This window comes from Staurois parvus, unplaced genomic scaffold (genome assembly GCF_062004578.1).
Source record: "Staurois parvus isolate SC_StPar_1 unplaced genomic scaffold, SC_StPar_1.0 ptg000361l, whole genome shotgun sequence".
NCBI lineage: Eukaryota > Metazoa > Chordata > Amphibia > Anura > Ranidae > Staurois > Staurois parvus.
Window position 1 is genome coordinate 1,308,524 of NW_028318157.1, and position 144,179 is coordinate 1,452,702.

A 144,179-nucleotide genomic window follows, 5' to 3' on the forward strand; every position below is an offset into this window, starting at 1 on the left:
AACCTGTAAAAAGTTTTAAAGCATCGCCTATGGAGATTTTGCAGGCATCGTAGTTTGTTTCCATTTCACAAGCGATCACAAATTTTGAAGTGTGACATGTTAGGTGTCTATTTATTTGGCTTAACATCATCTTTTATATCCTTTCAAAATATTGGGTTATATATTGTGTTTTTTTGCATTAAAATTCATTAAAGTGTATTAAAAAAAATTAGTTTGAAAAACTGCTGCGCAAAGAGTGTGGCATAAAAAAAAATTAAAAATTGCAACAACCACCATTTTATTCTCTAGGACCTCTGCTAAATATATAAGGTTCTAAGTACATTTTCTAACAAAAAAAATACTGATTTTTTTACACATAAAAGAGAAGTGTCAGAATAGGCCTGGTCTTCAATTGCTTAATGTGTATGTGCAGCCAAAACATTTTTTTGTTCGTTTTGGACAGAGAAGGGAAGGGTTAACACCGCTGCAAGTTTCCCCCCCCCAATGTTTGTCTCCCATTGTGGATATTATCCTACACTTCTGTCCTACAGATGCAACAGGAATTGAAAGGAAATCTTTAAAAAGTTAAGGGAATTCCCCTCTTGGACATTTGTCACTGGAAGAGGTGACTGGATAGGATTTAATGTCACTCCTTGTTCTGGTGACAAGTGTAAATTTTTGAATTCACCAAAAAACTGTTTTGGTTATATTGGTCATTATGAAAAAAAAGAGTGAATCTACCTTCTTGCTAAAACAAAAACACTCACATGACACGGTTCTAATCCTTGCTTACTCTATCCACAACAACAAAGAAATTGTTTTGGCTATACATTTGCTTTATGCAATCACAAGTACAACATGGGTGTGACTATAAAAAAAAAAAAATGAACTAATTTTTTAGACTGTTTTAAATCTTTGCCTACTCTATCCAAAACATAAAGATATATTTTGGCTATACAGTCCCTTTATGCAATCACATGTATGTAAACACATTGAGATAGCTATTTCCACATTTTTCTGTGTTATGCCATTTTTTGTTATAAATTAAAAAAAAAATATATATATATAAAAAAAAGACCAAACAACATTTTTTTTTCTTTGCTTTCTTTTTTTTAAACAATGAATCAAGCACAAAAAGCAGAGGAAATGGTCATGAAAAATAAATTATGCATTACGGATGATCACAAATCTGTACAGCTCTGTAAAAACGCAGATCTTTTTGTATAACAAAACTTTATCAAAATGGAAAGCTCCAACGAAAATATGTGTATACTACATTTCATATAAAAGGCATCCAGGATTTTTTGTCATTCAGTAGTTGAAAAAAAAAAAAAAAAAATGTAAAGAAAAATAAACCATTAACAATAAATTAATTTGCAAGGCTGAAAACCTTGCGATGTGACATACATTTCTGGTATGTGCACTGTGTATTTGTCAGATGGAATGCAATGCGTACAATGTCATTATCGTGGTCGTGTACGACACATAAACAGGAGGACACGCCGAATGCTAGTTAAGCGATCTTTAAGTGATGTCATTGCGAGAAAAGGGAGCTGTGCCCTGCTCTCAAGAGGAAGAACAGCGAGAATCCACCAGCACCATGCAGGGCCATTGGGGTTTACCTAGAAAAAAAAAAAATAGGAGTTCATAAAAATCTACATAAAAATTATTTAACACTAACAATTTAGGCTTTGCACTGGATTTTGGACAATATGGTCCCATGTTTATCAGCTCCTAGTCTGGACTGTCTGGCTCCTGAACTCTGTATTAGGTTGTCTCATCTGTGGTCAAAGTAATACTGGGTTATTTTATTTTACACCAGGTCCAGCAACACTGGAGGAACAGTACAAAAGCTTGGATGATGACATTAAGTTATTTCATTTTCTCATTTCATTGAAAAGCACACAATTCCCTTTATGTTTACAACAACACATGGTTCTTCTACATGTTCCTAGTCAATGCTTTGTCCTAAATCATTTAGTGCCATTTAAAGCAGTGTTACACCTTCAACAAAAATACAATAGGGTTGATTTACTAACACTGGAGAGTGCAAATTCTTGTGCAGCTGTGCATGGTAGCCAATCAGCTTGTTCAATTGGGTTTGACAATAAAACCTGGAAGCTGATTGGCTTCTATGCAGAGCTGCACCAGATTTGCACTCTCCAGTTTTAGTAAATCAATCCCAATACCTTGCAACTAAGAATTTGTTTGAAATATAAAATAATGATTATGTTTTACGATGTTGGTGGTCCATGTAATAACCCTGACCTTGGACCCATGTATGCGCAAAAATTTTCCAGTAGGTATAGGATCAACATCTGTTTTGCCGCAGTGTTATTTTTATCCTTTTTTACATATCTTGTATTTATGGAGGGTTTTCTCCTTTTTAAACCAATTACATGCATGTGAGGGAAGATCATCTCAAGCGGCTGTACTGCTTTATAACAACCAACTGGATAAAAACTTTTAAAGGAAAAATGACAGCTGGAGAATGCAAGGAGAAGTATTTTTGGCTGCAGAGGGTAAAACAGACTGCTTGACACAGTTCTTTAGAAAACAGTTACATCAAATAAATACATGAAGTCTAGGTTCACACCTAAGCGTTTGCAGGAACGCACTACAGTCCATTTAACGTGATTTCCTATGGGACACGTTCACATCTCCACGTTTTCACCCAGTGCGTTTTTTGGAAAGGGTCAGGGACTTTGTTTTTTTTTTTTTTTGTAACACAAAAAGTTGTGCTTTTGGTTCTATAGACTTCAATGGAGACGTTGCAGAAAAGCATGTAGTGCAATTGATTGCGTTTTTGATGCGTTTTAATCTGCGTAGTAACAAGAAAAGGAAAAAAACAAAACAAAAAAAAAAAAAAGCAAAATTGCACCGCAGAAACGGATCAAATGCAAACTGCATAGGTTTTGAACCTAGCATTACACATATGCAAGAATATATACTTTAGAAAAGATATATTAGGTTTGGGGGATTTTATATAGCTGCTTTTAAAATCGCAATATGCAGGTCAACATATCAAAACTGCAGTAATGCAGGACTCTTTCCCATCAAACTGCAAACCATTAACCTCCCTAGCGGTCTGATTATGTCCATATTTCTGTGCTCAAAGCGGTACATTTTTTGCATGGAAATATGTATTTTTTTATTGTAGGCCTGTAATTTTTAGGAATAACTCACTGAAATCTGTCCAAACAAGAGTCTAGTAAACATCCCGGGTATGTTAAAATTTGAACCACGAAATCATAAATTATAATTTAATCATAAAAAATATAATAACACATTTAATTCAATAATATAATCAAACCAAAAAGACTGAAATTTGAAATATAGCGCCAAGTTCACACATCACTGAGCAAAGTCACAAAATTATTTTCAGTGTCTGATGACGAATTTCCCCACAAATCATTATCACTCAATTCTGCAAGTGGTTCTAATTTACTATCGCTGTTCTCTAGCCGGTCTAAAACCAATTTTGACCTAAAAGGGACACTTTTTGGACACCATGGACATTTCTCAGTTTCCATGCAGAAAGAACAGCAAAAATGTAGGCAGGGCACAGGACAAAGCACTAGGGACAAAATGTATGTGAAATTGTTTGATACAGTAATGTTATATTATGTGAATTTAGTGAATGTCACTTTTTGTCATTTTCAAATTTCCCGCCGATCCATCCCCCGTACGTCCTGACGTCGCAGGGGACGGAACCCAGAAGACAGATGCCGGCATTCGCCGGAGGACATTACAGGGGACACTGCAGGAGGGACATCGCAGGAGCGCAGGACAAGGTTAGAGAACAGATCCCGGAGCAACGCTGCATGGTAAGCCCGAGTGTAGCTCGGGGTTACCGCTTGTGGTACTGAAACTTTAACCTGAGCTACACTCGGGAATACCTCCAGGGAGGTTAAGGACTATGATACACTATATTGCCATAAGTATTTGGAACACCTGAATCCAATGATTTGGAGGGGTGTCCCATCACCTCCATGGCCACAGGTGTATAAAATCAAGCACCTAAGCATGCAGACTGCTTCTACAAACATTTGTGAAAGAATGGGTCACTCTCAGGAGCTCAGTGAATTCAAGCGTGGTACCGTGATAGATTGTCACCTGTGCAATAAGTCCATCCATTTTCCTTGCTACTAAATATTCCACACTCAACTTATAGTGGTATTATAACAAAGTGAAAGCAACTGGGAATAACAGCAACTCAGCCAAGAAAAATAACAGAGCGGAGTCAGCACATGCTGAAGTGCACAGTGTGCAGAAGTCGCCAACTGTTTGCAGAGTCAACAGCTAAATACCTCCAAATTTCGTGTGTCCTTCAGATTAGCACAACACGAGTGCATAGAGAGCTTCATGGAATGGGTTTCCATGGCCGAGCAGCTGCATCCAAGCCTTACATCACCAAGTGCAATGCAAAGTGTCGGGTGCAGTGGTGTAAAGTACGCAGCCACTGGACTCTAGAGCGGTGGAGACGTGTTCTCTGGAGTGACGAATGACACTTCTCTGCCTGGCAATCCGATGGACGTGTCCAGGAGAATGGTACTTGCCTGACTGCACTGTGCCAAGTCAGTAATGTTTGGTGGAGGGGGGATTATGGTGTGGGGTTGTTTTTCAGGGGTTAGGCTTGGCCCCTTAGTTCCAGTGAAGGGAACTCTTAAGGTGTCAGCATACCAAGACATGCTCCCAACTTTGTGGGAACAGTTTGGGGATGGCCCCTTCCTGTTCCAACATGACGGTGCACAAAGCAAGGTCCATAATGACATGGATGAGAGAGTTTGGGGTGGAGGAACTTAACTGACCTGCACAGAATTCTGATCTAAACCCAATAGAACACCTTTTGGATGAATTAGAGCGGAGACTGCGAGCCGGGCTTTATCTTCCGACATCAGTCCCTGACCTCAGAAATGCTCTTCTGGAAGAATGGTCAAACATTCCCATAGACACACTCCTAAACCTTGTGGACAGCCTTCCCAGAAGAGTTGAAGCTGTTATAGCTGCAAAGGGCGGGGCCAACTCAATATTGAACCCTACGGACTAAGACTGAGATGCCAATAAAGTTCATGTGTGTGTAAAGGCAGGCGTCCCAATACTTTTCACAATATAGTGTGTATATAAGGCCTTAGGTTAGTCTCAGTTTGACAGTAACATCAGTTTGACAGTAACATGACTCAGTTTGTTCTCAGCCCCTCTTCACACTACAACCCCCATTTATAGCACAATCCCCCTTTATATCAGTGTCCACTGCCCCATTTACATCACAGTTCCCCCTTTAAAGCCGTCCCACAGTGTCCTCAGTTCTCCTTCACATCACCCCCCCCCTTTACATTACTATGCAGTCCCCTTTACACCACAGTGCCCTTTTATAATAATGTATCAGGGACTGCACTTTAAAGGGGGCACTGTTATGTAAAGGGGACTGCACAGTAATGATTACAGTACCCCATTACAGTGCAGTCCCTTTTATATTACAGTGCCCCTGGTAATCACATCCCTCCTCCCATTACTGTGCCCCTTTCAGTCATCCCCTCCCCCCCATTTCCTCCCTAAGGCTTGGTTCACACCTATGCAGGTAGCTGCCAGTATTGCAGCGATTCCTGCACCCACTATTACCCGCAGTGAAACCACACTGCTGTGAGGAAACGTGTGGGGCTGTCATTCAAGTGCAAAGGGTTTTGGGTGGGAAGAACCTCCAAACTCTGACTACTAGGACTCTGGTCCCGAAGGGGTTAAGCCCCAGGCAAGGGAGACTTGGAAGGCAGCAGAGGGAAATCATCCCCTCTGTGAATTAGGTAGAGGGGAGAGAGAGGCTCCCATGCTGCAAGTAGCTCTCTGGCAAACAGAGGCTGGTTTCTGAACCCCTGTGGCCTGTCCGGCACCCTTAACAAAAAGGAACCCTAATCTTGGTGTGGGATCAAGAGGTTGGCGGGGAGCCTGCTATGTAATTCTGTTGTGCAAGAAATGTGGACCGTTTACTTGTTTTGCTGAAGAAAGCCATTTTGTGTGTTTTTCAAAATAAAAAGACTCATTACTTTTACCAATTTGGCTAGCTGATGTTCCCAACCTCATATCACAATACTTTACGTTCCAGGGCTGTCAATGTAGTGAAACACATTGTATCATGGTATCATTCTTATCTTTTAGTAAGTACAGATGAAGAAAAGATTGAAATAGGATTGAAGAGAGAATAGAATGCATACATAGATTATTTCACCTAATTGCAGTAATTAGTTTCCTGTACTTGCAGCTATTAGGCAACTGCAAACATCGATGAAATGGTGAATCAAAAGTAGGCCATGCCTAATCTCTAACCCCCCTCCCCACGCAAATACATCTGTAATTGGCAGTCATTGAGTCAATCAGTTCAAGTATACAAGGCTAAGCGCATATGCCATTTATTTAATCTTTGCTTGGAAATGATGCAGTGAAGAGCATCAGGTTCAGAAAAGCACAAATTAAGCTAAATTAACTCCATTGAGCAGCTTTTTGGAGGCCCTGTAAGCACCCTCCAGTTCAACTTAAAGGTTGTGTAATAACAGTTCATAAAGGAAGCCTATACTAAATGATGTAAAGAAGCTGCCACTGCTGACCCCACTTCTGGAAATACTAGTTTCCGTGCTGTCATTCTGGTCATATGGAGCTTGGATTTCGCTCAGACATTTCTTATCTTCATGCTTGTTCCAGGTCAATATCTCAACCAAAGTACTGATGTCTGATAGCTACAGCCAGCTGAGCATGATGCCCTTCAAATTAACATTCCAAAAAAAAAAAAAAAAAAAAGAGAAGGTGTACTTATTTTTTTTTTCATAACAACCGTCAAAACCGTTATTTAAAAATGTACCTGTAAATCAGCATCCTTAGCTGGCATAGGACCAAAATGACTCAAGATTCGAGTTTTCAATGCTAGTTTCAGAGTACTGAACCAGTTGTATGCCTGATCATACACAGCATTGTGCAGTACACGAAGTTCTGCATAAACTTCTTCTGTAACCTAGAAAACAAATGTTTTTTATTGCTCAAAATCACATTCTGAATACTCTGTATATTAAAATTGAGCTTAGTCACAAACTTTTACCCATACAAAATATCTTTTCATTGGTTGTTTGTATGTGTATACATTATAAGAGTCTGATTGCAAACACATCCATTGCTTTGGGTATCACATTGTAGCATCCCTCAAAACAGTACCAGGATATCTTGCTTATTTTCCAGAACAGCGTCTTCAAACTGTGGCCATTTCCTTTGTTTTATCCGGCCCTTGGCACTATTCCCCCCACTGTCTGCACAATAGGGCACTATTCCTCTCACTGACACCAACGCTGGGGCACTATTCTTCTCACTGGCCCCAACGATGGGGCATTATTCCTCTCACTGGCACCAACGATGGGGCACTATTCCTCTCACTGACACCAACGCTGGGGCACTATTCCTCTCACTGGCACCAACGATGGGGCATTATTCCTCTCACTGGCACCAACGATGGGGCACTATTCCTCTCACTGACACCAACGCTGGGGCACTATTCCTCTCACTGGCACCAACGATGGGGCATTATTCCTCTCACTGGCACCAACGATGGGGCACTATTCTTCTCACTGGCACCAACGATGAGGCACTATGCCTCCCACTGGCACCAACGATGAGGCACTATGCCTCCCACTGGCACCAACGATGAGGCACTATGCCTCCCACTGGCACCAACGATGAGGCACTATGCCTCCCACTGGCACCAACGATGAGGCACTATGCCTCCCACTGGCACCAACGATGAGGCACTATGCCTCCCACTGGCACCAACGATGAGGCACTATGCCTCCCACTGGCACCAACGATGAGGCACTATGCCTCCCACTGACACCAACGATGAGGCACTATGCCTCCCACTGACACCAACGATGAGGCACTATGCCTCCCACTGACACCAACGATGAGGCACTATGCCTCCCACTGACACCAACGATGAGGCACTATGCCTCCCACTGATACCAATGATGGGGCAATATTCCTCCCTTTGATTCCAATGATAGAACACTATTCCTCCCACTGACACCAACAATGCTGTGCTATTCCTCCCACTGACAACAACGATGCCGCGAGATTCCTCCCAATGACACCAACGCTGCTGCACTATTCTTCCCACTGACAACAACAATACTGCACTATTCCTCCCACTGATACCAAATGATGGGACACCATTTCTTCCATTGATGGAAATGAAGGGTGTTACTCCCCCTTATGACAATTATGGGGCACTATTCCTCCTATTGACATTGATGAAGGAGCACTATTACTACCCCTAATACCAATGATGGGGCATTGTTTACTCCCACTGATACCAGAACACTTTATTCTCTCACTGACCACAGTCTATCCCCTAAAACTTAAAGGGCTGTAATCTCTAGAAAGCCCTTTAGAAAGTTTGGAGACCTGTTCTAGAACAAAAGGGGATTTGGCTGATTATTAGAACCTATCTTGGAGTCATGTGTACTCAATGGCACCCATTAATAAAGCAGTATAAAAAGCCTACTGTGGCCAAAAAAAAAAATAATAATAATGGGCTCATTTATACAACACCGGTCACATGCCTGACGAAGGGGGTCCTGTGTGGCCTCAAATTTAGACTTTATAATAAAGATTCATGGTGTGCTGGCAATATATATCCTCCATGATTTAGAAGCAGTCAGCCCTTGCTACAGTATCCTTTAATGTCAGCCCCTTTTTCTTATAAATTGTAATGGGAATACAAGAAATGTTGTAATTGTGCCATGTGTATCGCTTAGGGACTCTGGTTATACAAAAAGAAGTACTGACGGGTGAAAAGCCTGGTCAAATGATGTCAGATTTTCCCTCACTTCTCGTTCTCAAGTCATGCCGCTGGCACAATGAGAATATTTTCAGTGCAACTTTGGGACAGTCATGCCATGTATATAAAATTTGAAAACTGTAGAGGTGTAACATTGGAGACCTTTGTTGCTGTGGAGAGGAAGCCTGGGAACTTGGAAGTCACATCAAATATTTTACAGATAGCAGCTGAAGCAGAAATAAAAGAAATACAGTATAACCTACTGCTTCATTGCTCCCATTCTGGCCTTATGGAATATCTTCTAACATTTAAAAACTGCATGACTAATAAAAGAGGATCATCCACAGACCTGACTGTTTATGTTATAATTAGAGATGAGAGAATCGAACATGGCGAAGTGGAATTCGTTTCGAAGATCAGGAAAAATCCGAATCCGAAAATTAGCAAACTTCGGATGCGCGAATTGAATTTTCCCAAAAATGGCGGCGACATGTGTGGCGACGGAGCGGGGATCTCTGGGAAGGCGCGCTGACCCATAATGCATTCATTCATGACATGTGATCGCATTAGCCAATCAGCAGCCAGCCAGCCAGCACTGTGTAATGGTGGAGCTATAAATCGCGGCCATCTTAGAATTCTCCATTAGCCTCCGGTCATTCAAGAGAGACAGACCTCTGTGTATTAGGGACAGAGTTAGGGCCACAGAGACTTTAGGGACACAGAATCGTTACTCAGGGACACAGAATCGTTACTCAGGGACAGACACAGAATCGTTACTCAGGGACAGACACAGAATCGTTACTCAGGGACAGACACAGAATCGTTACTCAGGGACAGACACAGAATCGTTACTCAGGGACACAGAATCGTTGAATTAAAGAGTATGTCAGACAACACGCAGAGGAGTGGCAGAGGAGGCAATGTTTCAGGAGCGAGCAGACGTGGCAGCAGAGGAAGGGGTCGAGGCAGCACTAGTCACAGCCAGAGGCCAGTGCTCCCGGTGTCATCCAGCGGTCGTGTCTCCACCGACAACCCTGCCGTCATCGATTGGTTGGCTCGGTCATCTTCCTCTTCCTAGGTCACCTCTGACACCTACAGCCAACGGTCGGTGGGTACGTCAGACACAACCGTTAGTTGGCATGGCCCGGGAGCAAGCCCACTGAAATCACGTGTCCTCTACCTGCCCCTGTCCTTTGGTGTTCCCTCACCAAGCGAAGTATCGCATGCTGTGGGCTCAGCCCCACTGTACAGTGAGGAAGAGCTAACAGAGGGCGGTCAGGAACGGGGGGAGACATCCGCCTCTTCAGCAGCCAGGCGAAGAAGTACTGGCGAGGAGAGTGGCTCGGTAGCCGGTCTAGAGACAGGTCTGTCTCCTGACCCACACACAGCCGAGGGGGCTAGTAGTGACGCGGAGACCCTAATTGATGATGATGAGGCTGATCGCACTTGGCAGCCTCGTCGTCATCAGGCTATTGCTTCCGCATCATCAGGAGAAGAGGGTGCCAGCTTGGCAGCGAGCAAAACAGTCGGTGGGTTGCCCAGGAGGCAGCAGGGTCGCAGCAGTGTCAGTGGAGGCAAACGGCCACGGAGTAGAGCACCAGCTCCACTGCAGCCTACCACCACGGCCAGTAGTGGTGCCGGTGTGCACGGAGGAAGTAGCAGTCAGCCAGTGAGGAGTAGCGGGGGCAAAGTTTCCTACTCGGCGGTGTGGCAATTTTTCGTCAAGCCGCCCGAGGAAGTAAACGTAGCCGTATGTGGACTATGTGGCCAGAAAGTCAAGCGTGGCCAGGGGGCCCATGTTGGGACTACAGCGTTGTGTCAGCATATGCAGTGTCGCCATTCGGTGGCCTGGGAAAACCGTGATAAAGATACGGCGGTTCTGCCTGCCCCAGCCCCATCACCCGCTCCGTTACTTGCTCCGTCACCCGACGTCAATCGCCCTCTATCAGCCAGTCAAGGCTCCAACACCTCTGCTGAGGGGAGTTGTCGCTCGTTGGCATCTTCCGCTCGTTCAGATGCTCCTTCTCCTGCTACTCCTCTTCACGGATTCCGTCAGCAGTCTTTCTTGGAATCCGTTTCCAAGAGACAACAGTTTGCGAGCACGCACCAGATGGTGCAGAAGCTGAACGTCCTCCTGTCCAAGTTGCTGGTGCTGCAGTCCCTCCCTTTCCAAGTGGTGGACTCAGCACCTTTCCGAGAAATGATGGCTTGTGCCGAGCCGCGGTGGAGAGTGCCAAGCTGGCATTTCTTCGCCAAAAAGGCAGTGCCAGCCCTGCATTCACATGTAGAAGAGATGGTGGGCCAGTCTTTGAGCATGTCGGTCTCTGCCAAAGTGCACGGCAGCGCCGACGTGTGGAGCTGTAACTACGGTCAGGGACAGTACATGTCATTTACGGCCCACTGGGTGAACGTGGTGCCGGCACAGCCGCACCAGCAACTTGGACAGGTCACGCCGCTTTTGCCTCCACGTTTGCACGTCCTTGGTCCAGCAAAGATGTCCGCCTCTACCACCTCTTCTTCCGCCGTGTCCTCAGCCGCCACCCCCGTGCCAAGTCCCATTACCCGACCGGCATATCACATGTGCAGGGCGCAACGGTGTCACGCTGTGCTGCACCTGGTATGCCTTGGCGAACGTAGTCACACAGGGGAGGAACTTCTGAGTGTAATGAACAGAGAAATCGACAGATGGCTGTCTCCGCGCAAACTGAAAATCGGAACCATGTTGACCGACAACGGAAAGAACATGGTGTGTGCTCTGCGTCAAGGAAGGTTGTGCCATGCGCCATGCATGGCTCACGTGTTCAATCTGGTTGTCAAGCGGTTCCTAAAATCCACCATCCCACTGCAAGACATCCTTAAAATGTCACGTAAACTTTGCATGCATTTCAGCCATTCCTACACCGCAAAGCACACCCTCCTTGAGCTGCAGCGGCAGAACGGAATTCCACAGCATCGCCTGATCTGCGACGTTGCAACAAGGTGGAATTCAACCCTACACATGTTAGACCGCCTTTACGAACAGCGAAAGGCCATCACCGATTTCCTGATGTTACAAGCGGATAAAGGTACTCCCCTGTGTAACTTAGCTGTCAGCCATTGGCAGCTCATGCGTGACACCTGCCGCTTGCTCAGGCCCTTTGAGGAGGCCACGCTATTCGTGAGTCGGCAGGACTATGGGATGAACGACGTCATTCCTGGAACAAATGCTGTTAACAATGGCTGGTCAGGGTGCGGTAGACGTGGCGCACAGATCTCAACGCCACATGACCCCTGTGGGGGCAGGACAGGAAGAAGAGGAGGAGGTAGAGGAGGACATTGGTGCTCAGGAATTATTGAGTGAAATGGGTGGTTTTTCTACTCAGCGGACAGGAGTGGAGGAGCAGGAGCATCTGGTAGAGGAGGAGGAGGAGACAGAGGACCCAGACGCACCGTGGCAGTATGCTGTGGAGATGGAGGCAGGGAGTCCCTCGCATTCCTTGGCACAAATGGCCCATAGCATGCTCGGTTGCTTGCGTAGCGACAGCCGAATAATAACCATCAGACAGAGGGATGACTTTTGGCTGTCCACCTTGTTGGACCCTCGCTACCGTTCAAAAATGGTGGCCTTTTTCACACCTGCTGAGAGGGAGGCCAAAATAACGTACTATAAAAACCACCTATGTAGTCAGTTGGTCTCTGCCTTTCTGCGCCAACGTCCATCCTCAGACACTGTGGGCCCTGTGCGCTCGCGTTCCACTGCCATGGCAGCAGGGGAGGGGTGGGGTGGTAGGAGCAGTGGCAGCTCCACCAGCAGCGGCTGCCTCAGTCTGCAGTCGATGATGAGTAGCTTTCTTCACCAGCGCAGTGAGGAAACTACTAACCAGCCGCAGCAGCAGCAGCATCAGGTGGACCTGGAGCAGGACCTCAAACAACAGGCTTGGGCCTACTTGGACAGCACCCTGCCAACCGAGGTAGACAATCCCCTTGACTACTGGGCAACGAAACTTGACCTTTGGTCCAAACTAGCTGAATTTGCCCTTGAAAGGCTGTCTTGCCCGGCCAGTAGCGTGGCATCAGAGCGCGTGTTTAGTGCGGCAGGAGGTATTGTAACTCCGCGGAGGACACGACTGTCCACCCAAAGTGTGGAGAGACTCACGTTTGTGAAAATGAATCAGGCGTGGATTAGTCTGGATTTCAAACCACCAGTTCCTGACACAACTGACTAAATCCGCCATGAATCATGCCCCAAACATGTTATTATTTTTAACATAGGCCTCTGTATGGCCTTCAATTTAAGCTGCTTACGCTTCGCCACTCTGCCATGGGCCCCTGTACCGCCTCCTCTTGCTGCTGCCAGGTCCAGAGTGTGTCATGGGTCCCTGTACGGCCTCCCATTGCTGCTGTCTCCATCGCCACACTCTGCCATGTGCCACTTTCAGGTCTCCTCACACTGCTGGTGGGTTCCATTTTGTCATAGGGTGCTGGCAGATTATGGGCCTCCCATTGCTACTGCCAGGCCCGTAATCTGCCATGGGCCCCCGTACCGACTCCTCATGCTGCTGCCAGGCCCGTAATCTGTCATGGGCCCCTGTACCGCCTCCTCATGCTGCTGCCAGGTCCAGAGTGTGTCATGGGTCCCTGTACGGCCTCCCATTGCTGCTGCCAGGCCCGTAATCTGCCATGGGCCCCCGTACCGACTCCTCATGCTGCTGCCAGGCCCGTAATCTGTCATGGGCCCCTGTACCGCCTCCTCATGCTGCTGCCAGGTCCAGAGTGTGTCATGGGTCCCTGTACGGCCTCCCATTGCTGCTGTCTCCATCGCCACACTCTGCCATGTGCCACTTTCAGGTCTCCTCACACTGCTGGTGGGTTCCATTTTGTCATAGGGTGCTGGCAGATTACGGGCCTCCCATTGCTGCTGCCAGGCCCGTAATCTGCCATGGGCCCCCGTACCGACTCCTCATGCTGCTGCCAGGCCTGTAATCTGTCATGGGCCCCTGTACCGCCTCCTCATGCTGCTGCCAGGTCCAGAGTGTGTCATGGGTCCCTGTACGGCCTCCCATTGCTGCTGCCAGGCCCGTAATCTGCCATGGGCCCCCGTACCGACTCCTCATGCTGCTGCCAGGCCCGTAATCTGTCATGGGCCCCTGTACCGCCTCCTCATGCTGCTGCCAGGTCCAGAGTGTGTCATGGGTCCCTGTACGGCCTCCCATTGCTGCTGTCTCCATCGCCACACTCTGCCATGTGCCACTTTCAGGTCTCCTCACACTGCTGGTGGGTTCCATTTTGTCATAGGGTGCTGTATGGCCTCCCATTGCTGCTGCCAGGCCCGTAATCTGCCATGGGCCCCCGTACCGACTCCTCATGCTGCTGCCAGGCCCGTAATCTGTCATGGGCCCCTGTACCGCCTCCTCATGCTGCTGCCAGGTCCAGAGTGTGTCATGGGTCCCTGTACGGCCTCCCATTGCTGCTGTCTCCATCGCCACACTCTGCCATGTGCCACTTTCAGGTCTCCTCACACTGCTGGTGGGTTCCATTTTGTCATAGGGTGCTGTATGGCCTCCCATTGCTGCTGCCAGGCCCGTAATCTGCCATGGGCCCCCGTACCGACTCCTCATGCTGCTGCCAGGCCCGTAATCTGTCATGGGCCCCTGTACCGCCTCCTCATGCTGCTGCCAGGTCCAGAGTGTGTCATGGGTCCCTGTACGGCCTCCCATTGCTGCTGTCTCCATCGCCACACTCTGCCATGTGCCACTTTCAGGTCTCCTCACACTGCTGGTGGGTTCCATTTTGTCATAGGGTGCTGTATGGCCTCCAATTGCTGCTGCCTCCACCGCCACACTGTGGCTCCACACTCTGGTTTTGGCCCCGTGACTGCCCAAATGAGTGAAGTGTGCGGTGATTCTAAGATCGAAGGCACTCATCTGCATGTCATACTGACTGACAGTATTATTTCTCTTCCCCAGCAGACTCCAAGGGCATTTAAATTAAAGGTACAGTGTTCTGCACTAATATAAAGGCTCTCTGAAGCCTAGAAACACCCTTTTTACACGTTAAATTCGCAGCGAATATATTCGCCTCGAATCGAATTTATTCCGCGAATTCGGCGAATCAGCCGAATCGAATTTTTGAATAATTCGCTCATCTCTAGTTATAATGATTAGATTTCTTCATATACAGCCAGCGAACCCAGTCATAGATAACTTTTTCGTAAATACTAACCTTTTCATCCTCTATGTACTCAATATCAGCGGTGTTATAACCATCTCTTTGACTGTGCTGCATAACTTTAAACCTTCTTTTTCCAATACTATCCACAACTGAACGGCCATCTGAAAAGAACTCTACATTACGGATCTCCAATATGCACCCGTAATCTGCAAATCTAGAAGAGGGAATAAATCAAATGGTCAGTTCAAGTGATTCTTTACACCCTAGACAAATAATCCTCAAGATGTGTTTCATGTCATTTAGAAAGAGGAATCATAACTTCTGATTGGAAATGTATTGAAGCTAGCAATCAATTAATTTGAAAATATCCCAATATCTCCAACGACCTTCTAACCGCCAAAGCTAATGGCCACTATTCAGTGCTCCTACTCCTTGACCTCTCCACGGCCTTCGACACAGTCAACCACCCCCTCCTCCTCAAAAAACTACACTCCCTCGGCCCCAGAGATTCCGCTCTCTCCTGGCTCTCCTCCTATCACAACGCTCTTTCAGCGTAACCTATAACGCTACCACCTCCCCCTCTCCGCTGGGGTCCCTCAAGGCTCCGTCCTCGGGCCCCTTCTCTTCTCCATCTACACCTCCTCCCTTGGCCAACTCATACACTCTCTCAGCTTCAACTACCACCTCTATGCCGACGACACACAAATCTATCTCTCAACCCCCCACCTCACCCCCTCAGTCTCCGCCCGAATCACACACCTACTGAGCGACATATCAGACTGGATGTCGCTCCACTTCCTTAAACTGAACCTCTCCAAAACCGAGCTCCTAGTCTTCCCCACAGCCTGCACACCACCCATTGACTTCATCACGTCCAACAATGACACTATCATGCCCGCCCTGCAGGCCAGAGTACTTGGTGTCATTCTGGACTCCAACCTATCCTTCCAGCCCCGAGTCCAATCACTAACAAACTCGTGCAGACTCACCTCCGCGACATCGTCAAAATCCGCACGTCCCTAACTCCAGAAACCACTAAACAGCTCATCCACTCCCTCATCATATCACGACTCGATTACTGCAACTCCCTCCTCACTGGCCTGCCTTGTCACAGGCTATCCCCTCTTCAGTCGATCCTGAATACGGCAGCCAGACTCATTCACCTTACCAACCGTTCCACCCCCCTCTGCCAATCCCTCCACTGGCTTCCGATTGCACAACGGATCAGATTCAAAATCCTAACACTGACGTACAAAGCTGTCCACCATACTGCCCCAAATTACATCACCGACCTAATATCCAAGGACCACCCAACACGCACAGTCCGCTCATCACAAGACCTCCTTCTCTCTAGTTCCCTGGTCTCCTCCTCCCATGCCTGTCTCCAGGATTTCTCCAGGGTGTCACCCATCCTCTGGAACTCCCTACCCCAACCCATCAGACTATCACCTACTCTCCTCTCCTTTAGGCGCACCCTGAAAACCCACCTCTTCAGGGAAGCCTACCCCACCCCCTGCTAATTGCCGACCTGCTCCACTCTTCCTACCACTCCATCCCCCACAGCTATCTCCTCCTGTACCACTATCCCCTCCCTCCTAGATTGTAAGCTCGAAGGAGCAGGGCCCTCGAAACTCTCGAGTATCACATTGTATTGTTATTGTACTGTCGCATATTCCGTCTCCCTTTGTAATGTACAGCACTGAGCGAACTGTTGGCGCTTTATAAATACTGAATATTAATAATAATAATAATTTGTATTATAATTAAAAGAATGTAACAAAACAGAACAAATATAATACAGAGACAATTATATAAACCTTTTCAGTGTCCGTAAAAATATACAAAAAAAACTTAAAAACCCTAAATAAAGTCCAAAGAATTTTTCTCCAATTTCTGATTTAAATTCACCGTGCAATTCCAATAATTGTTGTGTACCTCAAAACAAATAAAACTCAGTCGTGTATTATCCCCAATAAATAAATTAAAAATTTTTTTTTTTTATAAAATTCAGGAATAATATTATAAAGTCAATCCAGAGAATTTCGAAAATCCCGCTATGAGGAAGTCAAGAAAGTGACGAAACGCGTCAAGGGACGGAAGACCGGAAGTGGCGTTGAGGCCATCTTAAGTGTGGTTTATCACATTCTAGCGTTCCAGGAAGCTGCTTGAGGTAGCGTTATGGGAATAATATGCGTTTTTAAGGGTTTTTTTTATATGTAAGCACAATCATTAAAGCTTGGATCTTTATATTATTGGAACATACTGCACTATTTGGTTATTTTTTCTTTCTATGAGTAACATGGAGAATAAGAAGGCAAGAGTATTGGAGTGAACATTTTGGGATCAGAAGGTATCCCTGTGGTCCCAGTGGATCACTATTCCTTTCTGGATTCATTTAAGGCTGGTTTATTATTTTATTAGGGTAAGGGTATATGATTCCGCCACTTAGATGTGTACACAGAGTATTTCACTATCACAAGTGTTCTCATGTTTTTGTGGGTTTTATTTTGCACAGAAATAATTAGAAATTCTCTGGATTGACTTTATATTATTCATGAATTTATACATTTTTTTTATTTATTTAGGATAATACACTATTGAGTTTTCTTTGTTTTGAGGTACACGGCAATTATTGGAATCACACGGTGAATTTAAATCAAAAAGACTGGAGAAAAATTCTTTGGACTTTATTTAGGGTTTTTATGTTGTGTATATTTTTACGGACACTGAAAAGGTTTATATAATTGTTTTGGACTTTCAAGGGTGAAAGTGGGACTTTTTAGTGTTATTTTCACAGGGAATATTTAGAGTGTATAATTATAAGATACCGATTTATATTTCACAGATAATACAGAGACAGACAGCCTTTAGTAACACAAAACAATCAGATGGAAGTCTGTTTCTATTAGTAGAGAACTGTGGGGTAAATAAACTGACAATATGATTTCTGGTTTGCTGTGACTTGCTGTTTACCACTGCGATCTGCAATAAATGCCAATGCATAATGGTTTGTGAAATTATTACCTGGTCCTGGCCAGTTAATAAAAAAAGCCATGCACTTAGAGAATAGTTATCATCCTGTGGAAACTATACTAAACAGAGGAGCCCACAAACAAACCCTAGATTCCTTTACAGAAAATAAATAAAAATGACCTGATCCATAGTCGGCACAACATAGCTGACCACTCCAAGTGCCTGCCTATTATCAATTTTCCTCTGCATTTGCCAGCACATCCTGCATTCTAGGCTGCTCTGGTACAAAACAATTGACCCCGGATCCTGGCTTGAGAGCCTAAGTCCACTCTTTCTGCTTTGTAAAGCTCACTATTGGTGTATTACTGTGATAAGTAGCCTTTTTGACCAATAGTGTCAATTTAGTTCTCATTTAGCATTTTCTACATGTTCTCACCTTATTTCTACATACCTGAACATAATGATCTACCTGGTCCCTTTTTATTCTCCATTTATTGCACCTGACTGTCCCTCCACATAAATATTCATAATTGTAGATATTACCTTCTTAATGTCCTTAAATCTTAGCCAGGGAAAATATAGTGCAGGGCAGTGTGTTCAGTGGTTCCAGCAAATTTCTTTCTCCCATGGCAGCCTTGCGCAAATAGTGGCGCAACAGAAGAAAATTGCTAAGCTCATGATCATGTAACTAAGGGATTGTTTACATGTGCTTCAAACAAGCTTTTTTTTTTTTTTTTTTTTTTTTAAGTGCTCTGAATGCCAATCAATGCGCCTGTCACTAAATAAAATGGTTATACCCAGTGTTGCTTAAATGGTGCTTCAAAGCATTTCTGAAGCCTCCATAGAAGACTATGACAAAGCTCGCTTGCAGCACCTGCAGCTTTTGAGAGACTTTTAACTCAGCTTCACTTTGTTTTTGGAGGAATTGCAGGCATGAGATATCCCATAATGGGAAACCAAAAAGCAAACATTTCCATCCAGATTTAAAGCGAGTAGAGCCACTTTGGACTTTTAATTTTCAAAATCTGTGTACTACTGAGGAAAATAGATTGCAAATAAATGCAATACTGATATAGATGATAGAAAAGGCTATTCTGTCTGTATAATCTGTCTCCCTCATCACTGGATAACAGGTTATGCTTTTAGAAGTAACATAACATATATTTCTAACTCATACACTATACAGTTAAAGTGTTACTAAACCCAGGACCCTGCATTCAATATATCTGGTCTCCCACAGTACACAGAACATGGAAATGCAATGATTTTAGTAAATATAAACTGCTAAATACCTTTTCTCATCAGCAGCTAGAACAGTCTTGTGACTTCAGCAGAGCACTGGTTAAAGCTTGTAGGAGGGGTTTTCTTTCTGCTCTAGGAGGATGCAGAACCCCTGACCTCTGTCTGGACAGTGCTGATTGGCCCTGTGCTGATCGGCCCTGTGCTGATCACATGCACCCTCCCAAGAAAAAAAAACAACCTCTCTAGCAACATACACCAAACTGAGCATGTGCATGTGACTATGGATTCGGTCTGTATCAGGTGGACATTTCAACAGGAGTAGAGAAGAAAGGATCAAACAGCCTTTTTCACAATGCAGAGGATTAACCCCCTTAGGTTCCACAGTGAGTATAACAAGCGTGCTTTACTGCATACAGGTCGATTTTACTGTTGTGGGTTTAGTAACTCTTTAAAGGTTTGTGGACACTTGACCATAATACCTAGATGAGCTTCTAGACATCCCATTCCAAATCATAGGCATCTTGCCACTAAGCCCTCTCTTCCCCCCCACTTTGTGGCTATAACAGCCTCCATTCTTCTAGGAAGGCTTTCCATGAAATTTTGTAAGGTGTGCAACATGGGAACACTATAGCAGAAGGTGAGCGGGGACTGGAGAGAGAGGACTTAATCGGCAAACTGGGGGACTGGTGCAGGAGAAACTAGTAATGTCACACATGCTGCGCAGCGTGGGAGCAATATAGCGGGATGTGAGCGGGGACAAGAGAGGTGATACAGCAAACCAGAAAAGCAGCAGAGCTGGGGGTTTCCACTGCGTGGGGCATCAACAGAGCTGGGGGGTTACTACTGAGTGGGCATCAGCAGAGTGTACTACTGAGCAGATGATCTGCTGAGCAAGGGTACTACTGAGCGGAGGATCTGCTGAATAGGGATGCTACTGAGCGGAGGATCTGCTGAATAGGGATGCTACTGAGCGGAGGATCTGCTGAATAGGGATGCTACTGAGCTGAGGATCTGCTGAATAGGGATGCTACTGAGCTGAGGATCTGCTGAATAGGGATGCTACTGAGCTGAGGATCTGCTGAATAGGGATGCTACTGAGCTGAGGATCTGCTGAATAGGGATGCTACTGAGCTGAGGATCTGCTGAATAGGGATGCTACTGAGCTGAGGATCTGCTGAATAGGGATGCTACGGAGCTGAGGATCTGCTGAATAGGGATGCTACGGAGCTGAGGATCTGCTGAATAGGAATGCTACGGAGCTGAGGATCTGCCGACTGGGGGTACTGCTGAGCTGGGGTTCTACTGGGCCCCTTTAAATCGAATGGAAAAATCAGCACACACACACACACACACACACACACACACAATTTGCCAAGCTTCATTAAAGCTTCAAAAAAGCATCACGGAAGCATGTTGAAGCAGTAGGTGGAAGTTAAAGCAAGTGTAAATGAGCCCTTAGAGACAGAGAGAAGGATAGAGAGACAGACATATGATAGATAGAGCTGAGTTTGCTCACCCTTTCACAGAGTCACCAATGCACATGCCAAATTGCTTTGTTCCAGTTTCCATACATCTCCGAATCATCAAACGATAGCAAGGTTCAAATATGTGCAGAGGGCATGGGACTGTGGGGTAAGCCATGGTACACACAAATATAGGAACATTTTTGTTCAAGCTTGTAAAAGAGAATAAACACAAATGATTGAGGTTAGTCTTAATGTTAAGACCTGCTGATAACATTTCTACGACTGGTTCTCTAACAAAATAACCATTAAAAAATGTTACATGCCACAACTGTAAAATAAATTCATTGTGAGAAATGTGTTAAAATGTACAGAGGAAAGCTTAGATTCATATTTCAGCCTTTCAAAAGCAAGGTCTGTAAAAATTGCTTTTAGTATCAGCCAAAAAATCTCACTAGTTAGGGTTTGTTGTTCACAATCTCTATTCTTACATATCTATTCTTACATGTCCGCATTGATCCACTTCAGGCTTCACATAAACTAGGAGGGTCAAAGCTGCAAATCTCTGGCCCTAAGACTTACACCCAAACATGCAACATTACATAAAACTGGGTTCAAGCACTGACTTCTGTCTTCACACATTTTATTTGAACTATTTTGCAATCAAACCACTTTGTATTTTTATTGATGCTTGTAGTTTGCACGGTTCTACAATGGTTGGATAAGTGTATGAAATGATTCCAATGGACATCATAACGTTACAGTATGTTCAATACTGCTGTTGGCTAATACAGCACACAAACTTAAGGGGGAGTTTGCACAGTGGAGGAGATTTATGAAAAAAAAAAATGGAGCAAACGTTATATTCTATATATAATTAACATACAAACTGGAGTTTGGAAAAGTAAAGCAAATGTGGAGCTAAAGAAGGCTATCAGATTTTTTTCCTTTATCTTCATAGAATAAAGCTGAACTCCAGGTAGATACTACCATTTAAAGCAGCCATGTTTTCCTTTACAAAAATTAAATGTAGTTTTATATGTAGCTACCATAAGCACCTGACTCTTGGTATCATCCCCCTCTTCCATTCCCTGTATACCATCACTCAGGCAGAGAGGGGCAACAGTGGAAGCCAATCAGATCCTGCAGCATGCACATGTGCTGACAGGAGGAGAGATCAGAATGAACTTGGCTTCAAGCGTTTTGGTGTTCCTTCAATGTTCAATCAACAGGCTGGGGACAGGGAAGAGGCAGAGTAACCTTCCTGTACATACCGGTCAGGTGTATGAATCACAAAAAGTGACCAAACAGAATGACATCCTTTAGTAGATAGCACAATTCATGCATGTGTTTTGACATGTAATTAGCGGTTTGTTAAAGTGGTGGGAAAGCTTTAAAAAATAAATAAAAGGTCTGTTCCTGCAACATAATATTATAAAGTGCTAGTATGCATCACAGCCATCTGACTGGCCAAGCCGCGAAGACATCACTCCTGTGCATGTGCGCGGAAGCCCCGGGCACGGCACAGAACTCTGAAGGAATGGCACGGGTATTCATTTTACCCACAGGTAACCTTTATTATAAGCTTACCTATAGGTAAAAATAAACATAGGGAGTTTACTACCACTCTAACAATTCAGCGTTAACTCTTTTGCTGCCCGAGCAAATTGCCAATTTATCATTTTTTACTTCAACATGTTAAGATGTCCATATTTGCTTGAAAATTACCAAACCCCCTTCCTAAACAAGCGCCATGTTTTTGTAGATAAAAAAAAAAAAAAGGACACTGTTGAGTAAACAATTTGGTAAATATGTGAATTTTCAAAATGGTGGGTGCTCCTGAAACAGCATAAAACTACTACATCCAAAATTGTACATAAGTGACACTTTGAAAACCTCTACAGCCTAACAATTTAGAGTTAACCATAAATGATGGTTCTAGATTGTAAGCTCGAAAGAGCAGGGCCCTCAAACCCCTCGTGTATTGTATTGTTACTGTATTGTCTCATGTTCTGTCCCCCTGGCTATTGTACAGCGCTGAGCAAATCCTTTGGCGCTATATAAATACTGTATAATAATAATAATAATAATAATAATAATAGAATGATTTCTCTGACTCATGTGTGTGCAGGTATATTGTGTGTGGTACAAAGGGCTGTGCACATGCTTCATAGATGTACGTACTTTCAGGTATGTGCACTCATGGGGGAGTGGGCTCACATTTTCTGTTTTATTATATTTTAAACACTTGAACAAATTTTTTTTTACTTAACTTTATTGCTATCACATGAGGGCTTAGAAGGACCAGATAGCATTGTGTAGTGACAGCTTCTGTTTATATAAACATCAGAGGTCAGTGGGACCCTGTTGCATCCCCTGCACTGTGCACGAGCGGCTCCTCTTTCACAGCCAGGATCTGATTAGTGATAAGAGATTGGAGAACAGATGTTCCTCGATCCCCCCCCCCCCTTGCAACTGTGAACCCTTGTTTTGGACTCCTTCTGCTTTTTGGTTAGGGGACTACTGGTCATCATCATTGTGCAGTCGCCTGAAGGGACCCCACTGCTGTACAGCCAAAAGGAAGTGTCCATGTTATCCAGGAATGACATCTGACGAAGGACCCTCCTCCTGTGCAATGAAGACTTGGGATCTGACAGAACACATGACCATGGATTTAAATAAGAAAAAGGGGCTTTTTTTATCTTGGCATTAGAGAAGAAAAATATATTTTAATACAGTATTTTTTTTTTTTTTTAGGGGGGAGTAATTCTTAGAGTTCAAAAAAATTAGATCTTGCTGGTTTGTATGGAAGCAGCTCCATTTTTTTTTTGTTTCTTAGAAGTCAAATCAGTAATTACAAGCTGTTGAACAAGTTTGAACACTGAGTGAAAAAAAAGACCCCATCTGAGACTTCAACTGTGATAGAGACAATTATGTGCTCCTTGTAGACATTACATTTTGTTAACATCAAAATGTTTTTAGAATGCCATGTCTGTGTTCCTTGTGCGACTTACTTTGAAAGCTCTGCGATCTCCTCCTCATAGATTGTTTTCCTTTCTTTAAGTTCCTCAGGGAAATACTTAGCTATTAGATCTTCCATCAGCTCTGTTTTACAAAACTTCCTCACCGCCAGATACTGAAAGAAACATAAAACAGAATGGAAACCACTTTGGAACTCGTCAGTCAGCAGACAGTGTGTGGTTCCTGCTTTTCACCCCACAACATAAAAAACACGGACCTTTTACAGTCATTATAGATATACACTTCATTTAACAGACATGTAGCATTTTCATTATTCTTACAGCTCTGTATATACAATTTTCTCTGGTTTTGGCTTTATAAAGTAAAACCTAAAATAAGAAAAAAAGTCTTCCAACGACCCTGCAAACAATGCTTCTCTAGGAAGAAGGGTCAGCCGCACACTGGAGGATAGATGAATATAGTATGTACCTATTTATTCATAGGACACACAAAACACCAGGACATGAATACAGGACCTGTTAACGCGTTTCACACAAGCTCGTGCTTAATCATAACCATTATGTTTAAGCACGAGATCGTGTGAAACGCGTTAACAAGTCCTGCATTCATGTCCTGGTGTTTTGCGTGTCCTGTGGATCAATAAATACACACTATATTCATCTATCCTCCGGTGTGCGGCTGACCCTTCTTCCTATTGCATCATGTGTGGTGGCGAGCCAGAGCCTGCATCTGTCGGGGATTGATCTGGATTGTTTGCCTGAGCGGTATACCTTTGTTCTTTGGAAACTGCGCTTCTCTGCCAAGGTTGCTTTGGCTGCACTGTGCATGACTGTTACAAGCAGGTTTCGGCACTCATGTTCTATGCACATAGGGGAACATGGGTATGCAGTATATCATTTGTGACAATCAGTGGAGGTGAAACCATGAGAGGGGCCAAACCAGTCACACACAAAGTGAGGACACAACACCTGCCTGCACCATTTCTATCTGAACATGTTCAGAAGGCTAGCATTAAAATTATATTAAACTCTCAGTTTTTACGCACTTTCAGCAGCTAATTTAAAGTCAAACTTTAGCCATAATAGACTGGTAACAAATAAATAATGTTCTTTTACAAAAGAACATACATTAATAATTATTCTGCCAAAATTAGTGTGTGCTGCAAATTGCCTGCAGCATTGCTCCGGTTTCTTCTTGCTGGTGGCAGCCATTTTGTTGAAACCCAGAGCAGTCATTTCCTTATTGGAAACTCTCCCCCTCTCCTTAGTTTCAAAAACTATGTCACTTTCACCAATTAAAATACACTATTGCCAAAAGTATTGGCACACCCTTCCAAATCATTGGATTCAGGTGTTCCAATCCCTTCTACGGCCACAGGTGTATAAAATCAAACAGCTAGGCATGCAGACTGCTTCTACAAACATTTGTGAAAGAATGGGTCGCCCTCAGGAGCTCAGGGAATTCAAGCGAGATTCTGTGATAGGTTCCCACCTGCGCAATAAGTCCATCCATGAAAATTTCCTTGCTGCTAAATATACCACGATCAACTGTTAGTGGTATTATGACAAAGTGGAAGCAACTGGAAACAACAACAACTCAGCCACAAACTGACAGAGCAGAGTCAGCACATGCTGAAGCGCACAGTGCGCAGAAGTCGCCAACTGTCTGCAGAGTCAACAGCTAAAGACCTCCAAAATTCGTGTGGCCTTCAGATTAGCACAACCGTGAGTAGAGTAACTGCATATTCTGGGGAACAAATTGTAAAATAGTTTACTGGGGAATGTTCATTTTATTGTGCACAATGTGTCAAGCTAAACAAATGCCAGGAATTGAATATTACTTTAAGTGTCACAGGGAAAGTGCAGAATCTACTGAAGATGTCAGCAACCAGCTGGAGGGAGTGCATTACATGTTACTGGGCTCCTTGAGTTACAAATCAACCATACACACAAAGGAAAGTTTTACTATTCAACTTTTGTATATTAAACCAAGTCAAATATTGATAGAACAATATACACTACAGCCCCAAGTATAAGCACGGCTGTTAGTACACAACCTTACTGCGGATGTCAGCTATATATTCATACTTGCATTTTATGTGTTTTTTATGCACATATTGAATCAAAATTGTTCAAATGCGCCATCTACATACTATACACAGTCCTGATTTCTAATTCTAAATAGGTCAAAGCCATAAAAGGTGAAGTATTGCCAAAGCTTATTTGGCTGTACTTCTATAGATTGCAGGAGTGCAGTCGGTTCTGTACCCGTGACCAAATTTCAGCCAATAGTGGGCTAAAGCCCACTGTCGACTGATGTCACATATGGACAGGATCCACCCAGATGCTTGGACTGGCAGCTGGCTCAGCCTCTCAGCAAGCCGCTAAGAGCCTGAGCCAGGTGCTCTGGCCCCCTCCACAGTCCAGTGCTCTAGTGAGAGCTGGAGGGGCAGAGCAAAGCGCTGAAGATACAGTCCCTCGCTTTCTGCTCACTGATGGCTGAGAACTGAGTGATCAGCTATTTTTGATTGCTCAGTTCTAAGCGTTAGAAGTGTCGGAGAACAGATGCATCATCGGACTAATGCTGCATCCACCTAGGTGAATACATTTTTTGTTCCCTGAAGCACATATATCGAAGATATCTGATAATTCATGACACTTACCAAGGACTATGAAGCACAGGACTACAACTATATCTTTAAGCACACAATGAGTATTAAATAACAGTAGAGATTGTATAAAAGAAAAATATTTTTCATGAGCTTATGCTGTTGCTTTTCTATCACTTCCTTTCAATCTTCCTGTCAACTGTAGCCGCCCTCTGCAGTTCAGTGGTTTGTTTGTTTTTTTGTATATATAATCCCTACCACACAAAACATGTTCTATGACAGCATGGCACAGGACCACAAAGTATTCATTTCTCTCTCCTATGAATCTACTGAAGCTGTAACCATACACTGGTAGGTATTGCCACACAATATGGCTAACATTGCAGCACTCACCCTATATAATGAGGGTTAATTACTAAAACTGCATGGTGCAAAATCTGGTGCTCTTCATAGAAACCAATCAGCTTCCAGGTTTTATTGTCAAATCCTAACTGAACAAGCTGAATTTAGAAACTGAATGGCTAACATGCACAGCTGCACCAGATTCTGAGTGCACCAGTTCTAGTAAATCTTAAACTAGAGTAATGGCAGCTTATTGTGTTGAAACATCTGATAATGCAGAGATGAACAGAGAAAAACTTTCATCTGTAACTACCTCACATGCAGCAATGGGTAGATTGCTCCATTTAAAGGGTCAGTCTACCCAAATGTGACAGCCTAGTCATTGGTAAGGCCGGGTGTCAAACAGAAAGCCCTTGCTATAGTTCCCAACTCTATTCCTGTTCACCTTAAAGTTCCTGCACATACAGTTGCAAGAAAAAGTATGTGAACCCCTTCATTGCATGAATTGGGCATAAAATGTGCTCTGAACGTCATCTAAGCCACAATAGAAGAACACAGTTTTCTGAACATAATACTACACAAACATTAGATGTTGCCATGGTTTAATTGCACATAACATGTAAACATTCACAGTGCAGGGAGGAAAAAGTATGTGAGGCCCTAGCTTAATGACTTCTCCCAGAGCTAATTGGAGCCAGGAGTGAGCCAACCTTGACTCCAATCAGTGTGATGATATTGGATGTGTTGCTGACAGCTGTCCTGCCCTTAAAAAACACACACCTGTTTTGGGTTTACTGGTTTCAAGAAGCACTGTCTGATGTGAACCATGCCTCGCATGGTTACAGCATTCCTTGAATATAACAATTATGGGAAAACAATTAAAATGTAACTAAACCCTCCTATCCATTTCAGTCAAGGAAGCTGCCATCTTAGCCTCTGTTTGATCTGCAACTGCCATGATGCTGCACATGTGATCAGTTATGACACCAACTATTTGATGGTTTGACAGTTTGGTTGACAGCACAAGCAAATGTGTCAGTTAGCATTCCTAGCTGTTTTTTGACACTTAAATTGATGGGTTTCATTCCGCTTTAAATTTTTGAGTTTAGCTCTTCATTAAATTCAGAGAAACTGACAGTTGGTTTAACTGTTTTAAAGGGACAGGGCCTTTGCTGAAAGGATTTTCATAAAGATGAACAGATAGTTATTTTGGGGTTGCGATCATATATTCTCTAAAATAAATGTAAGGCTAGGTTCACATCTAATTGGCTCTGCGTGCCGTGCTTTGCGTGGGAGCAACAGTCCATTCATTTGAATGAGCTGCCGTGTCTCCTGAAAAACACAGGAAAAAAAGTCATTGCAGCATTTTAGAAATTGCAGCCCGCACAGGAACTGCAAGTGCAGTGTGGGAGCAATTTCCAGTGCATGCAGCATTCCATTAGGATTAATGGCACCTGCACACATCTCCTGTGGTTTTTTTCTGTGAGTGGTTGTGGCTGCGGGAACAGGTGCATTCCTGCAGTGGAAATTAACTGCGCAGATGTGCACCTAGCGTAAGAGACTAGCTTCAGCCATCAGCAGGTCACTCTTGTGGGGTTTAAAAGCCTTAAATTAACCTATACACATTCATAGAAATATAAGTTTTAAACCAACCTCACACAAGTCTTCTTTGCACAATGGACACTTTGGGTTGTGGTCAAGGCATCGTTCAAGACACTTTAGGCAATATGAGTGCCCGCAGGGAGTGGTCACGGGTTCATACAGCAACCTGAAGCCAAAAAAGTAAAAAGAGAAAACAACAATACCTTGCACCAAGAAAATGAAAGGAGTGGATTAGCTCTAAATTTACAACAGATAACACTATACTGGCCTAGTACAGAGTGTTGTCGAATTGTGCCAGAAGGTACGATAACAAACTAGTCAAAGCTGAATAAGGGGTTCTTGGTATTATCAAGTGGGTAAAAGCCACTACTACGGCACAGACAGCATCAGTCACCATATTACCTTACAGTTCTTTTCTTGATCTGAATGTGACATTTGTGCTGCCTGAAAAGTAGAACTGGGTTAATTCCAGCTTGGATTGTAGACTGGGGGCTGGGTCAATGGGTTATTAATTAGTTTGCAGAAAGGAACAGTCTACTGATCCTAAATGAAGAAATGACTAGGGACACAATATTATATAATCTGTCTGCCAGTGACACAGACATGCAACAGTTTCTGAAACTGCTACCAGTGGGGCCCTTGTAGTGCCTTTTCACTGGGTATAATTTCTTAATATCTCCTTTACAAATGTGCTTTAATGACAAAATGAAAAGAGAAAAGTGCATTTTTCTGTAATGACCACTCAAATGCTGGCCATTAATTTGATTATACTTATCTATTAAAAACTGGTATCCGATTAGTTTCTATAAAATACTGGACAGCCGTGCACCTGGCACTAACTGACTATATAAAATGTTAGGCTTTGAAACGTGTTCAGTAAAGCAGAGTAAAAAGAAATTTGAGAAGTATAAAGCATGGAATCAGGAATTTCTTAGCCCAATTGCATCTAAGTTTTATTTTTTAGGTATGGATAACTAGTGAAGAGCTAAAATTTTTGTTTTTATTTATTCCTTTTCTCTGTTAGGCCCATACAAGAAAAAGGGTGTATTGACATTAAAGGAGCAGATGGCACATACAGCAATAAAAACCATTATAAGAAGTTCTAGCCCTTTCTCACTCTACTACAATTGTTTCAACATTAGAGAGATTTCCCTTCACTTCTTTTGTGACAGGAAGTGAGGGCAAATTTCTCCAATCCTAATCTATCCCTGCTGTATGCAAAAAAAAAAAAAAAAATGTTTTGGCTAGAGTTCTACTTTTCAATCATTTGACGATCTTAAAAGGGATTCTGTCAGAAATAAAAACCCCTTTGTTAGAGGGCTCAGATAAAAGTTGCCATTTCCCAACTCATGTGCTACATACTAGTCCTGGGGTAACTGAACCACTGCCAGAGAACTATCATGAGATCAGTGGGTTGAAGAAAGGCTACTTCCATCAGAACCGTAATGCTTGAGCTTTAACTGGCTGGAAAAAAAATCCACGAGGTTCTTCTTTAATGCACGTGTTCTGCTCTCTGACAGAGCCTCTTTAATTTTAAATTTGGTGGTTTCTGAAGGTTAATGTACTGAGCACACTTTAGCCCTGAGCATCTATTATCTTACTTAATAAAACCAATTTCCTGAACATTTTAGCTATACAGGACATCCCCTATTAACCAATACAGAAACAGTCTAATTCTAAAAGCTGCAGTTAAATACAAAGCACAGATTGGTTGTGTTGCCAGCATTCAACCAAGAGAAATGACGTGATACCTCATGCAGAGTGAACACTCCAAGTCTGATGAATCCACAGGTGAGAAAACAGGCAAGTCCACATCTGCACTCTCATCCACTGACACATCTGCAAAAGTTAAAAAGTACAACATATAAATATAACCCATTAATGAACGACAACATATCCCTTAATGAACAATATTTAGAGAACATTAACTGGGCGGTATCAGAATCCAAAGTTTTGAGCCCCATTTGCAGAATAACCCATAGTAAATCTGTTCCCAGGTATTTAATGAAATAAATACTTGCAGTTGTGAATTGAATGATTTCAGTTTACTAAAAATGGTATATGTCAAAAATAAGCTGGCATATCTGTAGTTTGCTATACATCAACTGCCCAAAAAATTAATAAATCTGCTCCCATCTACATTCAAACCCACTTAACTGGTCTTTTAATGTGATGCTCAGCCTCAATGACCAATTGGTAGGCAAGGGCCAAGCTTGACTTCCAAGAAAAAGTGAAGACTTTCAATAAATTGTTAACTGCATGCATTAAATCTACTTTAAAATGTTGCGTCGCTATTGCTATTTATTGCCCAGCATACATTTTACCATAAATCATAATGTGAATACTGTTTCTTCAGTGTTTTTCTATGCTGTCATGTGGCCACAAAGCTGTAGCTCCTCTGTGTAAATATGTGACCAATGGGAGGGAACGCTGTCTCGCTGACAACACCTAGAGCAGTGGACACCAGTGGACAATATCAGTGCACAGTGGAATTTATTCACTTTGTCAGCCCTCCACATAACACAGAGGAGCTATACTAAAAATTGTATGCAGGGCAATTAGGAGAAATGTTTATCCTTTCCTTCTATTTTAAAGTATATGCAAACCCTCACCTTGCAACACACACACACACACACACACACACACACACACACACACACACACAGAGCTGGGGAAGGAAAGACAGGAGTCCACTGATCTTCCCAGTGAGTTGCTGTGCAAGGGGAAGGGGATGGTGTCAGCACAGCCTAATCATTGGATTAGCTCCCAGCACATCCAGAAAACTGACCACACTGTGCTCTCCTGCCTAGTATGGTCAGTTTTAATTGGAAAGCAGAGGGACTGGCAGGAATACCAGGTATTATACCCAAAGGAAGCAACAAAGAGGATACAGTGTTGTACAGGTACATGGTATAGCAGGCACATATTAAGAATATGAAATTTACATATTCTTTACAAGTAATGCATTATTTTTATCATACGGTCAGTGTGCATGGTCAAAAGCTATTCCCTAATGAGGATCTAAAGTTCCACTGTAATATACTGTGTGATGCCAGGTCTGTTTATTACAGAAGAGACATGCAATGTCTCTTCTGAAAAAAGGTACACCTACCTGCCCGCTCACAACAATCTCTGGAATGTAAACTGGCAGCTCAGCTTACAACGGACAGCCTGATCCCTGTGTGCCAGAATGACTAGCGCCTGCACATCCACAGGAGTGAGGTCATCCTGTGCCAGCCAATGAAGATGGCTGAAAAGGAGAAGATGCTTTGGCCTAGGAGGGATCATTGGAAAGGTGAGTATTGATCCCCTTAGTTCTGCTTTTAAAGAAAAAGAAATCAGCCACTACTAGAAAAAGTCTAATGAATATTCACTTGTTTGGTTTGCTCCTCCTCACAGCGTTAATTAAATCCAGTAAACTCAAGCAGTTATAAATTCATACCTGTTTTTGGTAATTTGCTGGGCAGCTCTGGACTTGTGACCTCGCTTGTATCATTTTTGCACAACTTTCTTTTTAAAGGGTTACAGGTCAGTGAGGTTTTCAGGCATTCCTCTGAGGACAAGGTGTCTTTACTGTGGCCTTCCTTTATATTTTCTAAGGTCTGTAGTGATTTCCACACACTGTTGTATCCAGTGGAGATAGTTTGCTCAGGAAGAATTAGGTTTTTCTTATATTCCACATTAGGCTGATCAGGAAGAGAACACATTATATTAGATCATTTAATAGATTGTATGCAGTAGCTTTTAAACGTGCTACGTTTTTTTCTGGGATTGTGCTTTAGGGGCATCTAGTTTTCATACCTGTATTATTCTGCTCTTACACATATCCTGTCTTAAGCAGGCCCATAGATGGATCATATCTCGGCCAGTTTTGCAGGGACCAGGCAAGACTGGATCCATCTATGGGCAGGCTGGTTGTACTGAAGTGGATCCATCAAATCAACTTCAGTACAATCAGCCTTTCAACGTTTGTAAATGCAATTAATGTTATAGCCGACTATTATCTAACAGATGCCAGGATCCCCATTATACAGCCTGGATGGAGGAATCTCCCAAGACAGCTACGGTATTCTGACAGCTGTAGCTGGCATCTGAATACCCGACCAGCAGCCACATCTGATTGGATGGAGCTGCTGTTCAGCCAACAAATTGCCATCCAGCTCCTTCAATTTATGAATCAAAGTTGACAGACAGGATATCGCTGATGGGGCCACCCACGTAGAGATTCTCATATAGTCTGCATCCAGCACTAATATCCCTTTCTTTGGCACTATCTTCAATAATGGAAGTTGTTTCCCTACCACAGAAGCAATCTCACTGGACAGGGTCATGGAAGCAGGAAGGGATGCAGCAGGATCTAGTGAGTGTATGCAGACAGAATAAATCCACAGTGTTGCTAGCAATGGTATAGTGCAGGCAAACGGAGGTGCCTGCACATACCTGCAACAGTTCTGATTCACGTCTGCTATGGTCAAATGGCATTTATTCTAAATGGCTATAGCTCCAGCACTTTCTTGTAGTGATGAGGAGAGCCTGTTCCCTCCCACCCCACACACATTCGTATTGGACAAGGGGGAAGCCCCTCACAGTGATGGGCCAATAGGAATGTGAATTCGTCAGTAGAAGATGTAAATGACAGCTGCTACAGGCCTGTGCAAGCACCTCTACCTGCAAACAGCTTTCTATTTTCAATCTGTCACTTTAAGGGCAAAAGAAAATTTTCCTCTCATACTTATTCTACAAATAAAATACCCCATTATTCTTACCTGGTATGACCCAAGATTATTAATGCCAGGGTCTGAGCTTATAAGACTTCCTTTTAACCTTGATGGATGTGACATCATTTGAAGAACATCTGGAAAGTCTCCTTGCCTGTGTCCAGGACTTAATATGTTAAGCAGCAACTGTGGGTATAATAAAAGTGATGTTAAATGTCAAGGCTGTTCGAGATATATAATCGTGTACTGTATTATACAGTATTCCTTACCTATTGTATATACCCAGAATCTTTTGTATTTAGACACTCAAGTAAGGGGACATACAGTATAAACTGCCTGCTGTGCTCCCAGTGTAGGTTCTTAATTAGATTTGCCACTATCTACAAAGCAATTGGGTAGTGTGCCAGGTACAATACATTACCACTGCCAAATACATTCCTAAGTGGACATTTAAAGTGACAATAAAAAGGTCCTGAAAACAGTTTACTCTAAATTAGATCTCAAACTTCAAGCAACAATTTTTTTGTTTGGATAGAGCAAGGGCAGGTTGGAACATACCAATAGTCACAACAGGCAATACAATTAGATTTTTATATGATTTAACTTACACATTTCTTTAAAAAGGAGAGTGCACTATAGCATCCTTTTTCAACCTGGGTGCCTCAGATTTCTCCAGGGGTGCCTTGGCAACATTCCTAAAAACTGTATACAAGCCAGCAGTTGGATCAAGCCTGCCTGTCACAGGTTGTCATTGTGCACCATTACAACCTTCTAGCCGCCAGCATCCTAACAACCAATGATCTCATCAGTTGATAAGGAGGGCATTGGTTGCTAGCACAGCATATTTGTTTGCCCCTCCCCTGCCCCTGTCAGCACTGGGGTCACATTAACTGAGCGTGGGAGAAAAACTGAAGAGAAACATTGGAATATCAGTCAATACCAGCGTGCAAAGGTGTATTTGCTTTGTAGGAATAAAATTACCTCTAATGTTGGGTGAGCTACGTGTGTGGATGTTGCTGCGATGTGTAAAAATGATTGGTTTAATTTTTTTACATTTTAGACTTGGGTGCCTTGCAATTGTGCAGAATTCTAACGGTGCATTTACTGAAGAAAGGTTGAGAAACACTGATCTATAGGACTAGTATGACCATTCAGGTCTGCATATAACTGAATGTTATCATCATCAGTTCACAATGATGTTATTTATGTCAGACTAAATATAACTCATACTGCTACATTTCTCAGAAAATCTATATAAAAATTATGTTAACAGTAAGAAAGAATATAGAATATGTATCATCAATACTTGTACCAAGCTCGGGGAACAGAGCAACATAAAAATAAGTTAATAGTACCTTTTGGGCTTCAGATTTTGCAGTTTTATTTTCACTATCAAGTACCAGACAGAAAAGAAATTCTTTTAAAGCATCTTCTGTTTTTCCCAAGTTTGTCAATGCTTGTGCTTTCCTCAGATGCCCCTACAAAGGAATAAAGATCCATATGTAGATAATGCAACTGTAACATGCACTTTATAAATAAAAAAAAAAAAAAAAAAAAAGAAATGTTCATTAGCAAGCAGTGGCAACCAACCAGAATTTAACATGCTACTCATCAAATCGTAGTGAATTGAATTCTGATTGGTTGCCAGGGGTTTCTATAAATTGAATATCACCACGCCTCTTTGCACGACATTACTTTACAAAACCATATACTGCATGTATGTTACGCACACTTTGTAACTAACCATATACACTCAAACATTTATACTTACGTTTAACCAATATGGTTGCAGTTTACAGGCTGTTTCTGCATCATCCAGTGCCAGTTCATAAGACTTTAGACTGAGGTAAACCATAGAGCGGTTGCTATACAGTAAATGGTCGAATGGTACTGCAATAAAGAAGGAAAAAGGGGAAAACACAAAGTTAAAATTCTTTCAGTAAATTTAATTTTAACATTCATATAAATTTTAGACAACTTTTTGCAGGATGTTTAAGGGCCAACTCACACCAGTGTGTTAATCTGCGTTTTAGCGCAGCTGTAAAATGCAGATCAATGGAAGGGCAACTGAAAGACAATACATTTCCAATAAGTCCTATTCACACTGACGCAACCTGAGTTGCGCTCAAATCCAACATGTATGTAAGCGGATGTCAATGCATTGCACAGGATATCCTGTGAAAAATGCAGTATGCTTTAACTCAAAATGGATGTCAAAGTGTATGCTCACAGACGTCAGCCCGTGACTAATATAGATGGAAATGTACTTCCATTTTCTATCCATTTTTGCGGAAGTCAGTGTGAAGTGGCCCTAAGTATATGTACAACATGCACAGCAAATTCTTTTCTTTTTTTTTTTTTTTTTTTTTAATTCTGGAGAAAAGTAGGGAAAAGATAAATCAGTTTATTTACTTTTTGCGGTCTTTGTCCCATTAAGATTCATCTTCAATTCCTGTCCCTGAGATGCAACAGGAAGTGAGAGGAAATATCTAGTAAGTAAGCAGAATTCTCTTTTTGTCACTAGATCAGGTGCCCCCACCAAAAGTTTTACCATCACATCCTGTTCAACTTCATCTCTTACATTTTGGATTTCCCATTACTTTTTTTTCACTGTAATAAAGGTCGTAAGTAAAGATTAGTGAAAATAGAGAGTAAATCCACCTAGCAGGAACGCAAACATTGAAAACTAAAGAGTTCTAACCCTTGATTGTACATTCACTTAAAAGCCGTTATTTTCAACCAACAAGTTTCTTAAGCTGTGGCTAGCTGACACCCATCTGATGGTGTTCGTCTAGTTCCAGCTTCCAATAAACTTGGCAGAGCCATCCTTATAATGCCAATGATCGTTTTAGCGGTCTTTAAAGGTGGTTCTAAAGGCAGGAGATTTTTTTTACCCAAATAGAATCTATGCAATAAGGTAAAAAAACCTTTTGGGTGCAGCTCCCCCTTCATCCTCCCTTTGTACTTACCAGAGCCCCCTCTTGAACCAACGATGTGTATGAGAGCAGTGGTTCTCCGGGATCTTGCTCTCCTCATTGGCTCTGGCTGCTGTCAATCACAGCCAGTGAGTCAATGAGGAAACAATGTCCATTCACAGGAGCATGGGTCAGGAGCGAGCCTGTTCAAGTACCGCCATAACAAGAGGCTTGCTATTGGGGTCACTTGGAAGGAGAAAGGATCACCAGCAGGGGGCCAAAAAAGAAGAGGTTTGGGGCTGCTTTGTGAAAAATCATTGTACAGAGCAGAGAAGTATAAGATTTATGTTTTATTTTAATTGCAACCTTTAGAATCACTTTAAGGGTGGCATTCTGTCCACCACCATAAGGGACATTCTTCTCACTGATCACAAATGTAAAGGGCATTTTTCCCCACTGACCACCATTGTAAGGAACATTCTTCCTAGTGACCACAAATGTAAGGGACGGTCTTTCCACTGACACCCAGTGTAAGATTTTCTCCTCATTGACCTCTAATAAATGCATTTTGATAAGGACTCCCTAAGACCTAAAATTATTTCAAGGTACTTCTGGGATAAAATAGTTGAGGAAAGCTGCTTTTTTTTTTACCTGTGTCTCCTCTGGGGTGACCACTGTCAAGAAGACTGAAAATGATGAGAAATCCAACATTTTGGAGTTGTCTTTGGAACAGAAATACATGGGAAATCTTCCAATAAGGATGCATGTTCCAGTGATCACTGTCTGACAGTGGATTTCCCCCAGATGAAAACCGTTTTCTTTCATTTTCTAACAGGTCCATTGGGAAGGAACTGAGACACATGGCAAGAAAACAGGCAGATGTTTTAATTCTTCCCTACTCCATTCCAAATTAAAACACACAAATAAGCCTGGGCTCTATATATACACACAGTATGTTCTACTTACGGCCAAACACAAAACGTGCTGGGCTGCAAAGCAGGGTTGGGAGGGCAGGATTGTTGGGCCAACACTAGGAAGTCAGGCAGCATTAAGGACTTTCTACAAATACAGTATCTGGCAAAATGCTGATGGGGTAGGAAAGTAGATCAATAATCCACAGGACATTTCTAGAAACCTTGTATGTTCTTCTAATCACAACTGTACATCTTTTAAAAGGAGAAATCCATATTTAAATGAATATTAAAAGGAAGCTGGAAATGAAGACTGAAAGCATACCATACCCAGCAGATTTTACTAACTGAGCAGGGCATAAATAAAAGGACATTATGTGTTTATTTCCAAGCAATTGCAAGCTCATTTTAATAAGTTAAGGAGGCAAAGTAGCCTCATGTGGTGATGATATTTCATAAACCATTTCTAAACACATTAATGATGCTAGGCTTGTAATGGTATTAAAAAGAAGGACGCTCATTAAAATATAATTACTAGAGTAAGTTCCAACTATATAGTCATCTGGGAAGGAACGTCCATGTCCATTAACATAATTAAGTAGACCTTGATAATGTCCAAATGCAGCCAAATGTATCTCACAGGGAGCCCAGTCTGATAGTAATTTATACATATAATAAATGAAAGCTGGAAATATTTTTCCATCTCTTCAGGTACTCTGAAGGTTATGTTCTGAATACTCTTCAAAGCAGAATGTGAACACCAAATGATGTTTTATAGAGGAGCTCCAGCCAAATTTTAGGTTTGTAGATCTGGACAAAGCGGGAAGGGTTAAAACCTGGGTCACGTTTTCATTGCTCAGTGTCCACTGTCAGCAGGATACAGACAATATATTCTAACCCTTGTTTACTCTACTACACAGGTGTCAAACTGACAGCCCTCCAGCTGTTGCCAAACTACAAGTCCCATGAGGCATTGCAAGATTGACAGTTACAAGCATGACTCCCAAAGGTAGAAGCATGATGGGACTTGTAGGTTCTGAACAGCTGGAGAGCCACCAGTTTGACCAGTTTTTTGTATTGCTGTATTTGTCCCTCTTGGTCTCAGTGACCACCATCAATAAGTCAGGAAGTGAGGGAAAGATTTATCTGATGAGACAAAGTCATTATTAAAAAGCTGACAGACCTACCACATTCTGTCCAGGTTTGTGTAGACAAAGCATAATCTCCCATCATGCTCTATTGGGGTTGTTATATGGTAATAATATAGTAGTCATAAAGATAGATTTTCAGGGTGATTTGGTTTATTCATAAAGATTCAGCTTACTGGTGCTTGGATCCAACAGTCTCTTCTTGTATGGTGTATGAGAACAGGAACCTAAACCCGGATGCATGCTCTGTCATGACAGAATAAAATTGATCAAAAAATTGGGATGTAAAGTGGTTCTAAAGGCTCAAGGTTAATTCTATACATTAAGGGAAAAAAAAAAACAAAAAACTTCTGGGTGAAGCTCCCCTCAGCCTCCCTTATACTTCCCTGAGCCCGATCTCGATCCAATAATGAGCTTGAGAGCAGTGGCTCTCCAGCTCTCTCTCCTCTGACTCAAACAGCAGCAGGATCAATTGGCTCCTGCTGCTGTCAATCACAGCCAGTGAGGAGAGAGTAGGGGGCAGGGCCAAGCCACACAGAGCGCAGGTCAGGAGCGAGCCTGCTCAAGTGCCCCCATAGCAAGAGGCTTGCTATTGGGGGTACCTGGTGGGGGGGCCAGACCTCTGGCGGGAGACCCAAAAAAGAAGAGGATTGGGGACAATCTGTGCAAAACCATTGCACAGAGCAGGTAAATATAACATTTTTTTAATGTTTCCTTTAGAATCACTTCAATCTAAAATTGGGCATCTAAACATGTCCACAGACATCAGGGGGTTTATTTACTAAAGCTGGAGAGTGCAAAATCAGACTCACGTCTGCATAGAAACCAATCAGCTTCCAGGTTTCATTGCCAAAGCTTCATTGAACAAGCTGAGGTTAGAAGCCGATTGGTTTCTATGCAGAAGGGAGTCTGATTTTGGACTCTCCAGCTTTAGTAAATAAACCCCCAGATGTCCATTTCTAGATTTGGCTTATAGTGGTTGAATTGGAAGAAATTATATGTAAATGGGCACAACTAGGTCAGCTAGGCCAGATTTTTCTGGTTTATTAATCTGATAGGAGGGTAAACAGCCAACTGCAGTGCACACGGTAGGCTGACAACTATACAGCAATGGCTTCACGTTGTCAGTGTGCAACAAAAAGCACTGTTACTGGTAGGATTTCCAGGTAAAAAGCTTTGTAAGAGGTTCATCTGAAGTTATTTGCTTAAGAAAACTGTATGAAGTGTGATATGGTGCAAACATACTGAAAAATAGACTTTAGGTTTACAGGAACTTTTGTTAAAATCCAACCAGTTTAGGTTCTATCCTGCATGGGAACTGCAGTGAGTTCTGTTTTTTATGAACTCTGAGAACACATTTTGAATTATTACTATATGGCCATCTCTATGTACACATATATTTATAAAACTATACATCTAAAAAGTTGAAAAAAAAACAAAAAACAAATAAAAAGGATTGTTTACACTTGCCCCCCTTAAGATGCAAAGGCAGTCAGACAGGGATGTACACATGGCGCTTCAAAATTATCCCTGGCACGTTAGGCGGGCAGTACTGCCTTTACACGTGGCCCATTCAAATGAATGGGGCAGGGCCATAACTCTCCTGCAGCCACATGTAATGCATGCAGTTGCAGCACAGTGATGCAGCATTTACAGGGTAAAACAGGTGGAGAGGAGGTGACATGTTGCCTCTTCACTGCCTGTCAAATGCCACTGAAAATCGAGTCACTGAGAATCACTTTTTAGAGGGGCAGCAAGGTTTGTTGCTTGTCCATACATAGCCTAGCATACATTTACCTTTAAAGAACACTTGCTGTTATACTTAGTAAGCTAATAGTGTTACAGAATAAGATGGTATCTAAGAGGTGAACATACCTTTACTTCTCTTAATGACCTGGGTGCCTCAAAATCCAAGTATGTCAATTATTCAAAATTTGACAATTGTGAAACAAAATTAAAATCAGGATTTACACAATTGTGTGCCTCTTCATTTGGGGCCAACAAGGTATTTGATGGCACTTCTAATGTGCTTGTTCTTCAGTGATGGTGTTACTATTTTAACTCAAACATCTAATTGTCACTGTGCTGCCTTGTATTACACAAGGTATTCTTTAGCATTCAGCAGTGTCTGTCCCCTTAAGGCCTGAGACTTCCTGTTTGCTAACTTGGGAGGAAGTGACCTCATCTCTTCAGACTGAAGAAATTCTACAATGCAAGTACATGTGGGATGCTGTTCCCTCTTCATATATGGGCTTGATTAGACCCCCAAAGTCTGTAAGTACCCTTCCTATGTACTGTGGAATGTTATGCACATAGCTAGGAAGTTAGATATGTACTTATGTTTGTTTATTCTGTTTGTATTTCAGTTTTACCGCATTTGTTCACATTCGCGCATTTATTCACGCGCATTCTCATTATGTCACATGTTATCAGTAAAAGATCATCGGTTATCAATCATCGACTCTTTACTGTGTGGACATCAAAGGTTATACTGCCTGTAATCCTCTGTAACCCTTTCATAACTGCAGAGAAGGCAGGACAGTAAAAAGACTTACACAGTTACTTCAGAGCACATTGTGTGAAAAATCTACAGCAAGCCCCACAACACAGAGGATACTCTTAACTGTTAATACAGCAGCACGTGTGTGTGAAATCCCCACAGCACAGCCAGTCTAAGGCATAGCAAAGTGAAACTAACTCAGCTTCATGAAAGATATCACTAAATTAACCCTTTCTAAAATCTCGTGCAAACAGGAAGAAAATATGCACAGTACGCTAGAAACTAGGTCACAATGCAGCACGCCGAGAACTTATAACAAATCGGATCTGTCGTCATCCAAAGCAGAAACCGCCAGATCTAAGCGTTCAAGTTCCAGGCATTCAAACGTCACAGACCTATCATCAGTCAGTGCTGGGGCAGCCAGGAGTAAGCATACAAGTTCCAGACATTCTAGCGTCACAAACTTGTCTTCAGTCAGCGCTATCGCCGCCAGGGCACAAGCCAAGGCCGAGGCCGCATGCGCCATGGCCTCCTATGCCATACAGGAAGCAGAGCTTATGAAAGAGCAAGGCTACCTAGATGAAGAGCAGCAGAAGAGTCAGGCTGAATTAAAAAAGAGACAAGCCGAAGGGGAAGCTGAAATGAAAAGGAGAGAAGCAGAAACGATTAGGAGAAAAGCAGAAACGCTTAGGAGAAAGGCAGAAGTGCAAGCCTCTTTACACATACTTCAGCAACAGAAAATAGCTGCAGCAGCCATAGCTGAAGCCGAAGTTCTCGCGAGAGCTGCAGATATTCAGTTTGTAGAGAGCGATGTACTGGAAACCCTGATAACACCTCTCAGTACATTCCAACGCACCCGTGAGTATGTGCAATCACAAGCAATCCTATACCCTGATAAACAGCCTAGTGACGCACCGAAACCATCAAGGACCCAGTTGGGAGCAGACAGCTTTGATGTTACGCATCACTACAAGACTGAACCTGAACCGCCACGTGATAATTCAACCAATCACGGGCTCAGATACCAAACCGCCAACACGCTAAAAAACCAAGTAGATGGCGATATAACCTCTCCTTGTGCAAAACCAGATCTAGACTACAATAGAGGAGAGCAACCATCTGACCAAAATAGACTTAGTCAAATACCTCAACGAACCCATCAGTCACTATCAGCCAGTAGTCCCGCATTTGTACCCAGAACAAACGCACCTGACACAGCAAGGGTTACAGACGTGTCGAAATACCTGATGCGCCGTGAGATGGTGAGCACTGGTCTCTTGAAGTTTGACGATCGTCCTGAAAACTACTGGGCCTGGAGGTCATCCTTCCTAAGCAGCACCCAAAACTTAGAGCTGACAGACAGAGAGAAGCTCGACCTACTCGCCAAATACCTAGGACCAGAGTCCTCAGAGCAGGCCAAAAGAATCAGGTCAGTGCATGTCCATGATGCAACAGCAGGACTTGCGATGGTCTGGCAGAGAATGGAAGACTGCTATGGGTCACCTGAAGTAATAGAAGAAGCACTTTTAAAGAAAATTGAAACTTGCCCGAAAATGACAAACAAAGACAATCAGAAGCTGAGAGAGCTCGGAGACCTACTCCTAGAGATAGAAGCAGCAAAGACTAGTGGAACTCTGCCAGGTCTCTTATACTTAGACACAGCACGTGGAGTAGAGCCCATAATCGAGAAGCTCCCTTTCAACCTGCAAGAAAGGTGGGTCTCTCAAGCATCCAGATACAAGAAAGACTATCGAGTTGCATTTCCACCATTTGTCTTCCTCGCTGAATTCGTTGTAGACCAAGCTAAGACACGCAATGACCCAAGCTTCGCCTTCCTGAACAAGAGAGTTGCAAGCTCCCCAAGGACAGAGAAGCAGCCGCCAGTACACTACAAAGAACGCAGAGCAACAGTGTCTGTGCGGAAGACAGAAGTTCCGCCTGAGGCTGCAGCCAATCAGGAAGACAACACAAGCAAGGAAGTTGAGGATCCAGACAAACAGTGCCCAATACACAACAAGCCTCATCCACTAAGAAAATGTCGCAGTTTCAGAAGTAAGACATTAGAGGAGCGCAAGGCTTACCTTAAAGACAATCACATTTGTTTCAGATGCTGCGCCTCAATGCAACATCTTGCAAAAGACTGTAAGAGAGAAATACGGTGCACAGAATGCAACAATGACAGACATCTGTCAGCACTGCACCCAGGACCACCACCATGGAGATCAGAAGTTCCAGCAACTCAAGAAGATCATGGTGGGGAGCAAAAAGAAAGTGCAACACCAGCGATAACTTCAAAGTGCACTGAGATCTGTACAGAACCAGGACTCTCTAGATCATGCTCCAAGATATGCTTAGTCAAAGTGTATCCCAACGGTCTCAGAGAAAAGGCAGTGAAGATGTATACAGTCCTAGACGAACAAAGCAACAGGTCTCTAGCAAAGACAGAGTTCTTTGACCTCTTCGGGGACAAAGGAAGTTCAACTCCATACACCTTGAAGACATGTTCTGGAGTTATAGAGACATCAGGGAGAAGAGCAAACAACTACACCATCGAGTCATTAGATGGAAAGACGCAGCTGACTCTTCCTACCCTCATAGAATGTGACATGATACCAGATGACAGGTCAGAGATTCCCACACCTGAAGTGGCACGTCACTACCCTCATCTCATGCGAATAGCAGACAAGATCCCAGCACTCAACCCAGATGCTGCAATCGTCCTTCTACTAGGAAGAGACATACTGAGAGTGCACAAGGTCAGAGAACAATACAATGGGCCGCACAATGCACCATTTGCTCAACGTCTTGATCTTGGATGGGTTATCGTTGGAAATGTATGTCTTGACGGACTTCACAAACCCGCAAAGGTGAATGTCTACAGAACAAATCTGCTGCAGAACGGTCGCACGTCATGTCTTTGCCCATGTAACAACAGCATGCAGATTAAAGAGAAACTATCTAACCCAACACATCCCCAGAACATCCAGAGGTTCCTGGAAGATACAGCCTCAGCTGAAGATTCAGATCAGCTAGGCCACAAAGTGTTTGAGAGAACTCAAGATGATGACAAACTAGCACCATCTGTTGAAGATAACCTCTTCCTTGAGATCATGGACAGAGAAGTCTTCAAAGACAAAGCAGGCAGTTGGGTAGCCCCACTACCATTCCGTACACCACGGCATCGTCTTCCCAACAACAGAGTGCAAGCAGAGAAACGCCTTGCGCTATTGCAGCGCACTCTTGAAAGAAAGCCAGACATGAAAGAACACTTCCAAGAATTCATGCGGAAAATCTTTGACAAAGATCAAGCTGAAAAAGCACCAGCACTGCATGAAACACAAGAACGCTGGTACTTGCCAATATTCGGAGTGTACCATCCTCAAAAACCAGGTCAGATACGTGTAGTATTTGATTCCAGTGCAAAGCATGAAGGTATTTCCCTTAATGATGTACTTCTCAGCGGACCAGACCTGAACAACACACTTCTTGGAGTCCTTATCAGATTCCGAAGAGAACTTGTTGCAGTAACAGCAGATGTACAGCAGATGTTCTACTGTTTCCTTGTCCGTGAAGACCACAGAGACTACCTGAGGTTCCTATGGTATGAAGACAACGACCTCAACAAAGGTATCATAGAGTATAGGATGAAAGTACATGTGTTTGGGAACAGTCCCTCACCAGCTGTCGCTATCTACAGCTTGAGACGAGCAGCGCAGCAAGGTGACAGGCACAACCCCGAAGCCAAACAATTTGTTATGAAAAACTTTTATGTAGACGATGGACTTGCTTCCTTCTCCAGTAGTGGAGAAGCCATTAACATTTTAAAAAACACTAGAGACTTGCTAGCAGAATCTAACATAAGACTGCACAAAGTGGCTTCCAACAACAGCAAAGTAATGGAAGCATTCCCAGCAGAAGACCGTGCAAAAGACCTTAAAGACCTAGATCTAGGTACAGATTCACCACCCCTTCAAAGAAGCTTAGGGCTTAGTTGGGACTTGAAAACTGACAGCTTCACCTTCCGAGTATCCAGGGAAGAGAAGCCTTTCACAAAGCGAGGTGTCTTGTCTACGGTCAACAGTCTTTACGATCCCTTGGGGTTCGTAGCACCCATCACCATGCAAGGCAAAGCTCTTTTGAGAGAGATTACAACTGAGCTAGAACAAAGTGATTGGGACACACCTCTACCTGAAAAGAAAGAAATGCAGTGGAAGTTGTGGAAAGACTCTTTGCTGGAGCTTGAGCGATTTAGCATCCAAAGACCATACGTCTCTGTTTCTTTGTCTGTTACAAAACGAAGAGAGATACATGTGTTTTCAGATGCATCCACCGTGGCTATAGCAGCTGTAGCCTACCTTAGAGTCATAGACACTCAGGGACAAAGCCATGCAGGATTCATCTTGGGAAAGTCCAAACTGGCTCCAAGACCTGCTCACACGGTCCCACGCTTAGAACTTTGTGCTGCTGTCCTAGCTGTGGAGATAGCAGACTTACTCATTGCGGAACTGGACATCGAGATCCATGCAGTGAACTTCTACACAGACAGCAAGATTGTTTTAGGTTATATCCACAACGCTTCAAGAAGATTCTACACATACGTGTCAAACAGAGTAACACGTATCAGAAAGTGTACAAGTCCAGAACAGTGGCATCACATCAGTACAGACAAGAACCCTGCTGACCATGGGACTAGACTGGTATCAGCTGCTGTCCTCAAACAGACTAACTGGTTCACAGGTCCATCCTTCTTGACTGGACCAGAAACTGAAGAGACTGATCAGAAAGGAACTTTTCAGCTTGTAGAACCAGACCAAGACAAAGAGGTAAGACCTCTAGTTGCAGTTTACAAGACTCTAACCACCAGAGAAGGTATTGGCTCATGTAGCTTCGAAAGGTTTTCCAGCTGGAAGTTACTCATCCGTGCCATAGGGAAACTCATCTGCTTGGCCAGATCCTTCAGCAAAACAGCCAGTGTTGACCAGGGTAACAATGACTATCTTGAGCGAGCCAATGTCACCATTATCAGATGTGATATCTTCTGGAAGAGATGGAGACAGGAGTACCTGACGACCCTGCAACCACGCAACAAATGGCAAGCTGACAAGCCCAACTTACAAGTTGGAGATGTTGTTCTACTAAAAGACTCTCAGGCCCACAGGAACGAGTGGCCAATTGGACTCATTGTGGGGACTGATGCTAGTAGTGATAGCAGAGTCAGGAAAGTAGAGGTCAGAGTAGTAAAACAGGGCACCCCTAAGGTGTACCTTAGACCCATCACGGAAGTCGTTTTACTCCTTCCAGGAGTTTAATAGTGGCATATCATTATTATGCCAGGTGGGGAGTGTGCTGCCTTGTATTACACAAGGTATTCTTTAGCATTCAGCAGTGTCTGTCCCCTTAAGGCCTGAGACTTCCTGTTTGCTAACTTGGGAGGAAGTGACCTCATCTCTTCAGACTGAAGAAATTCTACAATGCAAGTACATGTGGGATGCTGTTCCCTCTTCATATATGGGCTTGATTAGACCCCCAAAGTCTGTAAGTACCCTTCCTATGTACTGTGGAATGTTATGCACATAGCTAGGAAGTTAGATATGTACTTATGTTTGTTTATTCTGTTTGTATTTCAGTTTTACCGCATTTGTTCACATTCGCGCATTTATTCACGCGCATTCTCATTATGTCACATGTTATCAGTAAAAGATCATCGGTTATCAATCATCGACTCTTTACTGTGTGGACATCAAAGGTTATACTGCCTGTAATCCTCTGTAACCCTTTCATAACTGCAGAGAAGGCAGGACAGTCACATTTACATAAATACCTAAAAAGGTTTTTTTAAAAAACAAAAAACGACTTCTTTTAAGATAAATGACTCCCATATGTTGTTAGATTGACCAGCATGAATGGAAGCAGAGGAGCATATGACTGCCTTATGTAACCATGCTGCAGTACTCATGCAAATAGGAAAAGTAGAGCAAGATAATTTATACTGGTTGTGACACTTCCATACATTCCAATTATACCATCATCGCTGGCATGGCTGTGTTATACAGTCGGTCTTCTTGTGGAAATATGTACAAAGAGAAACTGAACTGATCTTTACAAAGATGCTTCACACTAACTAATGTAATCAAAATGAATTGCCATAGCATCTAGATTCCCACAGATGGAACAGAAGCAACCCTACATTCATAAGCGACATGTTAATTTGGGAATTTTCAGGGATCACCTAGAAATGTTATTACTGTCTATCATAAAACAGAAGTAGTGCATATGCAGTTCAAGTAATTGTAAAGCCATTTTGTAACAACATATGTCATACTTACCTCTGTACAATTTTTTTTTTTTTTTTTTACAGAGCAGCCCTGATTTTCCTCTTGTAGAGTTCCCCCCGCCGAGTGCCCCCATAGTAAGCCACTTGCTATGTGGGAGCACTCACACAGGCTCGCTCCCAAGCTGGCTCTGTGTCCATAGACACACAGAACGTAGCTTGGCCCTGCCCCCTGCTTCCTTGTCACTGGCTGTGACTGACAACAGCCGATGGTTCTCACTACTGTCTCTGACGCAATGAGAAAGGAGTGAGCCACTGCTCATGTGCATAGCGCTGGATCAAAATGGCGTTTATGTAAATATAAGGGGGGCTGGAGGAGGGAGCTGCACATAGGTTTTTTACTTTCACGCATTAATGACTTAAATTGGTTGTGAAGGCTCAAGTTTTTTTACCTTCATTCTATGCATGAAGGTGAAAAACGTACTGTTTGCAGCAGCCCCCCCCCCCCCCAAAACGTACCTGATCCCCACCTGTCCAGCGATGTGCAAGATAACCTCCCCTGGGTCTCTTCCTCCTCATTGTGCATGTAGCCTAAATATATTTTTAATTGCAGGCAGTGAATTTGACTTATCAGGCCTTGCAATCCCCTACACAGAGTCCAGACTTGGGGAGGAAGCAGCACAAGGAGCTGTTTCAAAGTAATTAACATGCGGATAGGAGGAGATAGCAGAATGACAGATGATCTAATCTGTATGCTGCTTCTTATTTCACTGTCCAGTCAGAGGGTAGAGGTGGGGATGAAAACTGGAAGCAAGAGTGAGAAATGCCAAATTGCACCCCACCCTCCAGAGCTTAATCTCTATGATTAAGCCCTGGTGGGTGGGGCAAAATGCATCAGGGGTGTGGCTTCAGGGGAGCTCAAGGCTGAGGCCATTCACATTCCTCTACACATGTTGTGGTGGTGATGTGTGGCGTCTTTTAGTCTCTTTATGTTCCAGAAGTAGAGCACAACGATGATAGATGTTCTTGAAGTAGAAGTATACAGTACAGTGATAGCTGTTCTAGAGGTAGACTGGAACAATAGCTGTTCTAGAGGTAGACTGGAACGACAGATGTTCTAGAGGTAGAGTATACAGTATAACTATAGATGTTCTCAAAGTAGAAGTATACAGTACAGTGATAGCTGTTCTAGAGGTAGACTGGAACAATAGCTGTTCTAGAGGTAGACTGGAAAGACAGATGTTCTAGAGGTAGAGTATACAGTATAACTATAGATGTTCTCAAAGTAGAAGTATACAGTACAGTGATAGATGTTTTAGGAGTATAGAGTATAACGATAGATGTTCTAGATTAGAGTATATAGCAATATGTTCTAGAAGTAAAGCATACAGTACAGTGCTAGATGTTCTAGGAGTATACAGTATAATGGTAGATGTTCTAGAGTAGTGTAAATAGCAATATGTTCTAGAAGTAGAGTATTAAAACCTAGATGTTCTAGAAAAAGTATACTGTATAACCATAGCGGTTCTAGATGTACACATACATTGTACCTATAGAATCCAACAATCATTTTGCTGACAAAATTGTAGAAGCAAACTTCCAGCATTGTGCTGAGCAACAAGTCAAAAGCAAACGATTTTTACTTGCAGTACAAGTTAGAAAGTAAGCACAAACATCAGAATGATGTGCCTGGCCACCAATCCCACCACCTTTTCCTGTCTTCCTGTTTATGTCTGCCCAGTTTTCAAGTATCATCTTATCAGACAAGTTTCAATTCTCTCATACATTCACATAGCACAGGTCCTCCCAGTGTTTGTTCAGATATACTGGTCTGTGTAGTCACAGCCTGCCTTGGTAGAACTGTCACACACGTTTTTCTTCCAGCTATACAAGAGCAACCAAATGTGGTTTCTATAATACAGAGCGTATAAAATATTCCACGTATCTGTTTTAAATTGCAGTCATTGTTGAAAAGGTTGACAGTGTTTGACCCAGTTCTTTGTTACCTCACTGATTATACAAGCATTGGCGGGGAGGCGGGGGCAGGAGACTGGCAGACGGTATATTCTTCATAGTTATGCAACTCTGCTCTCCTGACCCAATTTCTCTACATAGCTACACTTCCCAAGGAGCAAACCGGTCAGGCTTCTTGTGAAGAGCATGTGGTGCTGTATTAATAGACTGGGAAAATGTCTGTGTCTAGCGAATATAATACCCTGGTATTAAAAGGTGAAATCCTTTAAGTCAAAATGTTCAAAGCCCTAGGTGGCAAACAAAATGTCTAGAAAGAACAGGTCACACTTCCAATTCTATTATATTGTCATTCTAGGATGTAATATTGTGTATGTATAATATTTCTATATAATATTGTTATCAGACAGCAAAATAACAAAAATAATAAACACTGTTTAAGAAAACAATAGAAAATACAAATATCGACCAACATTCTAAGCAGATATAATTCTCAATATGTCCTTTATCAAAAATGAAACTTAAAAAATAAGGTATATTAGTGATAGGGTATGAAAGATAATAATCCAAAACAGATGCCCCCCATATGGTGTAAATTAGTGGGGCTCCTGGTCAATGAAAGCATATATACTATTTAACCATTAAAAAGGAGAAAATTGCTGGTCTAGAGACCATAGTTAGGAACTTCTGGGGTTTTCTGTTAGAACGGAGATCCAAAATATATATAAAATTCTAACAATGTTTATTAATGTCAATTCAATACAAATATCACAAAAGACCAAATAAATAAATGGACCACCCTCCATTACTGTGAGACTATAGCTTGGAGCCTGCGTGGCTGACATTCAGGCCACATAGATACATGTGTAAGGCAACGTTGTCTTTTTAATAGGTGACATAGGGTGGTTTATTTATTTATTTGTTCTTTTGTGATATTTGTACGAAATTGACATTAGTAAACTTACTACAATTAGAACAGAAGGCCCCGGAGGCTGCAAACTATGGTCTCTAGACCAACAATCTTCTCCTTTTTGTTGGTTAAATAGTTAATACAACCCTTTTTGTTGGTTAAATAGTTATTACATCCTTTTCCTGTAGCTGTATAGAATAGTAATGTATACGATCTAGCCTGCAGTGACAGATATGTAAATGCCCCCCCCAAAAAAAGGATGATGCACTGACTGTCAGTGAGAAGATAGGGGTATTCTACCACCACCTCCCTGCTGTACCTGCAGCTTACCTTCACCAATGGTGTCATTATCCTCCTGTGACACCTTCTCCTCATTCCTCAGAACTAATGGCCAGGGGTCGAGCTGTATTAGTGAAGACAGATCTCACCACTCAGTTATTAGGAATCAATAGGTTGAACCTGTTGGCCTCCATCCACCCAGTTTTGGTTGGACCTACCTTTACAGAGTATGGTCACCCAAAACTGACAATTGGTGGACACAAGCATATTAGAATACTCGCTGGCTACTTATGTACATCAGATGCTTCCAGGGCTGAGTCTGAAAGGCTGATGTTGATTCACCCCCCAGTAACAATTAGAGACTGGATTTGAGGCGTAACCACTTTAATTATGTAGTCAGGTTTCCCGCAATGAAAACTCATTTTTAGGAATACTTCAGGGGCCAGGGTTTGGCTTCAGTGATGGCTGAAAGAATAGTCCCAGCAAATGAAAGGGCACCCAGGAGTTCCTCAGAAAGGGTCCAGTTCCTGGAAGTAAGCTGCCTTTATATGCATCACCTCCACTGCTCCCATTCAACAGTCATCAGCTTTGGGTAGACTTAGCTGTGGATTCCTTCTGTTCCACACTTCTGATTTAATTAAATTAAAAGACTGACAGATATATACTAGGCTAAAATTAAATTCCATTCACGTTTTACTTTGTTTGGGATAGAGTGGAGTAGGGTTAGGGTTGCTGTCACACTGGCCTATTGAGGAACGTTGTAAAAATGCATATCGCATTTTGGTGCATTTTCTGATTGCCTGACTGAGCAAGCACCTGTGAAACATGGATATGCGACTACAATAGCAGTCCAAAAATACAACCACAGTGGCTTTTTAATGCATTTTATTTTGATTTTATTGGGAGGGGCATTTTTGAAGCATTTTCTATTGATTTCAATGGAGGAGCATTTTTAAACAAGGTGCCAAAGATGCAACATGCAGGACTTTTCAAAATGCACCGCTCTAGGGCAAGGCGTTTCATAGGATTCAAAGGGAAATATTTTTGTTTTTCTTGTGCTTTCAGAATGGTAAACGTGCAGCAAACACATCAGTGTGAAAGGGCCCTAAAAATTAATTATGGCTGTCTTTATTTCCACTGGGTCAATTTCCCTTCACTTCCGGTGCCAGTGACCAACTCTTACCATGACAGAAAGCGAGAAAAATCTCTCCAAAAAGGGACACAGACATGAAAACCTTTCAAAGATCCCAGCACATCCCCAATTCTACTAGAGAAAGGGTTTCTAGTAAATTCCTTAAAGAATGAATAATATAATTTTCCTGTCTCATGTAGCTGGAATCACTACATCAGCTGATCCCTCTCTGCGGGATGTATCACCAATAACCAATTCTTCTACAACTGATAGCAGATTTCACTAATAACAGGACACAAAGAACACAATGCCATGGCCATCTCAGCTAATACTATAATCCTTTACGTCTTGTTCTCATCAACTGCTTCTTCACAGATGCTTACATAGTCCCACTGCATTTACAAGAAGCATTGTTAACCTCCTTGGCGGTATTCCCGAGTGTAGCTCGGGGTAACATTTCAGTACCAAAAGCGGTAACCCCGAGCTACACTCGGGAATACCATGCGGCGCTGCTCCGGCATGTGTTCTTCACTTACCTTACCCTGCGCTCCCACGATGTGTCCCCTGCAGCGTCCCCGGCCATCTCCTCCGGCCGATGCCGGCATCCGGCTTCTGTGTCCTGTCCCTGTGATGTCGGGACGTACGGGCGCCGCCGCCGCCGGCGGCGGGAAATTTAAAAATTTTAAAAAATGTCATTTTTTTTTTTTTTTCATTTTACACAGTAAAACATTGCTGTTTCAACCTATTTCACATACATTTTGTCCCGAGTGCTTTGTCCTGTGCCCTGCCTGCATTTTGTCTGTTCTTTCTGCCTGGAAACTGAGAAATGTCCATGGCGTCCAAAAAGTGTCCCTTTAGGTCAAAAGCGGTTTAGATCAGCTAGAGAACAGCGATAGTAAATCAGAACCACTTACAGAATTGAGCGATAATGATTCGTGGGGGAAATTCGTCATCAGAAACTGAAAACGATTTTGCGACTGAGCTCAGCAATGTGCGAACTTGGCGCTCTATTTCACATTTCAGTGTTTTTGGTTTGATTATATTATTGAATTAAATTTTTTATTATTTTTATATTATTTTTATGATTATTTATTAAATTATAATTTATGATTTTGTGTTTCAAATTTTATCCTACCCGGGATGTTTACTAGACTCTTGTTCGGACAGATTTCAGTGAGTTTTTCCTAAAAATTACAGCCTACAATAAAAAAAATACATATTTCCATGCAAAAAAATGGTACCGCTTTCAGCACCAAAAATCTGAAATAATCATACCGCCAGGGAGGTTAACCACAAAGTCCTGACCTTTCTCTAGACAAGCCTTTTCTCAACCTATTTACCCCCCAGAGGAACCTGAGAAATGGTGATCTGATCTCTGAGCACACCAGCTAAAACTAAATCATCAAGGCTCAGTGGAAAGAAAGACCCCTTACATTCATGATTAGTGGGAAGAATGCCTCCTTACAATGGTGACCAGTGGAAGTAGGTCTTCTTATATCAATGGGAAGAATGCCCCTAACATTTGGGTTCAGTGGGCAGAATGCCCCTGAACCTCGGCGGCCAGTGGGATCAATGCCCCTGAACCTCGGCGGCCAGTGGGATCAATGCCCCTGAACCTCGGCGGCCAGTGGGATCAATGCCCCTGAACCTCGGCGGCCAGTGGGATCAATGCCCCTGAACCTCGGCGGCCAGTGGGATCAATGCCCCTGAACCTCGGCGGCCAGTGGGATCAATGCCCCTGAACCTCGGCGGCCAGTGGGATCAATGCCCCTGAACCTCGGCGGCCAGTGGGATCAATGCCCCTGAACCTCGGCGGCCAGTGGGATCAATGCCCCTGAACCTCGGCGGCCAGTGGGATCAATGCCCCCTAACCTTGTTGGTCAGTGGGATCAATGCCCCCTAACATTGGTGGTAAATGAAAGAGAATGCCCCCTAACCTTGGTGGTCAGTAGGAAGAAAACCCAAAACATTGGTAGTCACTGGATAGAATGCCCTATACCATGGTAGTCAATAGGAAGAATGCTCCTTACATTGGTGGTCAGTGAGAGGAATGCCCCCTAACCTTGGTGATCAGTTGGAAGAAGACCCCTAACATTGGCAGTCAGTGGACAGAATGCCCTATACCTTGGTGGTCAGTTGGAAGAATACTCCTTACAAGGGTGGTCAGTGAGAAGAATGGCCCCTAACACTTGTGGTCAGTGGGAAGAATGGCCCCTAACACTTGTGGTCAGTGGGAAGAATGGCCCCTAACACTTGTGGTCAGTGGGAAGAATGGCCCCTAACACTTGTGGTCAGTGGGAAGAATGGCCCCTAACACTTGTGGTCAGTGGGAAGAATGGCCCCTAACACTTGTGGTCAGTGGGAAGAATGGCCCCTAACACTTGTGGTCAGTGGGAAGAATGGCCCCTAACACTTGTGGTCAGTGGGAAGAATGGCCCCTAACACTTGTGGTCAGTGGGAAGAATGACCCCTAACACTGGTGGTTAATGGGAAGAACGCACCCTAACATTGGTAGTCAGTGAGGGAATGCCCTATACCTTAGTGGTCAGTGGGAAGAATGCTACTTACATTGGTGGTCAATGGGAAGAATCTCCATGTTTAGTGGTGGGCCCCCTAAGATAGGTGGCAAAGATGTGTCCAAAAGACACAGAGAGCACAGCTCCGCCCTGCCTCCTCCCTCATCATTGGTTCTGATAGACAGAAGCGGGAGACAATGGCTCCTGCTGCTGTATTCCAGCCAATGAGAAGCGAGAGAGCCAACAGAGACTTGGCTCTTGTGCACATCAAAGGATTGGGATCAGGCTCGGGTGAGTATTTAGGGGAGCTGCATGCAGGTTTTTTTGTTTACCTTATGGCATAGAATGTAGTGTTCTGCTTTTACAACACCACCCCCCCCCCTCGTGATGTGTAAACTTAGGGGATCCTACGCCCAGTACTCACTCGGTCAGCTCTCTCCTTGCCACTCCCAGTGCTGGGCTGACAGCAGTAGTGATGGCGCTGTCACTACTCTTGTCAGCTTTGTAACAGATGGAAGGTGCCTTCATCCCTACAGTAAACCACTGCACCCAGTGCAGCCACCCCTCCCACCCACCCGGTGTCCTGGCCCCCCGGCCCTGATTGTGGGTGCATCCCCCACTGCCTCCCAGCTCTCTCCTCTCCCAGCGCTGGGCTGACAGGAGTAGTGATAATGCGGTCACTACTCTTGTCAGCCTTGTAACAGAGGGAAGGTGCCCTCATCCCTACAGTAAACCATTGCTCCCAGGGCAGCCACCCCTTTCGCCCACCCGATTGTGGGTGCAGCACCCCACTGCCTCCCTGCTCTCTCCTTCCACTCTGAGCCCTGGCTGACAGGAGTAATGATGGCGCTGTAACTACTCCCGTCAGCCTTGTAACAGAGGGAATGGGCCCCCATCCCTACAGTAAATCATTGTGCCCAGGGCAGCCGCCCCTCCTGCCCACCCGATTGTGGGTGCAATACCACTCAATGAGAGAATTGCTGGCTTTCCCGGATTTCCGCAGTAACATTCTTTGAAATCAGAGGCAGAAATGTGTCCGGTGACATGGTGGAGATGATGACCTGTTCCTATGCCTGCAGTCAGCCCCGGTCCCATAACAGACAAGGAGTGAGAATACAGAGGGGGGTGGGGATCAGGGGGACACCCTCCCATAGGGCTCCATACCTAGTTTGATGGCCTGATGATACTTGTCCAGTGCCTCCTCCAGCCGGCTGTCCTTGATCAGGGCACTGCCCTCCTGGGTGAGCCTGCCAGCCTGGACCTCCCAGGGGAACCACTTGCTGATGACATTGCTGAGCACCACGTTGACCCTGTGGTGATGGAGAGCGCCCCCCTGCAGGAGGGCCCGGCACACTGGGCACTCTGGCCGCCCCAGGCACTGCCTGCAGAAGGTGTGCCCGCACTGCACGGTCACCGGCTCGGACACCAAGCCCCGGCACTCCGTACAGGTCAGGACCCCCCAGCCGGCCCCGTCCGCGGAGGGCGGCTCTCTGCTCCGGATCTGCTCTGCCAGGCACGACACCAAAGTCTCCAGCTGCTCCGCACACAGCTCGTCCTGGGCGGCCGCCTCCTGGTACAAGCCGAAGGCATCGTGCAGCTTCCCCGAACATGCCAGGCACTGTGCCCGCCTCAGCAGCAGCCCCCAGTCCTCCGCCCCGGCCGGCTGTCCCTGCAGCTGCCGCTCGTAGATCTCACATGCCAACTGGAAGTTTTTCGCCTGGAAAGCCTGAGCGGCAAACTCCAGCATCAGGCTGCCGTCTGCCTCATGGGTGTCCATGCTGGCTGCCTGTGCCCGGAGCGGCTCCTCTCACCTTCCCCCGGGGTCCCTCAGCTGATCCATTCCTGCAATACGGAGAACCAGAGCCTTCCAGACAAGTGTTATATAAAGCGCCGTCATGTGACCCGCGCCGCCGCTTCCCATTGGCCGGCCTCCTTCAAATTGTTACAAAACCTCCCTGGGTTTTGTAACAAGGTTGCAGGTCTGTGTCATTGTCTGTGAGAGGAATGTCACCCGGAGCTGCCTGTGGAGGGCGCCTCATACAGGGAACTTCATCAACTGTGGAGGGGGCCCAGTCCTCACATCCCAGGGGGTCAGAGCTTTACTCCCCTGCAGCAGCCGACCCCACCACCTCACCTACATCCACCCTGAAAACATGTCGCTTTACTGCCCTGCAGCAGCCGAGCCCACCACCTCCCCCGCACCCACCCTGAAAACATGTCGCTTTACTGCCCCGCAGCAGCCGAGCACGCCACCTCACCCACACCCACCCTGGAAACATGATGTCGCTTTACTCCCCTGCAGCAGCCGACCCCACCACCTCACCCACACCCACCCTGGTAACATGTCGCTTTACTCCCCTGCAGCAGCCGACCCCACCACCTCACCCACACCCACCCTGGTAACATGTCGCTTTACTCCCCTGCAGCAGCCAAGCACGTTACCTCACCCACACCCACCCTGGAAACATGTCGCTTTATTGTCCTGCAGCAGCCGAGCACGCCACCTCACCTACACCCACCCTGGAAACATGATGTCGCTTTACTCCCCTGCAGCAGCCGACCCCACCACCTCACCCACACCCACCCTGGAAACGTGGCTTTACTCCCCTGCAGCAGCCAAGCACGCCACCTCACCTACACCCACCCTGGAAACATGATGTCGCTTTACTCCCCTGCAGCAGCCGAGCCCACCACATCACCCACACCCACCCTGGTAACATGTCGCTTTACTCCCCTGCAGCAGCCAAGCACGTTACCTCATCCACACCCACCCTGGAAACATGTCGCTTTACTGTCCTGCAACAGCCAAGCACGCCACCTCACCTACACCCACCCTGGAAACATGATGTCGCTTTACTCCCCTGCAGCAGCCGAGCACGCCACCTCACCCACACCCACCCTGGAAAAATGATGTCGCTTTACTCCCCTGCAGCAGCCGACCCCGTCACCTCACCTACACCTGTCACAATCACGGCGTCAGACCCCAGACCTTCTCACCAAACTCGTGACCGAAGGACCGGACGATCTAAAACCGCGATGTGACATGCGTAACAATGCCACACCCAGCTGCACCCTACACAGCGATTTTCCAGCTAATGGTCAACTGATCGATGTGCCGTCAGCCTGAACAATTGTTACTGGGTCAGGTTAATTACGCAACTAACCCTTCACTGCCACCACCCCTTCTTGTACAGAGAAAGGGGAAACTCTCTTTAACAAATATACACTGTAATGGTTGAAAAGTCTTCTGTCCAATACGGTCACCGCAGGCCGATTGGGCAGAGGATTAAACAAACACAGTAGCTTCTCTTTAGAGGCAGGAATTCGTAAATTGCAATTAAGCGCTTTAGAAACAGTTTAACACTTTCAGAAAGAAAGATTTATTACTAAAAGAGACAAACAGGTGCAATAAAATATTTACAGAAAAAGATGTAACTAATATATATATATACACACACACAAAGAACCATAGCACAGCAGAGAGATAATAGGAAGGAAGTTAAAGGGTTGGGTTACTTGCCATTTAAGCCTTTGATGTAAACAGATCCAAGTTGCAGAGCAGAATGGTGCTTTGATCTCCCGCTGTTACGATGGAAAAAATGGGAGAAGTCTTCAACTTAACTTTTTAGGCCTGCTAGCCTGTGTTTTAAAGTCCCCCAGCAGGGGGGTGGCTCCGAGTAACTGACCAGTACTCTGTTTAGGGAGGGATCATCGGGCGAACTTCGAATTTGAACCAACATCTGTCATAATCCATGATATGAAACATAGGGGACAAACTGACTTGAGGAATGTTCATTTAATTCTGTCACCTACGCTGCTAGGTTTTATGAGGTTACAATCTCTTTCAATTCCTGGGAAAAGCTGCCTTATCTCTGTTACGAGGTGAGAGATTACACATGTTCTTGGGCAGCTAGGCTCTGTCTCTCTTGGGGGGCTTTGTAGCTCTGGGCCCCCTGCTGCTCTACCTGCCAGTTACACTTTTAACACACACACACATCTGTCACTGTGCCTCTCAGGAAGGGAGGTGGAAGGGGAATGAGAAATGACAGACACAATATATATACTCCGTACCAAGATGGAGGTGCCTACAAAATGGTTGAACTGCGTACTTCACTGTGTTTTGTGCACTTTTTGCGACAACACCCACCCTTGAAACACGATGTCGCTTTACTCCCCTGCAGCAGCCGACCCCGCCACCTCACCTACACCCACCCTGGAAACATGATGTTGCTTTACTCCCCTGCATCAGCTCACCCCGCCACCTCACCTACACCCACCCTGGAAACATGATGTCGCTTTACTCCCCTGCAGCAGCCGACCCCGCCACCTCACCTGCACCCACCCTGGAAACATGATGTCGCTTTACTCCCCTGCAGCAGCCGAGCCCGCCACCTCACCCGCACCCACCCTGGAAACATGATGTCGCTTTACTCCCCTGCAGCAGCCGAGCCCGCCACCTCACCCGCACCCACCCTGGAAACATGATGTCGCTTTACTCCCCTGCAGCAGCCGAGCCCGCCACCTCACCCGCACCCACCCTGGAAACATGATGTCGCTTTACTCGCCTGCAGCAGCCGAGCCCGCCACCTCACCCGCACCCACCCCGGAGACATGATGACGCTTTACCCACAAGAGGAATCCACCCAAAAAATACCCATCGGGCACCCAAAGGGGGGTTTCTAAGGAATATCATCATCTACGACAGTGGTCTCCAGATGTGGCCCTTGCTGCTCATTGGGAAACTATTCCTTCCACTGACACCAACAATGGGGCACTATTCCTCCTATTGACACCAACAATTGGGTACTATTCCTCCTACTGACACTAACAATGGGGTACTATTCCTCCTACTGACACCAACAATGGGGCACTAATTCCTCCCACTGACACAAACAATGGGGCACTATTCTTCCCACTGACACCAACAATGGGGCACTATTCCTCCTATTGCCACCAACAATTGGGTACTATTCCTCCTACTTACACTAACAATGGGGTACTATTCCTCCTACTGACACTAACAATGGAGTACTATTCCTCCCACTGACACCAACAATGGGGCACTATTCTTCCCACTGACACCAACAATGGGGCACTATTCCTCCCACTGACACCAACAATGGGGCACTATTCTTTCCATTGACACTAACAATGAGGCATTTTTCTTCTATCTGACACCAACAATGGGGCACTATTCTTCCCACTGACACAACAATAAGGCACTATTCCTCCCACTGATACCAACAATGGGGCACTATTCTTCCCACTGACACCAACAATGGGGCACTATTCCTCCTACTGACACCAACAATGGGGCACTATTCCTCACACTGATAACAATAATGGGGCACTATTCCTTCTACTGACACCAATGATGGGGCACTAGTCCTCCCACTGACACCAACGATGAGGCACTATTCCTCCCACTGACACCAACGATGAGGCACTATTCCTCCCTCTGACACCAACGATGAGGCACTATTCCTCCCACTGATACCAACAATGGGGCACCATTCCTCCCACTGACACCAACAATAGGGCACTATTCCTCCCACTGATACCAACAATGGGGCACTATTCCTCCCACTGATGCCAACAATGAGGCACTATTCCTCCCACTGATACCAACAATAAGGCACTATTCCTCCTACTGACACCAACAATGAGGTACTATTCTTCCCACTGACACCAACAATGAGGTACTATTCTTCCCACTGACACCAACAATGGGGCACTATTCCTCCCACTGATAACAACGATGGGACACTATTTCTCCCGCTGACACCAATGATGAGGCACTATTCCTCCCACTGACACCAACAATGAGGCACCATTCCTCCCACTGCTACCAACAATGGGGCACCATTCCTCCCACTGACACCAACAATGGGGCACTATTCCTCCCACTGATATCAACAATGGGGCACTATTCCTCCCACTGATGCCAACAATGAGGCACTATTCCTCCCACTGACACCAACAATAAGGCACTATTCCTCCTACTGACACCAACAATGAGGTACTATTCCTCCCACTGACACCAACAATAAGGCACTATTCCTCCCACTGATGCCAAAAATGGGGCACTATTCTTCCCACTGATACCAACAATGGGACACTAAATCCCAGTATCTATACCGCCATTTGTAGACGCTATAACTTTCACGTAAACCAATTAATTTACACATGTTGGGATTTTTTTTAGCAAAGACATGTCGCAGAATACATTTTGGCCTAAATTTATGACAAAATTAGATTTTTTACATTTTTTTTACTGGACATGCTTAATAGAAAAAAGTAAAAAATATATTTTTTTTCTCAAAATTATCAGTCTTTCTTTTTTTATAGTGGAAAAAATAAAAAATGCACAGGCGATCAAATACCACTGAAAGTTCAATTCGTGGGAAAAAAAGACGTAAATTTCATTTGGGTGCAGTGTTGCATGACCGCACAGTTGTCAGTTGCCGTAACGCAAAAATTTGTCTGGTTAAGAAGGGGGTAAATCCTCAGGAGGGCAAGTGGTTAAAGGATAAGTTCACCTTTAAAAGAAAAACATAATAAATGTAAATCTTTTTGCAGGTAAAAAAATGTGCATTTATTATCTTTTTTACTTGGAGCCTGTAAAGCACTAGTGACCAGCAGATTGCGGATGTCATGCGGAACTCCTGCACACTTGTCAGCAGGGCAGGACTGACCATTTGAGCACTGGGGCACTGCCCCAGGGCCCAGGGTCAGTAGGGGGCCCCATGAGATGCCCCTAGTACCTTTCATAGGCTTTTTTTGGGTGTGGTTTGAGTGTGGGTGAGAACACGGGGCCCCATGATCCCCTATTGCCCGGGGACCCCATGAGTTGTCAGTCCGCCCCTGCTTGTCAGTCTATCTGTCTGCTTGTACCTTGTACAAGCAGGGGGATACACACTGACAGGAAGAGACAATGAGCTCAACAGCACCATGGTAGTTCATTGAGAACTACAAGCCGACAGCCGCAAGGTCTGTTGGTACTTGTAGCTTCGCATTCGCAGAATGAATGATGCGGCTGGTCAGGCAGAGTGACAGCGAGCAGGGGGAGAAGATCTCCCATTTGCTGTCACTAGAGGCAGCGACTGCACAAGTGGGAACATGTTACAATTTCCACCCTAACAAATAGGTGGAACATGTAACATGTTCCCAAAGGTGAATGTATTCTTTACCCTCTTGAAGACCAGCATGTTAAACCCCCTCCCTGTCCAGGCCATTTTTCAGTTTTTAGCATTGAGATAGTTGACTGACAATTACTCTGTCATGCAACACTGTACCCAAATAATCTTGATATCTTTATATATTATGCAAACATATAATCTTTCTCAACTGTAGGCCAGAATGTATTCTGCTACATTTCTTTTGTAAAAAAAAAATAAAATAAATCAGTATATATTATTTAGACTACGTGAAAAGTTATAGAACTGTGGTATATAAATATATACATTTGATATTTATCCACCCTGATGTTCCAACTGTCTATCTCAATTCCTGATGATCTACAATGCCAGAACAGTACAAATCCCCAAATGACTCCTTTCTGGAAAGTTGACAGTATAAGGTATTTAGTAAGAGGCATGGTGAGTTTTTTGAAGTTGTATATTTCTGCCACAATGTTTTTTTTAAATGAAGAATGTAAATAAAATTTGTTTTTTTCTCACAAAGTTGTTTTAAAAAGTTATTTCACACACACAACATAGACATACTTACAATAACACCCCAAAACACATTCCTCTATTCCTCCCAAGTAAGGAAATATCATGTGTGAGACTTTCTCTGCCTAGATGCATAGCAGGGTGAAAAATCCAAGGAGCACCTTCAGGCTCTCAAGGGGCATAAATACTTAGCACATTTCTTGAGATCCTAATTTGTCAGGTCAGGAAAAACACCTGCAAAATGACTACATTTTGCAAAGCAGACCCTCAAGTTAGTGATGCACCTAAATGAAAATTCTTGATCTGAAAACAAAACCAAAAATTCAGGATGCATTTGGAGGAAAACTGTACTATATTCAACTTTTTAATTATTATCATGAATTTAAATGAATATGAATTTATTTTCAGCACCTTTTCAGCCAATAGGCTGCTTTCACACTCAGTTTTTGCAGTGCTTTTGCGTTAAAAACTGGTTCAAGAAAAATGCATCCCTTTAAATTCAATGAAAGAGTAGGGCCCTCTAACCCCTCGTGTGCTGTTTGTTGTTGCTGCACTGTTTCATGTATTGGCATCCCTTTACCAGTAGTTAATCAAGTAGGGGGTTCTTCCCAAACAAACAAAATTCCTATTGCACTGGAGTTTCTTTTTTGGACTACTTTTATAAAGCTTCAGCAGCTGTATTTTGAAGTTCTTCAGCTTTCTTAAAGTGCAGATCTTGTCACTCCAGGCCTTCTCCAATGTCTCATGGGCGAATTGCCCCTTTCTCATCCTATTCCTTAATGGGGTGCTGCGTTTTAGATTTGAGACAGACAAAACTCCCAAAGTGAAATGTACCACTTGCCCTCGACTTCTTACTAGCTCCAGAAGGGATCACTTTCTATACAGTTAAAGTAACAGTGATTCAGGAAGACAGTCTGTCTATTGCCTATCACCTCAGCCTGGATGTTTGCAGAGATAAGGACCTTAGGCTATGAGGGACCCTTTTTTGGTGTTCTGCCCAGTTTGGGTATTCTTCCTGTGTGCAGTACTACTTATGATGGCCAGTTCCATTTGCTGGATGTCAGGATACTTTGAGCTTACTCACAAGCTTTAGCTGTGTTGGAGATTTAGACCATCTCTTTGTCACTTTTTCTCTCAACATCAAAAGGAAGGAACATCATCCAGATTCACTCGCTGGATATTGGGTTAAAGGTTTAGCTCCTATGGAACACCCTCAATCTGAAGTGTGTGGACTTTGTGGGCTGTCACAAGGTGCTGGACGTAATTGCAGCTGGGGCATGTGGATCTTGAGGATGGCATCTGGCCATTTGTTGAGGTGGTCATGTCAGGGCAGTGTGGGTGCAGCATTTTTGGACCATGCAGTGTGGCACCAGGGAGTTGCTCTTCCATCACTAAGGTGCAGTTTCTTTGGTGAATGGTTAGGCATTGTTCTCAGGTTCCGGGATGTGCCGGTGAAATATACTTTGACTCAGGGGTGGACTGACCATTTGGAAACTCGGGCACTGCCCGAGGGCCCAGGGTCAGTAGGGGGCCCCGTGAGATGCCCCTGGTACCTTTTTCATAGGCTTTTTTGAGTTTGGGCAAGGACACAGGGGTCCCATGATCCCCTATTGCCCGGGGGCCCCATGAGTTATCAGTCCGCCACTGCTTTGACTCATGTTGTCACTGGTGTGTAGTTGGTGTTTGCTACAACACCCATTTACTTCAGGCCATCTCCAGAAAACCGTGCAACACAAATATTCTATAGGGAAGTTAATGTAGGGTGACAGTGCGGTCCTCCATTCATACCTTTACTGTGGAGTGAAACTCACGGCTAGTTACTTCAGCTTCGTATGTTGTCATAGAGTTTGTCAGGAAAATGGAATACATACTGTATGTATACGGAAATGTAGGATGATCTTTGCCGATTCACCTCATTACCTGCCAGTTTGTAACAATGTTAGCCATTCTGGAGATGTCTTCATTATAAGTTTAATAGAGGTATTTGTCTGATACTTGGTAAACAGGAGAAGAAATACTGTCTCATGACTTATGGACTATTGCCAGGGACATCACTAGGCATCCACACCTTATCTCTGGACATCAGAAGCCACCAGGAGTGATCAACACCCTGCCAGTCTTATCATGAAAAACACATCTGATTTACATGGACATTTACAGTATATAAGTGACGGAATGTTATTTTGTGAGTGGATGAATGAAGTAATCAGTTGTAGGGCTCGTACACACCATAAGGTGTGTCTGAGCATGTGCGCTTTTTTTGCGCATTCAGTGGGCTGCCCTATGCAAATGATCTACACAAAAAAAGGTGCAGTCACAATTTTTAAAATTGTGCCACACCAAACCTCCTGGCAGTGTCATGTGTTTAGGCAGGCGCTAATGCATCTGCTAGATATATGGGGGAGCTATTAGGAGCAAATAGCACCTGTGGGCATCTGCAAAAAGCAGCATGTTTTTGTGCGTTGCGAAAAAATGAACAATTTTTTATGTGTTCCCTCACTGCACCTGGTGTGACTAAGCCCATAAGGACCAATGGTGTTACAGTCAGGTCTATAAATATTAGGACATCGACACAATTCTAACATTTTTGGCTCTATACACCACCACAATGGATTTGAAATGAAATGAAAAAGATGTGCTTTAACTGCAGACTGTCAGCTTTAATTTGAGGGTATTTACATCCAAATCAGGTGAACGGTGTAGGAATTACAACAGTTTGCATATGTGCCTCCCACTTGTTAAGGGACCAAAAGTAATGGGACAGAATAATAATCATAAATCAAACTTTCACTTTTTAATACTTGGTTGCAAATCCTTTGCAGTCAATTACAGCCTGAAGTCTGGAACGCATAGACATCACCAGACACTGGGTTTCATCCCTGGTGATGCTCTGCCAGGCCTCTACTGCAACTGTCTTCAGTTCCTGCTTGTTCTTGGGGCATTTTCCCTTCAGTTTTGTCTTCAGCAAGTGAAATGCATGCTCAATCGGATTCAGGTCAGGTGATTGACTTGGCCATTCCATAGCATTCTACTTCTTTCCCTTAAAAAACTCTTTGGTTGCTTTTGCAGTCTGCTTTGGGTCATTGTCCATCTGCACTGTGAAGCGTCCAATGAGTGCTGAAGCATTTGGCTGAATATGAGCAGATAATATTGCCTGAAACACTTCAGAATTCATCCTGCTGCTTTTGTCAGCAGTCACATCAATAAATACAAGAGAACCAGTTCCATTGGCAGCCATACATGCCCACGCCATGACACTATCACCACCATGCTTCACTGATCAGGTGGTATGCTTAGGATCATGAGCAGTTCCTTTCCTTCTCCATACTCTTCTCTTCCCATCACTCTGGTACAAGTTGATCTTGGTCTCATCTGTCCATAGGATGTTGTTCCAGAACTGTGAAGGCTTTTTTAGATGTCGTTTGGCAAACTCTAATCTGGCCTTCCTGTTTTTGAGGCTCACCAATGGTTTACATCTTGTGGTGAACCCTCTGTATTCACTCTGAAGTCTTCTCTTGATTGTTGACTTTGACACACATACACCTACCTCCTGGAGAGTGTTCTTGATCTGGCCAACTGTTGTGAAGGGTGTTTTCTTCACCAGGGAAAGAATTCTTCGGTCATCCACCACAGTTGTTTTCCGTGGTCTTCCGGGTCTTTCGGTGTTGCTGAGCTCACCGGTGCGTTCCTTCTTTTTTAGAATGTTCCAATCAGTTGTTTTGGCCACGACTAATGTTTTTGCTATCTCTCTGATGGGTTTGTTTTGTTTTTTCAGCCTAATGATGGCTTGTTTCACTGATAGTGACAGCTCTTTGGATCTCATCTTGAGAGTTGACAGCAACAGATTCCAAATGCAAATAGCACACTTGAAATGAACTCTGGACCTTTTATCTGCTCATTGTAATTGGGATAATGAGGGAATAACACACACCTGGCCATGGAACAGCTGAGAAGCCAATTGTCCCATTACTTTTGGTCCCTTAACAAGTGGGAGGCACATATGCAAACTGCTGTAATTCCTACACCGTTCACCTGATTTGGATGTAAATACCCTCAAATTAAAGCTGACCGTCTGCAGTTAAAGCACATCTTGTTAGTTTCATTTCAAATCCATTGTGGTGGTGTATAGAGCCAAAAATGTTAGAATTGTGTCGATGTCCCAATATTTATAGACCTGACTGTATAATCTGATCTTAACCTTGATATGCAGAGCCTATTAAAAGTACATGCTCTGAGGAGGGTTTGGAGTTCTTTGGTAAGCTGCCCCTCCCACACGTCTAATCAGCATGTGTCTACTAAATTTATTTATTACAGGTACTTATATAGCACCATCAATTTATGCAGCACTTTACATATATATTGTACATTCACATCAGTCCCTAACCCTCAAGGGGCATACAATCTAAGGTCCCTAACTTTCATTCATACATACACATACTAGGGCCAATTTAGACAGGAGCCAATTAACCTACCAACATGTCTTTGGAGTGTGGGAGGAAATCCGTGTACCCAGAGAAAACTAGCACAGGCACAGGGAGAACATGCAAACTCCAGGCAAGGTGGTGCCGTGGTTGGGATTTGAACTAAGGACCCTACTACTGCCAGGCAGAAATGCTAACCATTTAGCCACTATGTGATTTGAACCTACCCACAGATTATTGCTAATTCAGGGAAAAATCAATGTACTTATAATTTCCTTTCCCGATTAACTCATAACAGCATATGATCCCTCCCAGATGAGTAAGTGAGCTATGGAACACGTGGATTGGATAAACCTCAAAATTTAAAGGAGGGGGGTCCTATGAGGTAGGAGCAAGTGAGGAGTCTAACAATTTGTATGGAGTTATCCAGTAAAGGAAAATTATGGTAAGTATTGATAACAATTTTCCACTTTTTGGTGACCTATCACATTTTTGGAGGCTCTGGAGCACCAGTATAGTTGAACACGCACATAGTGACCACATTTTGGAAAGAAAACACTCCAAGGTACAATATTCTATAGGAGGCATAGTGAATCTTTTGAATATTTATTTTTTTGCCACAAGTTTTTAATTTTTTTTCCACACAAAGTTGTCAATTTATTGGGATATTTCAAACACACAGTATGCACATAATTAGAATTATACCCCAAAATGTTGCTACTCCTCCTGAGTATGGCAATACCACGTTAGACTTTTTCAGTGTTTGGACTGATTATGTGTATCTGACATTGCATCTTGTGCATGTCGCAAAAATTAACCACGAAAAAGTGTACTGTAAGGCCCACCTCTGTACAAGTGGTCAGGGAATATAGCTTAGTGTAGCTTCCCCTATAGCAGTCCCTGTTCTTATAAGCAAATCCTACTGATATATGTTACCCCTCTCTGCCAATCCCTCCGCTGGCTTCCACTCGCCCAGCGAATAAAATTCAAAATACTAACAATTTACAAAGTCATCCACAACTCTGTCCCCAGCTACATAACCAACCTTGTCTCCAAATATCAACCAAACTGCTCTCTTCGATCCTTCCAAGACCTTCTGCTCTCTAGTTCCCATGTCACCTCCTCCCATGCTCGCCTCCAGAACTTCTCCCGAGCTTCTCCCATTCTATGGAACTCTCTACCCCAATCTGTCCAGCTGTCTCCTAATCTATCCACCTTTAGACGATCCCTGAAAACCTTTCTCTTTAAAGAAGCCTATCCTGCTTCTACCTAGTAAACCACCATTTATTTCCTCCATCAGCTTATCCCCCCATAGCTATTACTTTTTGTATCACTCAACCCTTCCTCCTAGATTGTAAGCTCTAACGAGCAGGGCCCTCTGTTTCCTCTTGTATATAATTGTATTGTAACTGTAATGTCTACCATCATTTGGTAAAGGGCTGTGAAAACTGTTGGCGCTATATAAATCCTGTCTTATAATAATAATATGTAGCTGAAACCAGGATCATACACAATGCTATGTTCACTGGCCAGGAAGTACAGGAGTCTGAACAAATGAGCACCTGTGGTTCCAAGAGTGCAGTTGTCCACAGAAGATGGCTGGGACTGCTGTCTCACAGGAAGATAGTCGGCGATATATGTAGATGGTACAGAATAGGCGGCTGGCAAAGACATGGTCTGCAAACAGGGAAAGGATTGGTCCATAAGGCAGGCAGAAAGATGGTCAATATACAGGCCAGGGTCAGAGTAAGCCAAGACATGGGCTGTATGCAGGCAAAGGATTAGTTCAGGCAGCAGGCAGAAATGTATTAGATAAACAGGCCAGGGTCAGAATAGGCAGCAGGCAGAGGTGACATTGCCATTTTGAGGAGGTGATCAGGAATACTATAGCTACCTGCACTGGTCTAATGACACTGTGTACTGGTGTGGAGGCAATCAGGGACACTATGGCTGGCTGCACTGGTGACACTGTACTGGTGTAGAGACAATCAGTGACACTGAGGCTGGCTGCATTGGTCTGTTGACACTGTGCTGACATGGCATGGCTAGCAATCATGGATATGGCAGTGATCAGGGACACTGTGGCTGGCTGCACTGGTGTGGTGACAATGTACCAGCATGGCAGTGATCAGGGACACTGTGGCTGGCTGCACTGGCCATGGGGCATATTCAGAGATTATGGCATATTCTGCCCCCTCTGACTTGTCCAATTAGAGAATGTCTTATATGATTTGACCAAAAAAGTTCCCCAAGTGGCAAAGGTGACTAACTGCTTGAACAGCAACTGAAAGAGACCAGCTCTGACTTGTTACTACAATGAATTTCTGAATCCCAGTGACCCTCTGGATGTGAGAAATTAAGAATGAATTATAACTAAGAAAGGACCTATGTAATAAAAAAAGGTAAATCCTGGAGCTCAACTTCAAAGGATCGTTTCACCTTTTGGGAGCATGTTACACGTTACGCTCATATTTAGGGGTCTGCCCCCGTCTCCTCCGTGACAGTGAATGGGGGATAAAAAACACCATTATTGTTCAGAAACAGTGTGGCTGTGCAAGGCACCGCCCACACAGCTGAGTCATTCATTCACAGCAATAAGTGAATAAATTAAAGTATTACCTAACCCACAACAGTAAAATCAGTCTGTATATGCAGTAAAGCATGCTTGTTATACTCACGGTGGAACCTAAAGAGTTAATCCTCCACATTGTGCAAAAAAAAAAGGCTGTTTGATCCTGTCTTCTATGATCCCCCCCTTTTTCTACTGTCCCCAATCCATCTGCTGATAAGAGCAGAGCCTTGGGGGCAAGCTACACATGGGCCAATCAGGGCTGTCCATACAGAGGGTCAGGGGTTATGCAGCCTCATAGGACAATCGGGAGAATGAAAACTCCTCCTACATGCTTTAAAGCAGAACTATAGGCAATTTGTTTTTCATTTTAGATGAGTAGAGGGAGGGTTATAACTTTATTATTTTGCCATGTGTGTCCCCCATTGGGCAGATTTAACTTCACTTCCTGTTCTGCAGCCAAAACAAGAAGTGAGAGATAATCCCCACAAAATAAGGGAATTCCTTAGGGACCCCAGGTCATGTCTCCTCTGTTACTTTTCTGTGGACAACCCAAAATTTGGGATTTTCTTTACTTTTACTTTCGATGATAATGGTAAGCAGGACAAATAGAGAGGGTGAATTTCTGTAACGGGGGAACAGACAGCAATAAAGAAATCTAATAGGTGTTCTAATCCATCTTCACTCTGACCAAAACTAAAGAAAAAAACAAAAAGGTTTGCCTTTAGTTATACTTTACCCAGTGCTCTGCTGAACACTGATAGAAGTCACAAGGATGCTGTAACTGCTGATGAGAAAAGGTATTTTGCAGTTTATATTTACTAAATTAATTGCACTTCCATGTTCTGTGTACTGTGGGAGACCAGATATAGTGAATGCAGGGTCCTGGGTTTAGTAACACCTTAATTCCAAGTTCCATCTGCAGCCACATCAGACGGTTTGAAGTTCTCAATGAATCGTGGAGAACTGGTGAGCTCTCTTGTAGTTCATTGGCATTTCCACCAGCCTTGTAAGGGCTCATGTACACGGGGCGTGTGAAAAACTTTTCTGAACGCTGGAAACTGACTGCTAGAAAACGTAGGTAAAAAATGTAAGTTTAGCCGCATTTACCTACCGCGTTTATGCACATTTATGTTTAGAAGCGTTTTTAAAAGATAACCTCAGGAGACCCTCCTAAATGTCCAGAATGCACTGAAAAATAGTAAAAAATTAACTATTTCAGACATTTTGTGAGAAATAGAGAGAGCAGAAGCAGATGGGTGTTGCAACTGTAGCAAAAGTGGCTCGTGAAATATGCTTGGCGCTGTGGGAGGAGCTACACAGTGCTGTAATGCCTCCGGATGCATTCTTGAGTGTACACAACACTCCTTGTGCTTTTTTTGCTGTGTTTTGATGTGTTACAATACAGTTCTGTGCAGAAATAATGCAGCACATTCTACCATTATTTCCTGCACGCGAAACTGGGAACTGACTGCACTGGTGTACCGGGTCCATTTGAATACATGGAAAATGCTGTGCATGCATTTTTGATGAAGAAAAAAGGCTCTAGAGAGCATCTGCATATGGACCAGCTCAAAAACGCGTCTAAACGGAAACACGCATAAACGCGTTTACAAGCATTTTCATGCATTTACACGCAGTTCAAGCGTTTGCCATTTGAAATGCTGGTAAGCTCTGCTCCTGAATGGGGCTTTTGTGCTTGCAAACAAATGTCTATAACCTCAACTGCTTGTAAACTACTGTAAATATAAAGGAGAGTTCAGGGTTGCTGAAAAAAAACGCATAACTGCTCCTAAACTTCAGTTTAGCAGCTGCAGTGTACATGAGCCCTAAGGCTCCATGTACACGGGATGTTTGGAAAACACTTCTGAATGATGGAAACTGACTGCTGGAAAACATAGGTTAAAAAACGTCTGTTTAGCTGCGTTTGCATACTGCGTTTATGACCGTTTATGAGCGTTTGCGTTTAGAAGCATTTTTAAAAGATAACCTCAGGAGACCTTCCAAAATGCCCAGAATGCACTGAAAAATAGTAAAACATTAACAATTTCAGACATTTTGAGAGAAATAGAGAGAGCAGAAGCAGAGAGGGCAGTATTTGTTTGTCTTTTTCTTTTTTGTGGTGTTTGGATGTGTTCCAGCTCATTTCTGTGCAGAAATTACAGCAGCAGTGTCTAACATATTTTCTTTCATGCAAGACCTCAAAGTATGGTGTGCCAGGTCCATTTGAGTACTGGGAAAAGGCTTTGCATGCATTTTTCATGATGAAAAATGTCTCTGGACAGCATCAGGAAATGGAAGAGTTAAAAAAAATTTCAAACCGCAATTGCTTATAAACGCAGTTAGCCAAGTTTACATGCGTTTGAAACGCTGCTAAAATCTACTCCTGAACGCAAGTTTGGCGCGTTCAAAAAAACGACTGTAAACTCAACTGCCTGTAAAAGGCTAAACTTCTAGTGTACATGGACACATAGGAAAACATTAGGGAGAGTTCAGGGGCTGCTGAAAAAAACGCTGAAAAGCTCCTAACCGTGCGTTTATCAGCTGCAGTGTACATGAACCCTGTCTGAACATACAGGGGTACAGGCAGGCAAGCTGCAGACAGTGTCTACATGAGAATTATATTGTAAACCCGTTCCACTAACTGCCGATGCAATGCTCTGCAGGCTAATCAGAAAAATAAAGAAATAAGTAAATGCACACTTTTTCCTGCAGAAATATATGCATTTATTATTTTTTGTTAATAAAAGGTGAACATATCCTTTCTGCATGACAGCTATGATCTTCACAGAAGCAGTTCATTTTTTTTTTATAAAAAAAGAGCTTTTTTTAAAAACATTTTTTCATTACTATTTCATTTGTGCATTAAAAACATATCAAGTAATATGCTATATTCTCCCCAGTAACATGCTTTTGCATCAACATAAAACAATTTCTAACATTATTTGTATATTAATATGATATGCTTTGCTGTTTCAGAGTGCAGCATACACTGATTTCAGGATAATTGTCGAATGATCCATCTGCCTCTGGATGGCATGCTGCAAGAGCATAACCTTCCCACGGTTTTCTTTCCCGGCAGCATTTTGGCACAGCGCACCAGAGACTTGCTACTGGCAAGTTCACTGCAAAAGAACAGTAAACACAGCACATTATATAAGTGTTAGTGTAATCACTACACAGTTAGTCATTTCCCTGATAATGTGGGTATTTATGTAACACAAACCTCAACTGTGTACATTTTGATTGCCTCCTGTACATGTATCAACAGGTTGGAAAAACGTAAAGGAAACCTATACTGAGAAAAGAGGCTGCACCGCTGATCACTCACTTTTAAAATGCTAGCTGCCTGGCTGGCATGCTGATCCAAGGGCTTCTGAGTCACAAACCCAGAACACATACTGACATCAGGAGTTCAGACTCTACCATGACTTTTTTTTCTACTGATCACTGAGTTAGAAAGCATTTAAATATTGACTCCATAAACAGGCAACCAGCATTTTCAGAAGGGGGTCAGCAATGGCAGTTCCCATATTTGCATCATAATATGTTTCTTTTAAAACATATTCTTCTTTATTAAGAGGAATGTTTCTGTGCGAATTCTGTACCGCACCCTGTTCATGCCAACCACTGCGGGTGTGTATGTTAACAACACCTCGAAATTGGTTTGCAAAACGCGGTGCGATGTACAGAATCGGATCGCATGGGTGTGAATATTTATTTTAAATATAATGATTTTTGTGACACTGTTGCAAAGTTTCTTACCTGGAGATCTTGCCAGTTACAGTACTTCCTGTTGCAGGTTAAAGCGGAGTTCCAGCTGAAAAAAATAAATAAATAAAAAAAGGCAGCAGCTACAAAAATACAGACACTTACCCAGGGGCGGACTGACCATTTGTAAACTCGGGCACTGCCCGAGGGCCCGGGGTCAGTAGGGGGCCACATGAGATGCCCCTGGTACCTTTTTCATAGGCTTTTTTGAGTTTGGGCAAGGACACAGGGGCCCCATGATCCCCTATTGCCCGGGGGCCCCATGAGTTGTCAGTCCGCCCCTGCACTTACCTGTCCCAACAATGTCCTCCCCCAGAGACCGTTTCACCGGCCGTCCCCAGGCGCCGGCATCTTCAGTGTAGGCACCTGGCTGTGACAGCTTGCGGCTTCACAGCTGAGTGCCCACTGCGCGTGTACGAGTAGCGCTGCGCTTTGTGAATGGTCCCGTAGTCTTCTGGGACCTGTCACGTGTCCCAGAAAACTACGGGGAGGGAGAACAACTTCTGCTTCCGATCACCTAGGTCAGTGGTGGCGAACCCGTGGCACGCCGAGCCTTATCTGTGGGCACGCCAGGAGAATCCAGCGGCGCGCTGTCTTCCCGGCTGTAGTGTGCGTGACAGCCGGGTCCCAAGTGCGCATGCACAAGAAGCAGTGCTCCTTGTGAATGGTAAGGCGGTACCTGGGACACATGACAGATCCCAGAAGCCGCCGGACCAATCACAAAGCGCAGCGCTTTTCGCGCATGCGCACTGGGCATCCGGCTGTCCGACGAGCGCCCACACTACAGAAGCCGGGAAGACAGCGCGCGGCTGGATCGAGGAACAGGTAAGATAAAAAAAAAAAACTCTGCGGAAGTAAGAGCGGGTACCTGTCAAATTCAGGTACCCGCTCCCCCTCCCTCCCCAAAGGTCAGCAGTCATCCCTGTGCTGTGTCCCCAGTCTCTGGTCATCCCTGTGCTGTGTCCCCAGTCTCTGGTCATCCCTGTGCTGTGTCCCCAGTCTCTGGTCATCCCTGTGCTGTGTCCCCAGTCTCTGGTCATCCCTGTGCTGTGTCCCCAGTCTCTGGTCATCCCTGTGCTGTGTCCCCAGTCTCTGGTCATCTCCTGTGCTGTGTCCCCAGTCTCTGGTCATCCCTGTGCTGTGTCCCCAGTCTCTGGTCATCCGTGTGCTGTGTCCCCAGTCTCTGGTCATCCCTGTGCTGTGTCCCTAGTCTCTGGTCATCTCTTGTGCTGTGTCCCCAGTCTCTGGTCATCCCTGTACTGTGTCCGCAGTCTCTGGTCATCCCTGTGCTGTGTCCGCAGTCTCTGGTCATCCCTGTGCTGTGTCCGCAGTCTCTGGTCATCCCTGTGCTGTGTCCCCAGTCTCTGGTCATCCCTGTGCTGTGTCCCCAGTCTCTGGTCATCCCTGTGCTGTGTCCCCAGTCTCTGGTCATCTCTTGTGCTGTGTCCCCAGTCTCTGGTCATCTCCTGTGCTGTGTCCCCAGTCTCTGGTCATCTCCTGTGCTGTGTCCCCAGTCTCTGGTCATCTCCTGTGCTGTGTCCCCAGTCTCTGGTCATCTCCTGTGCTGTGTCCGCAGTCTCTGGTCATCCCTGTGCTGTGTCCGCAGTCTCTGGTCATCCCTGTGTTGTGTCCGCAGTCTCTGGTCATCCCTGTGCTGTGTCCGCAGTCTCTGGTCATCCCTGTGCTGTGTCCGCAGTCTCTGGTCATCCCTGTGCTGTGTCCGCAGTCTCTGGTCATCCCTGTGCTGTGTCCGCAGTCTCTGGTCATCCCTGTGCTGTGTCCGCAGTCTCTGGTCATCCCTGTGCTGTGTCCGCAGTCTCTGGTCATCCCTGTGCTGTGTCCGCAGTCTCTGGTCATCCCTGTACTGTGTCCGCAGTCTCTGGTCATCCCTGTACTGTGTCAGCAGTCTCTGGTCATCCCTGTACTGTGTCCGCAGTCTCTGGTCCTCCCTGTACTGTGTCCGCAGTCTCTGGTCATCCCTGTACTGTGTCCGCAGTCTCTGGTCATCCCTGTACTGTGTCCACAGTCTCTGGTCATCCCTGTACTGTGTCCGCAGTCTCTGGTCATCCCTGTACTGTGTCCGCAGTCTCTGGTCATCCCTGTACTGTTAATTAGTTTGCACTACTGTACGAGTTGTTTTTTCTAAACCAAAAGCTCGATATTCAGGTTTCATTGCAGTGTTGGCACTTTGAAAGAAATAAGTTGGTTTTGGGTTGCAGTTTGGGCACTCGGGCTCAAAAAGGTTCGCCATCACTGACCTAGGTGGTGGGAGCGGGTACCTGTCAATTTCTGGTACCCACTCCCCAAAGGCGTCCTTAATGGGGAGCGGGGGACCAGTCCTTAAAGCGGAACTTCCCTTTCTGGGTGGAGCTCCACTTTAGGGTCCAGTGCTTTAGGCCCCTATCCGACTGATCAGATTTTCTTAAATTTTTTGCCAAAAGTGGAAGTAAAATGTATGACAATTAAATCCTATGGAGCTCTTCACTCCAGTCAGTTGCATTTTAAAGAGTCCTGCATGCTGCATTTTTGGTGCATGTTAGGTATGCTAAAAAAAAACCGCACCAAAAATGTATCAAGAACACGTAAGAGGCACCCGCAGTGGCGTTTTGTGGTGCAGTTTTTGATTTACATTGTTTATTTTTCACTGGCCATCTTCTCTCCCTGGGGCCGGCATATTTAGTGTGGGCACCCGGCTGTGACAGCTTGCGGCTTCACAGCCAGGTGCCCACTGCGCATGCGTGAGAAACGATGTGCTTTGTTAGTGGCCCCGTAGTCTTCTGAGACCTGTCACATGTCCCAAAAGACTACGGGGGGGGGGGGGGGGGTAGGACAACGTCCACTTCCGATACATACAGTATAGAATGGGCAGTTGGCCAGCTTAAACATGTAGTGCACATGTGTGAACTAAAAATCCCTCTTTTTATTGCAACGTTTGCTGGAAAGAGTAATTAGCAGTGTACAGAGTGTTTCTCCAGGATTACTAGTGTTAATATGTGGTTACCCCCCCTTTAGCACCTGATAGATAAATGCATGTACAAGCTATTGGGATTTGAGCACAGGTATATCTTGTTTCTGTTGGATTGTATCAAGCACACATTGCTGCTATCCTGGGCAAGGATCTTCCATTGCTTTTCAGAAACATAATAGGCAGCCTATCAATCAACTCAAGGAGCGCATTTGACAGGCTTAAAACACTTCTGCTTTTTGTACAGCGTTGTCAGCCTGCAACAGGAAGTGCCGTTTCTGGCAGGATCTGCAGGTAAGAAACTTTGCAACAGATTACAAATGATTTCTGTAGGAATTCTGCATACCGTAAAACATGTGTAGCAATGACCCCTTGAAAGAGCCCCTTGATATGTTGGGTCTCCTGTTCCAGAGCCCATACACTCTGACACACCTGGCTAGACAGGGAATGTTTACTGCAGGTAGCTGTATATACACCTCAAGGATTTAAGGTACATAGACACCAGCAGTGACACAACAGCTGTTTAAAGTGTCATTACATGGTATATAATTGAGTGTGCACACCCACAAAAGCATTTGTTTTGTGTAGAGTGAAATATACCTGGTTGATTCTGCCTTCAACTGTCCCTACCATCTTCTCTCTGTCCCTATTGCAGCCTGAGATTGTGTAGACCAGCTGTTGTCATCTACTGAGAATGCTCCAGTTTCAGTTCCCTTCGAAGCTCTTCATTTCCTGCTTTCTTATCTGTGCAGCAGACATGAGTATAGAGCCACACAGGTGGGCGCATTTACAGTGGTAAATGACACTCCCCTCCCTCCCTTCTCCAAGTCCTCCTATTGCTAAACGCTATGGGGGAGGGATATAGTATACTGATTGATTACATTCACTAAGAAACGCACACAAATGCTTATGTTTAATATAAAACAGTATTAAATATATCATATGTAATTGCTATTACCTGTAAAGTAAAAAAAGCGCCTTGGATACAAATGCCATCTGAGCAAAATGAAAGCTAGTGTCAGTCATCTTTGACTTTGCCTGCCCCATATTGACACACAAAAAACATACACATTTGCTGTTTAATAGAGTTTTATAGGGAGCTGGAAAACAGTTTGATATTTATAATTGAATTTTAATTGCTCTTCTGAAACTGTTTTTTGTTTGTTTTTGGTTTTTTTTAGTCATGTAACCGGAATAGCACCAATCAGGACACAGACTCCTACTTTCGAGAACATTCATACTGTCAAGACACTGTCAAGGAAAGATCATACAACAGTACTGCAGGAATAAGGTACAGTGGCATGATTTATATGATCTATGTGAATGAATTATGGCAATGAACACTTCTTTGCTTAGTATCGCTGTAAAGGAGTACAGCCAAAGCTCTTCTGGCTGTACTTCTGTGGATCACAGGAGTGCACTTTGTTTTGTACTCCTTTGACCCGTTTTCAGCTGACAGCGGGCTAAAAAAAAAAAAATACTCCTACTTCTCTTTTAAGTAATATCAAATAGTATATTGCAACAGAGTAAACAAAAGAAGAAATATACTGTAATGAATCAGCAGTGAAAGAATTATACTGCAATGGTTAACCACTTCATCAACGGAAGGTTTTATACCCTTCATGACCAGGCCATTTTTTGCTATTTAGTACTGTGCTACTTTAATTGGTAACTGCGCGGTTAAAACTTTATTTTCACTCTCCGCTATAAAACATATCCAAAAAAAATGTCTTCATAAATTTTGGCCAAAATGTATACTGCTACATGTCTTTGCTAAAAAAAATCCCAATACGTGTATATTGATTGGTTTGTGTGAAAGTTAAAGCATTTACAAATGATGGTATATACTCTATATTGTTTTTTTTTATACTACTAATGGAAGTAATCAGCGACTTTTAATGGGACTGTGATAGTGTGGCGGATAATCTGTCACCAATTGATGCTGGGGAGGAACTGACTAACTGTCACTGACATCAGTTATTATTATTATTATACAGTATTTATAAAGCGCCAATGGTTCGCTCAGCGCTGTATATTACAAAGGGGGACAGAACATGTGACAGAACAATAACGATACAATGCAAAACATGAGGGGATCGAGGGCCCTGCTCTTTCGAGCTTACAATCTAGGAGGGAGGGGATGGTGGCACAGGAGGAGATAGCTGTGGGGGATGGAGTGGTAGGAAGAGTGGAGGAGGTCGGAAAGTTAGCAGGGGGTGGGGTAGGCTTCCCTGAAGAGATGGGTTTTCAGGGTGCACCTAAAGGAGAGGAGAGTAGGTGATAATCTGATGGGTTGGGGCAGGGAGTTCCAGAGGATGGGTGACACCCTGGAGATGTCCTGGAGGCGGGCATGGGAGGAGGAGAGCAGGGAACTAGAGAGAAGGAGGTCTTGTGAGGAGCGGAGTGTGCATGCTGGGTGGTACTTGGATATTAGGTCAGTGATGTAGTACGGGGCAGTATGGTGGACAGCTTTGTACGTCAGTGTTAGGATTTTGAATTTGATCCGTTGGGCAATCGGAAGCCAGTGGAGGGATTGGCAGAGGGGGGTGGCGGAGATGGAGCGGATGGAAAGGTGAAGGAGTCTGGCAGCCGTATTCAGGATCGACTGAAGCGGGGATAGCCAGCGGCGAGGCAGGCCAGTGAGGAGGGAGTTGCAGTAGTCGAGTCGTGATATGATGAGGGAGTGGATGAGCTGTTTAGTGGTTTCTGGGGTTAGGAACGTGCGTATTTTGGCGATGTTGCGGAGGTGAAGTCTGAACGAGTTTGTTAAAGATTGGACTTGGGGCTGGAAGGATAGGTTGGAGTCCAGAATGACACCAAGTACTGGCCAGCGATCAGTGATAATACTATACATTGTCACTGTAGTAATGACACCGGCTGGGAAGCAGTTAACATCTAGGGGCGATCAAAGGGTTAAATGTGTGCCTAACAATGTGTAATGTGTGCTGCTTTTACTAACAGTTCTCTTTGCAGGAATAAGAAACAGCAAATTAGATCATGCATTGCTGGTTTTTTTTTGCCTTCCTCTGGATCAACTGTGGGTAGGATTATACATTTTTTTTTTCTTTAATGGTTGAACTGGATGGACTTTTGTCTTCTTTCAGCCAGACTAACTATGTAAGAGGTGACTATGTGTACACAGAGAACTATACCTGTCAATACCTCCTTTACATAAAACAACACATACTTCTTATTTAATAGCAAGGTTTTCTTGCTTGGCAAGTGCATTGTGGGGATAAGCACAGGAGCTTGTTACACAGCTGGAATAAAGCTGCTTGTAATGATCTTTCCAACCTTTCTGAAGGAAAGTATCATGTTACTGGTTATACAGAGTCTCGCTACATAACCATCATCTATTATGTAGTCCAAGACAGTAAAACTCGTGTTACAAAAGCCCAGAAAAGGCTCAATTCACAAAAACAGGACGATTGCAGTATTTTCATTACCAAGTGTACTGGGTACATCACTTCGCTTTCCTGGGAGAACAGAGTGGAAGGGAGTCAAGGAAAATATTACCAGCCACACGGGCCCACGTTTGAGTGAACCTCTTTTGCCCTGTATGGGTACAGGTGCTCAAATCACAGAAACTTATAGTTTAAGAAAATATGAAGGCTACCTATGCTAACCTCCACTGAAAATTCTGGTTACCTGACTATCTCTAGCTTCAGTACTTTCCAAGTCACTGATTAGGAACAAGCAGAAAATAAGGTCAGAACTCTGGGTTCCCCGGGACCAACCCCTCCTGTGTCCATTCATCACTGAAGCATAGTAAACTTACTATGCTTCAGTTTGTGAATAGACAGGAAGCCTTGGAGTGTTAACTATGCATTCATCTGTGCAGCTATGGCTGCAGAGAAAGGGATTGATGAATGTCCTCAGTACCTTTCTTGGTCTCAAATGTGAGACCAAATCCCACACCAACAAGGCAGTTAAAGTTTAAAAATAAAGAAATAAAATTCTAAAAAAAAAAGGGGGTGCTGTAATGCATGATCATTACTTTCGTGTATTGGGGTGCTCTTAAAAATGAAGAGCTGCACAATGTGCAGGCGCATATAACATGCATTACCACATAGCACAACACTGTGAACAAGCCTTTATAGTATCCAATATAGATATTTTAATATTTTCCTCCTTTCTGAAAGCTGAATCCTTCTCCCTGGCACTCCACCAGTCACAGACACACCAATATGCAACATCTTGAGGTACAATGCAGGACCCTCAGCCCTGAAATGTAAGGGAGGACTACAGATGCCCAACATATCACAGAGAATCAGAGGAAAGAGAAGTGCCATCTGCCAGGGGAGCAAGGAATATGGTAAGTTAGGCCCCTTTCACACTGGCTTTCTGTATGTCCATTTTTCACATGTCCATTTACGGATGAAAAACGGACCCCCATGTATTTCTATGGACTTGCGAATGTAAACGGATGAACATCTTTTTACATCTGTTAATGTCTGCACCCGTTAACATCCGTTTTTTTTGAACAGAAGAAAACAGTATTTTTCTTCTGCAAAAAAACCCTGAACAGACGAAAAACAGATGTCAATGGATGTAAACTGATGTAAACGGACCATAAACGGATGAAAAATGAACGTAAACCAATGTAAATGGATGAAAAATGGATGTGAATGGATGAAAAAACAGATGTAAACTCATCCGTTTTTTCTTTGAAAAAATGTGACTGAACTGAAAAAAAAAACAAAAAACGGAACGCCCTTAAGCTGCTTTTTAATGGTACACTAGACAAGAACAAGAACTTGAAGAGTTACTAAACCCAGGTCCCTGCATTCACTCTATCTGGTCTCCCACAGTACACAGAACATGGAAATGCAATACGTTTAATAAATCTAAACTGTTAAACACCTTTTCTCATCAGCAGTTGGAGCAGTCTTGTGACTTTAGCTGAGGACTGGTTAAAGCTTGTAGTTTTCATTCTCCTGTAGGAGGATGCAGAACCCCTGACTTCTGTCTGGACAGTGCTGATTGACTCTGTGCTGATCACATGCACTCTCCCAAGAAAAAAAAACAAACCTCTCTAGCAATACACACCAAACTGAGCATGTGCAGAGTGTCTCCACATATGTCTTATCATTAGAAAAGAGGGGGACATTGGAAGAAAGGGAGGATCAGAGAAGTCAGGATTAAACAGGGTTTTTACATAATGCAGAGGATTAATCCCTTAGGCTCCACAGTGAGTATAACAAGCATGCTTTACTGCATATACAGACTGATTTTACGGTTGTGGGTTTAGTAATACTTTAACCCTCGTAGTGTGGCATAAGCCCCACTGCAAGGGAAACTTTTTCATTTTCCCACAGTTCAGCTATATATGTTATATCTAAACAATGAGGGGAATTTATCAAAACTGGAGTAGCCAGAATATAGAGCAGCTGCACATGACAACCAATCCATTCTATCTTCAACTTGCTCAGTAAAAGTTTGGAAATGAAAGATAGAAACTGATTGGTTGCTGTGCACAGCTGTTCCAGATTTTGCCTGCTCCAGTTTTGATAAATCACTATTTAGAGGTGCCACAAAAATGATCTTGTTATCAAGCTGGTTTGTAGGTATTTATTTTCTTTCATTGACCAATGACACCAGTTGAACAATATTATAAATACTTACCTTTCTTAGGGAGCGCTCAAATATACTCTGGAACCTTGTTTTCTAGCTTACAGATTTTATATGGGTGGCATTTATTCCTGAAGAAGTGAAGACTCACCAGACATGTTGAGTTTTTCTGATGCAATGTATACTCTAGGCTGCTATATGACGGATATAACTAACCATATAACTGTTGTTTTAATCTGCGAGATCTTCATTTAACCCTCAATAAATTGATCTTGTTTATATATAATCTACTCAATGTTATGCCTCATTTAAAGTCCCGTCGTCATTTGATTTATTTTATGTACATTCACATACAGTTGTGTTCAAAATAATAGCAGTGTGTTGAAAAAAGTGAGTAAAGCTCAAAATCCTTCTATTAGCTTTTATTTCCATACACACAAATGCATTGGGAACACTACACATTCTATTCCAAATCAAAACATGAAGAAAAATAGATCAAATGTGTGTTGTTCCTCTAAAAAAATTGAAGAAAAGTGAATATAAGACTTCAAAAAAATAGCAGTGTTTGTATTCTTCTTCACAAACTCAAACATTCACTATATAAACTGAAAAATGTTTAAAGATTTTGCTTTCCTTTGAATCACTTAATGAATATTTAGTTGTATAAGCACTGTTTCTGAGAACTGCTTCACATCTGTGTTGCATGGAGTCACTTAACTTCTGGCACCTGTGAACAGGTATTCCAGCCCAGGAAGATTGGACTACATTCCACAGTTCTTTATTTCTTGGTTTTGCCTCAGAAACTGCATTTTTGATGTCACCCCACAAGTTTTCTATTGGATTAAGATTCGGGGATTGGGCTGGCCACTCCATAATGTCAATCTTGTTGGTCTGGAACCAAGATGTTGCACGTTTACTGGTGTGTTTGGGGTCGGTGTCTTGTTGGAACACCCATTTCAAGGGCATTTCCTCTTCAGCATAAGGCAGCATGACCTCTTCAAGTATTCTGATGTATTCAAACTGATCCATGATCCCTGGTCTGCGATAAATAGGCCCAACACCGTAGTATGAGAAACATCCCCATATCATGATGCTTGTGCAACCATGCTTCACTGTCTTCACAGTGTACTGTGGCTTGAATTCAGTGTTTGGGGGTCGTCTGACAAACTGTCTCCGGCCACTAGACCCAAAAAGAACAATCTTACTTTCATCAGTCCACAAAATGTTGCGCCATTTCTCTTTAGGCCAGTCAATGTGCTCTTTGGCAAATTGTAACCTCTTCAGCACGTCTTTTTTTCAACAGTGGGACTTTGCGGGGGCTTCTTGCAGATAGCTTGGCTTCACATAGGCGTCTTCTAATTGTAACAGTACTCACAGGTAACTTTAGACCTTCTTTGATCTTCCTGGAGCTGATTGTTGGCTGAGTCCTTGCCATTTTAGCGATTCTTCTATCAATTCAAATGGTAGTTTTTTGCTTTTTTTTCCACGTCTTTCAGGTTTTGGACCATTTTAAAGCATTTGCGATCATTTTAGCTGAGCAGCCTATCATGTTCTGCGCTTCTTTATATGTTTTCCGCTCTCCAATCAACTTTTTAATCAAGGTACGCTGTTCTTCTGAACAATGTCTGGAACAACCCATTTTCCTCAGAATTTCAGAGAGAAATGCACTGTAACCAGCATGTACAACATTTGCTGCCTTCCTTCCTTAAATAAGGGCAATAATTGCCACCTGTTTTTCAAAGAATGAATGACCTCACTAATAGAACTCCACACTGCTATTATTTTGAACATGCCCCTTTCAATTAGTGATTCAATTACACAGAATCAGCAGCATGCATGTCATGACTGTTGGGTCTGTTGGATTTCTATTACTCTACTTCACCTGCTAGTAAATTATTTGCCAAATAGAAATATCATTTCTTCCAAAAACATTGATCAGGTTAGTGATGTCTGACTGCTATTATTTTGAACACAACTGTATAATCTACTCAATGTTATGCCTCATTTAAAGTCCCAATTTTAATTTTTTGTATGTACATTCACATAAGTGAAAGAGGCATAGCATTTAGACACCAGATCACAACTTATTTATTTAGTCTGTGCTGTAAATTGCCTCCAGCATTATTCCTGTTTCTGCCATTTTGCTACAACCCAGAGCCCCTGAGCAGTAGTAAATCTTTAGGCTGTCAGCAGATCAGCCTCTAGTGGCTCTTATTATAGGCACAGTGCCAAAAAATAGAGAGCAACTGATCATGTGAAAATCAGAGTGAGACAGTGTATTACTGACATTTAAACAGTATAGGCACTTATTTGAAATGTTTTACATAGCTATACCTGCAAAAGGGGTCAGTATGAAGAGATCTAACAGGACTTTATTTTCTGACTAATGTCCACTTTAACCACTTCCAGTCCAACCCAATTCTGATATTCCACTTTTACATGTAAAACACATGGTGGTTGTGGGTAGGGTTGAGCTCAGGTGTGTTCAGATCCTAGTCCAAACCCACCTGAGCTATCCCAGAAGATGCTGTCAGTGCCCACTGCCAATCATAAGCGCATGAGGCATTCCCATGTGGCTGAGGGGCAAGGAAAGTCTTGGCCACTTATGATTGGCGGTGCGCAGAGACAGCTTCCTGGTGGGATAGCTTAGATGGGTTCAGCCTAGGATCTGAACACACCTGACCTCATCCCTGGTTGTTAAGCATTCATCCAACACATATACTGATGTGAAAAGTTGCAGTACAGCAGAACTATTGTGTACCTTTGCAAAGTAAAAAGCTAGGCCTGCATATGTAATGAGCACAAATGGCTGCTCACTTGTTCGAAGTTTTGTAACACGCCAACAGATGGCAGCGCAAGGCTGCATGCACAGTCACAGGGAGCACCAACCTTCATAAGTCAGTGTGCCAAAAGACATCGTCCTGTGGATATCGGGAGCTGTGCAACTGGTGCTATTCTGACCATGGTTGTTACCGCGTCTATTTCATCCATGCTTTTATGTTGTTTACGCCAAATTCTGACCCTACCATCTGATGTTGCAGCTGAAATTTAATGCCTATTCTCCTCTAACATCAACAAGGCATTTTCATCCACTCTTTTTTGAACCAGTCTCTGTAAACCCTAGAGATGGTTGTTTTTGAAATTCCCAGTACATCAGCAATTTTTTAAATACTCAGACCAGCCTATCTGACACCAACAACCCTGCCACGTTCAAAGTCCCTTAAATCCCCTATCTTCCCCATTCTGATGTGCAGTTTGAACTTCAGCAAGTTGTCTTCACCATGTCTAGATGCCTAAATGCATTGAGTTGCTGCCATGTGATTGGCTAATTAGCAATTTGCAAAAAGTCTTAGACTAATGCAGCCACCATATTTAAAGCATCTTTAAATGCTCACTAATTCAGCAGGCTATGCTACACTATAGCAGTTTGTTAAAGTGACAATTACCTCCACATTCAGATTTTTGGTGTCCTAAAATGCATGCTCTCAATATTGGCTCATTACCCACTAAGGTCAAGACCCACCGCTTTCCTCAGATTACATTTCCCAGTGACCAATGTGTCTGATTCAACTGTGCATGGATTTTCATTTTTTCATGCTTGGTACAGGGGCGGACTGACCATTTGGGAACTCGGGCACTGCCGAGGGCCCAGGGTCAGTAGAGGGCCCCATGAGATGCCCCTGGTAACTTTCATAGCCTTTTTTAGGTGTGGTTTGAGAGTGGGCGAGGAAACAGGGGCTCCATGATCCCCTATTGCCCGGGGGCCCCATGAGTTGTCAGTCCACCCCTGTGCTGGTACCTCCCATACTCTTTTCTTGGTCTTGTGTACTTCGTGTGCTTCTACATGACAGCGCTGGCTGTGCTGACTCTATCTGTGTAATCCATCTCAGGCGAACACCCAGGTGGGTGGCTTGGTTCTCACATACAGTGGGCCCATGCAGCGTGAGTGTAGTCACCTTCTTAAAGGAAATTGTTGCAGGGGAGACTTTTCTAGATGTGCTGTCAGCAGATGTCATTAAAAGGGACACAGTAGAATCTAAATAATGGTATAGATTGTTTTTTTAATATATATATATACATATACACACATACACACATACATATACACACAGTGGGGATCGAAAGTTTGGGCACCCCAGCTAAAAATTTGTATTAATGTGCATAAAGAAGCCAAGGAAAGATGGAAAAATCTCCAAAAGGCATCAAATTACAGATTAGACATTCTTATACAAAAGTTAATTTTATTTCCATCATTTACACTTTCAAAATAACAGAAAACAAAAAAATGGCGTCTGCAAAAGTTTGGGCACCCTGCAGAATTTATAGCATGCACTGCCCCCTTTGCAAAGCTGAGACCTGCCAGTGTCATGGATTGTTCTCAATCATCGTCTGGGAAGACCAGGTGATGTCAAGCTCAAAGGTTTTAAATGCCCAGACTCATCTGACCTTGCCCCAACAATCAGCACCATGGGTTCTTCTAAGCAGTTGTCTAGAAAACTGAAACTGAAAATAGTTGACGCTCACAAAGCTGGAGAAGGCTATAAGAAGATAGCAAAGCGTTTTCAGATGTCAATATCCTCTGTTCGGAATGTAATTAAGAAATGGCAGTCATCAGGAACAGTGGAAGTTAAAGCAAGATCTGGAAGACCAAAGAAAAATATCAGACAGAACAGCTCGCAGGATTGTGAGAAAAACAATTCAAAACCCACGTTTGACTGCACGATCCCTCCAGAAAGATCTGGCAGACACTGGAGTTGTGGTACACTATTCCACTGTAAAGAGATACTTGTACAAATATGGTCTTCATGGAAGAGTCATCAGAAGAAAACCTCTTCTACGTCCTCACCACAAAAATCATCGTTTGAACTTTGCAAATGAACATATAGACAAGCCTGATGCATTTTGGAAACAAGTTCTGTGGACCGATGAGGTTAAAATTGAACTTTTTGGCCGGAATGAGCAAAGGTACATTTGGAGAAGAAGGGGCACAGAATTTAATGAAAAGAACCTCTATCCAACTGTTAAACATGGGGTTGGATCAATCATGCTTTGGGGTTGTGTTGCAGCCAGTGGCACTGGGAACATCTCACGAGTAGAAGGAAAAATGGATTCATTAAAATTTCAGCAAATTTTGGATGGTAACTTGATGCCATCTGTGAAAAAGCTGAAGTTAAAGAGAGGATGGCTTCTACAAATGGATAATGATCCTAAACACACCTCGAAATCCACGGGGGATTATATCAAGAGGCGTAAACTGAAGGTTTTGCCATGGCCTTCACAATCTCCTGACCTCAACATAATTGAAAATCTATGGATAGACCTTAAAAGAGCAGTGCGTGACAGACAGCCCAGAAATCTCAAAGAACTGGAAGACTTTTGTAAGGAAGAATGGGCAAAGATACCTCAAACAAGAATTGAAAGACTCTTGGCTGGCTACAAAAAGCGTTTACAAGCTGTGATACTTGCCAAAGGGGGCAGTGCAAGATATTAACTCTGCAGGGTGGCCAAACATTTGCAGACGCCATTTTTTTGTTTTCTGTTATTTTGAAAGTGTAAATGATGGAAATAAAATCTAACTTTTGTTGACCTATTATAAGAATGTCTAATCTGTAATTTGATGCCTTTTGGAGATTTTTCCATCTTTCCTTGGCTTCTTTATGCACATTAATACAAATTTTTAACTGGGGTGCCCAAACTTTCGATCCCCACTGTATATATATTCGCTTTAATGACACTTTAAAGACTGGTATGCTGCAATATATTACAAACTGGATGGCAAGTGGTTGTAATAAACATGCACCTTTATTGCCAAATGGTAGTTAATCATGGGAGCAACAATTTCACAGTAGTAGTTACAGTGACATCTAGAGGCTATAAAAGGGTACTGCCCACCCAGCTAAAGGAACGTTTGTAACAGGGATAAAGCCAGATTAGGATTCATGCGTTTACATTGCAAGGATTTATTTTTCTGTTTTTTAACATTGCTTTATATATGCTAATCCTGCAGTGAATATTAATGGAATGTTAATTTTACTGCTTTATTCCCTTAAAATAGAACTAAAGGCAAATCCTTTTTTTTTCATTTTAAATAGAGAAGGCCCCCCCCCCCCAGAGGTGGGTTTATCACCTCTGTCAGTTCTTTCCCATCTGTGTCCCATTAAGGGGATTTCCATTCACTTCCTGTGCCATAGCCAAAACAGGAAGTGAGAGGAAATCTCTCCAAAGTGAGGGAATCCCTGGTTGTCACCAGAACTACTGTCCCCATTGGAGATTTCCCCTCTACTACTTTTCTGGGGACAACCCAAAATTTTGGTTTTCTTTTTACTTCCACGTTCAAAAATGATAAACGGGCCAAAACAAGAGGGTGAATCTACCTAGCGGCGGCACAGACAGCCAAATAAACTGCAGCTGTTCACATCCCTCTCCACTCTATCAAAACCTTTTAGTTATACTTTAAGAACAGTTTGGGTAGGAGCCAATTAACCCATGAATATGTTTTAGGTTGTAGGTGCAAACAAGAGTATCAGATGAAAATTCACACAAACACTAAGAGACCATACAAACTATGGCTTGTGCAAACAGTGCTACACAAATATATTGCCCTGCATTTTAGTAACAGATTTGGTAACATTGAGAAAAGGTGGAAATAGTTTAAAGTGGTTGTAAATCTCAGACATATGAACATAGCATATCCTTCTATAGTGTGTACTTGTCTCAATAATTGTCTCAGATTGACAGCTTCAACTCTGTTCCTGTATGGCGGGGGGGGGGGGGGGGGTCTCTTCCCTCCAATCAGCTCTCCTCACTGAGCTCTGCATTGTGTAATTTCAGCTATCTGCCCCTTTTTTTTACACCCTTTCAGACAAGCTTTAAAATATTCAGCACTTTGAATGGTTGTAGAGAAAAGAATGCCTCAGATAAACCAGTACAACTTATGTAAGGGGATTTGTTTCATTTGTGTATCATAATCATAATGATAACAGAAATCACCCAAATGGCCCTGATCAAAAGTTTACATACCCTGGAATGTTTGGCCTTGGTACGGACACACAAGGTGACACACGCGGTTTAAAATGCCAATTAGAGGTTAATGTTCCACATCTGTGGCTTTTTAAATTGCAATTAGTGTCAGTGTATAAATAGTCAATGAGTTTGTTAGCTCTCACGTGGAAGCACTGACTAGGCTAGATACTGAGCCATGGGGATCAGAAAAGTCCTGCGTAACAAGGTAATAGAACTTTATACAGATGGAAAAGGACATATAAAGATGTCCAAAGCCTTGAATATGCCAATCAGTACTGTTAAATCACCTACTAAGAAGTGGAAAGTTCAGGGATCTCTTGATACCGAGCCAAGGTCAGGTAGACCAAGAAAGATTGCAGCCATAACTGACAGAAGAATTGTTTGGGGTACAAAGGGAAACCCACAGGTAACCTCAAGACAAATACAGGCTGCTCTGGAAAAAGACAACATCATCTCTGTGCTACTAGAGCTGGGTACTGGACACAAGACCAGTCAACCCTGCACAAGGACAGAGAACAGCAGTGACTGGTATTTATTACAGGAAGCTCCTGCGCAGAAGAAGTGTCATGTTCAATAACTGCTCACATCTATGTTTTTGTGAAGTTGAAATAGTTGGTCCAATTTACTTCATGAACAGAAGCAGCAACAGTGTGTGCTGTATTAACTGTATAGTGGAGAAAATTATTTGGTCCCCTGCAGATTTTGAAAATGTACCCACTTACAAAGAAATGAAGGGTCTATAATTTTTATCATAGTTTGGACATATCTCAGGAGGAATTTTGGTCCACTCTTCTTTACAGATCTTTTCTAAATCCTTAAGGTTTCTTGGGTTTCACTTGGCAACTCAAAGTTTCAGCTCCCTCCATAAATTTTCTATAGGATTAAGGTCTGGAGACTGGCTAGGCCACTCCATGACCTTAATGCGCTTCTTCTTCAGCCTTTGTTTCCTTGGTGGTTTAGGATCATTATCATGCTGGAAGACCCATCTTCAGTGTTCTGGCTGAGGGAAGAAGGTTCTCTTCCAAGATTTCACAATACATGGCCTCATCCATTGGCCCATAAATGCGGCAAAGTCGACCTGTACCTTTAGCAGAGAAACAACCCCAAAGCTGTTCTTAGGGTTATAGTTAGCATTTTTCTTCCTCCAAACACAGCGAGTCAATTTAATGCCAAAGAGCTCAATTTTGGTCTCATATGCCCACAGCACTATCTCCCAATCCTTCTCTAAATCATTTAGATGTTTGCTGGCAAACTTCAGACAGGCCTGTACATGTGCCTTCTTGAGGAGGAGGACCTTGTGGGCGCTGCAGGATATCAATTCATGGCAGTGTGTTGTGTTACCAATGGTTTGTTTGGTCCCAATTGCCTTGAGATCATTTGCAAGCTCCTTCCGTGTAGTTCTGGGCCGATCCCTCCCTTTTCTTATGATCACCCTTACCCCATGAGGTGAAATCTTGCATGGAGCTCCAGACAGAGGGCAATTGATGGTTATTTTGTATTTCTTCCATTTGTGAATAATAGCTCCAACAGTTGTTTCCTTCTCATCCTGCTCCCGCCACAAAGGTGAGTCGAGCTGAACATTGCTCAGCCTGTGTTCTAGGAATTAATACTAAGCTTCTTCTGGCTGAGGCAGAAATTGTGATGTTATCGATCTGCTTCAGCCAATCAGAAGCTCAGAAGAAAAGGTTCAACACATAAACCTACATTTAATACAAAGGTTTTTTTTATTTCAAGAATATATGTACAATAGACATGGGTATATTCCAAGTAGTTGATGAAATCTGTTAAACATTTACCAGAGAATGATAAAACTGAATTTGAAAATTTGGTCCCATTCTGTACCAAAAAGTTGCTTTTTCAGGCATATGATGAAAAACATCTGTGTGATTAGACTCTGAAAGTGGTCACTACTTGCAATATGTTGTCCATACTAGCTCTGAAGTAGTAAAGGTAAACAATCACTCAGTCAGTGTACAACTAGTATACTGCACTTCAATCATGGAAGGAGTCTCATGATCTGAATGTTTTGCTTTGTGGCAGAGACCCTTTAAATGCAGGATAACTGTATTCTATATATTAATCAAATCTTTACATGTTTTAAGAAATTATTTCTGCAGATCGGCTTATGGCAAATCTTTCTGCCTTGTTTCACCATCCTCTTGTGTGAGTCACAGCAGTCCAATATACTTATGTGTAATAAAGTGGTATGAAAGACATAGTCTTCAAATAACAAAGGGGTTGTGTTTGTACAGCTTATCACTGAAGTCAGATTTAAAGTGGTTGTAAACGTCAGACATGAACAAAGCATATCCCTCTGTAGTGTGTATTCGTCTTAATCCAGAGCACTAAGTGGCAGTTCTTTCCAGCTTCCTCATCCTTCTGTTATCAGCATGAGTCACTTCTGACAGGTTTACCTGACACCAAGAGAAAACTGGTGACAGGGAGGGCAGAGCCTGTGATTGACAGCCTCAACTCCGTTCCGATGTGCTGTGTGAAGGGGGATGCCTTCCTTCCCTCTAATTAGTCCTTGAAGCTCTCCTCACCAATCTAACTTCAGCCCTCCACCCCGTTTTTCAGAGCTGAGATATCGTGTGTAAATTCTGTACTTTGAATGGATGTAGATGAGAGAATTCTGCAGATAAATGGGTACAACCTATATAGGAGGATTTGTATAATCTCTGTGCATCGCCTGAGGCTAGTCACTTCACTGGATATATGTAAGGGTTTACAACCACTTTAAATATGATGGGCAGTGCATACACACGGATAATGATCTTTGCGCTGAAAAATATCACACACTTAGAGAAACTTTGGTCTTATAAAAATGGATGGCGCACATCTAGCTATCTAAAGCAGATATATGTACTTGCACAAGCATACCCATTCAGCACTACAAATACTTGTATATTAACTTTAAGCATCATTGCCACAGGAACCCAGAAAGGTGATCTAGAAGGCCGAATTGACTTTTGTTAGGTAACCTGCACCGATTTGTAACTGAAAACAGAAATTCATAGTATGGACACAGACAGCCTATTCATACTAAAATACAACACAGGCATGTGGCAGTGTTACCTATATTTGCTGACTGCCTGGGAAAATTTGGAGTTTAACAAAGATGACAATGCCTAATGCAGGGGTCACCAGACCAAGGCTCGTGGGCCAGTTTTGGCCCATTACAGTTCCTGCTTTTATCTGGCCCTTTGTGGCACTATTCCTTCCACTGATGAGAGACACTATTCCTTCCACTGACACGAACATTGGGGTACTATTCCTCCCACTGCAAGTGTACAATCCAAACGCACACGTTCGGGTGTTAAAAATGGCTCTGTGTATAAGTGGGTGCTGCAGCAACCATTGTCTGGAACCGAACAGAATCAGCAAGGGAGAATGTCATCAGAACACTGAGGATCACCAATATGGATCCAAAAGTTTTAGTGAACGATCACATAGTTACAGCAAGGCATGTGACACATGGCTGATGAAAGGTTCCTGTGAGACTCTGAAACGTTGCCTTGCTGTACCTATGTGATCGTTCATTAAAACCTTTGGACCCATATTGGTGGATCCTCGGTGTGCTTGTGACATTCTTCCTTTCTATCCCTCCCACTGACACCAGACATGGGGGAACTAATTCTCACACGGACACCAATGTTGGGGCACTATTCTTCCCAATAACACCAATGATGTAATTTTTTATTGCTCCCACGGACCACCAAGCCTATGGCATTGTTTACTCCCATAGATGCCTAGGCATTTTTTACTCCTACTGGTCACAGTCTGGCCCCCTTAAAGTTTGAAGGGCAGCAAACTGGCCCTTTGTTTGAAAGTTTGGAGACCCCTGGTCTAATGCAATGGTACCCAACCTACAGCTTATAAACAGTACCAGACCTCTTATCTTGCGGCCCTCAGGCACCAGCCAGGTGATTAAGAGAAATCCATCAATGTATTTTTATCACTGGCTACAAAAACTGAGTTCATGATCCCTCCTCAGACCGCAGATTTTGTGAGACTTGTCAAGACTTAGTAGAAGAAACAGTCAGGTGGAGCAGGTAGTGATGCAACTTTCTACCTTTAAGAGCAGCCCACTGTGTGCGTCTCCTTTCAGCTGTACACTGGGCAATGCAGCCTCAAGAACTAGGATTGTTCTTGTTTATCCTATTTGTGTGCATGAGAAGCAAATTATGGATAAGAGTTTCAAATTTGTTAGAGAATTTGGATGGAGGATAAGATAACCTGCCAGAAAAGTGGTAAACTGCTGACACAGTGATTGCAATACTCCCTCCTTCACCAAATTTTCCAGAAACATCCCTAGCACCTGCAAACAACTGGAACCCATCATCAGTCCTCCTACTATAGGACGGTCAATGCTGGCTTGAATGGTCTTCATCTTAGATTTTTCTTTTTCACTTCACAGAATTCTCTCTGTAATCTGGAATTTTGTAACCAGGGCTTCTGACTTCTGAAAGCTATCATGATGATCCAAACTGTTAGCATACATATGCAGAAAGCATGTTTATGTGACAGGCAGGTTTTGGGCCATTTTACACTAAGCATTGCACAGGGACCTTGGTGCCCATTATATGTTAGGGTAAGCAGTTTAATAATGCTTCAGTGCAGACGTGTGTACTGTGATGTTACTACAACACTATGTTGATATCTTTTCATTTAAAGGCGATTTTACAAAAAAAAATGCTGAATATAACATTTTGACCCTTTGGTGATGTCACAGATGACACTTGTGAACAACATGTCTAGCCAACTGATCACCATTGATCTAACCAGTCAGACTGATAACTGTTTGGCCTGGGGCTCTACGTACGGTTAATTCAGCACTGCAATAAGTATGGTAAACACTGTTACTTTCACTGCTTCTGTTTTGTATTCGTGTACTATCTTCAAAAAGTGGGTTGACATATCAAGACATTCAGATTGGTACTAACAAGGCAGGATCCGGTGTAAAGTGCACAATAAAAATCAGTCCTGGATTTTTAAAATGTTTTTTTTCTCCAGGTCATTCATTTCCTTTAGAATCAGAGCGACATTATATCTCAGTTCTTGGAACTTGCCAACTGAAACCTGAAAGAGCAAGCAAAATTACATTTTACTGGGCAAATAACTGGCACAGATTTAAAATCAACCCTCACAAACCTTATCAGAACTCATTTGAAGGAATTAAAAAAAATCCCTAACAACACTTTTCGGGCTCAATGGCCCTTTAAAATACCATGTGCCAGATTCAAAATCCGTGTCGCCTGTTTTGAAGGTTTTACTGACACATGCGGCAGAATCATGCACTTTACAAAGTTATGCTATTAATACACTGAATTAAAAATAGAATTACTTCCAGTTCATAGATAACAAAACTGAAGTTAATTAGGACCAACTCTAAGTTTGCAAACAGACAGGCAGAATGCAGAGTGACAGTACGCCTCCACACGAGGTGCTGCCCCAGCTTGTACCTGTTCACAATAGACGCATGAATCTGTCACCCGCACCGATATTTGTCACATGGAGGCATGTCAGAATTATAAAGCGTGTCTTAGAGCTCCCTTAATAGTGCGAAAGGGTAAACATGAGACTTTGCAAGTGCTATGTAGGCAATGGATTGACTGTTACATCTCTGGTGTAGAGATAAAAGTTGATCTTCCTTCAACTTCTAATTTTTTTTTTATTTATTTTTAAGAGTGCCACTTTACTTGGGCCTGGTAATGGCTGCCAAACTATTGCCAAGATACAGAAAGATGATGAATCTATGACCCAATGTCAGGCCATACCCTGCTCCCCTTGGTCTATTGCATTTCTGTTTCTATCTACTACTACTGAGAAAGAATAGTGCACCATTGTTTGAAAAAATGATCTGTTTTAGGACAGGTCTCCAAACATCAGTGAGGCCCCAACACCAATAGGGCTGTGTTGCTAAAGGCATAGAGGCAGTTCACTTTGAAAAGTACATGTTCTACAAAGTTGATGTTCATATATAAGGGGAGCCTGTGTACACTTAACACCCAAACATGCACAATGGAAATGTAAAAGAAAAAGTTTTTGCTGGCATATGGCTGATTTAGTAAGCTCAGTGAACAATCACTGTCATGTGAACAGTTTCTACACTTTTAGCAATTCAACCCTATTTCTCAACACACACACGCACACGGTAATCCTGATGGCAGCTATTTTGGATAAAACAACCCAGTCTTTCACTTAAATTCAAAATTAAGAAAACACCCTGGGTACCTGTCATGTGCCAACTAATTCTCTCAATAAAACGCTGTTGATTTTATCAACTACTGGTTGCCAAGACTGTGCTTGGTAATGCTTTCTTTACGAAGTTGGCCTGCACAAATGCAGCTATCGTGCACAGCTAGTATTCACTGCAGCAACCCTGGAAGAAGTTTTCCTAAAGAAATATAATAATGCATCTCCTGGGTCCCCCTTAGCTTGCACTGTTTTCTCCTGCTGCTCTCCATACCATTGTGTGCTGACCTAGAGGTCAGCAGGTGGAACCAGTGAGAAATGTAAATGACCCAAGAGATGAACACTCTGTAAGGTATTGGTCTACCAGCAGACTTCGGGGATTGATTTCACAGAAACGGAGAGAACTCTTTTTTCAGATGGTTGGTACATTTAAACAATGAGTTTCAACAAATGAAAAAAAATCCACAAACCTAGCATGTGTTACTTTATGGAAAATGTAACTGCAAAGAACAGCTTCTAATACATAGCATACTTACTTCAAATCGATGGGACTCTCCATTCGACAACTTCATCTGCATTAAGATGGAAGGCTGCAGGGCTCGTGAAAGAGAACTACGCAGATTGAAAATAAAAATAGATACAAATGTGCATTGTGAACAAGGTACTGCCTGAAGCAAAATTCATTTATAAACCCAAGAGAGAAATTATTCTTGACAGAACATAACTCCATTCAACACGGTTTGCACCTAAATTGGTCACAGAACTCCCAAAATAATTTCTGACAACAATTCTATTTTTAGATATAATGCGAGAAATGAAAAAAATTAGGATCTCTATATGCTCCCTGCAGCTGTGTATGTTATAGTTGAGCAGTTCTGAACAAATGTAAAAATACTGTTTCCACCCATGCAATAATATTCCACTCTTTGCCCTTTTAATGTATAATTAGCAATCAGCATGACAGAAAAGAGAGTGGGGACCATATTTTCCATTGTCTTGGGCTGGCCATACATTAAACAATTTTCTTGTACAATTTTCTTTTAGTTGTACCAAAACCATATAATATGCGGTCACACCTAAAACACTTTCAATTTGTATTTTTTACCCCTGCTTCACATATATGTGGCTGTGTGGGCCGCGTTTTGCGCGGACACAAGAGCCCATTCATTTGAATGGACTCCCGTGCCCCGTGACATGCAGGGAAGAAGTCCCTGCACTTCTTCTGAAAAAGCAGCCCGCATGGGAACCTCAATTCCCAGTACGGTTGCGTTTTCCAGTGCAGGTTGCATGCCATTAGAACTAATGGCACCCGCCCGCAGGTCTGCATTCCTGTGTGGGTGGTGCGGCTGCACGGATTTTCGTGCGATCTGCAGTCGCACCACCCGCACATATGTGAACCTAGCCTGAATCAGGCAGGCCCTTGCACTACATAGTTGAGGGTAAATGTAAAGGAAATTGAGTAAGAAAATTGTATAATGTAAGGCCAGCTTAAGTCTTGTACGTCTTATTAGATGCCTTCCAAAGAAAGGAGGTAATTTTTTTAATTGGTATATTTAGTGATTTCAGCAACTCCGTTTTACACAGTATATTACATTTCCATAAGACCACAGGTTTCCTAAATTATCTTTTATTAAACCTAATATTTGGAAAGAATGACATAACTTCCAGACTCTTACACCTTGCTATTGTATCCTAAATGTGATGAACTGCCTCAGTAACCAATAGCAAGGGACAAGAGTATGGGATACATAATTAGGGGATAGACTTCAAGGAAATCTGATATGAAATATGTGAACTTCCATTGCTGTTCTCCTGAAATGTGCCTATCAGTCTCTGGCTTCAATACTTTGAGTATTGCATACAGAATCTGTCGTCAGAGAGAAACTATAATTCTTGATCTGCATAAATGTTCTGTCAATCATTCAAAAATGTTTTTTTTCAGAAGGAGGGGGTTAGCAATTCATAGTTCTCTGAGTATACCTTTCCCATCAGGAACAAAGTGTGAGATTTGTATAACCTGGAATACTGTCTTTCAAAGCTTCTGGTGCAGTTATTATATTTACAGCTACCTCTAGATATCTTTAGAGTAATGCTAATTTTGCATTGAGGTACAGACCCGAGTTCTTTAAATAAACATTACTGTATTAATAGGTATAAATTGCACTATAGCTTCTACTGTAAATACAAAATTATTCTACAGCACACCGGCAGCCACCAAACAAAAAATCCAATGTCATTTTCATCACAGTAGGCACTTCTAGGTGCCAGCATGCCAACTTTGTTGCCCAGAGAGTGCCCAGGAACCCCAGAAACACTGTTTTGTTCATTCAGCCACAACTCTTTTGCCAAGGCAGACAGAATGTGGTGTCATCCACTCAATGGCGTTTTTGTGGAAAAACTCTTGGCACCCTTTCACAACACAGCCCCAGCACAGACATGTCCTATTGTTTCAGTTCACGTCAACATGCTGCACTGCATAAAACTGAAAGAAATTCCATATTGTGATGTTTCAGTAAAGGAGAAAAATGGTAATCAGTGCAATGTCTTGTTTCAATGCATCACACCACTTTGTTCCCTACACTACGCATACCAGCAGGCACACATTACACATAATGCACATCTACTGGTGTGAATGAGCCTTTACTGTTCCTAGAACCCGACTCTTGATGACACCATCAACGTAATCCGGTAATTAAAAGCAGGAGTGGGTGGGATATACATATCAAACTCCTGATAGGCTCCTGAAAAGAATGGATGGTGTATAGGCACAGTCACATGTAAAGAGCTCTACTGCTTCTAATCAGAGACAATATGCTAAAGGTGTGTGTATAATATGTTCTCCCTGTGCCTGCGTGGGTTTCCTCCGGATACTCCGGTTTCCTCCCACACACCAAAGACATGCTGGTAGGTTCATTGGATCCTGTCTAAAGTGTCCATAGTATGTGTATGTATGAATGTGAGTTAGGGACCTTAGATTGTACACCCCTTGAGGGTTAGGGACTGATGTGAATGTATAATATATATGTAAAGCTCTGCGTAAATTGACGGCGCTATATAAGTACCTGAAATAAATAAATATAAATGTATGCGCATTTGCTTTGTGACATTAAAATGTAATGTGCTGATCAGCCAGACTTTGCATTTTAAATATCTAGAACTGCTCTGTAAATAAGATTCGAGTAGCAATGGTAATACTTTTCAGGGCATTGTTTTAACTGATATGGCTATGTACTAAACTAAAAAGTTATTATACACACAGAATTACCTGGTTGAAATTGCAACATCAACTCTCCACCTTAAATCTTCTACAGTTGGTAACCTAATCCCTTGTTTTAAAGCTGCATCCTCGAGAATTGGACGCCTAAATGGAAAAAAAAAAAAAAAAAAGTAAAAACTTAGCCAAGAGCAGGTTCACACTGGTGCACTGCAGTTTGGAACAGCATGATTTATCTGCGTTCTACATAAGCTTTTGGTGTGTTCCCACTGACTTCTATTAGACCGTGAGTGTTCATGAAAGAGCATCAAAGTGCTGCATCTTTACACGCTTTCAAAAAATTATATTTGAACCAAGGACCCCAGTGCTGCAAGGCATACTTGTTGAACAGTAAGCATATCACTAAGGTAAATCTAAAACAAAACTGTGAATATTATAGATACACAGAAGATATCTTTCTGTAAAAGGCAGACTTTTCACATTAGCTGGGTTTATACTTTCTAAAAACATAAGCTTTAGTCAATGTGTACAATTATCACAGTTTTTAATATAGAACACTGCTGTTTAAAAAAAGACCTATTTACTAGTAGGAAATTTTTCACTTAGCTCTGTAGAATGGTCTTAACTTCAACCATCCAATACAAACACAAAAATACTATTTTTAAAATCTGTCTTCAAATGATTGGATGTTAAAGTGATCACGTGTTCACCTAAGTAAAAAATGTACCTAAACCGCTTGCCGATCACTCACCTGCAATGTACTGCGCATGGGCGGCAGCTAAAGGCAAAGCGACATACGGGTATGGTGCTCTGGCTGTACTGACACAGGGGAGTGTTGCACGCCCAAGCGGGCGCACACCACTCTCCACCCTTGACTGCTGTGTCCGCTGGACACAGCGAAATGAAGAACCCGGTGAATGGGAACTGGTGATCATGTGGTCTCTATGCAATCACATTGTTAGCAAAGCTGTTATTAATCAATGCTTCTTTTCCTGGTGAGCTGTGATTGTCCCACAGCTCTCACATGATACATGGGGCCCAATCACAGCACCCTGTACCATGTGACCACCTCTAGCCAATCATAGATCACTATTATTTTGCACTGTCATGAACGTAACTCATCCATGACAGTTTAAAGCAAGCTTTGCATTGCAGAGCAAATCTCTATTTGCTCCTGCAAAGCAAAGTGTTAAAAAAAAAAAAAATTCCTGATCATCCCCCAGAGTAGTACAATGTTACTAAGGTAACATTGTACTACTCTGATAAAAGTATTTAAAAAAATAAAAAAAGTAAAATAAATAAAACTACTGTATTGAGAATAAAAAATATATATATACAATTTTTTTTAGGGTTTTTTTTTTTCTTTTCAAACTACTTGCCGACCGCCTGCCCGCATTGTGCGGGCAAGCAGCAGCTCTGGGCAAAGGAATGTAACCTTACGTCGCTTTCTATTTTGGATTGTGAACACACCTGTGCCTGCTGTGGGTCCAGGGAGAGAAGAGAGAACACCGCACTGAGTGAAAGCACTACATTTTACACGTTAGATTAGCACATTTAACCCTCTGATCACCCCTATCAACCCTTTGACCACCCCATTACCCAGCCAGTGCCAGTATATAGAATTTTTCACTGATCACTGTATTACTGCCACTAGCAACATCAGATAGTGTCAGGGTCAGTTAATGCCCCTCCCAGCCAGGGTCAGTTAGCGTTAAATTGCCCGCACACTATCGCACTCACGCTATAGGTCATTGATCACCGCCATTACTAGTATAGTGTTTGTACAGATCAATATATTGATCACGAACAGAACTATACTAATGCCTCCCTAGTATAGTGTCCCCAAAAACACAGTGCTAAGCAGGATCGGCCCCATTCGCTGTCAGCACTAGCATTTAGCCCCTTCACTGTTTTTTACGGAAGATTTGTATCAATTGATTGTGGGCCAAAGCAATTTATACGCAGAACAATACATCGCCGTCCAAAATTCAGCTCTTGCCAAACAATGCGCATACAATGCACAAAGAAGTCTCTCACGGTTTCTGAATTTAAAACTTTTTTGGGCCTAACCCTCAACATGGGCATTACAAAAAATAAAGAATTGAGGTCATATAGGTCCATAGACCGGATTCATCATATGCCCATGTTCTCTGCTGTTACATATATGCCCAAAAAGGACCAGAAACATACTGGCTTATCACTGGACTTTGAGTGGTTGTCCCATCTCACAGGGAAATCTGAGAATGCAGCCAGCAGTTGATTGGCTCCAATTATCTCTATGGTCTAAAAAACTGGACACTATGAGCATTTCATAATTTCTGTTTCATCGGATATTAACAGTGCCATTTTTAAATTAGGAAAGTATCTAATCACACCGATTTTGGTGTGATCAGATGCTTTAAGGGCAGAGAAGAGATCTAGAGTAGATATTTATATCCCCTGTGATAACAATAAAAGTGATACAAAAAACCCCCCGCCCCACCCCCCTTCCCATGCTCCTGCGCAAAGGTGATCGCAAACGACAGGCCCGTCTCAGTATGTAAACCTGTAAAGGATTTTAAAGCGTCGCCTATTGATATTAAAAATGTATGTAGTTTGTTGCCATTGCAAGGCATGTGCTATTTTTAAGCATGTCATGTTTGGCATCTAATTATCCAGCATAACATCATCTTTTATATTATATCAAACAATTGGGCAATAGATTGTGTTTTTGTGCATTGAGATTCAAAAAAGTGTATTTTTAAAACAAAAATCTGCATTTGAAAAAGCGCCTTGCAAATACTGTATGACATAAAAACTTGCAACACCCACCATTTTAAAGAGTGGGTGATGTGTGGCATACGCTTCTAATGTTGGCCGTGAAATGCCAGGATAGCAGAAGCACCCCCCACCCCCCTCCCCAAATGATCCTTTTTTGGAAAGCAGACAACCCTAGGAATTTAATAAGAGGCATGGTGAGTATTTTGCAGATATCAGTTTGTCACAGGGTTTTGAAAAAAAAAAGAAAAGAAAAAATACATTTTTGTTTTCTTTCTTCATTTTCCAAAAACTTGTGGCAACAAACAAAATACTCATCATGCCCCTTAGCAAATACCTTGGAGTGTCTACTTTCCAAAAAGGGATCATTTGGGGATGGGGGTGGGGGGTGCTTCTGCCATTCTGGCATTTCAGGGCCAACATTAGAAGCGTATGCTATGCAATGTCTTTTGTAGGGCTGTTTGTACTATCCTGGTGTTTCAGGGCTTCTGAAACTGTGATAGGTAGTGAGGAAGTGATATGAGGAAATATGCTCTTTGAAAGCCTGAGAGCAGTCATTGGATTTTGGGGGCCTGTATGTGGATATGCTGCCAAAAACCTCTCACATGTGGTATTCCCATACTTGGGAGAAGTAGCAGAATATGTTTTGGGGTGTTATTCCACATATACCCAAAATAACATGGTGTAAAAAAAAATAAAAAATTTTGTAGCAAAAAAAAAAAAAATAAATAAAAAAAAAAATAAAAATCTTCCATGGACTCAACATACCTCTCAGCAAATTCCTTTGGGTGTCTACTCTCCAAAAAGGGGTCATTTAAGGAGGGGTCTTTGTACTGCTCTGACATTTTAGCACCTCAAGAAATGTGATAGGCAGTTAGAAAGTAAAAGCTGTGTAAATTCCAGTATTTATACCATAGTTTGCAGATGTTATAACTTTCACACAAACCAATTAATATACATGTATTGGGATTATTTTTTACCAAAGACATGCAGCAGAATACATTTGGCCTAAATGTATGGCTAACTTTAAGTTTATTGGATATTTTTTGTAAACATAAGCAAAAAATCTTTTTTTTTCTTTTCACAATTTTCTGTCTTTTTTCATTCATATCACAAAAAATAAAAAACCCAGTGGTGATCAAAGAAAGCTCTATTTGTGTAAAAAAAAAAAAGGGCATCAATTTTGTTTGAGTACAGTGGTGCATGACCGCAACATTACCAGTTGAAATAGCGCAGTGCTGAACAGTAAAAAATGGTCTGGTCAAGAAGGGGGGTTAAATCTTCCAGAGGGCAAGTGGTTAATAAATTAACCCTAGTGTATCTGCAGGCTACATAATGACAACTATATCACTGAGCTGCTCTGAGAGGTAATCAGGAAAGGTTTTATAAAATATATACACAAACACTAAGTATATAAAGCCATTTTTTTCTAGTTTTGGATAGAGTGGTTAAGGGTTGGAACCCTACTGTCCATGTCCTCGGCTAAGGAGATTTACTCTATTTGCGAAGGTGAACACAGGAGATTTACTAAAACTGGAGCACAAAGAATCTGGTGTGCATGGTAGCCAATTAGCTTCTAACTTCAGCTTGCTCAATGAAGCATTGGCAATACAACTTGGAAGCTGAGTGGTTTCTATGCAGAGTTCCACCAGATTTTGCACTCTTCAGTTTTGGTTACCAGGAATGAAAGTGAGAGGAAAATCTACATATGTGTGTTGTAACAAAAGGGGGGACACTTACTCTAGTGACAACTATCTAATATTTTATTTCACTTCCTGTTATATCTACATAAACAGGAAGTTAAAGAAGACCTCTCCAAAAAGTAGACAGTCCAATTATTGTCTTGCTTGGCAATCAAATTTGCCTGGCAACCAGATTTGTCAAGAATCGACATTTACTGTTTGTAATGTGTACATAAAACATTTAGCATGTTTAATTTAGTTTTATACCTGTTTCCATAGACAATATTAGAAAAGTCACCGATAAAATCATCAGGAATTCTAAAAAAAAAGTTAAAAACACAGACGATGAGAACATGATAAGAACAGCAATCTAAGAGCATATAGCAAGATAAAAAAAATACATTTACATTTCTCCATGTTTTATCTCTTTAAAGGGGTTGTAAACGCTTACATATACCCAATAACTGGCCTGATTGGGTGATACACAGAGATGCAACAAGCCCTCCTAAATAAGTTGTACCTATATATCTGCAGTCTTCTCTTCTTTACATCTGTTTAAAGTCCATTTTTTAAAACTTGTGTGAGAGTTCTGAAGAAAAGGGGGCAGAAGGCTGTAATTTACACACAGCAGAGCTCAGTGAGAATTCTGAGAGCTGATGTGAGGGACACAACCCCTTCACACAGCTCACTGGAAAAGATCTGAGGCTGTCAATCTGCTGGAGGTCCCCTCCCTGTCACCATTTTTCTCTTGGTGTCAGGGAAATCTGTCAGACGTAATTCATGCTGATAGCAGAGGAAGGAAGCAGACAGAATTGAGTACACACTAAAAAGTAATATTTCATGTCTGAGGTTTACAACCACTTTAAACACAATGAAAGCACAGAACAATTAGCAGCTGATGTACCAGAGAACTAGTGTGGCTCGAACGTCTTCTTTTCAGAGAGACACAACACATCTCCTAAATCCCAATGACCCCAAAGCATGTTATTCTTTGTGCATTATTCCGGTAATCTACATATTATTGGTTCTCCCAGCAGCAAGAGGCAAATCTGTCAATAGTTTCTATTAAGAGATCTGATTAATCATAAAAGGATCACTCCACCAAAAACATAGCTGCTGTAACAGAGTTCTGGGATGAGGCACAAAACATATGTGAGTGTAACTTTTTTTTATATGTTTTTTGCTGGTTTTTAAATAAAAAGAATTTGAAGCTATGGCACCCTTGTGTTATCTATATGACATGTTTTGATGAGGAAAAAGGGGAGAATGGAAATCAAAGGGCTATGAGACTGGACACATTGTAAAGCAGGCGCAGAGACCAGTGCACAGAGGAAAGCTGTTCCTGGGAGATTATAAAGCATATTTTAATCCATTTTGTGTGAAGGCATAACAGCTTTGGGTGAGTTCTTGTTGGTTTGAAAGTTTATTCGCGGACATGGGCTGCATGCAAAACACTGGGAGTGGAGCATCAGAGGAATACGGATTGGAGTGTTCTGGAGCACTTTATACTTAGCTGATCAATTTTTTTATGATCATTGGACATAAACAATAAGTGGCTGCAAAGGGTGAAGGTTTATTACTCACATGTATTCAATGCACGAAGGTAAGAAAAAACCTTTAGTGTGCAGCTCCCCCCCTTAGCACCCGCCGAATCCTTACCTGAGCTAGATCTTCATCCAGTGTTGTGCACTGGAACCTTGACTCTCCTGGGCCTCTCTCTCCTCATTGGCTGAGACAAAGCCGTGGGAGCCAAAGGCCAATGGCTGTCAATCACAGTCAGTAAGGAAGGTGCGGGGACAGGACTGAGCCACGCACTGGGTGTCCCATAGACACACAGAGCTGGCTCAGAAGCGAGCCAAAGGAGGAGGATCAGAGCTGCTCTCTGCAAAACCATTACACAGAGAAGGTAAATATAACAAAAAAAATTAACCTTTAAAAACCGCTTTAGCACTTTTAACGATTTATGAATTGTATGCACCAAGATTAGTTCACTATAGATTTATCCTATTTATGTGATATAATAGTGTTGTACCTATTAGTTTATTTTGTTATTGAAAACTGCTGTTTGGTATGCCGAGCTGCAGAATGTGATGTAAATAGAAAGAAGAAATACCATATATGCTTCGGAAAGGAACAAACACTGTTTTCTGACTTTACCTTAACTCTTTCAAGTCTTCTTTAAATACCTATAAAAATTCATCAGAAAGAAAAAGGATGAAAGATACTTTTTGGAACCCACAGCAAAAGGGTTAAAAACAAACAATTTGAATGTATTATTTCTTTAAAGCAGAACTACACTGCATCTGAGCAGCGTTTTTGCCATGCTTGGCAAAAAATGAACATGTGAATCCAAAAAAGTGCACCAAAACCGCCACTGCGGGTGCCTTTTGTAGGCGTTTTTGATGCATTTTCGGTGAAGTTTTTTCTAGCATACCTAACATGCACCAAAAATGCAGCATGCAGGGCTCTTTAACCACATCAATACAGGACACTTTTACCCCTTCCTGTCCAGGCCAATTTTCAGCTTTCAGCGCTGTCGCACTTTGAATCATTCCGTGCTCATGCAACACTGTACCCATATGAAATTTTTATCATTTTTTTCATACAAATAGAGCTTTTTTTTTGGTGGTATTTAATCACCACTGAGTTTTTTATTTTTTACTAAATAAACAAAAAAAACCCCTGAAACTTTTGAAAAAAGCACTTTTCTTCGTTTCTGTTATAAAGTTTTGCAAATAAATAACATTTCTTCATAAATTTAGTTCAAAATGTATTCTGCTACATTTCTTTGGTGAAAATAAAATAATTTAATTTGTATTTTTTTTTCCAAATATTTCTATTATTTTTTTTACTATTTTTTTTTCAGCACACTGTGACCAAAGCATTACAGTGTTACCATAGTAACATTGAACTACTCCGGACAAGTGATCAGGATTTTTCTTTTTTTTAAAACATTAGGATTGCTAAAACCAATGTATTTCATTGATATCTGCAATCATTTTTACTGAATGAAACTGATTCATTCAGTCTTTTGTTGTGATTTAGGCAAAGCTGATCGCATGATACAAATGGGCTGTGAATGGCCCTGTCTGTATCATGTGACTGTTTTGACCAGTCACAGCTAACAACACAATTGTATGCAATGGGTGGCATGACAAGCAGACATCCGTTGTATACAATTGACATGTGATCTGCTGTGATTGGTCACAGAGGTCACGATACATGGACACAGCTGGTGACAGATCGCGCCAATACGTGGCCCCGCGGCTGAGTGAGTGGCTCGTTTTGACAGGACGTCATATGACGCCCAGTCACAACAAGGAGAGTCCCGCTGGGCCGTCAATCTGAAATAGGCCAGGCGGGAAGGTGTTAAAATGCAACTGACTGGTGTGAAGAGCTCCATAGGATTTATTAGTCATACATTTTTCTTCCACTTTTGGTAAGGCAAAAATTTAAGAAAAACTAAATCAGTGTGAAAGCACTAGACCCTTAAGTGGAGCTCCACCCAAACAGGGAAGTTCCGCTTTAAGGACTGGTCCCCCGCTGCCCGTTAAGGACACCTTTGGGGAGCGGGTACCCAAAATTGACAGGTACCTGCTCCCACTTCCGCTGCGATCGCCTAGGCGACTGGAAGCTGTCATCCCTCCCTTCCAGTAGTTTTCTGGGACACGTGACAGGTTCCAGAAGACTACGGGACCATTCACAAAGCACAGCACTACTCACGCATGCGCAGTGGGTACCCAGATGCGAAGCCGCAAGCTGTCACAGCCGGGTGCCCACACTGAAGATGCCGGCGCCAGGAACACAGGATGGCCAGTGAAACGGTCTGTGGGGGAGGGCACCGTAAGATCGAGGGACAGGTAAGTATCTGTTTTTTAAAAGTCAGCAGCTACAGTTTTGGCAGCTGCTGACTTTTATTTTCACTGGAACTCCGCTTTAACATCTGAGCTACAAAGATGCCAATAACTTTACATACTGCTCCCCCCCTCAAGCCAATGTTTCAGTTGGGTATGACTTACTTCTTGTTTAAGGGTCGATACTGGAAGTCGGAGTGCCACTCGTAGCAGTGTGTGAGCTCCAGCAATGATAAAACTAAGCTGTTCTTCAGATAAGGAGGTATTCTGTTGTATTACTTTCACTGCTTCTCTGCAGTCTTTTCCTTCAAGAGCACCCACCACAGCTAAAAGAGAAAACAGTCATGTGGCTTTGCAAAGTGTGCAAGTGTAGTGCAGAATGCAAATAAAAACTGCTGTCAGCACTGACAAGATAACAAATCTGAGCCAATTATAAAACAGAAATTAACAATTACAGTCAAATGTGCTGCACACAGTCATCAAAGAGGACTTGCCGGTGTTGCTTCAAGAGGCAGCTTAAAGTAGAACTAAAAGCATTTTTTTTTTTAATTTATTTTGGATATTTGGATAGAGCAAAGCAGTTAAAACCCGTCAGATTTTTTTTCTGCCATCTGTGCTCCATTGGGGAGATTTACATATTGAGAGACATATCGCCACAAACATCAGAGTGAGAACAATAATTCTAGTGCAAGAGCTCCTAGTTAACTCTAACCACTTCCATACAGAGCACATTTACCCCCTTCCTGCCCAGGCCAATTTTCAGGTTTCAGCGCTCTCACACTTTGAATGACAATTGCGCGGTCATATAACATTGTACCCAAACTAAAATTGTATCATTTTCTTCATACCATAGAGCTTTCTTTTGGTGGTATTTAATCACCACTGGGGTTTTTTTTTTTGCTAAATTAACAAAAAAAGACCGAAAATTTTGAAAAAAACCCACGTTTTTCTTTGTTTCTGTTACAAAAGTTTGCTCCATGTCTTTGGTGAAAATAACCCAAATTAGGATGTATTTTTTAGTTTTTGTAGGAAAGTTATAGATTGCACAAACTATGGTATAGATCTGAATATTGATCAATCCTGAAGTACTGACAGCCAATCTAATTTTTTGAGGCCCAAAAATGTCAGAACAGTACAGATATCCCCCAAATGACCCCTTTTTGTAGAGTAGATAGTCCGACGTACTTCATAAGAGGCATGGCAAGTTTTTTGAAGTTGTATTTATTTGTCATAATGTTTTAGAAAATGAAAAAATTAAAAAAATTATTTTCACTATTTTCTTTTACATACTGTCACTAGTGCAGTACAGCGTCATCATATAACTGGCATGGCGGTGATCAGGGACACTGACTGGTGACAGTATGAAAAAAATAATAATTTTTGTTTATTTATTACTTTTTTTTTTTTTTAAGATTTTTTTCTCATATTTCACTATGACTAAAGTAGTACAATGTTACCATAGTAACATTGTACTACTTTGGGGAAGTGATCAGTATTTATTTTTTTTTCTTTTACACAATTTGCTTATAGCAAAGAATTACTTTGCTATAAGCAAGCATTTACCTGAATGACATCGATTCATTCAGGGTTTTTTTTTTTTCTTTTTGTGCTTAGCTGTGATTTGGCCATGGCTAATCACATGACACAGCTGGGCTGTGATTGGCCCAGCTTGTGCATGTGATCGCTGTGACCATTCACAGCTAGACACACTAGTATACAATGGATGGCATAAATGAAGCCATCCATTGTATACAACTGTCATGTGACCTGCTGTGATTGGTCTCAGCAGGTCACATGGTACCGGCAACGGGGCCGGTACTCAGATCTGTCATCGATCATGTCCGAGGTACACGGCCGGTGACAGATTGTGTCACTGCGTGGCTCTGCAGGCGCGCAAACTGCGCATGCCCTAATGGACGCCATATGGCGTCCACCCCGGGAAGGTAAGGGTTTTTGCCGGCCGCCATTCGGCCATAGGCTGGGCGGAAAGAGGCTAAACTGATGGGTTGCAAAGGCTTTTAAAGCATCACCTAAGGTGATTTTTGGGCACCGTAGTTTTTGGTGAGACCGTAGATGCACGTAATTGTAAGACATGTTTGGGATCTATTCACTCGATCCAGCCTCATCTTTTATATTTTAACCAAAAATGGGTATTATATTGCATTTTTGCACTAAATATTTTATTTTTCCCTTACAAATTGCGTATCAATAAACAGTTGTGCAAATATCATGTGACATAAAAATTGCAGCTATCCCCTTTTTACTCAGCTTTCAGAAAATATAGAATGTTCTGGACATTTAAATAATTGTATTGCCAAAAATTAAAGGATAAGTTCACCTTTTAGACAAAAATAATAAATGCACATTTTTTTGCAGGTAAAAAAATGTGCATTTATTATTTTTATTTACAGGAACCTGGAAAGCAGTGCACCGGTGATCAGTAGATCGCTGATGCCATGCAGGTCTCCTGCAGACTTGTCAGAATATCAGCTTGCCATATGGGATGTATGGCCAAGCAGATATTCTGACAGGAAGCTACAATGAACTACCACGGCGCTCCACAGCACCATGGTAGTTCATTGACCACTTCAAGCCCACAGCGGCTAAGGCTACTGGGACTTTCAGTTCATTCATTCACAGAAGTCCATGAATGAATGATATGGCTGTAGCCCTGCATGGCCATGCTGTTTTCAGATTTGACAGATAGTATGGGGAGGAGTCTCTTGTACTATCCATCAGAGGGAGAGGGGAGGCAGGCAGTGGCTGCGGTTATTGAAAAAACAGGTGGAACATGTAACATGTTCCCTAAGGTAAACTTATCCTTTAAAAGTTTCACATGTGTGCAAAAAAATAACGCAAAAAATTGCTCTGGAGCCAAACTGGTTAAAATGATCAGCTTTTATTCATGTTAGTCCTCATGCACACGGGGCGTTTTTACAGCGGCTGTTTTTGGCTTTTGACATTTTCTCTACAGTCAGTAAACCCCCCAGCATGTTGTCCATGCACACATAGACTGTAATCAACAGATTTTGGCAGCAGCGTTTATTGGCTGTAAAAATGCCCCAACGCTAACAAACGTGGCAAAACCAGCATTTTTTTTTATCAAAAAAATTGGGGGGGGGGGGGCAAGCAAACGTTGAAAAGTGCGGCTACACACTGCTAAATGCTAATGCAAAAACGCCAAAAAAATAAGTTGAAAAACTTTACACAGCTAACGTTACCAGCGTTATCAGAACACCCAGTGTGCATGAAGACTAAAACATTCATCCCAAAAGCAAAAAAAAAACAAGAAAACCTCTGCTTTAACTATAAAAAAGTGTGAGCTGGAGTTTGGCTTCAATTTGTTAGTGTATCTAAATCTGCTAGTACATTTAACACTCCCCTCTCCCCAGACTGACAATGCTGCTGTGCCTCCAGTACTCCTTCCAGTGTTACTGGCCAGATCACCAAGTGAAAAGTGGGGAACAAAGAGCCAAAAGTAAAAGAAAACTAATGCAGCCACCACATCTACTGATTGTTAAGCTGTGATCTGACATTGTTGGTTTAATACTGCTTCCGGCTTATTCTATGTCATATAGGGGGGCTGGGATCCTGGAGAGCAGAGTGGTCAGCTGTGTACACAGTATAGGGGTCTCTGTATGGCTGTGATGAGGGGAGGGGGCAGACCTTCCACCCACCTTTCAGGATCTTCCTGAACATCTCCTTATCCAGCTCCTTCAGATGTCTCCCCATGGCTTCCACCTCGGGGGGGATCTTGGCTCCCAGGTAGCTGATCCTATCATTGTTAATGACAGAAGAGGAAGGATATGGATGGACAGAGCGCACTGATGCCATCTTCTTCCCTCCTCCTCATCACCTCCCCTCCACTCACGTGACCCGCCTGGTCCCAGTCATGTGACTTCTCCCGGAAGTGTAGGCGCTGCTAAATGCTTCCAGGCAGAGCCATGCTATGTGTGTATCAGCGCCCTCTAGTGCACCGCTCAGGCGTTGCAGCTAGCATTTCTACCTTCCACTGGAGAGCTTGATGCTATTAAAAGTGCATTCACGTTCAGAGTTGTCACCACAACACAGTGATTGCCATGAACACTGATCGGGTACACCTAGACCCTCATGCAGAATAGTGAGGGCTGTACACTCAGCTCTTTGGCTGTTCCATGCAATGTATTTGTAGAAGATCATATAGTATATTTTGGAATCCAAATGCGCTCATTTGATCTATTCAACGATTATGTTTGTTGCATCATAGATCATTTGGAATGATCAGCTCAATTGATTATCCTTCAGATGGGCTCACGTGTTACAGTTGGGTGGCGCAGTCTCTGTACAGTCTCCAAAACCTGCCCCCATGTGTTACCTCATATCCTTTCTGTACAATAGCTGGCCATACACCATACAATCTGATTGTACAATGTTTAACCACTTAAGCCATGGAAGATTTTACCCCTTTCATGACCAGGCCATTCTATGCTATTTAGCACTGTGCTAACTGATAATTGCGTGGTCATGCAACTCTGTATACCTAAACAAAATGTATATAATTTTCTTCACACAAATAGTGCTTTTTTTGGTGGCATTGGATTACCACTGTTTTTTTATATTTCTTGTGATATAAATTAAAAAAGACCAAACATTTTAGGAGAAAAACAAAACAATATCTTTTATTTTCTGCTACAAAGCATATCCAATAAAAGAATTTTTAAAAATACAATTTTGCCCAAAATGTATTCTGCTATATATATTTGATAAAAAAAATCCCAAAAAGTGTATATTGATTGTATTGCGTGAAAGTTATAGTGCCTACAAACTATGGTATATATACTGGGGTTTTTCCTATACTACTAATGGCGGTGCTCAGCAACTTATATTGGCACTGCAATAGTGCGGCGGGCAATATGACACTAACTGACACTAATTGCCGCTGACATCACCTATGACATTATTACAGTGATCAGTGATAATACTATACACTGTCGCTGTACTAATGACACTGGCTGGGAAGGGGTTAATATCTAGGGTGTTTGGGGGGGTTAAATGAGTGCCTAACAATGTGTAATATGTGTAAAGCATGCTGTTTTTTACTAATAGATCTCTTAAGCAGGCCATACATAGGTCGAATTCCGGATTGTTTTTCGATCGAAAATGTTGTTCGTTCTGTAATCCGACGATGCCACCAAATGATTTCAAAAATTGGTTGTTTTTATTATTTATAGTTACTTATATAGCGCCATCAATTTACGCAGCGCTTTACATATATATTGTACATTCACATCAGTCCCTAACCCTCAAGGGGCGTACAATCTAAGGTCCCTAACTCACATTCATACATACACATACTAGGGCCAATTTAGACAGGAGCCAATTAACCTACCAGCATGTCTTTGGAGTGTGGGAGGAAACCAGAGTACCCGGAGGAAACCCACGCAGGCACAGGGAGAACATGCAAACTCCAGGCAGGTGGTGCCATGGTTGGGATTCCAACCAAAGACCATAGTACTGCCAGTGCATGAACACTGTGCTGCCCTGTTTGTTCATGAATTTTCCAACATACCCGATAAACGAAATGGGGAGGAACCACAAAAATTGTCCGGTGCCATTGCTCCACTAACAGAGTGAAAAATCGGTTGATTATTCCTAATCGTTTGGAAATCGACCCATGTATGGCCAACCTTAGTTTCTCATCCCAGAGAGATCCTTCCCTCTCTACAGAGCTCTTTGTTGATTGTCAATTAGACACATTGGACACAGCTGATCAGCAAGTCCTGGCCATGGATCATTGTCTGGGACTTGCTGACAGTCTCCTGCTATGTACAATCACAGCGGCTGCTGGCTGGGGGGGAATTGTCGCTTTGCCTGTGCGGGCCGCCCATCCCCAGTACTTTGTGGGCGGGAGGTCTGCAAGTGCTTAATGTTAGTGATGGAGGTGGAGGGGAACTTGCCTTCTTTATTTTGACCACTGGGAGGATTGTGTATTTGCCTAATGGATACCGATCCACCCTTTGCCCTTCCTTGTAACCAGCACCAATCCTCCCTCTGCCTTCCTCTATATTTAGCTTGGTATTAGATGCGTACCCTGAATGATGTCAGGTATGACAAAACGCGTAGGGTGGAGCCATGATACATGTCACCACACATGCGTACCAAGCTGCCGGCGGCCTCACCATCTATGGCAGACTGTATTCGTGATTGTATACAAACTCTGTAGATGTTTTTATACTGTAAGTGCATTGGAGTTTTAAATAAACTGTTTTATTTATGGTTTTACACTATGAGGAGCGATTCCTTCGTCTTGCATTTCCACCTGTATAATTGGTGAGCTGAGCTGAGCAGGGGGAAAGTTTGATTTACTGAGCTTTCATCACTTCATGTGCCTTTTTCATTATGTGAGGAGATCAGAGGAATTCTGTGTTGATGATAATGCTTGGAAAAGCTTACCTATGAAGAGCCTTCTAAGACCACTTGGAGTTTGAGGGTCCTACCTATCCATTAAGCCTCTATGAACACAGCATGGGGTGTGCAGCACACGGATACTTTGTGAACTCTGCGCCAGTGTACAGCGCCACACTTTGCAGTTCTCATATTTATATATCGTGTACAGTGGCATAGTTAGGTTTTGTTCTGCCCTAGGCAACACAGAAATCGGACGCCCCCCCTCCCCATTAGAGAGAGCCTGACACCTACCAGCACCAGACCCCCCCTCATGGAGAGAGCCTGACACTGACCAACACCAGACCCCCCCCCACCGAGAGAGCCTGACAGTGACCTACAACACCCCTGCCCCATCCCCACGCGAGAGAGCCCTGGGAACGACAGTGGGGCTCTGCATACACCATCAAGCAGCCCCTCTCAGATTCCACCTGGTCCCCATGCCGCATATGTTCCTTCTTCTGGGGGGCAGTGCTGCCCCCCTAAGAAATGCCACCCTAGGCAAATGCCTTGTATCAGGATATAGTGTAGTCTGCTGTTTTTAGATTTCTCTAAACCTGAGAGCAGAATTTCTTATATTGTCTATTTACAACATTGCCATTATCTGCTTTCCTTCTCCATCACAATTCGATTCCCACAACTAGGGATCATTTCAGGCTTGTTTAGATCCTAATCCGAACCCACCTGAGTGATCCCACTAGGAAGCTTTCCCAGTCGCACATGCGTACATACACACGTCCCGTGTATACAAGCGGATGTGGAGCAGGGAATGCCTTGGCTGCTTATGACTGGCACAGTACAGCGACAGCTTCCTGGTGGGATCACTCAAGTGGGTTCGGATTAGGATCTGAACATGCCTAAGGGTCCTTTCACACAGGCGTTCCGTTTTTTTCATCAGTTCAGTCACCTTTTTTCAAAGAAAAAATGGATCAGTTTACATCAGTTTCGTGTCAGTTTCTCATCAGTTTCTTGTCATTTTCTCATCAGTTCCTTGTCAGTTTTTACATCAGTTTTGTACATCCTTTACCAATGCAAAAACAGATTGTATGTCTGTTTACATCCGATTACATCTGTTTTTTCGTCCGTTCCAAAAATAGAGTTTACTTCTGTTAAAAAAAACGGATATTAACGGATGCGGACATTAACCCCTGATTCACATATCTGCGTTCCTGCGGTCCACGTTTTGCACAGGCACGAGAGCCCATTCATTTGAATGGACTCCTGTGCCCCGGGACACGCAGGGAAGAAGTCCCTGCACTTCTTCTGAAAAAGCAGCCCGCATGGGAACCTCGGTTCCCAGTACGGTTGTGATTTCCAGTGCGGGCGGCACTTACAATTAATGGCACCCGCCCACGGGTCCGCATTCTGTGCGGGTGGTGTGGCTGCACGGATTTTTGTGCGGATCCACAGCGGCACCAGCTGCACAGATGTGAACTTAGCCCAACAGATGATCATCAGTTTACATCCACTAGTCCATAGAAATACATGGGTGTCCATTTTTCATCCGAAAAAGTGGACATATGAAACACCCGTGTAAAAGGACCCTAATCATCCCTACCCACAACTTACCTCTTTTGAAAGGCTATCCAAACGAGGCTCCACCCCAAAACTCCTGATATCTGTTATACCTCCATTTTGAACTTCACATCTGACCATTAAACCCGACCTAACCGACATCCCTATATGGCCTATTGGGATATGGAATTTCAGTCCTCACTTACACCAGAAGACTGGTCAGATATATGGGAAAATGCTTCTCATATCTCCATCTGCACTCTCACTAAGGAAAATATTTAGTGGTCCTTTAAAAGTTTCTAAATGCCAGGAGGCAGCCATTCCAATCATGTGACCTCTGTGATTGGCAGTCACAGTGGTCACATCATGATCAAAAAAGCTCCCAATCGCAAGTTTGTATCAGGAGTTCTGCAGTACCTGCCGTGTGCACAGGGTGCGCGCTCTCAACACAGGAAGCTGTTTGCACAGGAATGCATATATGTGGCCTCTTGCCATTAAAGCCATCCGCCGCAAGGCCACATATATGTGTAGTGGAAGGAATAGTGCCCCATTGTTGGGGTCAGTGAAAGGAATAGTGTCCCATCGTTGGTGTCAGTGGGAAGAATAGTGCCCCATTGCTGGTGTCAGTGGGAGAAATAGCCCCATTGTTGGTGTCAGTGGGAGGAATAGTGTACCATCTTTGGTGTTAGTATAAGGAATAGTGCCCCATTGCTGGTGTCAGCGGGAGGAATAGTGCCCCATTGTTGGTGTCAGTGGGAGGAATAGTGTACCATCTTTGGTGTTAGTGTAAGGAATAGTGCCCCATTGCTGGTGTCAGCGGGAGGAATAGTGCCCCATTGTTGGTGTCAGTGGGAGGAATAGTGTACCATCTTTGGTGTTAGTGTAAGGAATAGTGCCCCATTGCTGGTGTCAGCAGGAGGAATAGTGCCCCATTGTTGGTGTCAGTGTGAGGAATAGTGTACCATCGTTGGTGTTAGTGTGAAGAATGGTGCCCCATTGCTGGTGTCAGTGGGAGGAATAGTGCCCCATTGCTGGTGTCAGCGGGAGGAATAGTGCCCCATTGTTGGTATCAGTGGGAGAAATAGTGCCCCATTGCTGGTGTCAACGGGAGGAATAGTGCCCCATTGTTGGTGTCAGTGTGAGGAATAGTGTACCATCGTTGGTGTTAGTGTGAAGAATGGTGCCCCATTGCTGGTGTCAGCGGGAGGAATAGTGCCCCATTGTTGGTATCAGTGGGAGGAATAGTGCCCCATTGTTGGTATCAGTGGGAGAAATAGTGCCCCATTGCTGGTGTCAACGGGAGGAATAGTGCCCCATTGTTGGGTCAGTGAAAGGAATAGAGTCCCATCATTTGTGTCAGTTGAAGAAATAGTTCCCCGTTGCTGGTGTCAGCAGGAGGAATAGTGCCCCATTGTTGGTGTCAGTGGGAGAAATAGTGCCCCATTGTTGGTGTCAGTGGGAAGAATGGTGCCTTATCATTGTAGTCAGTGGAAGAAAAAAGACCCCATTGTTGTAGTCAGTGGAAGGAATCGTGCCCTATTATTGGTGTCAGTGGGATGATTGGTGCCTCATCGTTGGTGTCAGTGGAATGAATAATGCCTCATATCAATAGAAGAGAAAGTACCTCAAGGGCCAGATAAAGGTAAGCAAAGGGCTGCTTCTGGCCCGCAGCCCACAGTTTGGAGACCACTGCTGTAAACTATAAGCAATGTAAGGACTACCCTTAGTAAATAAAATATAATTTTAATAAGTACTGTATGTATTGCCTGTTACATCAAGTAGTATATTTACATATATAGCAGTAAATCTGACATTCAGCAAACATTCATCTTAAGTGAATCTTCTAAGTCTATGTGATTTAAAAGACAGTGATTGATTCACCACTAGAGAAAGTTTGGGGAAAGTCATATTCACTGCTATATAAATAGACCCCATGTGTTTGTTACATGTTTACATGACATAATATAGAAAACAAAATATTTGTTTTGTGTTGTACAAAGCCCAAGATTAAGTGAATGTACATCATAATTTAAATGTCCCTGGAAACCGAAACTCCTCTGGGAACACTTAAAGTGGTTGTAAACCCTTACATAGACCCAGCAAAGCAATTGGTCTCAGGTGATACACAGAGATGAAACAAATACTCCTATATAAGTTGTATCTGTTTATCTACAGTCTTCACTTCTCTACATCTGTTCAAAGTGATGGATTTTAAAGCTTGCATAAGAATTCAGAAAAAAGGGGTTGGAGAGCTGAAATTACACACTGCAGAGCTCAGTGACGGGAGCTCTGAGAGCTGATTGGAGGGAAGAGACACATCACCTCCACACAGCTCACAGAAACAGAGCTGAGACTGTCAATCTGCTGGAGGTTCCTCCCCTGTCACCATTTTTCTCTTGGTGTCAGGAAAACTTGTCAGAAGTGATTCATGCTATTAACAGAGGAACAAACCAGTAGACAGAAATGACACTCAGTGCTCTGGATTGAGACAAGTACACACTATAGAGGGATATGCTTTGTTCATATTTCATGTCTGAGGTTTACAACCACTTTATCTTTCTGCCAGTCTGGCTGACCCAGGTGTGGGAAGACTTTTTGGTGGCCTTGCTTGTCTCTGATAAGTCAGCAGTGATCTGTATGGTGAAGGTACAGGCATGGAAGCTGTAGCTCGGCCGTCCACACTTCTTCTGAATGTAGGTATAGGAGGCCAAGCACAGCTATGTGTGTCACCTTTCAGACCATAGAAAACGGAGGACACTGCAGCGTGTGCTAGGTACTGTGTTGGGCATCACAGAAAAAAGAAACACCTGAATGGAGCTCATAAAATACTTTTTAATTAAAAGGTGGAGCTCTTTTGTGAAATGATATGGTTGCTGAATGCTGTGATTTGTCAGGAATGTAGTCATGCAGACTTGTAAATTTACTGGAAGGTTTACTTTAATGAAAACCTGACTGTTTTACTATGTTCATTATGACGAATCCACATTGATCTGACTATGCCTCTTAAGCCAAAGCTCACTTTAGGTAAACTACACCCAATTTCAACACGGCACCTAAAATGCACTGAAGTCTGCCGTTTTCTGTGGCCTAAAAGGTGACACCCATAGCTGTGCCTGCCATTCAGAAGAAGTGTGGAGGGTCCAGCTACAGCTTCCATGGCTAAACCTTCACCATACAGATCACTGAAAGGCATTCAAAAAGTCACCTGCCACTGGGCCAGCTTGGCTGGCAGAATGTGAAGTGCTCACATAGGAGTTCTCTGTGAATAATCCTTGGTGTCCTCTTCAGAGATCTGCAGGTTGGATAATAAGGCACGCCTTTCAGCTCTGAAAGCCTGAACGGAGCACAGAGTCAAGGACATGGATAAGGGGGTACCACCAGGCCTCTTGTACGGGGCCCAGGCAGCTGGGTGAATTGGATGTGGGCAGGGAGGGTGATCGGCACAGTGGGGTGCAATTATTGGATCTGATCCCTTGTATGACTCTCTCTGCAGTAGCTGAAAGCTGGCTTCTTCTCCTCTCTTTCCTGCTGCCTTTTGAGCTGCTGCAATGAGAGCCATACAGGGGATCGTTTCCAACAATTGCCCCCACTGCACCCATCACCCTCCCTATGCACCATACATTTCTCATTGCTGCCCGGGCGCCCCTGTGTGCCACCACCCCCACAGTGCTGCCGGCTTCCCTCCTCTCCTTTCCAACAGCAGCTGCAAGCACACAATAGGATCCTTCAGGATGGAGAGTGGGGGAAGGGTCCGGTAAATATGTCACATTTACCTGCCCCTTCCTTTCCAATGAGTGATCGGTACTGATCATGCACTGTGTTCATTCATAACTAAAGCATAGTAAAAAGTGGCACAGGATATGCTCTCTACAACAAGGATCCAGGAACATCAAATCATATCTGAACCTAAAGACAAAAATTGATAGTCCTTCTGCTTAGTGGTCCTTAGATATAGTGACTGTTTTATTTTTTTCACACGTATTTCCTTTATTCTAACTTGGTAATCCCACCACTAACTCAATTCCTGCATGACATCTGTACTGAACAGCCCTAGGGCAGGGAGTGGATACTACACAACACCCCCCTCTTCTCTCCAAAACAGGCGGAGGTGTTTTGTAGTCCACTGAGCTAGCAGGGAACAATTCTAACTAATAACAGTCTAGAGGCAGAGAGTATAGGAAGTAATCAGCTCACAGTTTTCATTTGTTGCACTTATTTAACAGATATAAACAGTTTTGGGCCACCCACCCACAATGTACTGCAGACAGGCGGCCCATATGGGCACAGTGATATATCTGTACATTGCTGGCCTTTTCCGGGTACATGACACACGTGCGTGCCCCCACCCTCTGACTCTTGCTGTGACTGTACTCAGCGAGAATTTGTTACCAGTTCCCAGCCAATGATTCATGGTCAGGACCTGCTGATCGGCTGTGTACAACCACAACCCAGAGCCCTGTGTTGACAATCAACACAGAACTCTGTACAGAGGGAACTCTCTCTGTTTCTTCTCCCTGCAATCCTTTCTTCTCTCCTTGCTGTCCTCTTCAGAGATCTGTACATTGGCTAATAAGGCACGCCTTGCAGCTCTGAAAGCCTGAACGGAGCACAGAGTGGCACAGGAGATGCTTTCTACAACAAGGATCCAGGAACATCAAATCATATCTGAACCTAAAGACAAAGGCAAAAGTAAAGCAGGGAGAAGAAACAAAGAGATTTTTAGTAAAAAGCAGCACACATTACACATTGCTAGGCACACATTTAACCCCTTCAATACCTGAAATGTTAACCCCCTCCCAGCCACTGTCATTAGACATTGCATACCTCCCAACTTATTGAGATGGGAACCAGGGAAACCAGCAAATATCTGTAGCATAGGACACACCCCCTGCCACACCCCTTAAAGGACAATTGGATAAAAAAATATTAGTTAGACCTACAAGTCCTTTTTTTACCGCTACAATTCCTTTATACTGACTTATGAAATTTACAAATGCAACAATTTATTAATTCGATGAAAGGTTTAGCACTGTGAAACACTTTCTGAAAGATAAATAGTGCATTTAGGAGGAAAGAGGGACAGAGGGACTTTGTTCCAAATCAGGAATAGTCCTTCGAAATCAGGGACAGTTGGGAGGTATGATAGTGTATAGTATTATCACTGATCACTGTATTCGTGTCACTGGTGATGTCAATGGCAGTTAGTCAGTTCCCACCCAGTGTCAGTTAGTATCAGATTACCTGTCACACTATCAAAGTCCCACTATAAGTTGTTGATCACCACCATAACAAAAACACCCCCAAATAAATCAAAATTCCATTATATATACTACAGTTTATAGACGCCAAAACTTTCACACAAACCAATTAATATACAACTTATTGGGAATTTTTTAAACCAAAAACGTAGCAGAATACATTTTGGCCTAAATTTATTTTTACATTTTTTATTGGATATGTTTTATAGCAGAAAGTAAAAATTATTGTTTTTTTCTTCATATTTTTCATTCTTTTATCATTTACATAATACAAAATAAAAATCCAGAGGTTATCAAATACCACCAACAGAAAGCTCCATTTGTGTGAAAAAAAAATGATAGAATTTAATTTGGGTACAGTGTTGTAAGACCATGCAATTGCCAGTTAAAGTAGCACAGTGCTGATTTAGCAAAAAAAATGGCCTGGTCATTGAAAGGGTTAATTGGTAACACGTCCTGCCCTCCTTACCCTGCTTTCTCAGGATCCTGGGAATAATGTAAGTGACACACAGGTACCGTTCAAACAAATATTCAGACTTTTGCTACGGCGGGTTTGTTCTTTAATACAAAAACATAGAAAAAGGGTGGACCATCGAAGTAACCAATCACCAACTAACACAAGACAAAATAAGTAAATGAGGGAATACTACATCAGCAGCTGTACCATACAAAGCATTTCCATTTACACAGAAAAGAGAGGTAATTCCTAAGAAAACAAAACTAGCTGCTACAACTTATGCAGGCCATACATGGTTTGAACTCCAAATGATATTTCATCCGAAAATCTGAAACGTTGTTCGCTCGGTAATCCGATGGTGCTATCAATGATTTTGAAAATCGGCCGACCAAATCATAAAGTTCACCCCATATAACAGGTGAAACTTCTGTTAATTCCAGGTCATGGCTCATGTGCAAATTCTTTTCGGAAAAACGATCGTACGATTTGACCATCATTGAGTTGAAAATCGGTAGTTTTTCACGAATTTTCTAACATGCCCAATCACCGAAAAGGGGAGGAACCATGAAAATTGGGTGGTGCCATTGACCCATTAACAGAGTGGAAATAAACGATTATTCTTAGGTCAGATTTTCGGATGAAAAATCGGTCAAATTTCGACCCATGTATGGCCAGCCTTACGCAGGGAATGAGAAATGCGAAACTGAATTGTTACATTTACACATTAACTGGAGACAGCAGAACAAAATGAATACAATATATGTACATATTTCTCCTTCAACCCGGGTTCACATATATGTGGTGTGGTATATCACGTGATTCGCATAGGAACCACAGCGCATTCCTGTGCAAATCACATGCGATTTGTATGCGGTGCAATTGGAGCCATACATTTTGTATGGCTCTAATTGCACTGCGTCGGCAACAAAAAGGTGCAGGACCCTTTTTTGGGTCCACACTAGGATCAGATCGCATGAAAATTCACACCTATGTGTTCCGATTTTGCACTTCACACTGTGTTTTGCGGACCACTTTCGGGGTGTTGATAACTTAACATACACACCCGCATCGGTTCACATGAATGAGGTGCGATTCTGATACGGTGCAGAATTCGCACAAAAAATGCTGCGAATTCCGCACAGCATCAGTGTGAACCAGGGCTCAGTCATGAAGGTGGTAACTACTAATTGGCGAGGGGGGGCGGGGAGTTGAGTGTCCTCCTCCATGGGGCGGGTCATTCCTGTCCTGTTTGTTCATATGGGGTGGGAATGACCCGGCGCACAGCTCATTGGAGTACATAAAGAGGGCGCATTTTGTAGTCCTGCTAGAGATGATTCCGGGGGACTCCTGGGCTCGTCTCTAATTTGGAACAATACAAAGGAAGAGGAGCTCATAGCCTATGGAGGATGGCCATCATTTCCCAGGAACTGTGACCACATTGAACCAGATTTCTACAAGAAGCAGAGAAATGAACCAAGACAACCTTGATCCTCATTTATTATATTTGTAGGGTAGCACAGTGGCTAAATGGTTATCATTTCCGCCTGGCAGTACTCGGGTCATTGGTTCAAATCCCAGCCACGGCACCACCTGCCTGAAGTTTGCATGTTCTCCCTGTGCCTGTGTGGGTTTCCTACCACACTCCAAAGACATGATGGTAGGTTAATTGGCTCCTGTCTAAATTGGCCCTAGTATGTGTATGTATGAATGTAAGTTAGGGACCTTAGATTGTACACCCCTTGAGGGTTAGGGACTGATGTGACTGTAATATATATATGCAAATTATGGCACTATATAAGTACCTATAATGAATATATTGTATTTATCTATGATGTGAATGCACTGTATGTGTAAAGCACAACATCTATATAAGTACCTGAAATATAGAAATCTTTTTTTTACTCTAAAGTTTGATTGATTTTATATCATTGAACTATCACCCTCCCAGATCTATCCTCAGATTCTGTGGCCCCTCTGAGCTCCATAACTGTTGCATGATCAGCTGTGGCTATAGATCAGCCCTTGTGCCTCTGGATTTGTGGACAGGTGCTCTTATCTGACATGGAGCACATTCAGGATTATTGGATGTTGGAATCCTGCTGGATATTGGCCCAGTCCCTGTACTTGGCTGTGTGCAGAACATTCCTAGCACCGAGCAGACACTATTCCCGGTTGTCTGTCTGTGCAGTGACTCTCCCGGCCTGTAGGTGGCGCCGGTCCCGGACCATTCCCAGCACTGAGCGGACACTATTCCCTCCTGTGTCTCTCCGTACAGTGATTCTCCCGGCCTGTAGGTGGCGCCGGTCCCTGAACATTCCCAGCACAGAGCAGACACTATTCCTGGTCGTCTGTCCGTGCAGTGACTCTTCCGGCCTACAGGTGGTGCCAGTCCCTGAACATTCCCAGCACTGAGCAGACACTATTCCCGGGTCCCTGAACATTCCCAGCACCGAGCGGACACTATTCCCCGTGTCACTCCGTGCAGTGACTCTCCCGGCCTGTAGGTGGCGCCGGTCCCTGAACATTCCCAGCACCGAGCAGACACTATTCATCCTGTGTCTCTCCGTGCAGTGACTCTTCCGGCCTGTAGGTGGCGCCGGTCGACGCACACACACCGGAAGCAGGGCCGGCCTATCTCTGCTATTCCCGGGAAAAGCTGCGACATCTGGTTGGTCTCGAGGAGGGATTGCTGAGCCGGTGAGCGGCGTTCGCCCGGGCCGATCCATCGCTGAGCGAAGGGAAGGCTTCCGGGGATGGATGAGCGGCCGCTGTGAGCCGTAGCGAGGATCCCGGAGCCGTACACCATGTCTGAGGGCCTCTATGAGAAGTTCTTGGCCCCCGACGAGCCCTTCCCCCTCCTCTCCCAGAGAGGCAGCATCAGTGAGGAGGGATGTCTGGATGTCAGTGACTTCGGCTGTCAGCTGTCCTCCTGTCACCGCACCGACCCCCTCCACCGATTCCACTCCAACAGGTGGGTGTACAGCAGGCCAGACACTCAGGATTACCCCTTTCAGCACCAGGGCTTTCCTGATGTACATGGCAGTCAGCAGATGCAGGGCTATCCTGATGTACATGGCAGTCAGCAGACGCGGGGCTATCCTGATGTACATGGCAGTCAGCAGACGCGGGGCTATCCTGATGTACATGGCAGTCAGCAGACGCGGGGCTATCCTGATGTACATGGCAGTCAGCAGACGCGGGGCTATCCTGATGTACATGGCAGTCAGCAGACGCGGGGCTATCCTGATGTACGTGGCAGTCAGCAGACGCGGGGCTATCCTGATGTACGTGGCAGTCAGCAGACGCGGGGCTATCCTGATGTACGTGGCAGTCATCAGACAGGGCTATCCTGATGTACGTGGCAGTCATCAGACAGGGCTATCCTGATGTACGTGGCAGTCATCAGACAGGGCTATCCTGATGTACGTGGCAGTCATCAGACAGGGCTATCCTGATGTACGTGGCAGTCATCAGACAGGGCTATCCTGATGTACGTGGCAGTCATCAGACAGGGCTATCCTGATGTACGTGGCAGTCATCAGACAGGGCTATCCTGATGTACGTGGCAGTCATCAGACAGGGCTATCCTGATGTACGTGGCAGTCATCAGACAGGGCTATCCTGATGTACGTGGCAGTCATCAGACAGGGCTATCCTGATGTACGTGGCAGTCATCAGACAGGGCTATCCTGATGTACGTGGCAGTCATCAGACAGGGCTATCCTGATGTACGTGGCAGTCATCAGACAGGGCTATCCTGATGTACGTGGCAGTCATCAGACAGGGCTATCCTGATGTACGTGGCAGTCATCAGACAGGGCTATCCTGATGTACGTGGCAGTCATCAGACAGGGCTAGCCTGATGTACGTGGCAGTCATCACACAGGGCTATCCTGATGTACGTGGCAGTTATCACACAGGGCTATCCTGATGTACGTGGCAGTCAGCAGACGCGGGGCTATCCTGATGTACGTGGCAGTCATCAGACGCGGGGCTATCCTGATGTACGTGGCAGTCAGCAGACGCGGGGCTATCCTGATGTACGTGGCAGTCATCACGCGGGGCTATCCTGATGTACGTGGCAGTCATCACACAGGGCTATCCTGATGTACGTGGCAGTCATCACACAGGGCTATCCTGATGTACGTGGCAGTCATCACACAGGGCTATCCTGATGTACGTGGCAGTCATCACACAGGGCTATCCTGATGTACGTGGCAGTCATCAGACGCGGGGCTACCCTGATGTACGTGGCAGTCATCACACAGGGCTACCCTGATGTACGTGGCAGTCATCACACAGGGCTACCCTGATGTACGTGGCAGTCATCAGACGCAGGGCTATCCTGACATACATGGCAGACCTCACACAGGGCTACACGTGGTCCCCCTTCCCATACACAGCACATGGTGTCTCAGCACTGTGTAAGAGGAAGGAGCGGTGAGGGAGCACTGACTGGCAAGGTTAGTATAGCTGGGTCGGGGGGCTCTTTTTCAGAGACAATGTCCATTTACCACTTGTCAGGATGGTAGTTGCACTGTAATGGATTTTTTTCCTTCTGGGGGGGGGATACGCATGCATTTCAAGACTTATCCGTCTTCAGTAATCAATTCCTGTCATGTTAGAATACATTCTGAAGAAACCTTTTCTCTTTTACAAGCAGACCTTGGGCTGAAGGCAAGCTGCTTTGCTTAATGTGAAGTGATGTCATGAGTCTGCTGCAGGCAGATGGAAGCATTACTTCAATCTCTTCTCTCTCTCAGTGATCAGACTGCAGATTTGTAGGACGTTAAAAACAGAGGCTGTAGCCCAGAGGACAGATCTGTTAGACATTTGTGAACACAGCTGACAACTGCACAGGCACCAGGACCATATGATTGTGTCATCTCTGAGCCAGCATGTCTGTTCAGTAAGTAGATGTTAACCCCCCCCCCTCCCGGATAGTGCCTCAACAAAGATAGCCCCATCCTCCTGGAGAGAAGCACAGATGCCGGCATTGTCAGTGGAAGGAGTGTGTTCTCTTGGCGATAGAAATATATCCCTGTTACATGTTACTTACCATCCATGACAGATCTAGATGTGATGCTAGGTGTTCTGTAAAGGGATTATGTCTTGATACCCATGGGCCTGTCATTGCTGACCTTCTTCTGAAAATGCTGGTTGCCAGGCTATTGTGCCGACCCTCTGGCTTTCCTTTCTGAGCCCTGACCTGGGATACGTTTTCAGATCGGTAAATGACAGGCATGATACTGGCCAACTAGTATTTGCAGAATGAAAATCGTCAATGAAGATGGATCCCAGGTGGACAGTGAGATACTGGGATATGTGAGTCAATATTTCTGTTATCCTGTGAAGGCATTTCGAAGAATTCATTACTTTCCTATTGTAATTTGCAGGTGGAATCTGACGTCTTGTGGAACTAGTGTGGCAAGTTCTGAATGTAGCGAGGAATTATTTTCCTCGGTCTCAGTTGGGGATCAGGATGATTGCTATTCCCTTCTGGATGACCAAGACTTCACCTCCTTTGATCTTTTTCCGGAGGGCAGTGTGTGCAGTGATGTCTCATCCTCCATCAGTACTTATTGGGACTGGTCTGACAGCGAGTTTGAATGGCAGGTAATTTGCAGACCGAAATTTTACAAGTCAAACCCGCCTCGATCTCCTGCTCATTTTCACAAGTTTCAGAGAGAATTGATCTTCTGCACAAAAAGCTGAGATTTATTCTGGAAGTCACCAGGAATGGCTATCATTGTGTGTGCCATGCTGCAAACGTGCACAGCAGGAATTGGGATTAAAAGCAGTGATTTGGAAAAGAAAGCACCTCTGTACTCTTAAAATCCATGGTGATCTATAATGCATACATTGACCAGATATATCATTGTTGCTGTGAGACACGTCTCTTCCCATACACTTCATCTTCCTCTTTACTACAAAGTGTGATGTCCTCACCGACTAATGTGTTGGGAAAGGGGAGAAGAAGAGGTGGATCACTGTGTATGATTTATTGGTGGCTCTGGACCTTGGAAATGCACTGCATATATCTTCTTTGCTTGCACTGTGATTGAAAGTGGAAATTCAGTCAAAGGCTAAGTCAAAACCTACTCCCACCCTCATTCTAAGCCTAGTCTATCTAACCCTGTGAAGAGGGGATATGTGAACTTACCTATTCTAATGCCTCTCCAGTCCCATGATCAGCTGTCAGTGGCAGCTTCATTGTAGAGGAGGGACAGCCGACAACGGATGCTCCATAGTACCTATGGGTGACGTCATCTCCCAGGCATTTGTAGCTGTTGTCAGCAATCTCTCCTCTACACAGAAGCCACCATGTGACCAGAGCGGCTTCAGAATAGGTAAGTATACAGATCTTTCTGTTCAGGATTAGATAGAACAAGCTTAGAATGGGGGTGGGAGTAGGTGTAACCTTAGATTTTAATTGAACTTCCACTTTAATAGCCTTATTGAACCCTCAAAACGTTTTAAAACCTTTTTAAGGATAAGTTTCATCTTTAGTAACATGTTATATCCGTGTTCAGGGTGTAAAATGTAACTAATGCAGCAACCCACCACCCCCCCCGATTCCCCCCACTGTGACAGTAGGCCTGGGGCACCGTCAATTTGAGCACAGTCACGTTTTAAAGACCGCATGTCTGCGAGGCTCCACCCACACAGTCGTGTCATTCATTTGCACAGATCTGTGAATGAATGAACTACAAGTTTTGTCTGCTACTGCAGTAAATGGCTTGTAGTTCTCAATGTACTACCAGGGTGCTCATCAGTGCAGTCATAGTTCACTGACCCTTCCTGTGGCTGATTAACTGTCTGCCCATATGGTGGAATGGGCAGAGAGCTGTTAGGAGTGTCTTCAGGAGCCTGACATTGCACCCACAATTTACTAATCGAGGCTGCAATGCTTTGCAGGCTCCACAGTAGAAAAATAATAAATAGAACTGAAAAGAATAGGCGCTGTGGAAAAGGCTCTCAGTCAAGCACCTTAATGAAGGTGCATCTTTATTGGGTGAGACAAAGTAGCAAATATAATAAAATTTGACCAGCCTGAAGTGAACAGTGTGACTCCAACGGATGGCCCATCCGCTCTGGAGGGAGCTGAGATCGGAGAATGCTCCTGTCGACTTCAAATTACGTGTCAGCGCCCCGGCATCCCGGGTCGGCTTCAGCTGGGAGCGTATGTAGGGTTACCAAGACTTGGTAACCCTACATACACTCCCAGCTGAAGCCGACCATGTAGGGTTACCAAGTCTTGGTAACCCTACATACGCTCCCAGCTGAAGCCGACGCCAGACACTGCCTTTGCTTGCCGTGATGACACCACCTTGGACGCCGGTACGCTGACATCACGTGATTTGAAGCCAACAGGAGTGTTCTCCGATCTCAGCTCCCTCCACAGTGGACGTGCCGTCCATTGGAGTCACAATGTTCACTTCAGGCTGGTCAAATTTTATCATATTTGCTACTTTGTCTCACCCAGTAAAAGGTGCTTGACTGAGAGCATTTTCCACAGCGCTTATGCTTTTCAGTTCTCTTCATCATACAAATGATTAACAAGGCAGCAGTGGTGAGCTCATGATTAACTGTTCACATGTTTCCACCTGGAGTGGCCTCTCTGCGCTCATTTGTATGAGTTTCCCGAAAAATAATAAATGTAGCTTTTTTTTATGCATTCAAAATCATGTGTTTTTATTATGGTGAACATAGCCTTTAAACTAAACAATTAGTAAGACATCCCCTCACTCTGAGGATAATAAACACCATAAAGTGCCACCAGGACCTTTTTGTTTAGTGTCCCTTTCCTTCCTTTCTTGCCCTTTGGGGTATAGAGAAATACACTGACTTGAGTATCTTTAGACTACAGAGAGTAAAGCTTACCATCTTCTTTCTCTTTAGTTACCTGGAAGTGACATAGCAAGTGGCAGTGATGTGCTATCAGATGTGATACCCAGCATTCCCAGCTCTCCCTGCCTCCCCTCCAAGAAAAAGAACAAACACAGAAATCTGGACGAGCTACCTTGGAGTGCTATGACAAATGATGAACAGGTAATGCCAAGAACATACTGCATGTATTTTGTTTTCATCTATGGTTTAGAAACTTGTTTAGTGCTCTCAAGATTGGAGTATTAACTGAGAAAACTGTTTCTCTAGACCAGGGCTCGACAAATTCCAGGTACTGTTTCGTCATGAAACTGCATCCCAGCACCTGGGCCCCCCCGCCAGCCTACAATACTACGCTCCCCCACTCTGTGTCTTCTGTCAGCCTCTCTTCCCTGCCCCACAAAGTGGAGCCCAGCACAGTCTCCCGGGACCCCCAGAGCCCCCCCCCACCCCCATATCCCTCCTCTTTTATAGCGTCCAGGCGGAGCCCCCTGATGCACTCCTATCCGTGCAAAGAACCCCTCCAAACTCCCTACACAGCCCAAGAGCCACGACCCCCCCGGAAAACATTTCAAGCCCGCCTCCCACCAGTACTCAGAGGGCAGCAGGACGCAGCACCACATATGGTGTAATTGTTGCCTGTGATCCCATTGGAAGGAGTCCCTCTCACTTCTGTTTTGATACCTGTCAGGAAATGGGGAGATTTCCCTTCACTTTCTGGTCACCTATGTCTGACACCCAACAAATAAGGAATGAGGAGAAAGCCCCCAAATGGAGATGGCAATAAAAGAATTGACAAAGGCCAGAAAAAGAAAAAAATAGTTTTGTAGGAGTCAGGCTTTGAGTAACCCTGAGCTATTATTTAAGGCAGAATTTCGAGATTCTTGCATAAGCCCAGTAAGTTTTGTGAGTACTAATTAATTGAAACGTGTCAATATTGTGTTTTTTTTTTTTTCTAATTTTTGATACTTGATTTTCCTAGGTTGAATACATTGAATATCTCAGTCGAAAGGTCAGCACGGAGATGGGTCTACGAGAACAGCTTGACATTATAAAGATAATTGATCCTACAGCGCAGATCTCCCCTACAGACAGCGAGTTTATCATCGAACTGAACTGCCTGACTGACGAAAAACTGAAACAGGTTTGTTTGTCATCTCCTTATATAGAGAAACAAAAACTATGAAATGAAGATTACACCAAAAACTTGTGCTGGGCCTGCCTGTAATGTTTGCTTTGGGCACTGGATCCTGTGTTAGGCATTCACCTTGGCATGTTGTTGCAACAAGTGTGTTACTCTCTGTTATACAAATCTGTAATGCCTTCAGTGCTGAAAGTATTTACATTTAAATTTAGATTTGGCTGTCCGAGCTTTGTCTCGAGATGGTGACGTAGTTGCCACAAGCCTGCTGGCTGATGTACTTTTGCCCACCATATCAACTGAAAATGTACACACCATGTTTGCTGCACTTCTTGCCACCTGCTGCTGCAGAGACACAGCCAAGGAACATGGTCAGCGCCTGTGCTATACCAGCTCCTGCGTTCCTGAAATGCGAAACCCCATTTCCTCCGCATTCATTCAATGAGTACAGAGGACAGTTAACATGCATTGTGCGAATGACCTACAGATATCTTGTAACACTGTTCAGGGTGATCGCTATTCTCTTGTCCTGGAGCAATGCCCTGCTATGACAGCACTCCCCTTCTTTGACTCTAGCTTCCTCCTAAACTCGCATGTTAGGCCTATCTGACAAAAGCAGAATTTTCTGCCACAATATGAGTTCTTTCCACATTCTTGGCACCTTGCCAACCGTTCAGAGTGTGAAATGGAAGAGAGTGAAGGGGACTCAAAGATTGTACTGGAAGCTGCAGAGGATTTTTCAACCATTAAGAGATGCAAGCTATGGCTGCTCAGCAGTTGCTGTCCACTGTAGAACACCCCCACTGACAGTATGAACTAGATTTTACCGAGCATCACTCGACTTTCAACATCTCAAACAAGTCCCTATGAGCACTAAGAAGTTGGAAAATCCTATTCGGTTTTCTATGCATGCACAAATTGAATGTACGTTTTATGAGAATTGGCATATGCCTGAAAGGATATTCACGTCTTTTTAGCTTTTTTGTTAAAATTTGTAACATGGAAAAGGAATTTTAAAAGAAATGTGCTGTCTCCACGCTCCCCCCCCCCCCCCCCCAAAAAAAAAAAATCCCAATCATACATTACAGTGCACATGCTTATTTACCACTTCCTGTCCGGCCCATGTGCATAAACGGCTAGATGGGAGCACTTTAGACATTTAATGTCTGTGTGTGCTCCCTGGGATCGCACGTCACCGCAATCCGGTGCCTGCTGTGTCAGGAGGTCCCGATTCATGTGATCCCAGATTGGCCAGTCAGTGATCATATGAATAGTAGTAAACAAGATGTCACTTCCTGACATCATTGCTTACTACTTGTGAAATCTATGAATGATCACAGAGGTCACATGGTACAAGGCTATTCACAACAGCCTTGTACCATGTGACAAGCTGTGACCAATCACAGCTCTCACAGTATTTCTCAATGGCTGCAAAAATGCAGCCAGAGAGGAGAAATTATTGCTTTTACAGCCTTTATGGGTATAAAGGCAATCGGTGTAAAAAAAAATCAAAAAAATCTTGATGTTAAAAAAAAAAAAACATAAAATAATATAAAAATCAAAAATTATCATTTCTAAAAAAAAAATTTTGTTATAAAATAATTTGGGAAATTAGGTTTTTTTTACTAAAAAGATAGCTGAATACATTTTGGCCAAGATTTATGAATAAAGAATTTTTATTTGCAACATTTTACAAGAAAAACACTTTTTTTTTTTTTTTTTCAAAATGTTTGGACTTTTTCATTTATATAGCAAAAAAATAAAAACCCCAGTGGTGAATAAATGCCACCAAAATAAAGTTTTATCTGTATCAAAAAAATGCCAAAAGATTCATACGGGTACAGTGTTGCATGACCGCGCAATTGTCATTCAAAGTGTGATAGCACTGAAAGCTGACAATTGGCCTGGACAGGAAGGGGGTGAAAGTGTCCGGACTTAAGTGGTTAAGTAATTTACAGCTGGATTATATGCAACTGCCTTCGGGTGACTGGACACTGTCAAAAAACAGAGGATGCAGGGACCTCCCCTCTGTATAACCCCTCCCACTCCCAGTTAGCTATAGGTTTGCTAATGTTACTAGGTGATGGAAGTTTTTTCTCTAGTGTGAGAAGCTTACCTTCTTTCTCAGAGTTTTTTTTTTTTGTCTTTCCCACTCTGATTTTTTCTGAAATAATTTTTTTCAAGGTACTTCTTTCATCACATAGCTACATCCCCTTGGCACATAGTATAGTATATAAAGTTGGTACGTTTTCTTCAGTTGCAGAAAATGGAAAGTAGATTACAAGTGTGGAGTCTATTTTATCTCGTTTGTCTGCCGTTTCTAGTTTTGTGCAATGGCTAGAGTTAATGGAACAGGAAAGATAGCTGAAAAAGAATGAAGACTTGGTGAAATTGCAATAATGTTTTAAAAGACTGATTAAATATTGACTGGTGCCCTTATTCTGTTTTCTTTTATTATGCTGTAACTACATTTTTATGTAAAACCTTATTTTCAAGAAATTTTAAATTGTATTCTGTCCAGGGCGGTGCATGTGTTCCTCTAAGGATGTGTATACATCAGCGTAAAGCTGCTGAGTATTTCATGCTGTCCCTGATTTTTACAGGCTGCTGGTAGTGGGCTCTAAGCTGCACCTTTTGACCCTGACAGAGAATTATGCCCTAATATTTGCTGCATAGACCTTATCAGGGGCGGACTGACAACTCATGGGGCCCCCAGGCAATAGGGGATCATGGGGCCCCTGTGTCCTTGCCCAAACTCAAAAAAGCCTATGAAAAAGGTACCAGGGGCATCTCATGGGGCCCCCTACTGACCCCGGGCCCTCGTGAAGTGCCCGAATTTCCAAATGGTCAGTCCGCCCCTGGACCGTATGTGCTCATGTGCATGTACCGTAAATGTTTGTGGAATGGCTGCAAGCAACTGTACTTAATGTTCGCCAAATCAATCCTGTACATCTTCATATACACTCACCGGCCATTTTATTTGGTACACCTGTTCAATTGCTTGGTAACAAATTGCTAATCAGCCAATTACATAGGAGCAATTTAGTGCATTTAGGCATCTAGATGTGATGCAGACAATTTGCTGGAGTACAAACCGGGCATCAGAATGGGGAAGAAAGGGGATTTAAGTGACTTTGAAGGTAGCATGGTTGTTGGTGCCAGACGGGCTATCTGGGATTTTCTTGCACAACCATTTCTAGGTTTTGCAGAGATTGGTCTGAAAAAGAGAAAATATCCAGTGAGTGGCAGTTGTGTGGAGAAAAAAAATGCCTTGTTGATGTCAGAGGAGAATGGGCAAGATGGTTGCTGCAACATTCAGTAGGTAGGGTCAGAATTTGGCATAAACCACATGAAAGCATGGATCCATCCTGCGTTATATAAACGGTTCAGGCTGGTGGTGGTGTAATGGTGTGGGGGAGATTTTCTTGGCACTAGCAAAGTGTACCTAATAAGGTGGCCAGTGAGTGTTAAGGCAGAAATGGAACATATGCTGTGAATCATTAGATCTGTTTTAAATTGATAGGTCTGCCCTTGTAGTAGTGCAAAGCGAAATAAAAACGAGAAGCGCACAAACCTTGCGCATTACCTCAGTAAACAGAAATTTATTAAAAAGAAAGGTACTCACAAACAGCGAATAAAATCAGGCATGTAAGTCCTCACAGGGACTTCAGAGATAGAGGGCCAGCGCGAGTCCCATCGTGGGGGTAAGCACTCAGTTCAGCTGATGCGTTTCGAAGGCCAGACCTTCTTCATCAGAGCAGCTGCTGTGGACTCGCGCTGGCCCTCTATCTCTGAAGTCCCTGTGAGGACTTACATGCCTGATTTTATTCGCTGTTTGTGAGTACCTTTCTTTTTAATAAATTTCTGTTTACTGAGGTAATGCGCAAGGTTTGTGCGCTTCTCGTTTTTATTTCGCTTTGCAGTGTTGGTCGGGTTTCCCCAGCCTTGTTTGGAGCTGCACAACCTTTGAAGCACTGGTGGCCGCTGTTTTTTTAGTTCTGGTTCCATCTATTTGCCACCTGCCTGGGTCCTAGAGCGCAGAAGAATTCGTGTTCTGCCCTTGTAGTAGATCAGATTTAAGCCTGTATGCTTCCCTCTCCCATTTGCATGACAAGTGTGGTTTTTATTCATGTTCTCAGGTCAGGAGCTATATCAAGGAGCATAGTCCTCGACAGCGATCCGCACGAGAGAACTGGAAAAGAACAAGTTACAGTACAGCCAGCACAAGTGGTGTGAGTGGAGCCAGCGTGAGTAGCAGTAGTGCCAGTATGGTCAGCACAGCCAGCAGCACTGGTTCTAGTGGGGGTCACTCAGCTTCTAACTCAAGTGCCAACATGAGTCGAACGCACAGTGACAGCAATTTATCTGCCAGCGCAGCAGAAAGAATAAGAGATTCAAAGGTAAGAATCCATCTCTAAATTCCAATATTTCCTGTAAATTATTGATGTGTATATATAAATGAGACCAACTTTAGATTTTTTTTTTTTTTACCTAGAATGGTAATAATACCATAGAATGCATGAAGGTAAAAAGCGTTGTGTGTGTAGCGGCTCCTCCAATAATTACCTGATCCAGCGATGTGCACAAGAGCTGCACCTCTCCAGGGACTCTTCCTCCTCATTGGCTGAGACAGCAGTCAGTCACAGTCAATGAGCCAATGAGGTGAGAGAGGGGCAGGGCCAAGCCAGCTTGGGTGCCCCCATAGCAAGCTGTTTGCTGTGGGGGCAATTGGCATGAGTGAGGGGCCAGGTGTGCTGGCGGGGACCTGAGAAGAGGAGGAGATAAGTGTGACATGTTTGTTATTTAAAAAGAAAATTGACTTTAATATCACTTTAACCTCTTCTAAGGGAGTAATGTGCAAACTTTGTACAATATAAGGAAATTCATGGTCATGTGTTGACCTGTTTCCATTTCTATTTGCCAGTATTTATTGCGGTCCAGTAATCCAGTACCTTTTATTAAGTAGCATTGCTTGATGGCTGGGCTGTCAGTGGAATACCACAGCTATATATGTAAATGATGTGACCAAACCGCAGCGCAAAAAATAAATAAATTGATTAAATAAACGTACAAAAAAATAAATAAATTATATTAATAAACCAAAAGTCCCAAATGAGTAGCATTTTTGTGCTCCAATCAGAAAATAGTTCTCAAAAAACTCTCCAACGTGCCCAAACCATGCGTGACTTCCAATCCTGCCTGCACTCACCAGATGCAATGGACTCTTAGCTGGTATGGCTTAAGAGTCAAACAGGCTTAAAGGTGGGGTACAACCTCCACAAATATCTCCCACTCAGGAAATCCTTGCTTGACAGTCTCCAAATGATCACTCATAGATGGATAGCAATGCAAAAGAGATAACAGAAACACCAATAGTGTAATACTGTATAAACTTTTTGATGATTAAAATTTAATGCCCGTATTGCAGTCACATTTTAAAAATATTTTTGTAGCCTTTTTTTAACATATAGACTCCTCAAGCAGATAACCGATCCCATCACATTAATCCATGGAAGCAAAAGTAGCAGATCACATCAGCATTAGAAGGTGAACTGGCAGCAGTCTATGGCAATGTGCTCTATTCTCCAAACAAATGGCTCTTGGAATGCCGTAACCAGCGTGCGTTCCACTCACCGGGTGTGACATCATGAAGCCTCCGTCATAGACAGAAATTGCGTCAATGTGTTTTGCCCCTCCAGGGCGTTATCGCTGACCTGGCGGAGGGGCGAAACTCGTTGACGCAATTTTTCTAGAGCCACCCAAATCACTTTTACCTGAAAGCCAATTACTGGCTGTAAATTAATACCAAGTTTATGGCTTCAGGAGCAGTTGTCAGCTTTTTTTTAACCTCTTGAGTACTAGGACATTTATAAACGTAGCTTGGTAGACAAGGGTTTGAACAACCCCTCCAGTTCTCGCATATCCCCAACATGTCGTGTTGCCACGGTAGGAAAGACTCTTGGTGATTTCCGACCCAGTGACATTGACTACTTTCCCTGGGTAAGATTAAGATACCCTTTAAAACATGGTTTGCTCATAGTAATGATAGACTGACAATGAGAAACAATGGTTTAAAAAGAGTTTCCCAAATGTTTTAGTACATTTTCTATTTCCAAGTTGGCTCTCGGCTTGCAGTTATATGACCATTGTTGTGTCTTCCTCCCAAAGTAGTATTCTATGTTCTGGTTTTTCGAAACAAGCTGTCAGGCTCACTTACAAAGCTTCCAAGCTGCTTTATGGGAAGCCAGGCTCTAATCTGTACATTGTCCTCCAAATGATCACAGGAGCCTGAAGAAGTGGATGTTTTAGGTATTACAAAAAAATACATACGTGGTATCGCTGCGATCATCAGGAGCTGGAGACTTTATTTTAAGTTGTTCTTTGGTGGTAGGTGGTAGTAACAAGAAACGCACAGCTAAAGTTAAAAAGGTGTGTTTTTGTTTTTGTTTTTTTTTTACTATTATGGGCCAGTTTTCCTTTGATGATAATAAAGAAAAAAATCAGTCGATATCCACTACCATTTTACCACTAAAAGAGAGCCAGTTTGTCCTGAAAAAATCAAGGTATAATTCACCTGGATACACAAAGTAGCTGCGATATATGTACGGTTTTACTAACATGTCAAAGTTGCAAAATTTTACTTGGGCATTAAGATTTGTTTTACACTTAGGCCTCAAGGGGTTATTACAAGGAGGTCTGTGTTTTTGCTTCTGTGTATGACAGCAGGTCATCATTCTTAGCTTAGTGAAAATTAATGGTAGAAAATGTTGTTTTTATATAGTGTGTTGCTATATGCTTTTCTGTATCTTAATTTACTTTGCATGTTATGTGTTTAATTTAGAAACGATCTAAGCAGAGAAAACTGCAACAGAAAGCACTGCGGAAGAGACAGCTAAAGGAGCAAAGGCAGGCTCGGAAGGAGAGACTCAGCGGCTTGTTCCTAAATGAAGAAGTGTTGTCACTTAAAGTTAATGAGGAAGATCACGAAGGAGATGTAGATGTACTCATGTGACGAGGGTGAAAATAGCAGTGTTCTTCATAAGTCTATATAAGGCCAGGGTAGTTAAATAAATAAAATATGCAAAAACAGGGTCTCCTATCACATGCTGTAGGATCTAATTTTTAGGTCTCTCAATGCGTGCTGTTGCCCGTGTTTCCTACTTGCCACCAAAGGAGATTATAGAAACTAGTTTTGATTTTGTATGAAATCTTATAGTCTAATCTGTAATCATAGATCCTCTCTCTCCTAAATGTATTAGGCCAGTCATCCGTGCCAGTGCAAGATACTCTAGGCCTCATCGTAGCGATGCTTATTAAGTATGGTAAAAAAAGATGCCCAAAAACATTAAAAAAAAAATACACATGATTTGGTGTGTGAACCATTAATTTCAATGATCTACTTAATTGGTGTAAAACCCGAAAGATTCAGTCTGCAGAATATTTTTAAAGATTAGCACATTAATGTGAAAAGAATCCTTTAAAATGAATAGCTTTTACTTGCTGTTTGTACTTGACTGTTGCAAAACACACAGGTGTGACTGGACCATTATACAAGTTACTAATTTGTAAAGCCATGTTCACACAGGCTTCAGCTTGCTCAAACAAGTTTGAAAACCAGCATACACAGAAACCACATCAAAAATTGGGAGAGAGCACATTGAAAGACCTAAATATCTTTGAATAATTGCTAGTTATTGGCTGTGTTCAGCATTGTACTAGTTATTTCTAGCAGTGCTGGTTATCACCATACCAACTAAGTCTTTGAAGTCTCTTTCTTTAACCTTTTGTAAGCATCTTTCACCACCTTGTTGAAGGTACACACACTAAACTGAGAAATATAATGAATGAACTACTGATCATTCGCTAAATGGGTCTAATGCTAAAAAGATGTCCTCTAAAAGGTGAACTTGGAAAGGTAAGTAGAAAAGGAGTGCCCAGTGTCCAATAATATGCAAGTTTGAAGGTTTATTAGAAGATGTTTATTGAGAATTGCAAAAATCACATCAAGCCAACATGTGTCAGGGGAGCAGGGACTCCCCCTTCAGAGCTGTTGCTCTATCCTAATAGATGGGAAGGATTTCCGAACAGGTATGTCAATGGCAAGCAATCAGAGGGATGACTGTCAATATGTTGGCTGTGTTTACAGAGGCAGACTACATTTTGTCAGCCACCCCTCTGCTTGCCATTGACATACCTGTTTGGGAATCCTTCCCATTTATTAGCATGCAGCAACAGCTCTGAAGAAGGGGGAGTCACTGTTCCCCCAAAATGCGCTGGCTTGAATTGCTTATTGCTTTTCTCAATAAACATTTTCTAACACACCTTCAAACTTACATCTTATTGGACACTGGGTGCTCCTTTTCTACTTACCTTTCCAAGTCTACATACAGAAGCGGCCCTAAGATCGCACCCCAAGGAAGCAGCCCCAGCCCCTAGAGGGCTCAGCACCACCACCCTCCAACTGGGCATAAACCACTGGAAGGGATTTCTTCCTACTTGCCCAAGTTATCACCCACCAACTACCAGTGACCAATCGAGTCTTTCCAGCGTGGTCTCCAGCCGTAACACGTTACCTCTAAATGTGGAGGTTTACCAATCTGGCACAGACTTAGGAAGAACACTACTTTCTTTGGGGTTTGCTAAATTCAGACAGTTTTAAGATGGAACTTTCAAACTACTTTGTAACTGTATATCTGTATATACTAAAGTCGCTGCGCTCCAGATATATTAATTAACTGTTGCTGATGGTGGGGGAGGTCTGTAGCCCTGTTACAGTATCGCTACTGATTATTTATATTTTGTTCTGTGGGAAATGTTTGGACTTTATTCATATTTGGTATTCAGAATTGTGTTTTTTTTTTTTTGTTGTTTTTTTTTCTGCCATATTTATGTTTGTTGATGGCTTTGTCAACAATCTTTCAAAAGAAACAGATTGTTAACTGAAGCGTCAGAACTTAATTCAAAGAAAGGTTGTGCTAGTTATAAAATACTTATTGAACCTGTTTCAGTGAAAAAGTTTAAAGCTGAACACTAGGTAATTTATTATTATTTTTTTTTTGTAAACTGCACAATTGAAATAAGGTACCTCTGATTAAGAGTATGTGAAGTCTGCGGCTCTGCTGTTTTCTGTAGAAATTACAGTTAATTCATTCTAGATATTACACAGTACTTTTCTGGCACTGCGACTGAAAGTTCAATATCTAATACAGTGCGTAGAAAGTGTTGTGTACGCTCCCATTCCTTTCCCTTCTTCCGTTTACAAAAACACCTTGTATTATCTTCAGACTAAAAGGCATTCTTTGAATGGACAAGGGCAGAGGAGGAGCAAGTAAATCACATGATCTCCATTCACTCAGTCACAGAACACCTTGCATTTTGTGAACCGTATTCAAGGTGTTTTGTGAATGGACAAAGGGAGAGTTGCTGACCAGTGTTGGTTAGCTGGCTGGCAAGTTGAACAGGGTAGCCCTATTTATATTTAGTATGCGATGCCCGTCCGTGTTCACTGCTGAAAAAGCCAGTTATAGACCTGGGATGGTGACCAGTATTTTGAATGTACTTTTTGAGGTTTGTGGGTGCATTGGACACCCTGGCTGCCGTTGTGCTATATGCTGGGTGTCGGTGCGCTTCTGTACCTTTTAACGAGGGGTGTGCTCCCTCAGGTCCACCTGCCCTTGGTCTATCCAATAAATGCATGTGCCTTTACTATGAGGACTCTCAAGATTTATAGTTATGACCACAGAATATCAGGGTGCCGTGATGTGGCTCTGTGGCTTACGTATGTATTTGCAAATGTGTGCTAACTAAACCCCTGTTTTTATACGCATGTTGTTAGACAGGTTCATTTGGTTTTTGATAGTTGGCTAACTGGCTGGCAGATTGAACTGGCTTTCTTATCCCCCTTTTTGATAAGTGATACCTATCCATGTTCCTTGCTGACCAATGTTGTTGGTTAGCTGTCTAGCAAGTTGAACAGGGTAGCCCTATTTATATTTCAAAGGGGGAGTTAGCAGAGGATGGATAGCACAATCCCCATACTATACAAAAGCCAATGCTATTGGCTGCAGCGCCACAATAATCACAATGTGAGTATATAAAGCAGCAGCATTGCAGACTTGGCATAATCTTCATTAGAAGAACCTTTTATTTTAATTGTGCTGTTTCCAAAAAAAAATTCTGCTTTAAAGCAAGCCTGATGCTTTCACTGGTCCTGCCTTTTCTGTGCTTCCTAGCCTATGTAAATATGGATTTTCTGAAAGTCAGTGTTTGCATAGGACTAGGCACCCTCTCCTTGTGACAGTGCTGAGCCCCCAATTACTGTATTGTGGGGGTACAGGGGGAGTGAACACACACCCTCTAGCTGGAAGTACTGGGTATGCTGAGCTTCAATGCCAGATCAGTAAAGGTGAAATGGACACCTTGTGGTACCAATGACACCGTGTCAGGCTTACTTCTTATTGATATGCATTTACTTAATAGTTGAAAAACTAGACAAACACTTTTTTTAAATTAATAAACATGTTTGAGAAATCTTTCAATACAAACATTGAATTCAATTTTTGAGCTTTACCTTTTCAGGTATGTGCTTTTTATGATACTACTTTTTAATTTTGAAAAAACTGCAAACACTCAAAAAGTCATTAAAGTACCAGAATTTGGGCACCAAATGCTGCTTGCAAATACCTTTTACGTGAACTCTATTTAGACCAGGTGACCTGAATCCTGAGTAGCTGTCAAATATTGACACTAGTTTAGTATTGTGAAGTTTGGCCTTGGCCTCCCTCCTGCATGTTCCCATTGATCCAAACAGATTAATAGCCTTACTTTTCAAAGAACCTCTGGGAGGATTGATCCAGCACCATACTCCACAAGAATGCAGTGAAAATTGCTGGCTATGGCTGTCTGGGATTTGGGGCTCTTGGTCCCCAAGAGAATGCATTAGGCCTGGTTCATATTTGTGCATTTGCAGAAACGCACTATAGTCCATTCAACCTGGCTTCCTATGGGTCACATTTACATCTCTGCATTTTCTGCTGGTGCGTTTTTGGAAAGGGCGTGGGCCTTTTTTTTTCCTGCAGCAGGTTGCATATTTGGTTCTATAGATGTCAATGGAAATGCATCAAAAACGCAGTGCTTGCATGTTTGATGCATTTCTGCAGGGTTCTCAACAGACACATCCCATAAATGCAAAATTAATAAAAAATGCGTGTGGAAAAAAAACAAAATGCACTAGAAAAATGCATCATCCACAACCTGCATTCGTGTGAAGCAGGCCTAATGTGCAGGCATCTTGTGCCTGCATTTTAGTACCAGAACCCTTTTTGTTTTGTTTTTGTTTTAACCCCTAATGCTTGTGACATTTTCTGTGTATCACAGCTGGTGTAGGAATGGTTGTTCTGCGGTATCTAACTTTTAAAGTGGTTGTAAAGGCTGAAGGTTTTCACCTTCATGCGTTCTATGCATGAAAGTAGAAAACCTTCAGTGTGCAGGTCCCTGAGCTCCCCTATACTCGAGCCTGATCCCAATCCAGCAATGTGCACAAGAGCAGAAGCTCTCCCAGGCCTCTCGCTCCTTATGGGCTGAGACAGAGTAGTAGGAGCTATTGCAGGGGCAGCGCTGAGCCATGCACTGTATGTCTCAGAGTGCCCCCTAAGCAAGCAGCTTGCTCTTGGGACACTCAGCAGGGGGGAGAGGCCAGGAGCAGAAGGACCTGAGAACAGAAGGATCAGGGCTGCTCTGTGCAAAACCATTACACAGAACAGGTAAGTATGACATGGTTTCTTTTTTTTTTTTTGTTGGTTGTTTGTTTTTTTAATCTTTACAATCACTTTAAATTTTGAAAAACTGCTGAGTAAACGTCAAAGAGTTTTGTATTGCTCTACATGAAAAAACTCCAATTCTAAGATTGCAGTAAGTAAAAAAACAAAAACAAAAAACGGCCCTTGGGTGTGTGGTGGTGGGTATAAAATATGATTTATAGACATTTTGCAGTCTTAGGTGTCACTCATGATTGCACATTATTTTGTAGAAAATTCCACTTACATGCAACTATCACCTCTAACAATTTGGTCAATCAGAGTATGCGTTGCCCTTATTCCATGTTATATATTTTCATAATTCTTGCACAACCTTTTCTGATTTTTAGCAATATGTGCAAGCAACAAATATTTCCGATTTTTACTTTAGATAACAAATCTTACTTAGTCAAAGGTTCTGCTTTGTGCTTTTACTGTGGTATGGAATTTTACATACTGTATATTATATATGCTTCATTTGTTCAATACTTTATCTTTACTATTTATAAAGGTGAGCATGTCCACAGACATCTGATTCCTTCTGAAAAATTTATTGTATCCAGACACCTTCTTTTATATTCCATCGACATTGTTGATTTAAGAAATCCTGATAAAGTTTATAGTTGATTAAGGTGGTTGTAAACCCAATGTCTAACAGATCTCAAACACACCTCTTCTTACAGTTTGTAGAATGAACATGACAATCGTATTGTTCTTCAGTTTTTTCATGTCTGCTGAATATCTCCCGCTCTGTGGGGTGTGTGCACTGCCTGGATCTCGGGGGAAGTCATGATGTCACTGGACTCCCCTCCCAGCTGTACACCCCCTGGCATTCTCCCTAGTGCTGCAAAGCACCGCCCACATTGGCTGCTCACTTTCAATGCCCGCCAAGTCTGTTGGATGGTAGTGCTGCAGGTCCAGCAGAGAGCAAGTGACAGTGCGGGCTCCCTGCTCAGGCTGCAGCTGCGGGAGACACGCCTCCTTCACTCCTGATTAAGTCTGTCATTCAAGGGAGAGGGGGCGTGGCAACACCTTTTTTTATTCAGGTGTCAGAATTTTTTATTGTCGAAGAGCGAAGAGGATTGCAGATGACAGGATGCTCTTTTCCTGGCCAAACTAAGGTTATAACTTAAATAAAGGAATGCGCTAAAACCACAAACTATTCTTAATTTAGTGTAGAAACATTAGTGCAAAAGATATATATATCTATTCTCAATTAATATCAAAAAATATCAAAATTATGTGCAAAACTATTTTTTAGTGCATAAGTAATTTAAATAATGAAATTTTTTTTTATATTCCCAAATTTAATTATTTAAATTACTTATGCACTAAAAAATATATTTTTTTTTATATTCACAAATTTAATTATTTAAATTACTTATGCACTAAAAAATAGTTTTGCACATAATTTTGATATTTTTTGATATTAATTGAGAATAGATATATATATCTTTTGCACTAATGTTTCTACACTAAATTAGGAATAGTTTGTGGTTTTAGCGCATTCCTTTATTTAAGTTATAGCACTAAGAAATTTATTTGGTTTCTTTGAGGTGGAATTGCTGCTTTAAAGTATTAAGGGTGTGGCGCTTTTATTACACTTGTGACAAACTAAGGTTAATAGAGTCCTGCTGCACTGCTGAGTTAGATGCAATGTTCAGTGTTTAATTTTGATTTTTTTTTGGGGGGGGGGGGGGGGGGGTTTACAACCACTTTAAGTAGAAGATGGCAGGTAACTGCTCTTCAGAAATGTCTGACTTGTAGATATTGTCAATCCTGTAAATACACAATAAATTGCATGTACAAAAGTTCTTTGCAGATGTTTTAAAGAAAAGTCCTTATAAATAATGACCACTCCTTGCCCTGATTATCTGCTCATGGGCATTGATAACCCGTCTGTGGCTATTGCAGGTCTGTAAATGGGTATCTCTGCTTTCTGTGATGAATGGTTATGTGACAATACCAGGAAACAAGATGTTACCAGAACAAAGAACAGTGTGTACTCTGCCCGTCATCTTATTCTTGGATGTGTTAAGTGCTAGCTGAGCACAGAGACCACTGATCCCCCTTTACCAGAGGGTGACTAACCCAGACCTGTGATCTTCATGTGAAGAAGTCTTATGGTTCTTGATTGCTGTTACATGACAACTGCAAAACTTGAAACTGACTTGTATAATTCAATCAGTCAAAGCAGCCTCGGCTTATTGCTGAGATGTTTTTCTTACTTGTACAGTATGTATATGTACGCTGAGCTAGAAATTTTTGTTGTGACTTTTGTGTCAATTTTCCTTGTAAAGTGATTGGTCATTTTATGAAAAAAGGTGCATTCTATTCTGTGGAATAAAATGGATTCATCCTTGCCATGTGTGCCTTGTAGTCTTGTAATTGATACATGCATATTATCACACCTCAAGACCACAAATATCAGGTTAATTCTTACTGCGTACAGCACTGGTCACTAGGTTTTCACATAAAGGAAGCAATGCAAAGAGAACAGGATGGCTTTTAACACAAGTACATAGCACAAAAGGCACCTATCAGGAATATGAAATGTTGGGGTAACAAACATGTAAATTGCCTCTAAAGCATGGGTGTCAAACTGGCGGCGCTCCAGCTGTTGGCAAACTACAAGTCCCATGAGATTGCAAGATTGACAGTTACAAGCATGACCCCCAAAGATAGAGGCATGATGGGACTTGTAGTTTCACAACAGCTGGAGGGCCGCCAGTTTGACACCCCTGCTCTAAAGGGATGCAGACTCTGCAGCTTTTCTCATCAGACCACAGAGTACATCAGGTGATTATAATGAACCAGACCCTCCCATTTAGAATCAGTCTGCACAGGACTGCTATTTAACCTCTTCCGCGCTGCCCTATAGCAGAAATACTGCTACAGGGCTACACTGGTGTACAAAATCACGTGTGTGTATATATGTGATTTTGCAGTTCTGGGTAGGGGGCACCCTACCTGCGCCGCCATTCACAGTATCAGCTGTCAATCAGTGATTCCCCACTGTAACCCAGCAATCTCCGAGTATTACCAACTGGGGAGACACCTGTGTGTAAAGAACACAGATCTTTCCCTGTTCAGTTCCTGCACACTGCTTTGCATGGCTCTGCATAGCAGAGCCATACAAAGCAGTGTGCTTACAATGTAAAGCACACAGTTAACCCTTTGATCGCCCCACATGTTAACCCCTTCCTGCCCAGTGCCATTAGTACAGTACCTGTATTGGTGTCAGTAGGGATGTTAGTGACACCAAGTCAGTTCCCCACAGTGTCAGAATGCCCGCTGAAGTCCCGCTATAAGTCGCTGATCGGCGCCATTACTAGTAAAAAAAATTATTTGTACCCGTATTGGGATTTATTTTCAGCAAAGACACCTAGAAGAATACATTTTGGCGTAAATTTATAAAAAAAATTTTTACTGGACATATTTAATAGCAAAAAGTCAAAAATAGTTTTTTCTTTTCAAAATTGATGGTATTTTGTTGTTTATAGCGCAAAAAGTAAACGCAGAGGCGATCAGATATCACCAAAAGAAAGCTAATTTGTGGGGAAAAAAAGGACAAATTTCATTTTGGTGGAGTGTTGCATGACCGTGCAATTGTCATTTAAAATAATGCAGTGCAATATCGCAAAAAATGGCATGGTCAGGAAGGGGGGTAATCCTCTGGAGGGCAAGTGGTTAAAGTGATTGTAAACCCTAACATATACCCAGTGAGGTGTCTGATACAAATCCTACCTAAGTTGTACCTGTTTATCTGCCGCAGTCTTTCCCCTACATCTCTGGATTGAAGGTGAGAATTGAAGGAAAAGCTGTGTTTTTTTTTTTTTTTTTTAACTGTGCTGGATTAGCTGCAAATGTTTATTTTTTTTTTTTTCCTAAGGCTGAAGTTTAATTACATTTTTTTGTATCAGATATGAATAGAAAGAAAACTTAAACTTTGAAATATATTGTTATACAGGATTTATATAGCGCCAACAGTTTGCTCAGCGCTTTACAATATAACGGGAGACAATACATCAACAATACAGTTCAATACAAGAGGGATATAAACATAATTTTAAAAAAGGACCCACAACTATCATAAATGCCCCCTGGACTACCTTCCTTACTGGTGAAGGTGCAATCTGGGACTTCCTTCTCGGTTCCATGATCCTGGGGATTCAATACTTCCCAGGCTCAGCCCCCTTGAGTGTTGCGGCTCCCTTGGGCCAGTTCCCCATTTACCACTGCGACTACTTGACTGGCGACGTTGGGTGTCACTCCCGGTGTGGATGAGGACTGATGTTGGGTCTTAAATTCCAGCCTGTTGAATGCAAGGGGAGGAAGCAGGCTTCATCACAGCAGTGTGAATCCAAAACCCTGGGCATTTAATCAGTTGCTGACCTGCCACAGTAAATATACTGCAACGGGGCGGCACGTGCAGGCACAATCACATACAGTTGTGTTCAAAATAATAGTGTGTTGAAAAAAGTGAATAAAGCTCAAAATCCTTCTAATAGCTTTTATTTCCATACACACAAATGCATTGGGAACACTACACATTCTATTCCAAATCAAAACATGAAGAAAAAT

The 144,179-nt window shown here is 43.1% G+C and overlaps 4 protein-coding genes across 6 annotated transcripts; 2 read left to right on the plus strand and 2 right to left on the minus strand.

Annotated features, from left to right (window-relative positions):
- Positions 1-260: 260 nt before the first annotated feature.
- On the minus strand, positions 261-55,334 carry LONRF3 (LON peptidase N-terminal domain and ring finger 3). 2 transcript variants are annotated; one of them, XM_089684920.1, is made up of 14 exons: positions 54,589-55,334; positions 38,022-38,091; positions 36,438-36,637; positions 34,643-34,761; positions 34,227-34,349; positions 32,920-33,057; positions 31,596-31,839; positions 29,905-29,992; positions 28,205-28,319; positions 23,634-23,755; positions 20,673-20,831; positions 14,993-15,155; positions 6,830-6,979; positions 261-1,601 (listed from the first exon to the last, which is right to left on the minus strand). In XM_089684920.1, the coding sequence occupies exons 1-14, from the start codon at positions 55,199-55,201 to the stop codon at positions 1,443-1,445; spliced, it is 2,463 nt and encodes an 820-aa protein (XP_089541046.1). In that variant the 5' UTR covers positions 55,202-55,334; the 3' UTR covers positions 261-1,442. The 2 variants fall into 2 exon arrangements, with proteins under 2 accessions (XP_089541046.1, XP_089541047.1); XM_089684921.1 differs by lacking the exons at positions 36,438-36,637; positions 38,022-38,091 and having other exon boundaries at positions 54,589-55,327.
- On the plus strand, positions 39,933-46,060 carry LOC149456483 (uncharacterized). 2 transcript variants are annotated; one of them, XR_016313869.1, is made up of 2 exons: positions 39,933-45,880; positions 45,973-46,060. XR_016313869.1 is itself a non-coding variant. In XM_089684919.1 (2 exons), exon 2 carries the CDS (start codon positions 40,552-40,554, stop codon positions 45,652-45,654), a length of 5,103 nt encoding a protein of 1,700 aa, XP_089541045.1. In that variant the 5' UTR covers positions 39,933-40,119; positions 40,212-40,551; the 3' UTR covers positions 45,655-46,060. The 2 variants fall into 2 exon arrangements, 1 of the variants encoding a protein (XP_089541045.1); XM_089684919.1 differs by having other exon boundaries at positions 39,933-40,119; positions 40,212-46,060.
- Positions 55,335-89,122: 33,788 nt separating the features above from the next.
- Positions 89,123-109,004, minus strand: COMMD5 (COMM domain containing 5). The gene is made up of 7 exons (XM_089684922.1): positions 108,797-109,004; positions 105,285-105,445; positions 103,423-103,451; positions 101,533-101,583; positions 96,878-96,973; positions 94,149-94,224; positions 89,123-92,496 (listed from the first exon to the last, which is right to left on the minus strand). Exons 1-7 carry the CDS (start codon positions 108,951-108,953, stop codon positions 92,395-92,397), a joined length of 672 nt encoding a protein of 223 aa, XP_089541048.1. The 5' UTR covers positions 108,954-109,004; the 3' UTR covers positions 89,123-92,394.
- Positions 109,005-121,361: 12,357 nt separating this feature from the next.
- FAM199X (family with sequence similarity 199, X-linked) lies at positions 121,362-135,781 on the plus strand. The gene is made up of 6 exons (XM_089684923.1): positions 121,362-121,743; positions 124,169-124,388; positions 126,675-126,824; positions 127,642-127,803; positions 131,940-132,200; positions 134,642-135,781. Exons 1-6 carry the CDS (start codon positions 121,577-121,579, stop codon positions 134,810-134,812), a joined length of 1,131 nt encoding a protein of 376 aa, XP_089541049.1. The 5' UTR covers positions 121,362-121,576; the 3' UTR covers positions 134,813-135,781.
- The last annotated feature ends 8,398 nt before the right edge of the window (positions 135,782-144,179 follow it).

What these genes read in the sequence shown, in the direction of transcription:
- LONRF3 (XM_089684920.1), bottom strand. Translation starts at nt 55,201, where the DNA reads ATGGACACCCATGAGGCAGACGGCAGCCTGATGCTGGAGTTTGCCGCT. An exon ending in ATAATCTTGGGTCATACCAG is followed by an intron (nt 31,840 to 32,919) that starts GTAAGAATAATG and finishes CTTCCTGATCAG; the next exon opens with CCTAATGTGGAATATAAGAA. An exon ending in GAGATCGCAGAGCTTTCAAA is followed by an intron (nt 20,832 to 23,633) that starts GTAAGTCGCACA and finishes CTCTTTTACAAG; the next exon opens with CTTGAACAAAAATGTTCCTA.
- LOC149456483 (XM_089684919.1), top strand. Translation starts at nt 40,552, where the DNA reads ATGAAAGATATCACTAAATTAACCCTTTCTAAAATCTCGTGCAAACAG.
- FAM199X (XM_089684923.1), top strand. Translation starts at nt 121,577, where the DNA reads ATGTCTGAGGGCCTCTATGAGAAGTTCTTGGCCCCCGACGAGCCCTTC. An exon ending in ACAGCGAGTTTGAATGGCAG is followed by an intron (nt 124,389 to 126,674) that starts GTAATTTGCAGA and finishes CTTTCTCTTTAG; the next exon opens with TTACCTGGAAGTGACATAGC. An exon ending in CTGACGAAAAACTGAAACAG is followed by an intron (nt 127,804 to 131,939) that starts GTTTGTTTGTCA and finishes TCATGTTCTCAG; the next exon opens with GTCAGGAGCTATATCAAGGA.
- COMMD5 (XM_089684922.1), bottom strand. Translation starts at nt 108,953, where the DNA reads ATGGCATCAGTGCGCTCTGTCCATCCATATCCTTCCTCTTCTGTCATT. An exon ending in TATCGACCCTTAAACAAGAA is followed by an intron (nt 103,452 to 105,284) that starts GTAAGTCATACC and finishes GAATTTTTATAG; the next exon opens with GTATTTAAAGAAGACTTGAA. An exon ending in GAGAGTCCCATCGATTTGAA is followed by an intron (nt 92,497 to 94,148) that starts GTAAGTATGCTA and finishes TTGCTCTTTCAG; the next exon opens with GTTTCAGTTGGCAAGTTCCA.